Source organism: Diplotaxodon limnothrissa, linkage group LG7 (assembly GCF_057381915.1).
Source record: "Diplotaxodon limnothrissa isolate DT_005_m linkage group LG7, D_limnothrissa_male_GT1.1, whole genome shotgun sequence".
NCBI lineage: Eukaryota > Metazoa > Chordata > Actinopteri > Cichliformes > Cichlidae > Diplotaxodon > Diplotaxodon limnothrissa.
The window spans coordinates 31,467,551-31,602,820 of NC_140602.1; the positions used below are offsets into that span (position 1 = coordinate 31,467,551).

Below are 135,270 nucleotides of genomic sequence, written 5' to 3' on the forward strand. Positions count from 1 at the left end.
GGTACTTGTAGCAAGAAAGACCGTTGAGAGTAGAAAAAACTACCTTATCCTGCTGGAAACAACTGCCAAAAGATAGGTAGAAAGGTTGACTGGTGGACATGGTCAGCAGCAGCTTTTTTGATAGAGGCAGGATGGCTCCGCCCTTTCTTGTTGTTGTTTCCACCAAATTTTGACCCTACTATCCAAATGTCACAGCACAAACTGAGAAGTTCTTCCAGGCTTTAGTTGTCCAGTTTGATAAGCATAATGGGAATTGTAGTCCTAGTTTCCTGTTTTTAGCTAAACGAAATGGTGCATTGGGTGGTCTTCTCCTGCCCATCTGCAGTGCTACTTTGCTTTCAGAGAAGCTCTTCTGCATGCTGTGTGGCCATTCTCAGCTGATCTCTAACATCAACAAGGCTTTCTATTTTTCTTTCTGACCATTTTCTGTAACCCTAGAGATCTCAGCTGTTTCTGAAATACTCAGACCAGCTGACCAACAATATCCAAAAACCTTTAAATCACATTTCTTCCCCATTCTGATGCTCAATTTGAACGTCAGCAGCTCATCTTCACCATTTTTTATATGATGAGTTGCTGCCATGTGATTGACTGATAATACATCTGCATTAACATTCAGCTGAACAGGTGTATCTAATAAAGTGACTCATGAATGAAAATAGACACTAAAACCACTTGGTTTTATTTTATGAAGATGGTGGTTTGGGTTATAATTCACTCCTGGAAAACTTCATATCTGCTCAGTGACCAATGAAGCACAGTGGGTCCTGATGATGTGATTACATGTGAGGAGGTGTCAGTCTGAGCAGTCTCAGTGTTGCAAAGAAACTAAAGAAACAAATAAAAAAAATACTTGTATTTGGCTTCAAATAAACAGAGTCACTTCATCAGTAATAAAACCTTCATTTTAGAAACAACATTAAGATCTGTTATTACAGAGTCTTTATCCTGCAATTTAAACCCATCTGAGATTACCATTTTTATCAGCTGGTGCTTTATAAGGAAAACAGTGCCTCAGCACTCACGTCACAGCGTTACCTTCCTTTTGTAAATTAGCCTGCCATGCCATTGGACGCGTCCATAGCAACATGCATGACGCTGCGCTCCTTGGACCTTTTGAGCTCCTCTCTCTGTTCTTCACTTTGACTGAGAAACAAAAGCTTCCTGTCTGATCACAGCCTCTCCTGATGCTGTTTGATGGTCTGAGTGTTCGGCTTCAGCACGTCTTTAACAATGGTGACAAACTGTAATAACCATTGTTAATAACTGGTAAAAAAAAATAAAATAAATTGCAGTAAATTATATTTAATAATGTTTAATAACTGGCACATAATTGATTAGTAGAACATCATCTGGCAAAGTTGCAACTGATGTTTATAGAACGTTGCAAATCTATTCATCATTCAACCTTACTTGGCTCTTATAATGCTGAAACTGACATATAACTATTTCACAGGGTGTAAAAATGGACAGGTGTCCTGCTTCATTAAGTTTCCTGTTTTTTGGGTTTTTTTGCTTTAACTTTCTGTAAACAAATACATAATAAAGTACAGTGACAGGACAGGCCTGCTGGAGTCCAACGCCCACCCTCAACGAATCAGATTTACTGCTGGCAGTGCAAACCAGGCTCTAACTACAGGGACCAGATGACCCATAACAATGGGCCTGATACCCAGTACACTCAAAGCGCCCCCTACACTAATCTTTTTGTCACTTTTTATGGAATCAAACTCAAAGTAATGTCTGACCTTCCACGCTTTAAACACTGCAAATTCCTAATGTTGTAAACCTCAACATCTGGCAATAAACCTATTCTGATTCTGATTCTGATTCTGGTTGCACTCTCTCCAGCACTCCATTTGTCCGTTGTTGATCTACACACATCTGTTGTTGCCATGGATGTTGCACACTCGTATGTCATTGTCATGAGACACTCTCACAAACAAAATCACGACTTAATAACGTAGTAACGGCGCCTGCTTAGGGGAAACTAACAGTAATGTAATTACTTTTTTGCTTTAGTAATCCCTTACTTTACTCATTACTTGAAAAAAGTAATCGGATTACACATTACTGCCCATGTCTGTTAGTCACCCAGGTATGTTAACAGCTGTATTCTACAAATAAGTTTAGAACGTATCTTTAATCTGTTTAAGAGGATTTTACTTGCGGACAATCTGCCGCTCTTATTTTGAAACCTTATCGAGGCTCATCGAGGCTGCAGAACAGCAGCACGAGACACAGGTCTTGTTCACAGTCCGGGGAAGGATTGAGTGGAAGAGTGACTGATTGATGCAGCATCTGCCGAACCCGTTCTGCTGTGGTGGAGAGCTGAGCGTTGAAGCAAAGCTTTAGATTTACTGGTTGATCTACATTCCACATCTGTGCTGTGGGTACAGACTGAAAGCATGAGGGTGAGGTACGTGTGCTAGACATGAGCCTCCCCTGAAGGCAGGATGGGCTCAGCTTCAGAGATAAGACTAGAGCAGTTCCTCTTCCACATCAAAACGCAAGACTTAAGGTGGTTTGATCAAGGTGCCTTCTAAGTGTCTTGGTATGAGTCCTCAGGCCCGACCCAGGACATGCTGGAGAGACTTTGTCTGTTGGGTAGACTGGGTTTTCTAACATTATAAAAAGTATTTAGCGCATCACGTGGAGAACTGGTTTATGTGTTGAGCTCATTAAAGCTGCAGAGCTGGTAGAGCTGGTCTCTATCTCTTGGGAGATAAATCACGGGCGATCCATTTTTTTTGAGCAACTTCTGGAAGTTAAAGCACAATAATTACTGGCAGCTGGATGTGCCGGCAATAAACTGGTACTTTACATTCGACCTCCTGAAATCTAACCTTTATACCTTTACTTAACTGTAACTGAAACAGTGCTGTATTCAATTAATTAAAAGAACCATTAACTAAGTTTCAGTCTTGATTACAGCAAGACTGGAAGCCTTCAAACATCCATTACAATCAAGTGTAAACTCTAAATAACTGATAAGCCACCACAAACCCCCCAAACTGATGAACTGTATAACCCAGGTAAAGTCTCCCAAGGCAAACTGGTCCGAGGAGATTAATTAGACCTAGAGCGATTTCAAAAACTCCAGTGAAGCCTAAAACTTGGATCTGGATAAACTTGTAGGAAGTGTGAATCTACACCCAAGAGGAAAGCTAGTAGAGAGGGAGTGCATTATTTGATTTACGAGGCAGGTGGCTGGAAGTCTTCTCTTTTGTTTCTTAACCTTTTCCTTGCTTTGGAGCCTCAGGCGGAGATGCAGTGATGGCTTCTGTCTCCTGCTCCACCCCCTGCCTGGAATTTCTCCATTGAAACAGTCCTTCCAACAGCTGCCCTCTATCTGGTAATCAAGTGTAGAGTACAGCAGTTCTCTGCACCATTATATGGTGAGAATTAGGCCTCCTCTGTTACCTGCCGCTTTTGTGGTAACGCAGTGTGCTTTCACGTCTCCAAGCTAGCTGCTCCAAACTTCCACAGAAGGAGAAGGTTCATCTGGAAACTTGCTTATCTGGAAACTTGTCTACCTGTTGCTTGAAGAAATTTATAGCTGTACTTACCAGCTCTGAACCCAATTACCTGTAACATGTCACAGGAAAGACTTACCTGCTCTCTTGCCTTTCTGCCAACTCTCTGATGCTTGCCAGCTGTCGGCACACCACATCCAACTCATGTAAGACTGTTAAACACCCGCTGGCTTTCTCATGTGAATTCAGTAGCACAGCAGCTGATGTGCACACCAGCCTGCCATAAATTATTATTAGATCGTGCTAGGACTTGCTCCGTACATTGGCGGCTGCTGTTTGTGACAAACATGGGTTCCAGTGGAATTCATAGCAGCTTTCCCTTCCAGAGAGTTTCACTTTCACCAATGAAAATAAAAGTGTGTCAAAGCAACGCAAGTGAGCAAAACATCAGCAATATGATAACAATAGAAAGGATAAAACCCAGAATTGCATGCCAATTACAGGCCAAAAAAAATATAAAACAAATGAAAGGAATTAAATATTAAATAAAATAATAACGTTACAGACAGAGATTGGATATGGCAAACATACTGCCCTTTTTATAAACCCAAGTATAGAAAAGATTTTAACCGTCAGATCATTTTTTTTGACCCCAGCTGTTGTTATTTTTATGTACCATAAAACATTTATGGTACATAGAATCTTTTTCAATAAAAAAAATACTAACTAATACACGTTTTGGTGATTTTTGAAGTCCACCCATTCCAGGCTTCCAGGCCCATTGCTGTGGTAAAGATGATAGGTGGAAGGTTGTGTGGGAACCCAGGAAACAAATAAAAAAATGTAACACTAGCATAGGATTTGAGTCAGTTGTAATTTCCCTGGTCTTGTGATGTTTTGCAGAGTAATGCACAGCATGACAATGAAAACAGCTAAACTGATGGAGATGAGTCAGGATATAAAAATGTGTGAAAACCATCATTATCAATAGGGCTGGGCTATATCATGCCGTTCACGGTAATACCGGTGTAATGTTGGGCAATGATAAGAAAATGAAATATCGCGATAGAATATGGGTAAAACGCACATGCGCAGTGCCTTTGTTTACATGCGCACTTGGCTACGACGCAGAATGAGACGAGCGAAAGTGGATCGTTGAATGAAACTGATGAACCAGAATTGGTTTGTAAAAATGCTGCAACTTCAGTGGTGTGAAACTGGTTTAGCTTTCGTCCGTCAGATACACAACAAAGCACTATTTTTGGTACAGCATGCTAGCGGGCCGTCGTTATTGCCGTATTGTTTGGAAAATACGGCACACTTAAAATAAATCCTTTGATTTTTCTGAAAATCGACAGTGCCCCTTATAATCCCGTGTGCCTTATGTATGAATTCTGGTTGTGTTTACTGACCTCGAAACGATTTTATGTACACGGCGCTGGAAAATCTGTCAAATGTTTCAGTACGACTTTGCTAAGCTACGAAGCCGCACCGCTTGATGGATTGTCGGAGCATTACTGCTATCGTAGGCAGGAGCCTCGCGGAGGGATACGTACTGTGCTTCAACATAATATTACCGTATTGCGTGTGTAGAACCTCTTTTTAAGTTTTGTGGATATTATACATGGTTATGCTGAGGATATGTCGGCCAGTTTCCACTGAAAATGCCTTTTGGTTAAACTGTCAGCAAGGAATTTGCATTTGCACTGTTAACTTCTTATATAACTTTAATGCACTTAAAAAGCTGCTTGTGTAAGTGAAAATACATTGATGGGGGTGTTTTTTTGCACCAATAAAGTAGAGGAGTTGTAAAGTATTTTGTCTAGTGTCAATTATATCGTCAGTTATATCGTTATCGCAAATTTTCAAATGTATATCGTGATAAATATTTTTGGTCATATCGCCCTGCTCTAATTATCAACATTAAAATGTTTTGATTATCTTTCATATGAACAGTGTAAGTATGCAGTGTTACTGATCAGGCCAAGATTTTAGTGGATATTTTAAGATTTCTTTGGTGCAACAACAAGAATAAACCCATCATAATAGATGCCTACCTGCCGACTAATACACTCACTGAACTCTGATTTGCATTTTTTTCTACCCTCTTGTCAGTCCAAACTGGTCAGGTGCATTTACCACAGAGTTTGCTTATTAGCACAGAATCATGTCCCACTGCTAAGACAGGTGAGTCAAATACGTGGCCCTAGGGCCTGAACTCGCTCACTGAAAGACCCAATCCACCCCACTGGATGGCTTTAAAAAGTCTAAAACCTGCAGAGAAGCAGGGCACAGCTTAGTTTAGCTTTTCCCTGTTTTCCTGTGTGAATTCTTGTGTTGCAGGGTTTTAAACTCCTAACATCTACCATGACACTGGCAATGATCAAGGATTAGGGTTTTGGTACAGTTAGCGTCTAACCTTTCTTCCAACCCTTCTAATAAATAATTAGTCTATTAAAAAAAGTTTTATTTATTTTTGCAGAAAATCTGTGACGCCAATATGAGAGGAAACATCTTCCAGTTATGAAAGCGTGCCTAGTTAACATGTGGCCAAAATAAAGCACAACCCTGTTAAGTGCCATGGTTTGTGTGCAGGGAGGCATGAAAGGTCCCAAAATTCAGACTCAAATGCAGAGGCCAAGCTGAAACTCAAAATGTTAGCTTTATTGCTGAACACTGGGGAAAAACTAAATTAAACTTGGCAGGCTTGGCAAACAGAACACACAGACATACAGTGGGGCAAAAAAGTATTTAGTCAGCCACCGATTGTGCAAGTTCCCCCACTTAAAATGATGACAGAGGTCAGTAATTTGCACCAGAGGTACACTTCAACTGTGAGAGACAGTCATCCAGGACCATGACATTAAGAACTTAACTTCATTCAAACCAAAGACCGAAACAACAACCTTCACACTGACGCCCATAATCCTGCGTGCACATTATCTTACATTTGTTGATTTATGCAATTTTCAGAATACAATCCCAACCCCAGTAAATCCGGCCATGGATTGATTAGCTGACTAATGTGATGGGGAAGTAACCGCTCACTAATGTCATGATGGAAGCCATTAACGCGGTCAATGCATGGTCAACATTTATGGCACTCAATGGCCACAGAGGCATCTTTGCAGTCAAAAGCAGTCACAGTGTGATGGTGAAACTTCCAAACAAACAGAAGTTGATGCTGTTTTTATGGACAGCAAAGTTGCAACAACTGATTTGGTCACTATACGGCTGTGAGCAGACAGCCAACTCAAAATGAATTGAGGACATTTCATCTTTAAATGAGAATCTGATGATTGTAACAAAAACAAAGCTGACAGTGTCTAATAACTGCACACAGCAGCCCGGGGAGGTGACTACACATCAGCAGCTTGGGTGAAACCCCTCACACAGTTGATCTCTAGCAGTGACTGCACGCATTATGGAAGCAATCAGATTCAAAGCGTTTCACTTGCCTCTGTACAGCAGCTGATGGTCGGCCTGTCCGTGTCTCTCCCAGTGTGTGTCACTCACTGAGTGCATGTGTGTCACATGTCAGCCTGCAGAATGACCGTGTGATGTCATCGGAGCATAGCCCGGCTCACCCAGCGGTCACACCCACACTGGCACTGACTGTCTGAGGCAGACACGACTGCCGGCAGCTGCAGCTCTGATACTGCAGTCAATATGAGGCAAGCAGAGGTGCAGAAATAAAAGGTTTGTTGGCAAAGTGGGAATGCAACTGCAGCGCAAACTCTGCTGACTCACTGCTGGAGGTTTTCCAGCCAACTGGACTCGAGTCTCCATCCATCTGAAAACTCACCCAACACTCCACAGACAAGAAACCCCAACTCCTCTCAGACGATATACAAACATATACAATACCTTCAACGTAGATTTTCACTTGGAGACACCAGAGTTATTGGATTTTAATTTGCTTTTTCTCCATTTTTTTTTCTTTTTTGCAAATTCTTTCGGATCAAATCAAATCAAAATGTATTTCTATAGCACATAATAATACAACAAAGCTGACCAAAGTGCTTCACAGTTGGTCAGAGAAATAGCATAAGACAGCATAAAAGAAACAGGTAAAAGGAGGGCAGGAAACAATATGAACAATATGAGTAAAAAACAACAACAACACATAACTAGCCATGAAATAGCATATTAGTTTGAATCAAAAGGTTATTCCAGAGTCTGGGAGCTACGGCAGCAAGGGCCTGACCACCTCTGAACTTCAGACGAGACCTCGGTTGCATCAGGAGCATTTGATTAGAAGATCTAAGTGCCTTATTAGGGATATACAAATGGAGGAGTTTGCATAGATAGCTGGGAGCCAAATTGTTTAAAATTTTAAAGGTAAGCAAGAGAATTTTGAAATTGATGCGATATTCAACAGGAAGCCAATGTAGGTTGGCTAAAACTGGTGTGATGTGGGCATAATTTCTAGTATCAGTTAGGAGATGCGCAGCTGCGTTTTGAACTAACTGGAGGCGGTGGATAGAGGAAGATGGGAGGCCCAAGTAGAGGGAATTACAGTAGTCTAATTTGGATGCAAGTTAAATATCAGGGTGACAGCTCAGATGAACAATTTGGAGACAAAGTTAGAGAAGGAAGGATGTGATGATTTGGACATGTATGGAGGAGAGAGAGTGGATATATTGGACAAAGGATGATGAAGATGGTGTTGCCAGGTAGGAGGAAAAGAAGTTGACCTTGGAGGAGGTTCAAGGATGCAGTGAAGGTTGAATAAAATGGGTCTTTCGTCATTTTTGTGACAAAGGATTTCATGATAAAAGTATTAACATGAAAGTAAATGGTCTTTTTTCTGTCCCAAATTATAGATTCTGATTTATTTTGATGGTAAGAAAGACAAGTGAAATTTTCAGCCTTTTCTTTAAAAGTCTTTGAGATATTCACGTTCAAACGTTGCCTCAGATTTCAGGGCGCGAAAAAACAAATAAGTCTCGGATGTGGGCTTTTACCTGTTTTGTCTCACTGAGAGTGGGATCTCAGATAATACAAAGACATTAAGAGAACAAATACCAGAAAATAATGGCCTTTACCAAGATAACTGGAGCAGAACGGACTGAATTGTTGGCTTCTACAAGCTGTAAAAAAGTCTCCTAATGTCCACTATTGTAAGATACTACATATCGTGTGTGTGAGATTGTGAAACTTGTGGTGTCATTGTGATGTCGTAGCTCTCACCATGCTCTTTCATATGATGTTATACTCAATTATATTGACTTTGGGTGCTTACAATGAAGGTCATATTACAGATTTACTGATATCTGATATTTGAATACTGACTTGCACATTTCCTGTGACCTTGATCTTAACTATGAACTGATTTTCAACCAAATTAAATCAGCTCGAGTTCGTTATTGATATTTACTATCGCACAACATTTGAAAATTATACATGAAAACTGTAGACTGGAAACAAACAGAACCAGTTCTCCTTCACTTTGAGGGGAAAAACTGCAACTCATTAGTTGAATTTTCACAATGAACGATCGAAACTTTAGGATACTGAGTCAGAGCGGTGAAGGAAAAATGTCATTCCTGTATCAAACCCTGTTCATAAAATGCAGTAGAAGAAAGTGTTAGATGTTTTATTACCGGCCAAATGAAGAAGAGGCATGCTATAGACAAAAGCATTAGACCGCACCTGTAAATCATGCTCAGCAAGACATTTTGGAACTTTCAGCTTTGTGGAAACTGGTTGAAAAAATGATTTCTGCACAAAGAAAGGTCCAAACAGGCATGACTGACAGAGTTAGATGTGGCAGAACTTGACTGGTTTGCACAGAGCCCTGACCTCAACCCCATCAAACACTTTGATCATACCAGAAGGGAGTGTGCAAGTGTGCAATCAGTGTCTGAACTTACAAATGCTCATCTGGATGAATGAACAACATTCCCACAGACACAAAAATCCTGTAGGAAGCCTTCGCAGAAGAGTGGAAGCCTTGAAAGCTCCTGCAGGTATAATCTGCAAGTTTCCCAGTATTTCTGTCTGCCACTCTGATGTCTGTCTAGCAGTTAAAAATCCTCTGAAATAGACTGATTTGACTTTGGATCAACAATTAGTGAGCCGACACCTTTGCAAAAAGCCAAATACCAAACAATTTTGAACAATACTGGTTAATAACAGAGTAGTAAGTGTACCAACCTAATGGTCTGTGGGCTCAGAGTCCTCTCGTGTGTAGCCAGGATTCTTGATCCGCTCAGAGAGGATGTATCCAGTTTAAATGAATCTAATAAGCTGTTACTGAGCCACGGTTCAGTCAGGAGGAAACCCAGCAGCTCTTCATCTTTTTGGTTTTGCCGGTTGTGTTAGCCTTGAGCTTGCACCTCTTCCTCCTGACTCTGTGCAGCTTCCTCCATTCCCCTGCTGCCGGGCTTCACATCTCCAGAGCTCTGCTCACGGCGTCCTTGACAATGCATCCTTGGGAACGCATTCTAGGGAATGTGTCCTTGGGAATGTCCTTTTTCCTCGGAGATCGTAGCCACTCGCCCGCATGACAAACTGCCAGAACAAGCTTGGAGATGTTGGGCTGGGGAATAAAAGAGTGCCATTTATCCAATTCCAATTAAAATAGCTGCGTATTACAGCTTTAACTGAAGAAGAGGGAGTGATTGTGAACAGAGGACAGAGGACAAAATGTTTCATAACCCATTTTATCAACAAAGCATCCATGGATTGGAGAAATGCTGTCCCAGCATGTGGAAAAAATATGAAGTTCAGTGAGCTGAAATGGCTGTGGCGAGCTGATGTTCAACACATTTATTATATCTGATTTTATAAAAGCGTCATAGGCTCAAATTATGTGTGGCTTAAATCACCCAATCTCACTCAGGGAAAGATTTTTTTTCTCTAATTGTTTACAAAAGCCGATCCAAATGTAATCACAAAAAAAGTTCAGTGTTTAAGCAGTTTGACAGATTTTTGAGAATATGGGAAACTTCATTAGTCACACTGTGCGTCATGTATGAGGCATCTGTGAGGCCTGATGAATCTGTCTCACACCAAACAGCCTCATGCATGAACAACCTGACATGCACCTGACTGGATACCTCCCTATCATAATTGTAAAGATGAAGCAAAAAAAAGTAACTTGTGTAAACATTTAAATCTCTGTATAGTTTGTGACCATCTGGAAGGTCATTTCACTTTCCAGTTTAGGGTGCTTAAACCCCCAGGTGTGCAAGCACTGATGGTTTTAGATTTTATGCTATGAGGAATTAATTCAAATCAAAAGGAGGGAAAATTGTGTTTCATCTCATTTCTCCTCTCTGTACTGTTGGTATGTTAGTGTAACTTTCTTGAGATGAAAGAAAAACAAACTATTTGCTGAAGGCATGATGGACTTTCTTCATTATCAGGCAAATGCCTGCATGACTGTGAAAAGAAAACGCCTGACAACTGATCAAACAAAGATTATCCCCATGAGTATAAAGGAGCTGTTGTTCTTTCATGTCTGTATCAGTGCTGGTTGTGCTGTCATCCCTTGCCAAAGTTTTTTTTTTAAACAATAAATCCCTGAATATCTGGTTTCCATACTCAGTTTTGTATGGCTGATTTCAGTTCGTGTGCATTGCTTTATTCTTAAGAAAGGTGTACATGACCTTATCCCCCTTTTTTCTACATCTCTGAACCTGGTAGCAGTTCCTCTGAATCTCATTGTACAGGATGGGCCATTTATATGGATTCACCATAATAAAATGGGAATGGATGGTGATATTAAAGTCCTTTATCATCCCTTTATTTGTTTAACAACTCCAACACTGATAACAGTCCATCCATTCTCTTCCATTTATGCTTATCAGGGTACCCCTGCTACCTTTGGGCGAGAGGCAGGGTACACCCTGGACAGGTCACCAGCCTGACGCAGGGCTAACACAGAGAGAAAGACAACCATTCACACTCACACCCACAGCAATTTAGAAACACCAGTTAGTCAAACTCCACTAACTGCATGTCTGTGAGAGGAAGGCGGAGTACCCAGAGAGAACCCACCCAGGCACGGGGAGAACATGTAAACTCCACACAGAAAGACCCTGACCAGGTAGTGAAGCCAAACTTGCAGTGAGGCAACGGTGCTAACCACTGTGCCACCGTGGTGCCAACTGCTAACAGTGGTGGAACATAATGAAGCCACATTATGATGTCTAGACCAAATAGAAGGTTATATTAATCACTGGAATTGAACGATTTACTGAAGTGAAAAATTCTTTTCTAACAAAAGCCAAGCAATGATACAAGCTCCAAGGAAATCTACCCACAGGAAATGTGCTTGTGTGTGGAGTAAGCTGACACTTAACACATCTGTCAGATCTGATAAAACCACCGGCCACAATTCATTGTTACATGTCATGAGTCATAGACGACAGTTCCCAGCAGTAACCACAACCTGGTTTCAGCCTACAGGCAGATCACCAGTAGTAGCCAGCTTAGCGCTCTACACTGTAAATTATGGGGAGTTAGTCCGAGCTTGCAGCATGTCCTTTCACTGTTACACAGAGGACACTTATTCAGTCAAACATCTTAAAATCAGAAGTCTACTTCTTCTGCTGTCGGCAAACCTCATCAATCCAGCGCCAGCTTTATGGACTGACTCCAGGGTCCGGGCCTGCCCAGAACAGCCACTGTGCTCCCTCAGCTGAATTTTAAGTACCAATTCATACAGTTTGGGCATGAAAAACTTTAACACCCAGCCCAGCAGCCACGCCCTGAACTTCAGTCTCATCAATCAGGCTCATCAGTTTTCATGTTTGCTTTGTGCTGTCGGCTTTGTGTTTATACCTAAATATTAAGAGGATGATCTTATGTGCCCCTGTCCTAATGAGGCATTAGGACAGATATTTGTGTTGCTATGTAGGGCTGTAGCTTCAGGTTTATATTAAATGGTGATTATCAGTTTCAGGTCATTTTACAGAGTAATTTGAAAGTTGTGTAGGAGGAGTATAAAAAATGTCTTTCTCCTAGGTGTAATTAAGTAACGTGGTGCATGACTTTTCAGAAAATTGTTCTGTGTAAGAATTCATTTTTAAAATAACAACCCTGACACCGATCACAGCAAACAGAAATACCCCAACAGCAGGAAACATTTGACCACACAGCATGCAAGTAATGTGCATGAATGTAATGACTGCTTAGCAATGGTGGTGACTCTCAAAGCGCAGCCAATCACAACACAATAAGCCTGTGATGTTAGTTTTAAAGGACGAGCCTTCAGAACTGCCAAACAAATGGAACGTGCTGAGATTACTGTGCACTCACATTCAGATGTCTGAGTGTAATGCACTGATTCTTCTATAGCGCTTTTCTACTCTCCCGGAGTACTCAAAGCGCTGTATACAACATGCCTCATTCACCCACTCACACACACTCATACAAGCGCTTCTAAACTCAAGTGCAAACTAACCAACATTCAAACACATTCACACTCCGATGAATGCATCGGAGGGCAACATGGGGTTAGAATCTTGCCCAAGGATATGTGGCATGCAGACTGGGGAAGCCAAGTATTGAACCACCAACCTTCCAATCAGTAGCTGATCTGCTCTACCACCTGAGCCCTGTGTGGTGAGCTCGTTGATCTTTGTCCCTGCAAGGACAGATATAAGTGCTTACATAACTGTGGTTACTTTTCTCTGTGTGTTTACTCATTCTGACAGTGTTCACATTGATCCAGCAGCAGGATGCTGAGCAGTGGGACAAGGCCATGCAGTCCTGCTTTCATTTCATCTACAGGCACCATTACTGCAACTCTCGTCCTATCTGATATAATCTGAGAGTCCAACTGGTTAAAAATGTTCACATCCTACAATCTTGGTTTCTCTCCCGTGACTCCTTTTACATTTTAGAACTAACTTTAAAACTTTCAACCCTTTGCTGGGTTCAAGCTTTATTGTAAAGAACTGTGCTTCTGTCCTCGACTTTAGGATGACTTTCCAGAGGAGATAAGTTCTCCAAAATCACATCTTAAGAAACATTTTCACGATTGTTGTCATTATTTTTTCCGACCTCATCCTTTCTAATAATGAATAATCATGGCTTAGGGAATTTGTATGACGAAATCTCATCAAGCAGGAGCACCGGAATCCGGGTCATGTTGGCTCCTGGGCCAGTTCAATCTTTCTCACTTACACTCCTTACTTATTATTTGCATAACCATCACAGCTGTATCATGCACAGGGCCTATATTACATGGTTTTTAAAAGCTGGATCTCTAACTGAGGTGACACCCTTCAGGTTGAGATGCTATCTTGAAGGAGAGTACAGGTTGTGACTTTTTTGTTTTCCTGATGGATGTCAAGATGCCAAATCATGTTTTGGTAGGAAGTTTAGTTTAGTTATGTTTGTGGTGTGATGTGCCTGCAGTAACCTGTTATGTTGTAAACTTTTTGGCTGTGTCTTGGAAAAAGAAAGATGTAAACCTGATGTAACTGGAGCCTAAATCCCAGTTTAACCCTGTAAAGCCTGAACCACTTCAGAATAATCCCACATAACTTAATTTGTTGTGAAATGCACTTTTTTTTTTTAAATTGTCAACCAAAACTTATATTTTAGAAATGTTTTGGATAAATGTAGCACAGTGGAAATTCCACACCTGAGCTGTGAATAAGTGGGAGAAAAAAAAGTGTTTCTTTTATACTGTTGTAAATCTGCTCTATTTCCTGTGCATAAGTCCTAAGCATGTCAGCAGGACGCAGGTGAAATGCTGGCATGAATTTAAAACAATTTACTAAATTTACTAATTTTTTAACTTACTGGCCTTTTCCAGTGGTGTCTTGAAAAGTTTGTGAATCATTTTCCTTGTCAGCTTCTGTATAAAAAAGCATAACCAACAAAAAGGGAAAGGAGGGGAAAGCCATGGGCTGAATCATATGTCAGACTGATAAGAGCACAATGAAACTACAAAATCAAACACACAAATTAAAATGTTTGGAATTTTTTTCCCCTGAAAATTGTATTCTCTATGTCACGGCTATATTTATAAAAAATCTGAATCATCGACGTGCATCACAGCTACGAAAGATAACAAAAACAGATAAAGAACTGATGCATTACCTTACTCACCCTTACTGCTTCCAAAGGAAATAAGCAGGAGCCAAGTGCTGATAATCAAATGTGTTGGTTACTCAATTATAAGCAGGTGTGAGCACTTTCATAAGGGTACACCTCTAACATGTCAAAGGTTAAAGTTCATGACAGCGAAATTTGAAAAGTAGGGAACAGGTCTGGCTTGTGTAGAAGGGTTTCCAATGGAAAGCCTAGTCAGCTTTAGGATTGTTTATGCAGCTCGTACACAAATTTGAAAATAGCCTGTAAACATGAAAGGATGGACAAGAGATCTCTTTCCTCTGTCTGGCCTTTTTATTCCCAGACACATATATTGCAGTAGTTTATTAGTTAAGTTGATCACCTTTAAAGAAAGATCCATTAAATTGGATCTCTAATGGTTCAGAAGGTCAATGAGGACTAGCAGACATGTAGATGTATGTTTTTATGTTTTGGCATGCCATGAGCTGAACCATGACCTTCTCTTCTCCAAGGATTGTGTGACACTCTTTTGTAACCACACAGCTGATCTGACTTTACCTAAAGAGCTTCTTTCCCTTCCTCCTTCCAGAACTACAGAGCTGATTTTCTAGGGGTGATCAAAACTGAGGTTTCATTTATTTGTCTGTGTTTTAACTCAGCAGCTACATTTGGCGAAAACCAAACACCTTGGCACCTCACAGTCACTGAGTCGACCATAGATTATTCTAGAGTCAAATGTGAGACCATCTGTCAGGTTTATATGGTTGATTGTCATTTATGCTTAGAAATATTTACTCATATATGCTTAGAGTTTATAATCGAATAGGGGTCTGATCCTTAGTAGTCTGCAAAGACTTTGTGTGCATTCCAGAACGTTCTGGCATACACACTCACACCCTAGGGTCATGACATGAGAGAGGTCGTATCTTCTCTTGCTGATATATGGTAAGGCAAACACATCTATATCTGTTTTAGTCTACGTGCCTTTTGTTTAGATGAACTGCTGGACTTCCAGACCAGCAGGTTTAGGGAAGTTTTTTTTCGGACCCCCCCACACACATGTACGCAGACGGTACTCTTTGTTCACATGTGTAACTATGTTAATGAGCCTATGCATATTCATGTAACCTCAATAAAAGAGCAGTGTTACAAGGGAGCGGACGAGAGCGACCGAGGTCAAGCGAAGGAACGGCGCTAGTCTGGTTCTCTCCCTCATGGATGAGAAACACAAAGAACTTTGGTGACTTGTGTCTTGCTTTTGCTGTGTAGTAGAATTGTGTTGAACGTTCCGGCGAATAGGTTTATGCTACGAACCTTCGCCATTTGTACGGTTTTCTGAAGCCAGAAGTTGCCTCATGTGGATAGTTATATCCATGTATACATATGGTATAGACCAGCGATCCGCAACCCCCGGGCCATGGACCACCGGTACCGGGCCATGAGAGTTGAGGCTCTGGTGTGAAATTCAAGGTTTTCAGGGTTTTTAGCGTTTTTATTTTTATTTTTTTATCGTTTTTATCATTAACTCGGTTTCCCTTGGTCTTTTCCCGTGCGTTATGAATAAATCTTCTTTTTTTGTACCGGTACTGGTTTTATTTTGTTGTATTTCTCCGCAACACCTTAAAGGCCAGTCCGTGAAAATATTGTCGGACATAAACCGGTCCGTGTTGCAAAAGAGGTTGGGGACCGCTAAAGCTGCATTCATAAACCGTCTGAGCGCTGAAACAAATCAGCCAAGAAGGGCTAAACTAATCAAACTAATAATTTCACTCATCAGTACTGAAGCACAAACTTCTTCTGGTCTGTGTCACAAACACCATCATATTATTTGGAAAATCCTTTAAAAACACCACAAAGATTCAAAAACATCACACACAGTGAAAAAACCCAGTTTAATGTCTCGATAGTAGATGAGGTGTTGCAGACATTCCTAATTCTGCCGTCCAGATGAATGAGTCAGAGAATGATTAAAGTTTATTTCAACATTGGAGTCTGTGGAGCCTGACTCACTTCTGATATCAAAGGAACTTCAGATTTTGGACTTTGGCCTTGGATTCAGTTTTCAGTTACTGAGGCCGCCCCCAGGTGTGACAGCTCAACCCGAAGTCTCATAAACTTGCATTCTTTCTGAAAAGTGAAAGATGACCAGATTTCTGGAAAGACCATTAGCGGGTCTGTTAAGATGCAAATTCTTTTAGTACCTCAGTCAAGTGAAATGGCCAGATATTTCAGCATGAGGCTTCAGGACCGCTCTTCACACACAGGTGGGTCAAGGTGGTTAGGCCCATTCTTTCTAAACAGTCTGTTTTGTCAGGATTTCTGCATCGTCAAAAAATCTTTAATCGAAATCAGTTATCTGCAAACACAATCTGACCAAACTATAACATATCCTGAAATTCTGGCAGTCTGGTCTTATATCAAAATGTGTATTTGTTTGTGCTCTGCCACATGTGGATGAGCAAATTCCAAGGGAGGAAATAAAAGGCTATCAAAGGACCAAAATAAGCAACTTTGTATGTGGTGTTAGAAGAGTGGATTTCCTGTGACTCAGGATTTCACGTGTGATGCCTAATACTACAAAAATAACACGAGGACTGCAGAACAAACGAGCGGATACATCTGAATTTCCTCTAAGGCTAAAAATTTCTCAGATTCTAAAAAGAAATTTTTTAAACATCCTTTCATGAGAGAAGTCTTCAGTATTTTTTCATGTTAATGGGAAAAGGACATTAAAACAATGTTCAGTGGAACAGGATGGAGTGAATCACAACACTAACAAACACAGCAAGCTGGTATTTCGATTTAAATACGCTGATATGTAGTCCTTCCTGTTTCCTCTGGTGACTTTTATACTCGTTGGGTTAAAACCATGTTATCTTTTCCAGTAGAGTTAATGTGATTTGGGGAAGAGAGGAGTGCAACACAATAAAAGATAAAAATCAAGTCTTAAGTTTGAAATCAGCTCCAAAGAGTCTTGACTCTGTTTGTAAGATGTTTAAAATGATTATGAAACAGTGCCCACTGTGTTTGGTTTGCGCAATTTACCAAATGTATTGTTGCCCTTTAAATAAAGGTGATGGATCCCTAATGACACGTCAGCACGGGTAAAACTGTACAGCAACACAGGAAGTAAACAAAGAAAAAGATAGTGGGAAGAGCAAAACAAATGAATGGTAGCAAAAGCATGGCGGTTACATATTGTTGAACGAGCAGGTCTTAAACCTGTAAGATGTGGTGCTGATGGATAAGAGCGGCACGTAGGTAGCATCAGCTTGGGAATTTTCACCACGCTGCTTCGACCCAATCCAAACCGCAATGCTGCCTTCAGCAAAAAAAAAAAAAAAAACTTCCTTTGCAGTTGCAAGGAAGTTTTTTGTGCTTTTGACCCTCCAACTACAGTAGTGGGAGAAAGTGTTTAGTCCCTTTCCTGATTTCCTAGTGTTTTGCATATTTGTCACACATACATGTTTCAGGTCATTATCCGAATTTTAATATTATACAAGTAAATAGAACATGCAGTTTTTAAATGATGATTTCATTGATTAACCAAGAAGATGTATCCAAACCTACGTGGTTCTCTGTGAAAAAGTAAGTGCTCCTCTTGTTGAATCATGAATTAACTGTTATTAATCACATTTTTTGGAAAGTCGAGTTCAGTTTTACTGAACACACTCAGGCCTGGTTACTCGCAGACCTGCTGAATCAAGAAATCATGTAAATAGATCCTGTGTGACAAAGTGAAGCAGGCTAGAAGAATCAAATGGGAAACAAGGCAACTGACATCTATCAGTCTGTAAAGGGTTACAAAGACATTCCTGGGAATAGGGGAAGCTTCCCAGAAATGACTAACCGACTGAAATTACTCCAAGAGCACATCAACAACCCATCCAGAAGGTCACTAAAGAACTTAAAACAACATTAAAGAACTGCAGGCTTCACGTGTCTCAGTAAGATCAGAGTTCATGATTCAACAATGCAAAACTGGGTTCAAGAAAATCACTGCTGACCAAAAAGATCACAAAGGCTCATCTCAAGTTTGCCAAAAAGCATCTTGATGATCCCCAAGACTTCTGGGCAAATAATCTTTAGACTGACGAAACAAAAGCTGAACTTTTTGGAAGGCGTGTGTCCCGTTACATCTGATATATCTGACATGTGAAAACATTCAGCATGAGGTTTCAGGGCGGAGCTTAACACACCAGGGGGTCCTGCTGGCTACGTCCATACTTTCTAAGCAGTCTGTGAGATTATCAGGATTTCTGCATAAAATGTGCCTTGATTTCAATCTGAGCCAGAATTGTAAACAAACACAACCTGACAAAACTGATCACACAACAGAAAAAAAAAAAAAACAGCTGTGTTGTTCACATTTTTATTAAACACAATAACTGCTTGTTTAGCAACATCCTCCATCACGTTTCTCATTACGACAGAGCAGCACGGTCTCGTGGCAAATGTAAATTAACCTCAAAGAAATGGACGCGGTGACCTTTTTTCTAACTGAAACCAAGTGGTTTCAAATGATAATTAATGCATTTAAATCATTCAAATATTTAAAATTCATTGTAAAATCTGTGACATGTGGGACTCAAACTTGAGTGTGTGTGAGCAGCTCCACCACCTACTGCTCCAGCCTCCACATGCAGACTTTTCCAACTTTTAAGTGAAAATAATAATTTTGTATGTACAAATACATATACTAGTAGACAGATGAAAAACTGTGTTCAGGAACATGACGACAAACAATGGAAAACTGTGCACAGAAATACAAATGAACAGATTAGAGGGTCGTCTTTTTAAACTTTATTTCAATTTTTGCCCAAGTAAGTGCTCGAAGGTGTTTCGGGGGAGCTGCTGAGGGGTCAGAATTGCTTCTATAAGGACTTTGGCATTTCCTGTAACTTCGTACGAGACTTGCACAATGATGAAGAGGATTTCTGAACAATTCCTCCTATCAAACAGCCCCTTTCAGGTCCTACCACAACATCCCTGGACTTTATTCATTGGCGTCTTTGCGTTATTGCTGGGTTGCATCACCCCACCTCTCAAAAGCTTTTGCTCATGAACTCCTGCTTTGATGTTCACTTGAAAATGTCTTTGTAACGTTTTATAATCATTGATCTCTCACTGAGTGTAAAGGTGTCCAGGACCTCAAGGTGGCTCCACCCTCCAACTTGCTTCACAGTCATGATGCGGTTTTGGTGCCTTTTTCCCTCCAAACATAATTTCTTGTCTCATTTGTCCACGCAGCAATACCTTAAAAATGTCGAGAAACTTCCAAATGGTCTTAAGAGAAGTGCATTCAATGATGCCACTTGGGGCCACCAAAGCTGATTTCTTAAAATGCAGAATTAAGACCGGCAAACTTTCCTCTGAACAAAAATACTTGTAAAAGTGATGATGAGGAGTATTTATTACAAAATAGGGCTGGATTTTAGTTGTAAGGTGCAAGAAGCTGATGTTTTACAACATTAGTCCGCTTTTTTTGGCTTGCGATTCTTCCACATGATGACAACGGTGAAGGCTCCTGCAGAGAGGATAACAGGCATTAGTGTTCATTGAATTAGATAAGCAGATAACTTGGCCTGCAGTTCTCATGGTGGACTGACCTATACAGATGAGCAGTATTACTGCTGCGATTCCAGGCAGAATGACTGAGTACTCCCGAGGAAGAAAATACTTGTGCAGGAAGTGATCGCTGTCCACGAAAGGCTGGAAAAACGACCAAAACAACCATGTTAATGTGTGGTGTCAAAATTACTGTCTGCGAGTCACATGACGCAGTTCCACACCTAGACTACAAAAAGCAACACGAGGAATGGTGCACTAAAAGGCAGATACAAAGCTACTGGTTAGTTTCTGGACAGGATTTTTTTTCCTCCATTCCCTCAAGACGGAGATCTAGTTCAGTATTTTTTTTTTTATGTGAATGGAAAAAGCAAATCAAAAAAGGGGAAGGTGGAATAGGATGGAAGTGAATCACAATGCTATCAAAGGCAACAGACTGGTGTACTTTAGTTTAATGTGCTTGTTATTCGAAGTTCTTTTTCAGTCTCTCCTGTTTCCTCTGGTGACCTTTATACTACATCTGGGCTGGAGCCATGTTAAACAAAGAAAAGGATGGTGAGAGGAACATGGCAAAGTCAGGACATTACATAAACTCTACAATGAGATTGTTCTAACAGACTGTATCTCACAGCTTCCACAATGCACAAACCAACGAACTCACCAATTAAAAGCTTTTGGCTGGAACCTGGACTAAATTAATTCAAAGAATACACGGAAGTCTCTAATAAATAAAAAAAGACTGGGGTGACATAATCAGTTACATGAGCTGGGTGCTTGACTTGTAGCATGTGCCGGTCTAGTTTATGTAGCGCCAGCTCGGTAATTTGCTTTGTTGTGCCACAGGCTAGTTAACATCAATCACAGTTAAAACAACAATTTAACTCCCCCCAAAAACACCAGCTTCCATACAGGGAGTGCAGAATTATTAGGCAAGTTGTATTTTTGAGGAATCATTTTATTATTGAACAACAACCATGTTCTCAATGAACCCAAAAAACTCATTAATATCAAAGCTGAATGTTTTTGGAAGTAGTTTGTAGTTTGTTTTTAGTTTTAGCTATTTTAGGGGGATATCTGTGTGCAGGTGACTATTACTGTGCATAATTATTAGGCAACTTAACAAAAAACAAATATATACCCATTTCAATTTTTATTTTTACCAGTGAAACCAATATAACATCTCCACATCCACAAATATACATTTCTGACATTCAAAAACAAAACAAAAACAAATCAGCGACCAATATAGCCACCTTTCTTTGCAAGGACACTCAAAAGCCTGCCATCCATGGATTCTGTCAGTGTTTTGATCTGTTCACCATCAACATTGCGTGCAGCAGCAACCACAGCCTCCCAGACACTGTTCAGAGAGGTGTACTGTTTTCCCTCCTTGTAAATCTCACATTTGATGATGGGCCACAGGTTCTCAATGGGGTTCAGATCAGGTGAACAAGGAGGCCATGTCATTAGTTTTTCTTCTTTTATACCCTTTCTTGCCAGCCACGCTGTGGAGTACTTGGACGCGTGTGATGGAGCATTGTCCTGCATGTCTCTGAGTATTGCACACCTTGTGCTTTTGGGCACTCCAGTGATGTTGCAGCTCTGAAATATGGCCAAACTGGTGGCAAGTGGCATCTTGGCAGCTGCACGCTTGACTTTTCTCAGTTCATGGGCAGTTATTTTGCGCCTTGGTTTTTCCACACGCTTCTTGCGACCCTGTTGACTATTTTGAATGAAACGCTTGATTGTTCGATGATCACGCTTCAGAAGCTTTGCAATTTTGAGACTGCTGCATCCCTCTGCAAGATATCTCACTATTTCTGAGCCTGTCAAGTCCTTCTTTTGACCCATTTTGCCAAAGGAAAGGACGTTGCCTAATAATTATGCACACCTGATATAGGGTGTTGATGTCATTAGACCACACCCCTTCTCATTACAGAGATGCACATGACCTAATATGCTTAATTGGTAGTAGGCTTTCGAGCCTATACAGCTTGGAGTAAGACGACATGCATGAAGAGGATGATGTGGACAAAATACTCATTTGCCTAATAATTCTGCACTCCCTGTATGTCCATGTGACTGATGTGATTTCAGTGAACTGAAGAGAACTTACCAGGATGATGACCCAGACAGAGTAGTACGTGAACAGCACGAGGCTGAAGACAACAAGACTCATGCCAGCCGCTTGATCCACTCCAGTAGCCTGAAAACATATCCACAGAAAAACTGAGCACGAGGACGTCGGTGTTAAGCATGGCACTGGTGGTCGTTTGAAGCTTTATGCAGACTAATGTGAATGTGGTTAAAAGTTTAAAGCCAGACGTCAGGTTGTCGTCAGAGGTGAGACACTAAATTTCCCATAAAGCAACTGGAAAGGAGATCCTCCTTGTTGTTACTTGGATATTGAGCACACTTCATGGCACCATCCTCCCCTGGCAAACATTAGCTTTGTAATTGTCAGTTTTGGCCAAATTTAAAAATACTCATTAAGACTTTACATCACATCCTGACCAATAAACTGTGATTCTACCTTTTTTAAATAAATGTCAAACAGCAACAAGAGTAAATAACAACAAAAATTGCAGGTAAACTTTTACTAAAAAAAAAATTTGGATCAATATAAATAGTTATCTTTATTTACAGGCACTTTTATAAACCCGCATTTCAAAGGAAGTCATGTAGTCAAAATAACGAGCAACAATCAACAAATAAATGAAAACTCAACAAGACGTTGATTCAATAGATCTCGAATCAAAAGATCTCCAGTACGAGGTCACGAAAACAACGGCTCCATCTACAAGGTCAATTGCAACTAAACATGACAACCTATGCAGCTAAAACAACCACTGACACTACAGCAACTTCAACTTCATCATTCATCTGCAACTAAATCAACCTCTAAACCAACTCATCTAAATTCACCATTGCAACTATACCTGCAACTAACCCCAGTGCTCCAGGTTAACTGGTTAGATTTGTTTACATGTTCTACTCTCCGTGTTCCAGATGTTGGATCCTCTGTCTGTCAGTGTATCTGCAGCTTGACAAGATTAAAGACCTTGGGGGGGGGGGGAAGTCTCCATCTGCAGCTTGTGCAAATGCATACACACATCAAAATTATCTTCAGACAACAAATAAATTGTTTGGATAAAAAAAAAAAAAAAATCACAAAGTCTTCTGCCTGGTCTCCTACCCCTGTCTTTCTTTAACATAAATAACAGCTGACATTTTCTCAGGACACCACCGATCAGCTCAGCTGACCTCCACTTTCCCCTCTGAGTGACTAATCTGGGTTAAAGATGACAAACGTGATTTAAAGGAGGACCGATGGATGCTGAGCACCAGATCAAAAACACACACTTAAACCTACGTCCTGTTTCTAACCTGACTGATAAGCTGCTAAGTGCTTTATAATTCAGCTGTGAGTTCGGTGAGTTTTCTGAAGATACTCGCATCTTGAGAGGATGACTGTGGTGGGGCGTGGTCTGCGGTGCCGTGCAGGGAGGGCGGACGCACCTGCACTGCATTCTTAATCACGCCCGCCGAGTTAAAACACGGGGACTCAGGGGTTGGTGTGCGTTGTGGTGTGATCTAAATAAACGGCTCATAAGTGCGATATGTGGTCCCGCCTTAATTCCACCACAATGATTTTTAATCGTTTCAGCAGATCAGTAGCAACTATATTACTGACGTACACGGGTACTAATCCAAACAGTGTGGGTCATTAATTCTATTTATTCCATATCCAAACAGCCCAAATTCTTATTAAAGCAACAGGTTTGCTTATAAAGTGGTCCATCGCTCCATCCGTTTAAATCCTGTTTGTCATCTGTCATCCAGATCGGTCACTCTGAGGGGGAAGAAGTTCCAGCAGCTCTGCGCTGAAAAAACAAACTACATTTACTTATTTTGTGCACAATATTGTGATGACGTCACGTTGTATTGCCCACGTTAAACTGTGACTTTCACCAGATAACGAGGGCATGTTTCCTGAATCAGCAGGCGCTAAACAGGGTCTACGCAGGTAAACTCGAGGGTATTTAGAAAGAAAGACAGAGCTAGGAGACCAGACGGAAGACTTCATGGTTTATTTATTTGTTTAAATTTAAATAACTTAATTGTTGTCTTAGGATAATATTGACGCGTGTATGCATTTTGCATCATCACACTAACTCCATCAGCACCTGCCAATTAAACTAACAGCTCGAGCTACAACGCTGCCTGCACCGCAGCACGGCGACTCTGACAACTAAACCAACAGAAGCATCTGCAGCCACCAGGTGTTCCCCCATTTCCACAATAAGATGCATTAAAAGGAGACAATCTTGGGAATCCCCTTTAAGCTGCAACGGCACTGCGCAGCCGCACCAAACTTCATTCAAACCTTCACCGTTTTAGTCAATTTGATAATTATCAAAGATATTTGATCTCCTAACTTCATAAACATGCAACATACGAATTAAAAAACACTGCCAGTAAATTCGGCGCTGAAAAATGTTACCAGGTCGGTTAATTTATAATCCCCAACCATGAAGCTGACTGCTAGCATGAAGCTAAAAGAAACAAATGTCACAGCCAAACAGCAAAGATTAGCTCTGAAGCTAATTACGCTTAAACTGATAAAATTTCATTAAAGTATTAATTTGTCTCTGCTCGTTTATCAGCTGTTTAAAAGTAATCACAGCAGCTTTCTTACCATTTCTCACCCACACACAGGTAATGTTGTTATTTGCTGACGTATCCTGGTGCTCTTCTTCCTGTTCAGTAATCCGGTTGATACAATTCATCTAATGGTCTCTGATGCCCTCTCGTGGTTCTTCTTACAGCAGTACCGCACTACCGTCACCAACTGGTATGGAGTGTGGACCGAAATGACCCCCCAAAATAAAAACATTCAAATTCTCCGAAACAAATGAGTCTTCCTTAAAGACCAAAATATGGCTTGATAACTTTCACTTTTACAGTTCTTGCGAAATAAATCAAACAAGTCCAGTTTCACTTTTATATCGTCAAGCTTTTTCATCAGTTGTCTTCTTTCAGCATCAAATTTCTAACAATCCAATAAAACATGTTCTCTACTGCAGTCACACTCCCCTGTGCAGTGTTTCCCTATTAATAAAAGCAAGGTGCTATTCAAACCAGTGTGTCCGAATCTAAGTCGAGATATAACCGATCTGTGTAGATTCTGACAGAACTGCAATGCTGAGTAATATATTCTTGCACTGTATGCAAATAATAAAGAATAAGGATAAAACCCCTATCCTTATTCTTTTTGTTTAATAGTGTGAAACATACTACTGGATCAGGGAGTATCCAAGGTGGTATTGTAGGCAACTGTTTGACTTATGTTGATCTTGTCCAGGTTAAATTCAGCTGCTTCCTGTCAACCCAAGGTTCTTCAATTCTCTTTTGTCTTTTTCCCAGCATGAAAAATATTTTTTGTTGGATGATCTTGGCCATGTCCTTGTAAAGCCCCTTCGTGGTTTACCTGCTACTGCAGCTTCATAGATCACAGCATCACACGCATGTTTGAGGCAAATAAACACAAAAACAAAACAAATGGAAAAAATTGACGTTGACACATTGTATTCAGAATCGTAAAAAATATTTTATAATCACCCCACAAACCATAAAATACTGTTGACAGACATTATAAAAATCATTTTTTGCTTTATTTTAATGTGAATAAAAGCAGAATAATTAGATAATCATTTTATACCTGCACTGAAGTGGAAAATAGTAAGGGGCAAATGAAATTCTCATTGTCCTTCAGAAAATTCAAGCTGTTTGGTTTCAGGTCATTTACATATTTCATTAAGTTGAAGTGCCCCTGATTTTCTTCGAGATGCTTTTTATAAGATGATTTTTCCCCCTTCTTGTTCCATATCTGGAGTTTGACAGTAAATCTAGAAGTCAAGACCAGGCCTTTGATGTCCTGATGGATCATCACAGTAACAGTTGACATGTTTTATTGCAGAGCAAAGACAGCTTTTAAGAGGAAGAACCACTCTGTGAATTCTGTAAACAGTGACACAGGATAATGTGAGGCCATCCATCTGAAAGTTCAAAGTTGAATTAGAACTGGACTTTTCAACAGTACCAATGATCCTTAGTACGACAAATCCACCAAAGGAGGACTCAAAAAAAGAAAGGAATGAGAACCAGATTCCTTTCATTCCTGGAGCATCAGATAACAGCGTTTTGGCATTGCTGCTTGCGTGTTTCAGGTATGCACAAGGTGTCCTTTGGTGCTGTCATGCCTAAACCAAACAATTCTCAGGGCCTAAACCTACCTAGTGAATGGCAAAAAAGGAGGTCAGTAGGTGAGAAAAGAGAGTCCAAGTGCAAATCAAGAAGGTCCAATCAGCTCCAATCAGGTCCACAGCTCCCCGGCTGCAGGGTTGATATGTACGGTGAGTTTGTGGCACCCTGGATAATAAGGCCTTATTCAAAGCACAGATCTAAGTAAAGATAATTTTTCCTTTTTTTTTTTTTGAAAAGTGGATGAAAGATTTTAGCAGGTTAGCATCAGAGACTGGTGGACAATCATGCAAAACGCCAAAAAGTAATTTCTACTAAAGAAGAAGTGACTTCTGATACCAGAGGTGTAGTTATTCTTTTCTATAGAATAATTTCACTTAAAACGATAATAGTTTTGATGATGATCAGAAAGTCAGGTTTCCCTCTTCTTGATCAAATATACCACCGTCTCCTGAAGGCATCATTTCAACTTTTGTTTGTCTCCATATTTTCATTGCATGTACTTACAAACTTTTCCGGCGTGACTGTATATAATAACACTTGTGTTAAGGTGTAGTATCATGTGACATGTGCAAACAAAGAGATGAGGCAGTTAAAGAAAGAAGATAAATCCAGACTTTGACAGTTTATTTGGTTTTCATGTTCATCACAACTCCTCCGTTCACATGTAGTTATTAACATTTATTAACATTGTAGTTATTCTTGGAACATTTCCCAATATTTTAACACAAGGAGTAAAAATATGTGTGCACGGAGTTAGAAAGCATTTGAAAACAAAAAAACAACAACTGATTTTTTATTCTCAAAAACCCAGAAATGCACCAATTTATTCAACAAAATTATTTTCACCCAACATTAATGCTCATATTAGATATTTTATATGCATTTATTATATTTCTACACATTTAGTGATTTTACCTTTAATATAAATACATTTTAAAATATGGTGGAAAATGTTTTGTGAAGTATATATTCCCTTTACCAAACCCCATCTTGTTAAATCAGTACCACAGCTACCACTGCAACATAACCCTGGCCCCAACAATTTCATTTCAAATCATCAGAAATGATAATAATAATAATAAAAAACATTTCACCACACGCAGAAATTGCTTAATAAGATCACAAGGTTACATATGGTCAAGTACAAAGAAAGAGTAAGTATTTCTAGAAGAAATCACAGTAGCAGACAGATCCCTTTACTGCACACTTTCCCCAGTAACTCCAGGCTGCACTGTAAATAATTACTGTTTAGTCACATCTTACCATAAAATATAAGCTTTTACACACAGATCTGTGCTGCAGACCAGCCTGCTGGTCTGGAAATAAAAGGAAAATAGACTATATGGTTACCACATCACACATTTCATACATACATACACACAACAATGACAAACATGGACTGTTAATGGAAAATATGGCGATAAAGATAGGTGCATAATTATTAAATAGTACAGGTTAAAGTTGGGGATCACTTAGAAAAGTGCTTCAAAAAATTAATGTATCATACATACATGTATCTATGACAGACTGTTACCTAATGCAACAGTGTGTACTACTCCCTTCATTAATGAACCCAGTCTGACTGTTATGGTTACCGTCTAATGAAGCTGCAATCTGAACACCTTATGGACTTTGTCAGTTGTGAACCTCTTTCTTTTCTGGTGACAGCCAGTTACTGTGTTCTGTGGAGGGAGTAGTACGCATGGCTGCATGAAAATGTCTGCCTGTAGTTCTGCCTGTCCCATTATTGAAAATAAACACAAAAACAAAAACAGTTTTTGCCAGATTAAGTGAAAATTTCAGGTTATTATCTAAAAAAATCTAAGTTCCTAGCTCAAACATCTGAGAAAAGAACTTATTCTTTCAGTGGCAGAAACAAGCTTCCATATTCTACAAATTATGAAAGCTGTGGATAACATACAGAGCCTAACGACTTTATATAATGATTAGCAGGCTTTTTAATATGATAAACTTCCAATGGTTAACACAATATCGGAGGATTTATAATTAACAGTTTCATTAATCACATTTTATTTAAAATAGTTAACATGAATTTAATGTTATATTAAATAAAAAAAGAAAACTACTTTATTTTCAGCAAAGAAGGACTTTTCTAAGCAATCCTAAACTTTTGAGGAGTAGTGAACCTAACAAAACTCTAGATGTCCCAAGTATCCAGTACTTGCTTACAACTTACTTATACTTTTGCATGACTTGATGCACCAGAAGCTTAAAAAAACTGTCTATTATACAGTACATCCTTTCATATCAGTCAGAGATGCATGGCCGGCATGCACATCTTGCAGCATGAACATAATCACAAATGCACAAATGAGTCCCGTGGGGGGGTGAAGATCTATTGTATACTGTCAGTACTCGCACAACAGAGGCTTTGTGCTGCTGCAGCTGTGGGACTGACCTCACTACAGCCAACACCAGCCCACAGTATCACTGCTAGCTCAACACGCTAAGTCTGCACAAGCCTTGCAAAAGCAATGAGGAAAAAGGAGTTTTATTTTCCTTGTTGCAGCACATGCACAAAACCTAAACTGCCCAAAGCTACAAAATGCAGAGTTCTGACTGAAGTTAATCTTTTTGGTAAAAACACTGCTTTGTTTGTCAGTGTGGAGCCAGAACGATGGCAGGCTATGAGCAAGTAAAACGACATTGATTGTGGTTCCAAAGGTGAATGAGCACCTAAATGGATGGATGCAAAAATAGGCAATGCTAATATTGTGCTTATAGTCATTTTGCCTGCTAACGTCAATTTCTTAGCTTGTTGTGATGTCACTTGTTGTTAAAAAGGGTTTATTTCTTACTTTCTGTTAAATATATAATATTATAACGTTACATATTTTACAAAAATGAGGTAAACACTGATAAGAGTAGTTCCTGTGAGCAAAAAACATTCTGCTCTCATGATGTGCTGATGTCAGTTTTGCATGAAATAGACAATACAGCTCAGAAACCCTGATTTGCTCCTCTGCAGGCTTCCAGAAGCTGACCAGTCATTGGAAAGTTGGCTTATAACAAGAGGGTTCTTATAAAGAGACAGGTGCTTAAACTATTTCTCTTAGAGAGTGGATGAACTGAGGGGCTAGTACCATTAAAAGTGTGGAGCAGTGGAGCAGAGCAGGCCCTCAATATAGATCTCCTGCCTTAAAATGCACACATTCTGGATTCAGCCTATTTGTGTGTACTTAATATCAGAGAAAGGCCAACGTTGGAAATAAAATGTGGCTGAGAAAGGAAGTAAAGCCCCCACAAAACCTCACATTTATGACAGGTTTATGAGATCATTGGAATTTAAAAAGTTAATAAGTACTTAGTAAGTGCAGAGGATGGATGGTTACATATGGCCAGCCATATGAACAAAGGCTCTGCGGGCATTAAGCCAACAGAGATGAAATAAGATATTTAAAAACAGAAGATTTCATGTTGTTTTGGACAACTGTGCCACCTCTGTTTCCTTTTAGTGGTTTCTAATTCGCCTCGGAGAGTTCACATGTGCAAAACAGTGTAAATAAGTAAAAACACAGTGATCAAATAACATTAAAATAACATAAAAGGATAAAAGCTTTAGTTTCAGTTCCAGGCTGATTTTTGCTCAGCCTGAACGAAGAGCGTCTCTCTGGGACTTTTGGGTCCTCATCAAATCCAAAGGCAGAAATATTGACGAGATAGCGTCATAACAGGGGTGAAAGTGATGCTTCAGCTCCTGTTTACTGCCCCTACATGTTGTTCATGACTTCCTTCAAATTTACTCTACCAAATCTATCCAGGGCTAAGTTAGCATTGATTTCTTCTCACACAGAAATGAAATGGGACGTATTGAAAGCACTGAAGGGACAAAAACGTAAGGGGTGTAAAATTCAGAGGAAAAACCTGCAGGACAAGCGCTCGGGGAGCGTTTCCATCAAAACAAACGTGTAGATCGATTTGCTTTTATATTAATATGTGATGCTGTTGGTGAATTTTTCAAACTTAACCTTGAAAAATGAAGCAAAATGTATCCTTGACTAAAGATCACCATTCGTGTTTCTCTTTAAATCTGTCAGAAGTTTGTTAATTTTTTCCCCGTTTATCCTATTACATTTGACAAGATTGCTCTAGTTTTTGCCTGCTTTTTCTCCAAAATTTCCCAGATTAATTCTTGTAAATTGGACAGTTTGTTGTTAATCTATCCTTCTTTTTCTTTCTCAAATTTGCCATTTTTGTCCTGTAAATTTTTCAGTTTGGTCTCATACATTTGTCACTTTTTACCTCTGAATTTTACCCCTGACAAACCTCACGCAGCCTCATACTTTTTCCACATCTCCAATAGCCCTAATACGGCCTTGCAAGTATGACACTTTATCTGAAAGTTGAAAATATATCTATTTAGCATGTGGCTAAAATGCAACCTAACACTAAACCATAAATCTGTCCACTGGTTAAAGGGAAGCTTTCACAGTCTGACATCTTCTGTCCTGTATTTTCTCAGAAACTCTAAAGTCCCAACCAGCTGACAGAAGCACCCTTGTTTCAGTGTCGCACTACAGTTCCCAGAATGCAGTGGTTCCTAAGGTGTTGTTCAAGTAATGTGTGCACAAAGCCCTGGTCAGAGGTTGACTGGGTGTGCTTCTCACTGGTACCAGTGTTCAGTGACTGATTATGTGACAGAGTCAGCAACTTTTATAGACGTCCTCGGGGACTCGTCTGAAACACACCCAGTGTAGCGAAAAGAAGAAAAGCCGAACAACAGAGTGAAAAACTGAAAAAGTCCTGAAGTCACAGAAGGGAAAAATAAAAACTAACCTGAACACACAAATTAGTAATTGATGCTCCCAGCTTAGTGAAGAAAACATAAACAGGTTTTCTCAAATGTCAGCATCACTGATTAATATTTAACAGGTGAATTCTGTCTGAATTGTGGCTCACTTTGAGATTTTCCATGGCCTCGTATATGTTAGGTCTCCCTTGCTGCTGCACTGCACTCATGGACGGATTATGAGAAAACGCGCCTCTGAGCACAAGCCTGACGTAGGAATCAGGATACGTCTTTGTGTCTCTCAGGATGTTTTATGTAACTGTGCAGCTGATTAAAGCAGTTTCAGACCCTTTAGCGTTGTTATAAATTTTTGAATTTTTGCTTAGTATGGTCATTTTATTCCTCTTTATGTTTTATTTCAAATCTCTTTGGGGTTGCTTGGATTTCATTTCATGTTTTACGTTCGACATTTGGAAGCTGTTTTCTGGATCTGCTTTTAGTTATTTTATATCTGCCTCACTGCCAGTTTTGTTACAGTTTGACTGCTGGGTTTACAGGTTAAATTCTAGATTTAGACCCTTAACCTAGTTTCTTTGAGGGCATGAATTACTGATTTCTGTGCATGCTTCCCCCTGGTACTCATCAGGCTCTTCAACATCACATTTAAACCTGATCAACACTTCCTGCAGAAAATGCAAAATAGAGGCTTCCGCCGCTAAAAGACAGGCTACTCCACGAGGAAGAGTTTTACTTTAAAACAGAGGGCACAGTCTAACCAAAAGAGCTGTAACATAACGCGACACACAGAAGCAGGCTGGAGCAGTTTTAAAAGTGCTTAAAACCAGTAAAATTAGAAATGATGACCTTTGTTAGAGGTTAAAAACAGGTTAAAATCAGTCTACTGTCTGAGAAAACACTGTACCCGTGTGTTACACCCGTCCCGCCACCTGATTAAAAACACTAGAAGGCTCAACATCTGCACCACGGTGATCACACATGAAGTTTTGTGCACATGTTTGCACGCACGGAGACAATCGGACGTCAGAGAGACGGCAATGAGGCGAGAGGAGCGTGGGTATCAGTGAGTCTCGATGACCACCGGCTCAAAGATGCCAGGAGTTACTCTGGGAAAAGAACAGAAACAGGTGAGTTTTTATGAAAGATGATCGTCGAGAGAAAGATACGGCGAGTGAGATGATACCTGTTGGCGAGATGCGTCCCGCTGAGGGCTGTGGTCCCGTCTTTGCTGATAAACAGTCTCAAGTTGCTGTCTGAAAAAAATGAGCCCAGAGATGTTACTGCGGTGACGCTCACATGTTGTCCCAAAACCACAGACTGCATATAAAAGATGGACATACAGTAGCCCATTATTTTGCTACAGGGACCATCGTGTCTGTGTGGAGCTCAGACGTGTTATAACTTAAATTTTGAGCTTTTTTAAATTCCTTTTAGTCAAACCTGGTTTCCAGAGTGAGTTTTCTTGTTTCAGTTTAGTTTTACTCAATCTGTTGGGTTTAGTTTGCATGTTTTTATTAAAATGAAGGTGGAAACTTCATTTTAATAAAACAAGGCTTAAAAAGTTCCAAAACGATAATACAGTAAAACTCATCCCCGTATCAGCAAATATTTCCACACCTTTGCCCACAATGACACAATGACTAAAGTTAAAGGGTTTTTTCCAAAACAATACTCTACTTTTTTTCTACTTTTAACGTTTTTTTTTTACAAGTTTTGATTCATGTGAACGGGTATCTAGATGTCGTAGCTGTGTACAGTCACCAGGGGGCGATATCCTAGAGTGTGGAACGTCCAGTAATGAGTACTCAAGAAGACTGAGGTCACAATACACAAAGAATTTATTTGTTGTGAAGTGAAACTGAGCCCACACATACCATCACCGCCATCAGTCCTCGTGCTGCTGGTCCCTCAACACTGATTTCTGAGTTAAATCTGATTGGCCACTCGTTAGTCTTCAAAAAAACATCCGTTTATGTTAAACTGGGTTCAAAACTGGAATTATTTCCACTTTCTTTATAAGAGGATAAAGTCTGTTTTCACACCTGCGCTGTTTAGTCAGTTTAAATCAAACTCTGGGTCTTTTCCACCCTTAGTGTGGCTCACTTGTGCAGGTGAACCAACTCCTCCAAACCCTTTGGAGGAGCAAGCCTTGAGCTAGTTCCAAACTTTGGTGTTTCTCGTACGATGAGAGGTTAACCCAACTTTGCTCTGACTCAACTACAGGTGTACACTGTAACAATGGAAAGTGTAAAAGTCTCAGACACTTCTTAACCAAAATCATCCTGTGAGCTTTGCAGCAGACAGATTAATTATCCTCCTGGACGTTCATGAGGACATCAAATTATAAAATGAGCATCATATTGAAGCCAGTTCAACCTGATTCTCATCAGGACTTCATCGGGAAAGTGATGAGTTCTGTGCTATCTGACATCTTTATGCTGCTGCAGGAGCCGCCCTCTGGTGGCCAACAGGAGGATTTAATGCAAGTTTGACACGTTTCAGAGCCAGAAGCTGATACTGCCTTTGATATTTGTCCTGTGGCTGAAACTAAGTCCAGATAATCGGGACTCTGGCCGACCTTCGTTGTTGCTGCTGTCAAAGTCCTGGCTCTTTACGATCGTGTCCACGATAGCGTCTGCATCGATGCGGGTGTCGTCCACACAGCTGGGCTGCTTCTCCACGGGTTCCTTCTTCCTCCTGTTTGTTGGACCGAACACAAACCAGAGAAAAAGTCACGTCTGAAACACAAACACAGCTTCACAGTGAAGCGCTGACAAATTCATTCTGGAGCTCTGTGGGTTGTAATTCTTCTGTAGTGACACCTGCCCCACCTGTCATTTCACCTTCATGAATCATCTACTGATATCTTACTAATAAAAAAATAAAATCAACATATTAATATTTTTAATCAGTGGGGAGGGGAAAGGGTTTGGCTGCTAGGAGTTGGTTGGTTCCTTGTTAACCTTTTAACTGATATATGCAAATGTGTGCAAGCAAGATGAAGCTGAAAACTGCAGGTCTCCGAGTAGCAGATGTATCGGCGTGTGTGAATTCCAGCCAAATGCTTCACACTCTTCCAGAGAATCTCAGGCATGTAGGTTCACACATGCCTGAGAACCATCTCCGGCCTTTTATCGACGCCATGGAGTCCTGACATGCCTCGCCATGACATCAGCGAGGCTGAGAACATGCAGCGGCAGGTGGGTTTCCTCTGAGGTGCAGCTGTGTGTGAGTCTATCTACCTGGAGGATCTGTTGGACAAGATGGCCACAGCAGAGGGAGGAGGAGGTCTCTCTGGCTTGGTGGGGGTCGCTTGGCGGTGCGGCTCAGTGGGGGTGGAGGGAAGCGGCTGAGAGGGGTGGCCGAGCCCGCAGGAGGTGCCGCTGCTGGAGGAGGTGTTCCTGTGGTGGCTGAGATCGTTCAGGCTGGAGCAGCGAGAGTGACCGGTGCTATAACCTGAGGAAAGGAAAGGAAAGGAAAGGAAGTGGAAAGGAAAGGAAAGGAAAGGAAGATTGATAGGAAGAGAAGAAAGAGGAAACGAATGGGAAGCGGAAAGGAATAAAAATGAGAGGAAGGGGATGAGGAGAGGAACAAAAAAAATAAGTAAAGTGAACAGGGTGGATGAGATAGAAAGGATAGAATGGAAACAGATGTTTATTTGTGTTTATTTCCTTCATGTTTTGCACGTTTGCACGAGGAAGTTAAAGCTCTCTGACCTGATATCTTGCTGTGCTGGCTGGCGTAGCTGGAGCTGCGAAAATGACCGATCTGAAAGACTTCGTCCGGACTGGAGACACTCCCTCCCTCCTCGGGCAGCCCTGCACACACAAACATAGCTCCGGCATTAACACCTCGAACCGTGAAAACATCCTTAGGATCCCTAAAAATACGCTACATTAATCAAGGTACATCTACACCAACGACTTACCTGAGCTGCGCTCTGATGACTGTCGGGGTTTGAAGGACCGAGGTCCCTCCACGATGCCCCCTGGTGGCTGCAAAGTGGCGTCAGTGCTCTCCCCCTTACAGTCCAGCTGCAGGTTGGGGTCCTCATCCCCGATGGAAATGGATTTGGCCGTACTGGGAGGCCTGGAAATATAATTTATGTGTTACAAAGAAAGCTTTAATTGTTACATGTGTTGCTCAGACAAATTGAAGGAGCTCACGTTTTAAAGCAGGGATCCCCCGACAGAAGGGTCATCCCAATTGTTACCTATAAAAAAAAAAAAAAACAGATGTGTTACTAGACCTGAGCACTAATCAGGTCAGTGTGTGTGTGTATGTGTGTGTGTTTTCCTGCCTTGAGAATAGAGTTGTCTTGCCGAGTGTTTTTGGTGTCATAGCCCTCCAGGATGCAGCAGCGGACAGTCGAGCCTGAACCAGCAAACTCGGAAATGTTGAGATCAGCAAAACCCAGCTGGAGACAGACAGACAGACAGACGTCAGAAAGCAACAGAAAATGAAAAAGCCATGTTGTAACGACCACGGTCTCCATCAGGTGTGGCTCATGGGCTTTTAATTTGTTCCCCTCACAGATCTGAAGCAGCAGGACTTCTTCTTCTTCTACCACTTGGTTAAAAATATTTGTTTTTGTCTGCCGCTGACAATCCATGCCCTCATGTAAGGAAGTCAATGAAGGAAAATAGGAGAGAGTGACTTAATGTGCAAGTCAATGACCTCCTTTAACCTCCTCACTCACTGTTTTCTGCCCACTCAGCTCTACTTCCTACTGGATGGGCCACAGCTCGTGGTGGATTGCATGTGTGTGAGTTTACACAAACAGCAAAAGTGCTGCTGCACATTCTAATTTCTGCTTGGACTGAATCTGAAAATATCATCAATATTTGTCCCAGACCAAATAAATAGTTGTTCCTTCACTCAGCCTACAAGCATGCTTTTATCTGATTGGTCTGTCTTTCCCACAGTTTGTCACAGGAAACAAACAAAAAGAGGCACAAAAGCCCAAAACTACAAAGAGGTTTCAATCAGTAAAGGAGGAACTGAATAATTACAAAGAAGAGCAAAACAAAAATATGTAAAACAACTATGAGGTGCAAAAAAACTGGATGCAAACCAACAGTAATCAAATAAAAACCAATGCTTGTCGTTTAAGAGGTGCATGAAGCTACAGAGATGCACAAAACAACCCTAAAGATGCACAACAACATCCAAAAAGTAATTAAAAGACTTAAAAGTACATAACAAAAACGAAAGAGGCATAAAACAACCCAAAGGAAACACTAAACCTTTCAGAGCCACTAAATGAACCCAAAGGTACACAAAGGAACCTTAAGGAGGCACAAAACATAGACACACAAACTACCCCAAATAGACCATTAAACCACCAAAGAGGCAAACAATGACCCCAAAGAGACACCAAACAACCCAAAAGAAGTACAAGAAAACCTCAAATGTGCATAAAACCACCTCAAGGAGACAGAAAACCATCCAAAACAACACCAAATAACCTCAAAGCTGCCAAAACACTTCAAAGTGTAACTGAATCAAAACCAAAACTGCACGAAAGAATCAAATAAAGGCAAGAAATAATGGCGAAGAGCCATAAAACAACCCCAGGGAAACATTAAACCCCAAACAGATAAACACACATATTACTCAGCATAGAGGGAGCCCTGCAGTCAACATGCGGATATAAAATGGCTCTGCAGTGAGGTGACAATATTCCCGTCATTCATCGCAGCTGCTGTAGCTCAAACAGCTGACTGTAACCTACATGAGCAGACAGTAAACAGTGTTTTACTGGCTACTGCTTATAGTCATCACCCTATGACTGTCCCGTCACATGTCTCTGTGAGATGAAGACTTTACTGTGTTTAATGCACTGTAAATCTGTGCACTATAACGTTTATGAGTCCAACAGTTCATCCAACAGTTTTAGGACATAAACAGGTTATAAACTCACCTTTGAGAAGGCCTTTCCTCCTTTGAGCTCCTGTAGAGACACAGAAACACAGAAACACTGGTGATTCACCCTGCTGACCACTCATAACGCGTCACATGGTTCCAGTATGGAGCTGAAAGTGGGACAGGTGCAGGCGTCACCTTTGAATTAAGGAGGATACTGCTCGCCTGAAAAGCTTGATGAAGCAGTTCATTAAAAAATTTAGCGTCAGCTAAATGTTCCCACAGAGCTAATTTTCTGCAATAATCTAAAAACAATTGTTTGGCCTTGTGTTGAGGTAATCAGGCACTCTATGTCCCAGAAGAGCATGGGAGTTGTAGTTTACCTTGCGTACAGACACTCTGCAGATGCAGGGGTCCAACACTCCACTGATCGGATTGGCGCTCATCTTGCACACAAAGGAGAACTTCTTCCTCCATCGGACGGAGTTCTGCTGCACCTCCTCCCTGCAAACACACACACAGATGTACCTGCTGTAGTTAGACTGTCACACAGTTTACAGTGTAAACAGGTGTAAAGAGTAAATCCTGGAATTTATACTATAAATGTTTGCACCTTTACCTCAATTCACCCCCCCACCCCCCACCCCCCTACAAGCCAAACTGCAGAGAATTAAGGCTTTAATCGGACTTCTTAATATACACATAGTTGTGCTTCACTTCACCTTCACTTCACCTGCTTGGACTTTGTCCAAGCAGCTCAAATATTATCATCTTTATGATTTTATCTTTGGAGACCTTCATTTGAATAGATAGATAAAATCAAAGTGTTAGAGACTGTGGGAAACACAGCAAACCTGTGGCAGTGGCATGTATTGCTGTGCCTTCCTGGAGGAGCTGGACTACCTGTGAAACCTCTGTAGAGTCCAGGTATCGCCTCGTGCTACCAGCAGCGACACTGATGCTCACTGAATGCAAAACGAGTGAAAAACAGCCAGAAAAGATGAGGAGGGAAAAAGCATCAGTGGCCCCCACATGTAAAACCATTCCACCCTCCAAATCGATATCCCAGAGGTTTAACTGATGTGATGCTTTACTCTGATTAAAAAGCATTCCAGCATTATTCGGTTTGTCCGACAGAATAATGTAACCCCAGCCTTCATCATGCAGGGGAAAACAAACAAGGCTGCAGCGGATTTATTGGCCCATTAGCACAAAGTGAACTGTGGGTATTGTAACAGCTGGTGAAATATGCTGGAGGCTGAGCATGTGAAAGAGCAAATGTGTTTATATTAGAAGTGTTATTATCTTCAGGATCAATAGGACGACACGGACTGTTTTCTCTGGCTGTTTTTCTAGAGAACGTCCTCGAGACCGAGCAGCTGATGGCCCAGATGATCTCATCCCGGGACGTGGCACGTCAGACTCTGCTGAGGGGGTTTCCACTTGCTCTGATTGGAAACAGATTTGGTGTTTATCTGCATATTGTTTTTATTTCTTGCCCTCACGCTTTCCAGTCGAACAGCACTATAGGTGTCGTAAATAACTTAAAATATAAGCCAAAGCAAAGGGGCGAAAACAGGGTTGGACAAACTGTACAAACTCTGATGCAACACAAAGAAATCCTGTAAGAAAAGACAGTCTTCGATATCTGTGCTGCAGGGTTTGGTGAGTGCATGACATAGGGTTTAGTGATATGATTCTCACATGGATAACCTGGAAGGGCCACCATTGATCTGGTTAATTAACAGTGCAAATATGTACATTTTACAGCTTGGGGACCTTTACATGGTTTCCAAAAATTAGGCCTAAGGGGACACATTATTGTAGAATGAACCTGCTGGGACAGAAATGCACTTTTCCTGCAGCTGCATGTCTGAGAGTCTACAAAAACAAAGCCCACCTCTATTTTTTGTGTTTAACTACAGTAGTTTAGCTTTGCACCTGTGAAGTGAAGCCACAGCTGCCCACACTGCCCCTCCTGTGCAGACACGCTGTCAACCTACAAAGAGGAAGAATCTGCAGCAGTGTAAACTAACACTAAAGCAGTCAATGAATTGAGCTCACTTTTCTGCACGCAGTCCATCCGTCTGCATGCCGGGCTTGTCTCAACCTGAAAGTTAAATTCTGCTGTTATCTCTCCCTGCATCGCTCATGTCAAAGGAAACGCCGCATGATTTGTCCACTTACACAACATACACATATGCAGACTCAGCCGGCTGCACTGCTGAGAACAGATAGTCCTGTAATTTTGCCCTTTGGAACATGCAAACCATGCAGCTCCAGCCGATCCTTCCCTACATTTTATGTACACCAACACACATCTCTAACATATCTGAATTGCAGCTCTCTGAGTTGTTTCCAAGATGGACATAGCCACCACAAATGTAACCTTTTAGCCACAATACAGAAGTGGCCATATTTGGAGGGGGTGGAGTTATCAGCTAGCTAGCCTGGTTAGTATGGAAATGCACAAGGTTTACCAGAAGGTGCAAACCACTGGTTACACTCAAGAACAGGACAATCAGATCAGACTCTGGTGGAAAAAATCTAAACGAGTCATAATGGATCTGGAAAATATATATTTTTATTTTATTATATTGATGAAACCAAGATTAACTTGAAAAGTTTGGAAAAGGAGAAAAACACGATTATGATCTGAAGTACACCACATCATCTGTCAAACATGGTGGAGGGAGCGTTATGCCAGTGGACCCAGGTCACTGGTTTTACTGATGAAGCAGCAGGATGAATTAATACTAAGACTCTGCAAAACTCTCCACATAGAGCTTCACAGTGCAAACAAGAGCATAGGTACACCCGAAAGGCAAGTGCTATAACTGAATTGGAGATTATGTATCGGAATTTCAGGAGCGGGACCACGCCTCCAAACGCGCTCATTGGTGTCATCTATATAGGTTCCCCCAGTTCCGCAAACTGTTCATTCTCGTTTATGTGCCCCGCCCTCCCTCCCTCCTTGTTCTCAATTCTTTAACTTCTTCACTCCTATTTAGTACATGAGGATCTGTCAGGCCCGGGAGCCGTCGCCAGTCCCCTTCGAGGCCTTCCCCAAACCACAGCTCTATTCATGTCCAAGCATTCACCTTTACCTACTAAAACACTGTCAAACCTAAAATGAGGACGTGGGCCCAGCTAGTGAAATTGTTTTTTATGGTCATCTTTGACCTTGGGCGCTAACAATGAAAGTCAGTGTCAAGCCAACCAAAGTACTCATGTTGAGTTTTTACTGATTTATTGACATATTTGATGTGACCATGACCCAGTTTTTGAGCTGTTATTGGTATCTACCATCACACAAAATTGGAAAATCATATCATGAAAACTGTGCAGGCTAGACTGCTAACAAACACACAAACTGCAAAAGCAACTCTAGAGATTCTCAATGCACAGACAAGGAACAAGCCAGTCGCCTGATCTCAGTCTAACAGAGCAGTTTTCAGTTATTATATGCAAAACTACAGAGAGACACAAACAAGCAGCAACGGAAGGTGGCCACAATAAAGGCCTGGCAGAGCATCTGGTGAGGAAACACAGCATTTCATGACATGCATGGGTTCCACACTAATTTTGATCCTCTGTCAGTTAATACTTGTGTTGAACCCTTAGAAATAAAGGTTTGCACTTCAATCACATCTTGATTGTTTGGTTCAAAAAATAATCTAACTGCGCTGACTTGCATCAAAATCCTTGTACCCTTTAGATTTTTAAGTCTTAGAATCAGTTTGTTGGCCTTTAGCGCTAACAGAGGGAGCTGGAAACAGTCTTATCTTTTTAAGTTGTGTTATTGTTCAGATATTGGTAATGATAAGAGTTTTATACATGAAAAAAATGTAGCTAAGAGACGCACAGTAGCATTTTATCTATTATTAAGGCCCGCTGAGGTTTAAAATCCCTATACATCGACTACGTGTGATACAAAAGCTAAACTGTTTAAAACGTCACTCCAACTTTAGACAAACAGGAAATGAAAAACAGATAACACTGCATGCTGGGACATGTCATTACTAATTTCTTTGGTATTTTATGCCGTTTCTGTCCTCTATTTTCTTGCTAATAATTCTGAGTAACAGCCCCAGAGAGAAACACACACTGTGTTACATAACTTTTACTTTTTTGTTTGCTTTAATGCAATCCATGATAAGTACATGACTCAGTATCTGAGGCATTCTTTTCCCACGTTAGCTTTATCGCTGGAACTTTTCCTACTTCACTTATCTGAAGGGTGACCTGAAATGTGCAACTCATGAAACTCTCGGAGGCGGCCGGCTGCCTGACGGAGGCAGGAAACGGTCAGACTGGTTCTGCAGCTTCTATTCTTACAGCCCGTCCGCCCTCACAAATGCACCTTTGTACGACAGGTAGATACAAGCACAGGTCACATGGTCACTTTGTCACAACTATGGAGAGTGGAGCAACAAAATCTAAGTAAGTTCAGAAAATACAAACACTTAGAATGACACATTTCAGTGCATTATATCTGCATCCATGCAGCATCTGAATTCAAAACAAAATTGCGCTGCAGTCCTTTTGATGCTTTAAAGTCATCTTAAATCACACAGAGACTGGAAGCAATCAGTCAACATGTCTAAGTTTTAGCCATGTTTAAAAGGAAAGACGGTCCGTTAAGAGATTCTTCGGGGACCAGGCCACTCTCCACACCCTGCACAAAATTCATGATTACAGAGTCATTGACACATTTAAGGACAAATCTATGGCTGCTCTGACACTTATCATATAAAAACAAATAAAGTATTTATGGCTCAAGTGAAAATACAAAAATACACTAAAATCTCTCTCACATCTTCAGTGCATTTGTCATGTCTGAATGAGAGGCCATGAGTAGGATTAATTGCATATCATTTTGTTTTTCTTGATTTTTGACATCAAATTTGTGACATTGTTTTGAGTTTCTATGTGTGTTCACTAGGTCTACCTCAAAAAAAAAAAGATTTGATGTCAGTGGTGAAATACACATGGATAAGTATATAAATCTAGATTTTACTCTAACTGTTGTGCTGCATGTAAATCGTTTCTTTGTGTGGTTTTTACTATGAGACAGTTTCTGTGTACAATGAGGCAAATGAGGCATTACAGATAGCCTGGAAAGGCCTTGTCTCCACTGCAGCTTGTTTGGTTACAAACTGCAGGAAGTGCTGCTACAACTGTGTTTGGGTTCAAAACCTTTACTTAACCAGCTCTCCCTGATTACTCTCTGTCGTTGTTTTCTGGAGAAAGAATCTGAGGAATGAGGCTGAGTTACAAATGAGCGCAACAAACACACACACACACACACACACACACACACACACACACACACACACACACACACACACACACACAAACCCTGACCTTCTGCCCTGCCATAACTTTTTTTTAATCATTTAAAGACAGCGTGACAGGTTGTGTATGTGTGTGTTTGGGAGTGTGTTTGCATGACCTGGCAGAGTGTGATGTATAAGTTGTTATATAACAGCAGGCTGTGGTTAGCAGATGTATTTCGAGGGTGGTGGCAGCTTTAAGGTGGGATAGACTCAGGCGGTGATATATTGAGCTGCTCCCAAATGTGCAAGTCTGTACCTCAACTTTGTGTTAGGGAATGTAAAGCACAACAAAAAGGGTAGAGTAACAAAGTGAGCCGGTATTAACCTGTGGAGCCCATCCCAGCACTGAGGTAAACAATGGATGGGTCTCCCTTCCCTTTTTTTCTGTCACACATATGCTGTTCCACTGGTGGATGTTCATGTCATCCATCCATCCTATTCAGTAATCCCAGCTGGTATAGTTTAAGAGGCAGGGTAGACTTCAGCAGGTGACTAATCCATCAAAAGACTAACACAGAGAGAGAAACATTCAGAACCACCAGTTAACCTTACAAGCATGTGTTTGGACTGTGGGAGGCCAGAGTACCACTACCACAAACAGGCCGCTAACCAGTCAGTGGATTCAAACTATTGTGACACTGCTTCAGCATACTATCTATTTTCACGTTAATGAAGTTTTTAATTGTGAGTTCAGTGTACGTAAAAGTAATCCCTGTGAGCCAAAACCTCAGTTTTAGTCCGTTGGTCATGTATGATGTCACAGTGAGAGGGTACGTTGAGGTCTTTTTCACAGTAACAGGAGAGTAGAGTGTGAACTTGATGATGGATAGGGGCTGTTGTGGTGAAGAGAGAGCTCAGTATAAAAGCAAAGCTGCAGCTTTATCGGTCAATCAACATTCCTACCCTTACCCATGCATACGAGTTCTGGGTACTGACTTAAGGAATGACACAAGATACAAGAAACTCTTGTATACACAAAGTGTGGTAGGACTCTCACTTGGAGACAGAGTGAAGAGTTTAGTCATTAGAAAGGGCTTCAGAGCAAAGCCACTGCTTCTCCACATTGAAAGAAGCCAGTTGAGGTGATGCGGATGTGTTTTGAGGAGGAGGCCTTGGGGCAGTCCCAGGACTCACTGCAGAGATTATATTTGTCTGGCTTGGAAACAACTTGGTCTTCCTCTAAATTAGCTGGAGGAGGTAGCCAGAGTGAAGTTTGGGCTGCTGTTTGGCTCTGCTTAGGCTGCTATACCTGTGACCCGAATTCAGATAACTGGCAGGAAATGGTCAAGTAGCTGAAAAGATGGATGGATGGATAAAAATTGTCTTAAAGAGGGAGGAGCTAGAGAGCAGATTTTAGACAGCAGATGAACTGAGCGTCAGCCTAAGAACAAACATAGTCTTATTATGAATTGTGAATCATGCATAGCTACTCTGACACATTCCATCACAAGAATATGGAGCTGGAAATTAGCGAGTTATCAACGTATTTTTTCCACGTGCAGGTTTCCATCATCATCATCCTGAAAGGGAAGTGCAAAAACCAAACAAAAAGTCTAGATGTTTCTTGGCTATTAAACTATATCCTTCCAAATACCAGCACGACCTCTCTAGCCTCATAATATGGGTTTGTAAGACAGGACCCTCTTGGAAGCCAATGTCAGCAGATCAAGGGAACAATGCAGGTGTGTCCTAAGGTGGGATGTAGACAGTAGTCTATGTCCCACCTTTTCTAGTAATCAAACTAGAAGCTTTTCTCCATAACAGCTATCATTATCTCCAAACAAACCAACCAACAGACAGTCAACCAGGAATATTCTGAGAACACTTACAGGAATAATAATTTTAAAGAAAAATCCCATGTGATGAACTTGATGCATGGTTTCAGCCATATTTCTGCTCTGAAAGTAATAAACCAACACATGAGTGTATTTACAGTGCTCTATAAAACATTAAACAAAGCCTCATCCAGGCCCGCAGTATTTCATACATTTTCACTGTTTAACAGGCCGTGCACAAGTGCGAGATTGGCACAACCTGATTATACATCTTATGGTATCAGTGCAGTGATGCAGGGAGTACTCTGGGTTTTCTGAGAATCTAAAGAGACTTCCAGATCTTAAAACAGAAAAGAGGAACTGAAGAAACAATCTAAAGGCAGAGGTTTGTTAACCACATCCTTTAAAAACCATGTTAATTATAAAAGGTACCTGTTTTACAGCACACAACGCATATATCATCTACGAACAGCAGTCATGATAAATGACTAAGCTTGGCCCCAGAATGCTAAATTCCTTTTTCCAGTACTTTTTTTTTTTACCGTTGCATGTTTCCGTGTATGTCTCTATTTAAATAAACTTCCCAATTCCAGCCGTATTTGTAGGAACTTTAAAGTTTGTTGTATTCCAGCAGTTTGAAGCACACCTGACGCTGAGCATTCAAACAAAAAAACGACTATTTCTAGTGAAGCCAGACAGCAGACCAGACAGCTCACACTTCCCTTTTTTAAGGAGTACTTCTACTAGAAACCCTGCCTCCTGAGGTTTCCTCACAGCACTGTATGCTGGAGACCACAGGCTAAAAAGTAGCTGTGGGACAATAAATTCAAGATTTATTAATTAATTAAATTCATATCAAACTGAGCCTTAAAGAAGCTGATATGTTTTCATGTGTTTAAGAGAAGCGTTTTCTTGTTTACCTTTCTGCTAGTCCTTCTCTGTTTTGTCAGCATTTTGGTCTTCTTTACTTGGGTTGATCGTACTGTAATCCCATTCCAAGACAACCAACGACACAAGAACTTCCACTTGGTCACTTTTCTAGATAAACCATTTATCCTCATGTTTATATGCAAAAGGAAAGGCTCTAACCAGCAAGCACTCAGCTTAGCTAAAGACTGGAAACAGAAGAAAGTTTGTCTGTTCAACAGTCATGACTTTTTGGTAATTTTTTGGTCATTTTTATTTCAACATGTGAACAATATACAGGTACATTTAGAAATGAAAATAAGAGAGAGAAAAATACTATACAAAATACATTAAAAAAAAAAAACGTTCTGATTAATTTACATGTTGAAAGGGAGTGGGAACTTTTTGCCAAGTGACCTGAAAAGATCTGGAACTAATCCTGTCAATAGATGAATCCAACATGAAACACCTCACTTTACATTTATCTGTTTGTATAGATAAAGCAAACGAGACATGATAAAATAGTTATAACAAAAGGCAGCCAACACAGAAGTGGCAAAATCTGCAGTTCCTCTAATGTCCACTGGAGGCTTACTCCAAAAGTGAGTCAGTCCACATAGACTCCAAAGTTTAAATGTCCAAATTTACAGCAGAAATCAGCATGTTTGCATCCTGATATAAAATAAAATAGTTTAGCCTCTATAGATAATCTTCCCCTTTGATAAATCTGTGCTCGGGTGACAGAAACTTTATGGAAAGTTTACACATGCAGCTTGCTGAACCAAAGTAGCATTACCTGCTAATAGCTAATAACTACAGTAAACATCCTATTTCATCTCTATGGATGTCACAGAAACTTCAAACCTTAAGTCCACAAATCAGCAAATGCTGTTCTTATATACAGTCTGTGGTTATATTTACGAGCTTTCATGGTGCTTCTAGGTATAGCTATCCTTTTTTTAAGCATTTACCATGCTTTTGGCTTTCATGCTAAGGAAGTGCCTACCAGCTTTTAGGCAACAATTCAATTCAGTTCAATTCAATTTAGGTCTATTCACATAGCAGCAAATCTTAAAGATACTTTAGGGCATTTTAAATGAAATACAGTGTATTGGGAGTACCACTCCAGGTCAATGGTGTGGAGATATTTGGAGCCTGCTGCAGTGTAAAAAAAATGAATATGTGGTCAGGTGCATAACAGGCCTCAAAAAGATAAAGAGGTAAATTCACTCTCTTATCAGCAGTAGACAGCATGGCTGTTTTATCTCAGTGAAGCTGAAAGTGCCAAAAGATTTGGTGCCTTTGCAGATTGTAGGAAAAACAAATCTGTGAATATAAAGGTATGTCTCGGTGTTGGAGTATTAACCTTGTAGGCTACAGAGGAATGCCTGAACAACACTGAAGGACCCTGCTGATAAAATCAGCCACTTGCTGTGCTGTGGAGCTGGAGGTCTTCAATAAATCAGTTGTTTGTCGATTGTGCAACACTGGCTGAAGTCTCGGGTGACGCCTGTTTTCCATTGTTTAAAGTACAAGAGAGGAATTTCTTTAAATGTGAGCTTGACTTGGTTCTTGGCAGCTGATAAACAGCACAAACAGATAACCGTTTAATTTCCAGTCAAAGAACAAAGAACAAAGAGTAACTGATAATCACGCACAGTGCATCCCTAATGGCCTTCAAGTACAAGACGTCCCTGTATAATTGGTAAGGAGTTCAAAGAATCAATAACAGTGTAGGATTTTTAGCTTCTGAGCACAGAGGCACACCTCTGTGAGAGAGGATGCATTCAAAAACCAGCAAACACAGAAAGAAAGAAAAGTTATGCGAGCAAAAACATGCCTCACAAAAGGACAAAAGCACGGATCGGACTGGACTGATGCTCTCCCTTCTTCAAGTACACCTCCACAGGTATTTACTTGGTGAGCAATGGACTTGATATAATGCCAAAATACAAATACGCTCCACACATGTACAAATGTGCGATAAAATGGCCCATTCATGGCTACTCTGATTCATGATGAGTGGATTATGTGATTGTTGGACGGTGGTTGATATTACTCAGCCTATTCTTTGGAAATGAATGTGGGAGGCTTCCTTGAGCTCCTCGCACGCACCAGGTTGGCCTTCACCTGCTCAGGGTTAGGCTCAGATCCACGTCTACTACTTTTTATATGCAATTTTTACATATTTGTTACACCTAAAGGTTATCATGAAAAAACTTTAAGGTGAAAATGCATGCAAGAATCCCGTGGCAGGACTCCAAGAGCAGTCATTTTCTTCACCATTTTCTTTTAGTGGGCAGGTGTTAGGTGTACATTTAATGGCTTTACTGTCCTGTCCGGTGTCTACCTCATCTCACCAGGACAGGACCGAGTCACTCTATTACTCTAAATTGGTCAAGCAGTTAATAAGATCTCTCTCCTAGTCTAGTCAAATGCAAAATTATGTACAGGAATGTTGTTGTGCTGTCCTTTTAACAATTGGAATGAAATGAAACAAACAAAACACTCTCCACCACTGAGTGAAGAGTAAGAAACTCTTGACCTCTTTCTCTGGAGACTCTGACCTTTCCTCCTGAGCTTGCCGATAATGACACTGACCCCGGGGGCATCATGGTGTTTATGTCACTGACGAAGGCTGAGAGGTGATGGCTGTGAAAGGCCAGATAAGTAAGTTTCCCATGAAAAACACAATGATTCAAAGCTTACACGCTGGTATAAGTAAGTAGCGTAAAAGTCCGGCAATACAAGCTTGTGGATGCCAGTGAATTTGATTTCAAGAACAAAGACATTTCCATTTGTTTTGGCTGTTGAAAGGATTGATTGACATTCATTTCTTGACCTCTATTCTGCATGGAAACACCGGCAGCAGCCGTGCAGCTTTTGCCATCACATTATGACCAGTTTTGACGTCAGTGATAACATCGCTGATTCTGCCATGTTTGCAGGATACACATCAAGGGCCAGACCAATGCAGTCTATTGACATGCTTAAATTAACCCAAAGATAAGATATCCATGTTAATAATGCTACATACTTAGGCCACGTATGCTCCTTTGTTTACTGTTTGCAGTGTTTTGATTTTACTGACCTACATTAATGTGTTACTGATGCACAGTATATATGCATGACATTTATATGCGGTAGGATAAACAAGCCCTCCTTCTTTGGGCTTTTGGCAGCAGGAACAGAATATGTCAGATTATTATTGTTTATCTGACATGTTTTCCGTCACCTCATAGGCTGGGTCCTGATAGTGGTTTGATAAGGGCTACAGCGGGAAGATGTGCTATGAAAACCTCAAAAAAACTAACACTAGTGCACGCTTCATTGCAGGTTCTGATTATTTCATTCTGTAAGTTCAGAATAAATTGGTTTTTTGCCCATACATACAATCAGGGATTCAAAAGGAAAGTCTGACTTTTGAAACTACAGTCAAACAGTGCTTTAAAATAAAAGCCTCCAATCCAAATATTTGTATGAATATATTTGTACAATAACATTTCTGTCCTGTTGCTCTGTTGTTTGTCTTGCAGTCTTAATGCACCACCCATTTACATTCACAGGGAAGTTAGGTAACTGTCATACATGAATACCTGGAACTCAGAGTAACAGTTATTTGCATGCAGTAAACATGCTGACTCGGCGTTCTCTCAGTTCACTGCAGCACTGGCCTGCAGATTTTACAGATCACTTTAAAGGGTTTTTATCCACCTGGCCCAGATATCTGTCTGAACCTCTTGATGCTCACTCTCTGTTTCCAGGTCAAAGGTTCAAAGTCTCAGTGTTAAAGTCTTTCCTCTGTGTTTCTTTATGTCATTCTGTCCATCTCCCCCTCAACTCGGCGTATTTTTAGCATGTCACTGTCTTCTTCTGTCTTTTCCAGCTCTGCTATAAATCAAGACTGGATTAAACCTGTTCGTTTACTGCCCCTGACCTCTAATCTGTTTTTTCCACTTTCAGTATCCAATCAGAAGAGTTAGAAAATGATTCACCCTCATAGAGTTTTTATGAAGGGGGAAATTATCCACAGAGGCCAAATCAGTTTTTTATATCATGTTTATTTCTGCTGGACACTGTAACACAGGAGTCTACAGAGACTGTCTCACTTTTTCAGCCCCAGAGGCTGCATCTTGGATACAACCCATTGTGTATCCACTACAGTGTTTTATTTCATTTGTTTAACCCACACAGAGAAGCAGAATAATAAAGAAGGGGTGTGGTTTGATGGAGAGTTTTTGGCGGATTTAATTCCTGACCAAACCAGTTTGGATCATTTCAGGTCGCCAGGCTGTTGGACAGACAAGCTTTTCTGCTATCACCTGTTCACTATACAGTCTCACCTTTTATATGTAAACATGAGGTGAAATGTTCTACTCAACTATCTCAAATCTTTCAATAGCAACCTCAGCTGCTCAAAACTGATGTAAACCTGGAAGACCCACAAACTCCAACTCCTCTAATGCCCACCTGAGGCTGGCTCCAGCGGTTAATCAGTCCCCATACACTCCCATGTTAAAAGGTCCAAATTTACAGCAATTCAATTCAGTTTGATTTATATCGTGCCAAATCACAACAACAGCCACCACAAGATGCTTTATACTGTAAGGTAAAGACCCTACCTACAATAATACAGAGAAAACCCCAATAATCAAACAACTCCCTATGACAAAGCACATATTGACAGTGGGAAGGAAAAAATCCTATTTAACAGGAAGAAACCTCCGGCAGAACCAACCATCTGCTGTGACAGATGTTGGGGGCAGAAATTTAAAAAAAGTAAAGATTTCCAACTTAATAACAAATGTGCGGGAGGAGAATTTATTTACAGCCATCGTTTAAATATATAGTCTATGGGGGAGTGACTCATTTTTGGAACCTGAAGTGGCCGTTATAGGAATCCACTACACTGGCATCATTTTCCAGCCTCTGACGTTATCGCTCCTCAGTCCCCTTTGCCCAGGAGCCCTTCAGCAAACTAACAACACACCACTGCACCACCCCAGAGATGAGCCAAAAGGACCAAAGGGTGTGTTACTTCTGGGTAAATCCCAGTGTGAGTGTAGTGAAAGGTGGAGTTGGGAGACTTTCCAAGCACAGCCAAGGGTGAAGTAACACATGGCTGCCAGTTTAAGGTCTGTTAAGGCTCATCTGAGGTGGAAAACCCGGCAGAAACAGAGGCAGAGCGGAGACAGACTCGAAGAGGGATTACATTTACAGCAGTCAGTTCATGCAGTGCAGCTTTCAGTGGTTTACAACGAGGAAGGTGTCCTACATACCTGGACGATAAGATGGCAAAGTCCCCACCATCAACCAGGCGGATCTTACAGAAAAGCACTCCGTTCACAAAAGGCACCGCTGTCAGCTCCTCCAGAGTGAAGTGCACCTGAAACTTGAACTTCTTCTTCTTCATGAGGAAGGCCATGGTGCCCAGCTGCTGGAGGGTGCTCATGGTTGAAGATGAATGAACAACAACAAACACTCGGGCTTTAAAGAGGAGGAGGAACAACCTTCTTTGCTTTTAGGTTAATCATTTCTGAAACAGAAAGAGAAGAAGAAAGTCTCTCGCTTTCATTTACAGGTTTTTAGAACTGGAAATATCAAGTTTAATGATTTTTTTTCCTTCTCCACAACACAAAAATATCCCTTAAATACAATTTAACGCACTCCTAACTGACGACTATGTGATTTTAAACACTTTCAGATGTGTGGACTTTTTATTTTTGTGCCTCTCTAACATTATCAGACTCTCGCGGTGAAAAAAGCTGCCACGCAAACACCCACACCACTCCGCACACACACAAGCTTACCGCTCCGACGATCAGCTGCTCCACGTGCATGGTTAAAAAAATAAAAAGCCCACAACAGCACAGCTGGACACCGCTGCAGAGGACTGGGGTCTGGGTGGTTTCTTCCAACACACCAACTTTCCCCTCCTGCTGCTCACACTTCGACAGGCGGTGAGTCTGAGCGGCTCCCTGAACGCCTCACTGGGAAGTCAGGGACCGTCCGCAAAGTCTGGGCAGAGGCGCATGTGAAGAGGAGGAGGGGCCAAGAACTGCATTAAAAACAAACATGAAGAGGAAGGCCACTGGAAGGGAATGGGGGCTCTTTTGAATTTTAATTTTACTTATTTATTTTGAATGTTTAGAAAAATAGAAAAAATATAGTATAAAAGCACAGTCAGAATTCAGATTTTTTCCTCAAAATTATAGAAAGAAATTTCCAAAAGATCTCTAATCCTAAATAAAAGAATAAATCCTAAATCAAACCGTCTGAAAATTCTGTTAGATCTAATCGCTTTAACTGTGGACAGACCTGACTCTATAAACATGTAAAACACCAAAAAAAAAAAAACCCCACCCTGCAGTTCCTCTAATGTCCTACTTGAGTGAGTGAATTGCTCCTCCGTAGACTCAAAGGTTAATATGTCTCGCATTACAGTAGGAATAAACATTTTTACAGCCTGATACACAAACTATCTCAGTCTGTAGGAACTTATGATCATAACATCTGTAGAGGGGTGAATTTATTGAAAACTCACCTGTTTAAATTACATCAGGGACAAAGCTTGCATTGTTAGGGGTGTCACATGCAACTGGTTCACAGCCCAACTCCCATTTTTTTGTATTTGTCATAAGTGTTATATTTAAAGGAAAATGTGTTTGTATTTTTAATAAACAGCTAGGTTTGATTTAGAAAAGTACATTTAGACATATAAAGATTTAAAGCTTTATCAGACTTAACAAGTCGTTGACCAGATTTAACGCAGAAAACATCGTCCATCTGGCTATGTAATAAGCAAGGTTATTAAAACCAGATGTGAAAAAATATTTTGACTAAAATAAAAATAAAAACTACACTTTTGAAAAATGTAAACTAACTGATCTGAAATAAAATAGAGCTACAGAGGAAATACTGTTAGTTTTAGTACATCAGTAGTTTGATAAAAACTTCCCTGATGAGACATTGATAGACGTGTTTACTGAGATGCAAGACTGTGAGTCACTGCTTTAAAAACTGTTTTTATTGTAATACCTGTACAAACTTTCCTAAATCTTCCCTCTGACATATGCCCTCCATGGAATAATACTAAGACTAACACAGAAACTAATTAAACTAAATACAAAACTGTGGTGATAAGTTTGCCTCGTGCCCTCTTTGCTTCAGGAAATGAAGATGCCTTCTTAAAAAAATTGATTAAAGACTGATAAATATCAGCAACTAACGTCAATGAATCTCATCTTATGGTGACAGCAGCCAACAGGGTCAAGGAGCTATTGCCAATGTTTGCTCTGAACTCAGGAATACTCATAGTGAAAGGTGCTTTACTGAGCTTTTTTAGATACCGTTCTTTGTTAGGGACAGGTCACATGACTGGAAAAGGAAAAAGAGGTTCAGCAAACAACCTGAAGTAGAAATGATGAACTGTGAAGTAATAATACTTATTACAGGAATAACTGATTTGTTAAGGGTTTTTAAATGAAAACATCAAATTAAACTCCAGTACACCCTGCAGTACTGAAGTGTCCTCATTTGTGAAATTTAATCTGATACTGATATTAACAAACTGATTTCCTTCCCCTCACCCTCTCAGGACCTCAAACGTCACTGCTGTGCTCACACACCTGTAATGAAACTCTGACTTACACTGACCTCTGCTGGCTGGTTGCAAGCACTACAGCCAGCAGAAAAAACAACCTGCTCTGTATATTTCCATCTCCATCTTTCCAACTGTTGGCTTTTTAGAGTAGGCTTTCATGCTTTATGTTTCATAGTTAACTTTATTTAGTATATATCGAATCATACACCCAGAATCAAGTTTTCCAGCCTGAAGGCACGCCTTCAAGAGCACGTCATTTTATTGAACATTCAACAAGTTTTGCACCATGAAATCATCCCCAGGGTGAGATCATCATTGCTGAGGTCTGCTGTGAAGTCCTCTGAGGCATCTGATAGTGAACAATCAGAGGAAATGAACGGTGGTGCACGCCATCACAATCGCCTCCCTGAAACATTTGGATACACTGGAAAAGATCCATCACACACTGCAGAGCAGAGTACGGGAGGAACATAACAGCATCACAGCGGATGGAAGCTCCGAAAACAATTTAGAGATGCACAAGAAGACGATACCAAGAGAAGAGTGGAACTTTGGATGTGTTTCAAGTATTTTATAGAAAGCCTGCTCTCTATGACATGATACAGATCCAAGAGTAGAAAAAACTGTGTGAAACTAAGTGTTTAAAACTTTTGACTCATGGGGATCATTCGTTCACTCACTGACGTCTTTTACCATGTTTAACATGAACATCTGCCCCTGAGACAGGAGAGATGTGACAGGAAATAAAGAGTTTGGCCTCTTTTTCACTTTATTCCGGTCTGAACACATGCTGGTTAAAGTGCAGCTCACACACAAACCTGGCTCACCACGGTCTAAAAAAACCAACCCGTTAATTTTCCATCAGGCTGATGAAATATTTGCATAAAAAAAGATCAGAAAACCAGATTCAGGGTATTAAATAACATCAAGTCGTGGCAAAAAATAAAAATAACAGTTCTCCATTGGTTCTGTACATGTTCTTCATAAGGCATAAGTGTAATCATGGTTCACACACGTACACACACACACACACACACACACACAACCACGCACAGAGTCTATTGCACCTCCTCAGCCTGTTGTGTAGGAGGAGGCGGAGGTGTTTTGGGCCTGCTCTGCTCCTCTGTTGCCGCTCCATCAATGGTTGCTCCAGTTGCCGGTGTCGCCACAGAGCTGCTGGCGTTCGCAGCCTCAGACCCGCTCTGCAGAAACTTCCTCAGGTCTTTGAGAGCCGGTCGGAGCATCTGCACCAACGCGAGCAGGGCGGCCTGCGTGCCCTCCAGTGCCTGAGCTTGCCTCTCCTGGGCAAAGGCCTGCGCCTCCTGGGAGCGCCGCATCATCTGCAGCAGCTCGTTCTGGCCCTCCAGGTGCTGGGCGATCTGGCGGATGTGCACGTTGGTGACTCGCTGCTCCTGCAGCAGGCGGGCGGAGTTCAGAGCAATGCGGCTCTTCAGCTCCTGCGGTTTGGCATGACTCTGAGGTGGCGGTGGGGAAACGGAAGACGAGGCCAGCATCTCCATGGGAGCCTCGACCGCGGCCACCACAGTCGGGGCAGAGTCGCCCTCAGTGGTGGTGCAGTACTCCACCACGCCGCCATCCTCCAGAGTGTGGTACGTCGTCTCAGCTGGAAGCAGGAATCAGTTTCATTTCATTTCATTTCATTTATTTATTTAGTTTCAGACGTTTATTAAAAGCCTCACAGAGAACGTGAAGAAACAACTGCTCTGAATTCATGTCTGAAACATCTTTCTATTGTGCTGAAGAAATATAGACTGAAGCTGAATTAGGGCTTGGCTGTACTGTCATGTAATACCAATAAGCAGCAGAAGATGGCGCAGTGAATCAGTGTAACCTTTATTCCTTTAACCAGGCAAAAAGAAAAAATGGTATTTAATGGTAAGAGAGCTAAAAGTTAAAATGTCGACCCCTGGTAGTGATTAAATCTGTAGGATAATTACAAAATGCACCTTTTAAAGCACAGCAGTTCAACACCAGACAGTCCAGTAGAGTTGTGATTAGAAACTCTGATGGCTCTGCAAGTGTCACGGCTAAAGTTTGAACATTTGCAAAGAAATGAAACGTACCATTCAGCTTTGAGTCATCACAGATTGTCCCGGCACCGGCTGGAAGAGCTGAAAGACAAACAGAGGAAGAAGCTAAAACCTCAATGAAACTATCAGCAAATCTTTAATATGTATTTTTTATTTTAAAAATGTAACTCTAAATTTAAATGTTACATTTAGGGTTACATTTTTGTAATTTATTATCATAGTCATATGATCAGATTTCATATTTATAATCCAAATTAGTATTGAATTAAAATATTAAAATGTAATATTAGGATTTAACATTTACTACATTATTTTTAAATTTTTGGTGTCAAATGTTGCCCACTTGGCTTTCAATAGCTAACTACCATAATAATGGATTGGATTTATATAGCGCTTTTCAAGGCACCCAAAGCGCTTTACAGTACCACTATTCATTCACTCTCGCATTGGTGGAGGCAGCTACGGTTGTAGCCACAGCTGCCCTGGGGCAGACTGACAGAAGCGAGGCTGCCATATCACGCCATCGGCCCCTCTGGCCAACACCAGTGGGCAAGTAGGGTAAAGTGTCTTGCCCAAGGACACAACGACCAGGACAGAGAGCCCAGGGATCGAACCAGCGACCTTCCGGTTACAGATGCAATTCCCAGCCCCCTGAGCCACGGTCGCCCCATCCAGTCTGTGTCTTTAATATTTAGATTTAAAATTTTGCATTTATATTTAAATGATTTTATAATCATACATTATACACTATATATTATGTTTAAAAGTATCTTATAATAATAGATAATGATTTAAATTTAATATTTAGAATTTAGTACATTTGTGGTTGAATGCAGTTTGAATGTAATTCCTACTTTTTAGTATGGATCTCACAGATTTAATTAAAATATTTCATTAACCTATTAACTTTTAAATGTAAATTTAATAAGCTATTAGCTTTTTGTTTACATGTAATAATACATTTAAACATACTTACATAAAATATTAAGCCTGTGTCGTTATTACGTAGTTTTAGTTATTTTGCATTTCATGTAGTATTTTGGATTAGAATGCAATATTAAACCATACTTGTAAACATTTAACTTACAGACCAATTTTTAACTTTACATTTATTGTTCAGGTATAAACATAAATGTAACTAAACTATAATGTTTACTGTGACATTTAATAACACTTTCATTCACTTTTTCTGTCTGAGTTTTCAGTTGTTTCAGAAAATACTTCAACTTCACACTTCATTTTTTTTTTTTACAGTGTTACACGCACAGTTATTTTCGGCACGCTTCACTTTCCGTACTTCACCGTGCGGCACTCACCCTCCGTCAGAGTGACGGTTGCGGCGGCGTTGACGGTCACAGGTAAGGTGATCTCCGCATCCGAGTCTCCGGCAGGTAGGCTGATGATGGTGGCCTCTCCCAGCAGGTTACAGATCCTCTGCTGCATGGCGGTGAGGATGACGGGAACTGGAGTGCAGTCCGCGGACGTCCCCTCGATGGCAGCCCGCGCTTGGGCCACCTTCCGCCGGACCTCTGTCTTCATGTCGGACCACTTCTTCTTCACCTCGGGCAGCTCGCGCGGACAGGTGGTGACCTGGTTCACCTTTTTCAGGATGTCCATCCACGCGTTATTCTTAGCCATGTGTGTGACTCCGGCATTGAAGTGGTTAACCAGTGTGTGCTTTTGTTTCTCTATTTCTTCCACTATAATTTCCACCTCCCTCTCCGAGAAATTCATTTTTCTCTTTTTGGCCACCGATGCCATAAGTGCAGAAAAGCGTCTTTACGGCAGGTAATTGTGCGTATTGTACGCAAAAATAGTAGGATTTACTCCGGTAATGTGCGCAACGTAATGGCTTCCAGAATCGGCTTCTTCTTCCTACTAACGACGCTTACGTTAGATGGAGGACGTAGCCCCGCCCACCGACTCTTCCATTGGTTGAGGATCTCGCGGTAATGCGACATTCTCTCTTACTATTGGACCAAACAAAAGCCAATCAACTCAACAAGCCAAACAAAAAGACGAAGTTAAAAAAAAGAAATGTTACCGTTATCTCGCTTTTTTCCAAGTTACACTTGAGTGAAAACAACGTTTAAAGCGTAAAAAAGAAAACGTAAGAAGAACATGTCAGCTGGGATATGACTGCTTCATCAACAGCATGGTTTTAATACTGCTGCTAAAAGGTAACAATTCTAAAGACGTCTTTAAACTGAATACTACTAATAATCAATATTATAATTATTGTAACCTCTCATTATTTACAAATTTCCAAGACACCATGACACCGTGAATAATTTTCAGTGTCTTGAATGAGGGATTTAATAGTGAAAGGCAAGTGTCTTGCTTGTGGTCGGTCAGAGTTACGTTTTCTCGATGATGGTTTTTCTCCCCTCTGGAAGAGGATCCTTCTTTCCTTCTGATTGTTGTAGGTGAAACTCACATTTTTTAATCTCTTCTTTGTTAAAAGAAGGGCAGCTGTGGCTACAACTGTAACTGCCTCCACCAGTGAGTGAATGTGAGAGTGAATGAATAGTGGAATTGCAAAAGTGCTTTGAGGGTCTCCAAAAGCGCTATATAAATGCAATCAGTTATTATTATTATTATTATTATTATTATTATTAAATATTATTATTTAATAATAATTATTATTATTAAACACCTCTGACATGTTAAGTTCACTCAGTCTGTTCAATGGGACTCTGCTTCCTGTTCCTCAGAACAAAATCTGTTCTTAAGACTCTGAAAGAAACCACTGAAAACTGAGCTGGTTCATGAGCTACCCAACAACCTTGTTTTGATCTGCGTTTGAACAAAGAATGTTTTCCATGTGTGATAACCGCAATGACAACTACACAACAGAAACAGTTTGCCCTATAAGAATAAAGGAGGAAAAAGCTAACAGAGTCTGGTGCTCCATGTTTCTCTGTGTTTCATGTTTATGTCACCAATACCCTAACATAGAAAGGTGATTGAAAGCAAAAGGAAAAACCATCTGTCAATGGGGCATAAAAGACTAAATAAAGCAAGAAAACAAAGTGCAAATACAAAAAAAAGGTAGAAGACAAGGTGCATTAAGAAAAAAGGAAGACAAGAAGCAAAAAATAATAATTTCACAATTATCATGAAACTGACACAAATTGACCAAAAATGGTAGATTGGGATGGGATGGTGGATAAAAGATGGTGAAGATAGAGCTCCCCACCAGAAGGAAACAAAAGTTCTGTCAGCTCTGCGCTCTTCAAGGTCACACTCAACATTTTCAGTGTTTAAGGTGGAAAGAAGATCACAAAGATTTAGTGATGTGCTGAAAAATGACAAAAAAAAATCAGATATTTGGGGTTAAGTAACCAGAATTAGCTGGAACTTTAACTGGAACAGTTTGTTTTTTGTTTGTGGGTCTAGTGGTTAACACATCTGAATAACTGTCTTCCCATGCAGAGATTGAACCCTCATCATGTGGATACTTCCAGGCACTTCAACTGTTTCAATCTTTCCCACTGATCATCAATGGTAATTCTCTTCAGTAAGAATTTAATACCCTCTCTGACCACAGTGTAGCACTGTTACACATCAAATTTGACTGTCGTAATAAATAAATCAGTGTCCCACACTGTCCTGGTCAGTGTTGGTCAAGTTACTTGAAAAAAGTAATCAGTAACTAATTACTGATTACTTCCCCAAAAAAGTAATCCCATTACTTTACTGATTACTTATTTTCAAAAGTAATTAATTACTTAGTTACTTAGTTACTTTTTAAAAACACGATTTACAACCTGAAGAGGTGATAAAGCGATAGATCTTTCAGCCCAATTCTACTTTTTCTACATAATCCATCATACAAAATGTAATCAAATGGAAAAGTCAGTTTTAATCTTTTAACTTTATGCATGAAGCAAAAATTTAATTATATGCAACATTCTCTGAGTTGAATAAATTAGTTTAACATTTAAACCTATTTTCTGCACATTCCAGCACATAAAATAAAATATTTTTTGTGTTTACACTCACTCTTTCAAATAGATGCAAGTAAAACACAGCAGAAAATAAATAAAGTCAAAGACTCAGCGGTCCTGTTGCTCTATTTTCACCTGTAAAGCAGGACTGCGGTAGGTTGAAGAATCCGCGAGTTTCTCCGTGAGTTTCCCATTACGTCGTAGCGCACTCGGTGCTTGCTCGGAAGTTTAGGGGTTTTTCGCTGTAAAAAGAAGTTTTCTTCCCACGCACGATGGACGCTAATGTTTTTGTCACTTTTTATGGAATCAAACTCAAAGTAAGGTCAGTACTTCCACGCTTTAAACGCTGCACGCTCATACTCTCTCCCACAATCGATACGTGATCCATTGTTGATCTGCACACAGCTGTTGTCACTAACGGCGCACTCGCTTACGTCACTGTCGTGAGACATTCTCGCAGAAAATCACGGTTTTAGTAACGCAGTAACGCAGCGTTCCTACGGGAAAGTAACGGTAATCTAATTACCGTTTTTGCAATAGTAATCCCTTACTTTACTCGTTACTTGAAAAAAAGTAATCAGATTACAGTAACGCGTTACTGCCCATCTCTGGTCCTGGTATTACAGTTTCCTTTGTAAAATGAGCCTCTGTCCTTGTTTCTGATTGGTCAGATGCTGCCAGCATCATCTCTTTCATGTCAGCACTCTTGCAGCGAGGTTAACAAACCCTGGGTTGACTTATCCCATTTGTGACGAGCTTCACGTGGCTGCTGATGTTAGGATAAGAAAACCTGGACCAAGAAAATAGATGCTGGATATGTGGAGCTAGTTTCAGAGTGCAGGGCCGAGCTCTGAAGCTGCTTTTATGTCTCAGGGTAAAGAAAACTATTTGTTTCTACACTACATGAAAAGTTTGGACTTACCTTCAGGACTTGATTTCTGTTTTGTTTTTGTTTTTTCTTTTACCTTATTTTATATTGTGCCGTTTTGTCGTGGTTGCTTTGGTTTAGAAGCTTCAACCTTTTTGTTTTCCCCCATCACTACTTTTAATGTACCACCTCAGTATTACCCCACATCATGTGTGGAACATGTTTTCTTTCTTCTTTTTTTGCACCTGTTTGGTACCTTTTAATTTTCCCATTGCATTTTTTGCTTTAGGTTTGTTCCCTGTGTTGATTTGTTTTTTAGTGTTTTGTACTTTTGAACCACTTGTTTTTTTAATCAGTTGATTATTTCAGATTCTTTTCTAGTGTGTGTGTTTTTGGAAGCATGTGTGTTTGTGTTGTGCATTTTTGCCAGTAACCCAGCACCCAGATTTGATCCATTGTTACCCAGTTGTTACTCGGGGTCCTTTTCCACTTTTCTGTCTTCAGCGCTGCTGACAAACAGGGTTTAATATTTAATGAGGTTCAGTTTAGAGTGAGTTAAGAAGAGTTTCAGAACTAAGCATTCATATGGCTGTTTTGCACAAATGTTTAATGTGAGTATGTGTTTGAGTGTCCACTGTGGTTCAGATGTAGAGCAGAATTGTCTAATTTCAGGAAGTTAACCACAGGCACAGCATGGTATCTAGTATAGTGGAGTGTTTAAAGACCTTGCAAATAGGAGGCTGAGGTACAACTCCTTGATGGAGATGAAGCTCTGTCCTTTCTTAACTGTTCGCGTTCATACTGTAAGCACATTTTGAACCAGCTCAGCATTTCAGGTTCACCCATCGGATTTCCAAAAAGAGAAGCTTGACTCATCGCTGCAGAGAACATGCAGTCTGCATGCCTTGGTGCTTGAATTTATACACCTGTGGTCATGGAAGTAATTGGAACACCTGAATTCAATCATTTGGATGGGTGAATGAAAATGTTTGCCGATCAGCAGAATGTCATCTTACATTCGTGTATCACAGCATATAGTCCAGTTTCATGTTTACTCTGATCAAATACTGGGATTCAAGGTCAAAATGACCCATAGACTCCAGCTTGCAAAACTCTGTGACTTGGAACCAACGAGGAAGCCGATGCATTTAGTGATGCAAATAAGAGAAAAGTGTTGAAGGCAACATTACCCAGTCTGTGATCAAAAACTTTACATTTTAAAAGATCATTTATTTGCAATCCAGTCACACTTAGAAACTTGAGTTTTGGCCACTGTTACAAAAATATACGCAAAAGCTACCTTCATACCATACAGAGAAAATAATCAGATTCAGGAAAATAAGTCTAGAAAAACTAACACCACACCCAACCCTCTTCCCTAGAAGCAAATCCCTCCCAGTTGTGCAAATAAAAAACACTTCTGTTCACTTGGAAGAAGCTGTGTCCAGGTGTTTGAGAGCTCCTCCCACCAGGTAAAGGCTTCCAGTGATGAGGACGTGGATCTCACTAGCTTCGCGGAGAGGAGCAGCTTTGGCCGTGACACTCGGTTTAACCGGCAGCGTCATCTTGGCCTGATCGGCCAGCACAGAGTCCCTGCCTTGTGTGATCCACTGGAGGGCGCTGAAGATGCACGGGAACACCAAGGTGTCCCCTCTGCGCTCAGGTAAATTAGGAAGCCTGTCCTCAATCAGCAATGGATTATCTCCATTGTCATCCAGGTGGTTATGGAGGCGCCAGATCCTCTCATTGTCCCAGCAGCGAGTCAGCATTTCCTTCACAGACATGTCAAACTTCTTCTCCTGTACTGAAGAAGGTGAAAGAATAAGTTCAAAGTTTTTGGCTCAGAATTATTCACTGGATAAAATCGTCTCTTCTTGCATAATCTGCATCTGGAAACACAGACTCCAACACAAACTCCACACAAGTAAACTATAAAAATGTGCTTCAGATAACATTAGATTACAACTGCACACTTCTGGACACCGATACTGTGTCCAGACTGATTTTATATAGAACGATCTGTACAGGTGCAAACAGGTTCAGCAAACTCACTACTGGAGGTGCTGACTTCGGCAATGCATGGGCAGAACACAGCAAAGTCAAAGTGGCACGGCTGCAAAGAAACAAGACATGCAAAAAAAAAAGTTTTCAACTCTATACGTACTGTCACGTCCTTGCCAACATACCTACAAATGCATTCAGGTTCGAAGAACTACTCACCACCAGGAGTTTAAGGAAAGCAGCTGCGTCTCTCTCTCCTGTAACGTTGAACAGCAAAACTCTGGCCACAGGGCCACTGAAACACAAACACATCAAAGTGTCACATCACATAGCATTTGATGTAAAAATATTTCTGTAGATCCACCTACAATTGGAACACACACTCTGGTCCATTTTGTTAACAACAGAGACCGGACTAAATGTTTAAATTAAAAATTCTAGCACATCTTTTTTTTTTTTTAGCTCACCTCGCGTTCCTCTCGTGCTCAGCTGCAGTCTCTCTAAACCATTCGGAACAGGCCTGGATGCTGTGCAGGGTGTGAGCTCCATCCAGGAAGTAGGTGACCGCTCCATGTTTTAGGGTCTGGCTCCTGCCGGGCCACTCGGTATCTGCCAACCCTGAGAGCAAACGCATTCACTGTTACATCAGCTGGCCCTGGGTGGGTCCTGTTGTTATCTCATTGGCTCTGCGGGACTCACCTTTCACCATCACGGGGCTGGGACTGAACGCAGTCGCCTGAAGCATCCCGCCATTGTTAACAGTGCTACAGGGGAAGCTATTATCTGTTCAGAGAGGACAGGTACATTGAAGGTACACTAACCAAAGCTTGCAGTTATTATTTGCATTATTTTGTACTAATCATTTATTTATTTATTTCTGGATATATGTTTAAACATCAGCCCAACCTGGTAGACCCCTCATCTGAAGCCAGGTGTGACTCAGCTGGAGGGCGAGGGAGGCGTTGGAGCGCTGGTGCTGCCCTGCAAGGCCCAGGTGCAAAGGTCCACATTCTGCCTGGTAGTCCTCCAGCTGTGGACACACCCACAGTGGACACTGCAACAACAGGTTAGAGAGAGTTATAGAAAGCTGAAGCTTCACTTTCCTGTGTGATGTGACTGAAAGTGGACTCCTACTCCGATCTCTTTGGCCCGCTCCTCGAGCACAGGCATGGTATCCTCTGGCTGTCTGATGGTGAAGGCGGGGACTCCAGGCTGCAAACACAAAAATGCAGCATTACTAAAAGAATCACGCATTCAGACTGAAACAGTTACTCACTCCTAATGTGAACAGACCTTGTAGATGCCCGCTTTGTGCCAGGCGATCTGTTTGATGGTGTCTCCCAGAATATCAGTGTGGTCTATGTCCAGGAAGGAGATGCCACACACCCACGGCCTCCTGTTGAAACACGCAGGGGTCATAGTGACGACCGAGGCTGTACACTGAGCATGGCAGCAGACATAAACAGCAAGAAGTACTACAAGATGGCAAGATGGAAAAATCAACTACACCCCCACCCCACCCACACAACAATAAGAAAAATCTGATCCTATATAAATGAGAAATGTAAATAGTGTAAAAAACAATTTTTAACAGACGTAATTTTGAGAACATTAAAAATAATTTTGTATTTCAGCAAAAAGTGTAAGAAGACAGACTCCAGTGACTCTTATGACAAAGGCTTTTTAAATGTGTCCACTTGGTACCATTTTAGTTTATGTTTTGATTTGGAAGCTGGAGGACTATAAATACCTTGGAGTACACATTGACAATAAACTGGACTGGGCTAAAAACACCACAGCACTTTACAGGAAGGGCCAGAGTCGTCTCTATTTTTTGAGGCGACTGAGGTCCTTCAACATCTGCCAGAAAATGCTGAGGATTTTCTATGAGTCTGTGGTGGCCAGTGCGATCCTCTATGCTGTTGCATGCTGGGGGAGCAGGCTGAGGGTCGCAGATGCCAACAGACTTAATAAACTGATCCGTAAGGCCAGCAATGTTGTGGGGATGGAGCTGGACTCCCTCAAGGTGGTGTCGGAGAGGCGGATGCTGTCCAAGATAAAGACAATGTTGGATAACACCTCCCACCCACTCCATGACATGTTGGTCAGTCACAGGAGCTCGTTCAGTGAGAGACTGAGATTACCGAAAAGCACCACTGAACGACACAGGAAATCATTCCTGCCTGTGGCCATCTCCCTGTACAACGCATCCACTTAACACACTGTTTGCTGCTACAACTACACATGTTTCTTTTCCAAATATTTATTTATAAGTGACTTATGTATGTATGTATGTATATATATGTATATATTGTACTATTCTTAGTTAGTGTATTGTCTGTCTTGTCTTAATGTTGGTTTAAAATGGAGCACTGTAACAAAAAATAATTTCCCCCAGGGATCAATAAAGTATTCTGATTCTGATTCTGATTCTGATTTTCCATTGTTTGTGATATTTTGCATGTTATGCCAAAGACTTATGCTCTGCTAAGTTTACATCTCACCGTATTATGTTGGTGTTGTCGTACGCTCCGCCGATACCAACTTCAATCACAGCTAAATCCACCTGAGCAAAGAGGAAGAGCCATTTAGATTCAAGGAGTGTTTATAGTAAATAAGAACCATCTGTTGGTGAAATAAACAGGACTTATCGTTCAAGTAAATCTGAGCTCTGAGAATTACACACAAGCTTTTCTTATACACATCCAGAGGGGCTCATTTCTGAAGAAACTTTTGAAATCTAATGTTAACTGCACCACTGCCTGTAGGGCAGATACATGCATACATAACATGTGTCAGGAATAAATTCCATATAAACATTTTCTGGCTGCTTTTGACAATGTACCTTCTCCTGAAGGAAGATATGGAAGGCCAAGATGGTGAGGATACCAAAATATGTCGGCATCGTCCCTCCGTGAGCGTCCTGAGGAGGTTAAGGGGAAAAAAGTTATGACTCTTCAATCTGCTTGTTTATACACCAAAGATGATATATTTTATCTAATTTTTTCTAAATGATCACATCAGGTCATAAGTCTGAGGGTTTTAATTGAATTAATTTTAAGATGTTACCTTTCAAATATGGTCTCAAATTTATTAAAAGTGATGGCTTCTTCTACTTCTCTTTTCAGCTGATTTTTTTCATGGTTCACCACAATGGGTCATCTGCCTCTATCTCACTCTATTCCAGCATCTTCCTCTTCATGTCCTCCTTCACTTCACCCATGAATCTTCCCTGTGGTCTTCCTCTTCTCCTCCTGCCTGGCAGGTCCATTTAATCATCCTTTGTCCAATATATCCTACGCTGTCCCTCTGATGACATTTTCTATCCTGCTCACTTTTAGGTAAATCTTAACATCATTTAAAGTTTCTTATCTTAAATTCCAGAGTTGAATATAGTTTTAAATCTTCCAGAAGTAACAGAAGTGAAGAAGGGGCTGGTCTAATTTCCATATCTAAAGCATGTCTGTATTATGTTAAAGAAATCAAAACTGTACTTTGAAGCAACACCAAGTTATACCACAAGATGGCAGAAAGAGTCATTGTAACCTTTACTAAAAAAGGCAAATCAAGCCTGGGAAAAGACAAAACCCCGCGAAGAAATTGCCCTAAAGCAGTGATTCTCAAACTGTGGTGCGCGTACCACTAGTGGTACTTGGGCTTTCTCTGGTGGTACCTGGAAAATCTCCAATTTTTTTTTAAAGATTAAATAATATACCATTGTGGAGGTATGCAAAGACGACACGACAGTTCCCGAGGCTCTTCTGGGAGCCGGAGTCAACCAGAAAACGCCTCCCAGAGTGTGAGTCCTCTATGAAGAGCAGCCTTTCGGAGGCCCCCAGGAGAATTGGTGGGGGGGTGTGGGAGATGCCGTCAATGAGTCAGGAACTACTGCCTGGATGCAATCCGCTTCTTCTGCGAGTGAGCGGTAATCCTTCGCGGACCGCAGCAGCACCGGCATCTGTCGGAGGAAGACGTGAGTGAAGAGGAATCCGCTGTCATCCATTCCTAGCAAGGACAGCGTGCTCTCCATGAGCTCGAGAGCGGTACCATCACCAAGGTCCGAGAAAGAGAGGAGTTTCTCGGCCTGCATTGGAGAGGGAGTAGCGCCGTAGCAGCAGCGGCTTGAGAGAGGTGTATTTCCCTTGTGTGGTGGGATCCCGGAGGAGGGTCATCACACGGCGAAAATTAAAACGTACAGTTTTGCTATCACTTCCGACATAAATGAAGACAGAAAACTAAACAGCTGTGACATTTGTAGGGTTACTGAAGTTGGGCTAGCTGGTATATAATGATGTGCTACGTGGTAGCTAGCTACACAGCTATGGTTAGCATAATATGAACACAGTGAAGCTGGAGGCTGAACGCTAACTTTTATCCACTAGATAAAAGTTAACGTGAGGGTTCCTGATGGTTAGGGACAAATGCAATCGCATGTCAGGATGCTGTAAACGGACCAAACTTCAGTCAGGAGAACAACTGCAATGTAAGGTTAGTCATTAATATACTGCTGCATGGGCTGGGCTGTAGTTACATTGTAAGGTTTTAAAAACTGAGCTTTAAAATGAATAGTGATGCTAAAACCCGAGAGAGGCCGACAGTGATCACTGACTTTTTTTAGGGGCTTGTTCAGATTAAAGAACACAATACAAAGCATTAAAACATGTTAAAAACACAACAGCCTTAATAAAAGCAGAGTAGTTTGGACCCAGAAGCAGGGTTCATCAGGTCATCACTTAAAGATTGGATATCCCACCATGTTTTAATGCAGTACAGTTGTGGTTATTATTATCACTCGTCACATCTTATTTATGACAGTTAAAATAAATAGCATTCATATAAGAAATAAAATTGTCTGTGTAAACTGTATGTAGTGTTAAACAGGCCTATACTACTGCACTTTAATGTCGGTCATAAGGGTGGTACTTCAGGAGCTATATATTTTATGAGGTGGTACTCATTGTGAAAAGTTTTAGAACCACTGCCCTAAAGGAGTAAAGACAAATTAAAAAGTGAAAAAAAAAAAACACAAAACAAAACAAAACAGCAGAACATGACTGAAAACTTTTCAACAAACCCAACGATACAAGCCTGCCCCCTGGTGGTCAAAGCTCTGGTAAAAATTTGTGGAGGGTAATTAGAGAAAGTACCTTTAACAGCTTTGAATCCACATTAGAAGGTCAGTTCATCCCCAAAAGTTAATTTACATCATTTCCCTCTTCAATTGAGAAAGGTTTGGTGCAATTTGCCCAGTTTTAGAGATATTATTTCTATGACACGACTTGGGTTCTCGGGTTGGCAGGTTATTACCAGAACCAGATCACCATAGGGTGTGTCACATCTGGTCCAGTGGATGGGGCAGTGTCAAGTGGCATTTTAGTTTTCTGTTTTTCTCTTTTCACACCTACCTTAGTTTCCTCGAGCCGTCTATATATCTGCCAGAAGTATTTGGTGAAGAGCTCTTTTCCGATTGGCTGCCCGTTGATCCGAATCCTCTCTGTGACTTGGACCAAATGTGGAGAGCTGCACCCAAGAAGAATATTTGAAGCCTGTTATTACCTGTCAGTCTCTCCATCTAATTCCTCCTGTGTGTGTGTGTTTATGTTCAAACTGCTCAAAATATCAGAGTAATATCAGAGTAATCTGATTACAAAAACTAAACAACCCATTTTACTGTTCAGACTACTCGAGAAGAGCACAACCCCAACATCTGGACAGCTGTTACGTTCAAATGTAGAAATAACAAAAGACTTTATAGCTGAGTATGGGTGTGTATTTGTGTTTTATAGCTTATTTAAACCTTTCCAAGGACTGCACAGAAATCTGAAACAAAGCACATTTTTATGCAATAACACTGCAGTAACCACCTGATTCAGTAAACACCTGATTCAGTAAACACCATGGTTTACCTGAAAAATCCTGTGCGGAAGCCATAATTTCTTAAAATCTGCTCAGTGAACGCACACGTCGAGCCCTGAAAGACAAACAGTCATCATCTGGATTCATGATGTAAATGTGTGTTATACATAATTTAATTAAAGCCAGGATCTTATATACCACACACTCATCTCACATAGCTTTTATATTCTGATTTTCACACAGCACATTATTTGTTTCAGAGATTTTTATTTATTTGTTTATTTAGAAGATTTCTGAAGAGATTTCTGTGTGTTAACATGAGGCCATTCTTATGTGTGCCCTTTGTCCTGTCTTCCTCCCCTCACCCCCAACCGGTTGAGGCAGATGGCAGCTCCTCCCTGAACCTGGTTCTGCCAGACGTTTCTTCCTGTTGAAAGGGAGTTTTTCCTTCCCACTGTTGCCCAGTGCTTCATCAAAGAGGTTTTGTCTGATTGTTGGGGTTTCTCTGTGTTATTGTAGGGTTTTACCTTGCAGTATAAAGCCCCCTGTGGTGTGATTTGGTGTTATATAAATCAAATTGAACTGAACTTAATTCTAATTAATCCACAGAACGGGCCTTTCTGATATAAAGAACACCTAAATGTCAGCTCACCTTGCCCTTTGTTCCGGTCACATGAATGATATTGAGACGGTCAAGTTCATCCACCTTTCATATGCATACAAGCACAGACATCTAGTTCAGTTAAGACTGAAGGTGATAATTACTGTAACTGTGTGTAATCTCTGATGTCACTGCTGCTTTGATTGGCTCACCGTGAGGCCCGCTCGTTCCAGGAAGCCTCTCATGGTCTTTAGCTGCAGGTGACGTTTGCTCTTTAGCTCCTTCAGGGCGGTAGCATAGGGCTGCAACGTGTTCAGGGTGGAGATGGTGTCCTGTGGTAAACGTACAAAAGGAAGGACAGAAAAGTTCAAAAGTAACAAAAATGTGTCATCTGTACAGAAAAATGTCTGCATGAAATGATGAGAATCAGGATGTCAGGACAGTCTGATTGAAATATAAATCAAATGGTGATAGAAAGTGAAAGAGTCTCTGTTTTCCTACTAGATTTTAGGAGGGGAAAGGGAACCTTTCCAAAAAGAGAACCAAGGAATGATTCATGCTTCATGATCAGCAAGTTGAAAAAGAAAAATTGTGAAAAAAGAAAAAAATAATAATAATGATATATTTTTTTAAAACAAGATTTTTCTTCTCTGGAGGTTCCAGAATATTTGCCAGTGCAGAATTCCCCCACAGATTTCAGACTTTTGGAGAGCCGTGTCCCTCTCCAATAACAAAAACCCCTGGACAGCACCAGCCTTTGCCTTGAAGCAGCAGCTCCACAGTCACAATAATAGAACAGCTGCTATAAAACACTAAAACAGAAGAAAACCTCAGCTTACCGTTTCTGTATCCATGGCGGCTCTGCTTCAGTCTGACACCGTTGTGTCAGTTTCTGTTACAGCAGGTATGCACTTGTCCGTCCGCTTTAAAACCCCGCCTCTGTCTTTGGGGCTTTCAGATATTTATCACCTTAGAAAAGCATCATTTTTGCCCAAGGCATGTAGTAAAAGGATGTAAGAATATTTTCAGGTATCTCTACTTGAGGATTTATTTTTTTGTCAACCTTTTATTTTTACTCTTTATATTTTCAAATCAGGCTCATTACTTTAGCTTTAATTAATTTGAGGGAAGTTTTTATTGTGAGTCTTCAAACTGATGTGAGGTTAAAAGAAGGTAACAATAACAAATAGATACATTTATTAGTTTATCCATCAGCGAGGCATCTCACATTCAAAAAGATGAAAGAGGCAAAAAAACCCACATCACTTATGCATTATCATAGCACCATAAACTCGGGGTTTGAATTAGGTTGGGATGATCCTGAACGGCACTTTTGGTGCATGTTGATAAGCTGTGTTTGCAGTACAGCGTTGAAGAGGAGCAATCATAAAGGGAGTAACGTTTTCTAGCGGCAGGTAATTTTAAACGTTTCTATCAGCTCAACAAAAATCAGCAAGCACACAAACTGTTAGTCACACCGTGTCTGTGAGGTAAAGGTCCAGCTGCTGGATTTCACAAAATGAGAGCTAACTTCACTCAGAGATGGAGAAAGACGTAAGAAAGACAGGACAGGAGAGGAAGAAGATGGGTTAGATTTAAAGGTAAGGGCTGCTCAGTGACATTTGATAATCTGCAAATTTAAAGATTGCATGTTAGTCCTAATTTTTAAATCAGATATCAGGTCTGTATGGTGTGAAGTTTTATACTGTTTCATTTTGTAAAACGTCCTGCAAAACAAGCTGAGATCTACAGCTTTGTTTTATTCAAAGGTTGTGTGAAAATGCTGTGCAGTTTAGTGCTGGATAAACAGTAGTTTGCACTATTGTGATGGATTCACATAAAGCTCTGAGCTCCTGGTCAGAGTTCGGTTACACAGCAGAGATGAATTCAAACTTAAGCTGATGATGAGATTCACTCACTGAATTTAACTGTATGCTGTGAGTGTAGGGGAAGGACATCAGCCCAGATAGCTTGTGAAATATTTTTGAATTTAACTGTGATCACAGGCTGTGCACTAAGACCATCTGCTGGAGCTCACAGTAGAAATGATTGAGCAGCAATTCTTGTCCCCACACTGAGCTACTACAAGTGAACTTGGGGTTCCTCCACCTGCTGAACCCCACTTATACTTCCATGCATTAATATTATTTTATTATTACATTAATACAGCATGAGGTTCAGTTAGCTTTGCATAATAATATCTGATAGCATTGTCCTTTAAACAGCTACTTTTTACTTAATTACTTTGAGTACATTTCAGAGCCGGTACTTTTTCACTTTTAGTTGAGAAAAGAAGTTGACTTCCACCAGGGCAATTTTTTTAAACACATATCTTCACTTTACAGTAAAGAATGTGTGTGTTATAGTGTTTAAGGTGTGGAAGCATATAGTGACTGACAGATCTCTACTCTTTGTGGCATTTTTCTAACCCGACAAACCGGATGAATCCCGGGGGGAAAAAAAACCTCCCCAAGAAGTTTCTTTGTTGTTTTTAGGAATTTATTTCTGTTTAATTTAATTTACCCTCCTGAGTCTGAATAACATCACTCAAAAAAATAATAATTTGGTGTCACTCCCATTTCTTCTTGTTGAATATGGTTTTATGACATTTTTCAAATGCGTCATAATATATACACATACACACATACATATACACACACACACACACACACACACACACACACACACGTGTGTGTGTTTTCATGGTGATTTCTTTCTTTCAGTAAATGGTAAATGACCTGTATTTGTATAGCGCTTTTACTAGTCCCCCCTAAGGACCCCAAAGCGCTTTACACACCCAGTCATCCACCCATTCACACACACACTCACACACTGGTGGAGGCAGCTACAGTTGTAGCCACAGCTGCCCTGGGGCAGACTGACAGAATGGTGTTTGAAAAAAGAAAAAAAACAACAAAACCCTCTAGTACTCCAATTCTAAGAATTGCGCTAATTCTTCAGTGAAGGTAAAGATGTTTCTGCTCAGTGCAGCAAGATGGTCTAGTTCATCCTGTTAAACTGTAGTGGGGGGGGGGGGGGGGGGGGGGGGGGGGGGCTTACTCTCTTAACTTTTCTGTTAAATTCACTGCACATCACTGATGTACAGGTTGTATATTCACAAACCTTGCATACGGTATCAAGTGGTCCTGTTCTTTGGAATGAGCTACCTGCTGATTTCAGATCAGTTAATAGTGTGTCTGTATTAATAATAGGAGACAGCTCACAGGTGTTGTTTTGTAACCATTTTTATTGTGGATCACACTGCGGAGACGTGGACTGTGTCTGTAAAACATTTCCCATCAGCAGGACCAAGAAGGACACCAAAGTTTTAAACCATGGTTGGCACAACGTCTGCATAAACTAACCGGCTCAGTTTTTAAAGATGTGAGCGGATTCCATCGTAGAGCTTCCACAGAAGTGAATTTCAGGTGAAACTTAAAACAGTGATGTTCATTTTGTGCTCATAAAAGTCAGAGTCTGAACGGATATGGCTGAAGGGCTTAACCTTTTAGCTTTAAATACACCGACTGCATGCATCACAGTCTGACCATGAAGTTAAATTAAGGCCCATTTAAATAAGACGTAGAAACGCAACACTGATTTTAAACTCGTGAATCCACCAGATTTATACATTTAAAAAGAGGAGGCCACATGTACGAAGCACACTGTGCAACCAAAGTGACACAATAAAGGAAAATGTGCAAATATTTCTCAATTTTTAAAGATCTCTGAAATGTGATAATTAAACGTTCCCAACAGGGTCAGAAACAATTAATGCAGTTTAAATCATTCCGTTTGACCAGCTCAGCGTCTACAGCTCATGTAAACACATCTGGCTTCAAGTACGTAAGACTGAAGACACTCTGGAGCGTCTGCGCTGTAAGGCTCAGGGTGAAGCTGGAGCTGCCTCAGTCCGCATAATTAGCTCTCAGAGAAACAAATCCCCAAGTCTGAAATGTTAAAAGCATGAAAAACCTTCTTCTGTCCAGGTAAGTTTCCCACAGTAGTGTAAACATGTGCAAATGGTCACTTAGAGGAAGCTGGGTCCAGGTGTTTGAGAGCTCCTCCCACCAGGTGGAGGCTTCCGGTGATGAGGACGTGGATCTCCGCGGCCTCACGGAGGGGAGCGGCTTTGGCCGTGACACTCTGTTTAACCGGCAATCTCGACTTGGCCGGGTCGGCCAGCACAGAGTCCCTGCCTTGCGTGATCCACTGGAGGGCGCTGAGGATGCACGGGAACACCAAGGTGTCCCCTCTGTGCTCAGGTAAACGAGGAAGACTGTCCTGGATCAGCAGCTGGGTGCCTTCGTTATCACCCAGCCGGTTATGAAGGCGCCAGCTCCTCTCGTTGTCCAAGCAGCGAGTCAGCATGTTCTCCACTGACACGTTGAAGTTCTGCTGGTCTGAGAAGGAAACAACAAGTCCAATAAATCCTGTGTATAGAAATCTGCAGGAAGAGGTTAAGACTAAATTCTTGCTCCATGCCCTTACTGAACTCTTCCTGCACCCGAGTTTTGTTTTTGGCCCTCGTTAGCTGTCAGCAGCCTCCGGAGTCCAACAAGCCAACTAAGACTATCCTCAACAGCTTCTTTTATCTCTGGCATCTGGCAGTAGAGTGGACCATGTTCCACACCTATGTCCCAGTCAGTTTCCTGGACTGAGACACTCCTAGTGCATCCTCACTATACCATGTGATTACACCAGGCCTGTCCAGCATCATGTCCCACTACCTGATCTAACAGCACCACCAGCTCAGCTCCCATTTTCACCCGACTGTTCTAGACATGTGAGGTCTGATCGAGAGTCGAACGAGTGTGTCCTGGTGTTCTTTTGGACACCTTGATGCTCGATCATTATGTTTATCATTAACAAACCGCATGCACAGGCTGTCACTCCTGAACGCGCCATGTTAGGTTTCACTCCCACTGTGCAGGTGAACATTAACCCTTTCCCCCTTGAAAGCCAACTGGGAGTAACCTTGAAGCCCTTTCCTGAACAGAGTGGTTTCAAGCTGCTTATGAACAAAATGACTGAACGTATCTCTATCGAGAGAGAGAAGTTTCTTTATTCTCCTTTCAGAAACTGCATCCCATTCAGAGTACTCACCTGCGTTACAGGAAGCAATGGCTTCAGTGATGTTTGGGCAAAAGACAGCAAAGTCAAAGTGACACGTCTGAGAGAGAAAAAAAAAAAAAGGGCAGAAGAATTATTTATAGCGGTCGGTTCCTCTCTACATGAATGTGTGCGTATTAAAGTAGCTGTACTCACCACCAGCAGTTTCAGCATGGCAGCAGAGTCTCTCTCTCCTGTCGCGTTGAACAGCAGCACTCTGGCCACAGCTCCACTAAAACAAACATGTTGAGGCATCAAATCAGCATGTGAAGTACAAACCTTCCTGCAGAAACACTTCTAGGATTTAAAGAGAGCGTGGCTGTCTGAGGTGGTCTTTGACACACAGTTTAACAAGTCTTGCTCACCTGGCGCTCCTCTCGTGCTCAGCTGCAGTCTCTCGGAACCACTGAACGCAGGCCTGCATGCTGCGCATGGTGTGAGCTCCATCCAGGAAGTAAGTCACCTCTTCATGCTTCAGGGTCTGGGTCCTGCCGGGCCACTTAGCATCTGCCAGCCCTGAGAGCAAACACACACAGTTACCTCACTGAATGACAATCTGGTTGTAATGGCAGCTGACTGGCTCAGCAGGACTCACCTTTAACTATGATGGGGCTGGGACTGAACGCAGGCGCCTGAAGTGTACCGTTGTTTTCAACAGTGGTGACGGGAAAGCTGTGATCTGAGAGAGGACAGGTTTCTATTAACACTCTCGTCACCTAACCCCTTCACTCACACCCCTAAAGAAAGTCCCGTTTGCAACAAGCCATGAAGGGAGCCCAGCAAACACATGGAAGCAGGAATCTTTTGACCTACTTCCAAACGCTGTGTGTGGTGGGTACATAACACTGCATGTGAACCTGAACACACCATCTCCTCTGAAGCATGATGGAGGCAGTGTCATAGATAGATGGAGCTAAAATACAGGCAGGGATTTAGGCAGGATCTTTACATCCGAGTCCTGTAAGTTATATACTGTGGATCTCATCATGCAAACCTGTCCTCACCCTGTGAACCTCAAGTTCCCCCTTCACCTTGGTCAGTTTTATTTAGATTTTTCTGACTTCTTTAGCAACTTTTTGAAAGCACAACAGACATCAGCCACTTTCTGCCACAGAAGCACTGCTCTTTGTTTGTGCTCTCTTCAGTGAGTGACAGCAGCACGATCTGTTTACCGTGAGGCAGCGGACATCAATGTAGACCAACTCCTCTCACTGATTTTACATTTAAAAGAATTAATTAAAAAAAGAAAAAGAAAATCACGGTTCAGCTACGTGGTTTCGAGGCTCAGGCAGTATTCAATTTATGTACATTTGGGATATTTAGGATTTATGTATAAACGTTAATCACACCTGGTAGGCACCTCCTCTGAAGCCAGGTGTGACTCAGCTGGAGGGCGAGGGAGGCGTTGGAGCGCTGGTGCTGCCCTGCAAGGCCCAGGTGCAAAGGTCCACAGTCCACTTGGTAGTCCTCCAGCTGTGGACACACCCACAGTGGGCACTGCGACAACAGGTTAGAGCATGTTAGATAAAACTGAAGCTTCACTTTCCTGTGTGATGTGACTGAAAGTGGACTCCTACTCCGATCTCTTTGGCCCGCTCCTTGAGCACGGGCATGGCGCCCCCTGGCTGTCTGACGGTGAAGGCGGGGACTCCAGGCTGCAAACACAATAATGCAGAGTTACAAACAGGAACTAAAAAGAAATAACGGGTTCAAGCTGAACCACAGACACACCTTGAAGATGCCTCCTTTCTGCCAGGCGATCTTCTCGACGGTGTCTCCGAGAATCTGAGTGTGATCTATGCCCAGAGAGGAGATGCCACACACCCACGGCCTCCTGTGGAACCGCACAGGGCGAGAAACGCTGGTTAAAAGCGCCTCAAAGTTTTTCAAGCGACTATAAAGTGTTTTTTATTCTACCTCATGAAAGACGAATTGTAAAAGTAATGCTAATAATAAACACATGAAAAAGAAGTCTAACCATATAAATGAAGACAAGTCTACTTTTTGCCCCCAATTTTCCCTCCAAGTCTTTTTAAGGTCTGTGGCACTCACTGCCTTTAGATTAGGACTCAAATCGCACACGATCACGTGTTAATTTTACCTTCAGGCTCACTGCACTGTTGTTCAGTTCTAATAAACCAAGTGCACAAAATGCTGCACGTTTGCATTTCTTGTCAGAAGCATATTACCTGCATGACTGCACACACTCCTATAGTCAGCAGAGCCCAGTTAAACCAAGAGATGTGTGTGCTGCAGAGGCTTCCTGATGGTTGAATATTTTGGCATTCATTTTCTGATGACATAATTAACTCCATGGTAGCCATGTTCTTTGTTAGATAACTGCATTAAAATCCAAAAGGCATAAACAGCACAACCACGGTGCACATAGATTCCAGCTCAGGGATTCTGGTTAGAGCCACACAGATCTCAAAATGGGACTTTGTAAAGCAGAGATGAGACCATGATAATGCAGCCATGTCCACCTTTCACAAATCCAAAATACAGTGGTCCCTCGCTATAACGCGGTTCACCTTTCGCAGCCTCGCTGTTTTGAGGATTTTTTTTGTGCGTAATTTTGTGGACCATTGTCAATCTCGTGCCGTGGCTCCTGTACAGTACAGAATGTGTTCAGCTTGTCAAATTTACATAAATCTTCGATCGCTAGCAGTGTGACCCTAAAGTGCTGCACTGTATGTTTGTACGTTTTCTCCCCAACAAACACAACAATGTCGATGAAACGTTTTAGTTTTATAATACTGGCCTTATTTTTCTACAAAGGTTTGAACTTTGAGTTTAAAGAAAAGAAACGTGTGAAAATGTTGATGCCTGTCTGAGAACAGTGTATAAAGTATGTAGTGAGGGGTGTTACAGCCTTTAAACATATATAATAATTGTAAAACATAAAGCTGACTACTTGGATTTTACCTGTCACAGGTTATTTTTAGAACGTAACTCCTGCGATAAACAAGGGACCGCTGTATCACACACATATTCCTTTCTATCAAAGGTACACACCAGTGTGCACAATCAGAGCCATAGCACCACATGCTAATGTTTATTCACCATGAGCCTGGCAGTGGGCCCATTTTACAAGTGCTCAGTTTGTGCTAGAAACAAAAACTCCCTGTGGCCTGTATTATACTCTTGTATGAGTTTCATTGAAACTCAAGTTTCAATGAAGAATCTCACCTTATGATGTTGGTGCAGTCGTACGCGCCGCCTATACCAACTTCAATCACAGCTAAATCCACCTGAGCAAAGACAAGAGCTGTTTAGATCCAAAGAAAACACCAGGAGTAAATCTGAGCTTTAAACTTCACTGACAAAGGAAACTGCACAGGTGTCTGTATTTAAGGCACATTAATACCACTTAAGTGAGGAATAATTTTTTTAAGTGTGTTTATTGGCTGTCTCTGGAGTTACCTTCTCTTGGAGGAAGACATGGAAGGCCAAGATGGTGAGGAAGCGGAAATATGCCGGCATCGTCCCTCTGTGGGCATCCTGAGGGGATCGAAGAGAGAAAGACAGACTGCCTGATTACAGCCAAAAGATAATAATGAACTTTCTGATCCATAATTCTAATCTTCAAGTCAAGTCAAGAAAGCCTTTGTCACATGCAAGTTGCCCTGCAGCGAAATGGGACCCCCCTCGACCGACCTTATATACACAGCACAGACATCACATGGGGCACAGGTCGTATTATGGAAAATCTTGGCTATTTAATGCAGTTATTGCACAGAACACAACCTATAATAATCAGAATGAATAATCATCATCATCATCATCATCATCATCATCTATAATAACCTTGGCAGGGACCAGCAGATGGAGAAAAACACTTATCTGAAATAAGAACTAGGAGTTTTTAAAAAAGCAAAAATTAAAAGGACAAAATTAAATGAAATAAATAAAACTGCTTTTCTGATTCTGTGGGAAACCTGCAGCTGCGTGACCAACACGTGCTGCCCGTCACATGAGGCTCACGCTCATCCTGACGCGAGGAGCCTCATTTTAAAACCAACTCAATTACAACCTGTGACACAGATTACACACACACACACACACACACACACACACACTCTATGGTCAGTGACTGTCTGCGCTCCCGTTTTCAGACCCACCTTTGTTTCATCGAGTCGCCCGTAAACCTGCCAGAAATATTTAGTGAAGAGGTCTTTCCCGATTGGCTGTCCGTTGATCCGAATCCTCTCCCTGACCTGCACCAGATGTGGAGAGCTGCACACAAACGCGCAGCTTCAGACACAAACACTTCAACACAACCAGTCGAACCAACATTACACACCTGCACCCCCCCGCATCATCAATATGATCACATTTTGAAGACCTTCAGAAGAGCTCACAAATGGTCACTAACTTCATTTTCCTTTCCATTTTCTCTTTTTGTTTTTTTTGTTTTTGGAGAGGCGTGTATGTCTCGCCAAAAAAAAAAAAACCAAAAAAAAAACAAACCCCGCAACATGTGGATGTTGTTCAGACTTTACGATCTGGACCAGCTCTGCAGTTCGGGAGGCAAAGGGCAGTGATCCTTCATGGCTAATTATGGATTTTATTTCTTATTAAATCTTGTGTGTACATCCCAAAAAGCTGCAACACATCTTTAATCTTACATGGTGGATGCTTTAAGTCAAAAAATAAGAATAAAAGTTAGATTTGAGTTTACCAGTAAAATCCTGTGCGGAAGCCATAATTTCTTAAAATCTGCTCAGTGAACGCGCATGTTGAGCCCTGAAAGACAAAACAGTCATCGCTGGGTTTTTCCATCGGGACAGAACAGCACTTTGTTGTAAATTTCCTCTAAAAATAAATAAATAAATAAATAAATAAAAAGTGAAGTCTGAAAGCACCCTCGACCGAGCTGGTTAATGAATACACATTTGCCAACATGTTTGTTTGACCTTCTGCTCTCAAGTTGCATAACGAGAGCTCGGCGCTGACGGGACAGACAACAGCGAGGTTAAAGAGAGTCCCACACATCACTACAAGCCCGACAAAGATCTGCAGGGCTGGATGGGACTCGCACTGTCAGTAAACCTTTGGCATCACATCCTGTTGGTGTGTGCAGACAGATGAGGCCTGCTTATGCTCATGAATTCAGAGTTTTAGAGTCATGAAATGTACCAAAAACAACAGAAACATCTGAATGACTGAGCAAATTTAACGGAGAAAGCAATCCAGGAAATGTATGAAATTGTGTCCCTCACCTTCTCTGAGTCAGGAAATATTAAACTGTTACAAACTCATCACTTTTACTATGTTTTCCTGCTAAAAATCAAACTTTTTACTTACAGTTTTTTACTAATTAAATTAAACCTGTTTAAACCATTAAAAAAAAAAAAAAGAACAAATTCAAAATTTAAAAAAAATAAAAATTGCATACATAAATTATAACTTGTATACTTTTTGCTACATCCTTTTGTCTGACTGAACCCATTATGTTTTACAGGGGAAAAATAATTCTTAAATAATTTTTGCAACTTAATCATATTAAATTATTTTTTTATTGCATTCTTTTTCCCCCCCCATTTACATGACTTTATATTGTATTTACATATATTTTATTGCATTTATTTTAATGTTTAACATTGTAAGTTGTTCCATTTTTTCCATAACTGATAAATAGCGACATAATTTTTTTGCATAAATTCTATTTTTTTTTTTCCCCACAGCATTTTACATTATTGAGCTCCTGGATCTTACTTCATCCATTTAAATTTGTCTTTTTTCCCCCTTGAGGGTTATTCCCCCCCCACTGTTATACATATTTTATAGAGCTATTTTTAAGATAAGTCCAATTACAGGGTGTGTTTGTACAAGGCTGCCTCTTTATCTCAGACCTAAATCTAATTTCAAGATATGATTGAGTATTGAGTGAGACTGATATACAAGAACAATAAAACAGCGCTAAAGAAATACTCATCTTGATACAGTTATGTAACACACATCAGCTCACCTTGCCCTTTGTTCCAGTCACGTGAATGATATTGAGATGGTCGAGTTCGTCCACCTTTGACACACACAGACACACACGTCAGATAACACTGAAGGCCATATCTACTATGACACTGTTTGTAATTCTAAATATCTTCTCCGCCCTGATTGGCTCACCGTGAGGCCGGCTCGCTCCAGGAAGCCTCTCATGGCGTTCAGCTGCAGCTGAGGGTTGCTGCGCTCTCGTCGTACCTGCTCCAAGGCGCTGGCATTTGTCTGCAGCGTGTTCAGAGTGCAAATGGCATCCTGAGGTGAAAGAAAAATGTTTGAGGATGGAATCAATAATCTGCAGGAAAGAATTTCTGAATGAAAGGATGAGGATCAGTCTGACTTAGAGAGTGACAGATGCTTTGTTTCCTCTGCACATGTCAGAAGGTAAAAATGACACTTTCACACGAGCAGAGCTAAGAAATCTTTCATGCCGAGACGGTCAGTGAGAGTCAGAGGTGTAACCACCAGCCCAACAACACCTGTGAGGCAAACCGGCTGAGACCAACCAACCACTGATGAGCAGCACAACAGCAGCTCTTCTGTCACTCTGTAACAGAGATACCTGCGGCATGTGGGGGTGTGGGCGGGGTCTAATGCTTAGCTCATGCTTCACCGTGGACACTGGCAGTAGCTGGCGCAGTGTAAAGCGACTTCTTCACAAATAAGTCCACATGGTTGATGTCTGATGATGAAATTTGCATCACTCTGGCCCAAGTGGACTCGTGAACATGGAAATTAGAAGAATCAAAACATGGCCACAGTATTATTTATTCTATATTACATCAGCCACCCGTCTTCATCTGGGCAACATGTTAAGCCTCTTCTCATGCCAGATCCATCTTACAGGTTTCAGCAGTCTCAGTGTCATATATTCAAAATGAACTGAAGTTAAAGTCAGAGCTGCTGTTTCTTCTCATTCAGTTTATGTGCAAAGTATTTACGTTTTGTGTTGAAGTGATATCAACTCAAGTTGAACCAGGGTCCGGCTGTACTTTCAGGTACGTTCATGTAACAACTGTTTGCACCAGAAGAAGCTGCAGCAGGTCAATATAAGATTTCTTTTATAAGTGATTATTCAAGCAGCCAGCAGTTATTCCGGTTCTCAAGTTCTTTGAAATCAATTTAATCTTGCTAAACAACTGGCAGGCTCATGAAAATCTGGAAAGCTCAGTCTGATTACTCACTGAGTTTTTGTTTTTAAAAAAAAAAAAAAAAAAAAAAAAAAAAAAAAAAAAAAAAGCCCATGAGACTCACAGGAGCAATGACAAGGATTCTGTTCATAAATAATTTGTTACAAAAGCAAATATTCAACGTGACGATATTTTCTGAGCTGTGATCTGACTGGATTTGGAAAATGAGATGGGAATGAAGAGTCAGCTTCAAACTGTCCACTCCATCAGATTCACATGTCTAACAACTCATTCATTCCTTTAATCAGAGCTGGAGTGTGTTCTGACATTTCAAATCGCTTTGCCGTTAGAGATAAATGTTTGCTTTGATCAGGAATCAATGCAGGAATCTATGAAATAGTCAGACCTGTAAGCAGAATTAATGACAGCTTCAGTATACAAATCTTATCAGTTAAACTTTGGGAGTTAAAATTTCAGGAATGGATTAATGTCAGTGTGAGTCCTCGGTTGATCTGATATCCTCGTGTTGGTGTTGTTCCCAGATCATCATACTAAATGTTGTTCCAGGATCAACATTGCAAGTGACCAATCAGAATGTTGTGACGTCATACTTTTGCGACTTCGGGAAAAACCGGCGTAAAACAAAAAACTGTACCTAAGCTGCGTGAAACCGCCTCTGTCCGCCGATCAACGGACCCTGACCCTAACCGTAACCCTTTAATAAACAGTAAGCAGAATTGATGTTGTCCTTGCAACATTGGAATTTCATAAATGCACGAATGGCTTGGCGTGCAAAAGAATAACGTCACAACAATGTGATTGGTCACTTGCAATGTTGAACCTGGAACAACATTTTCATGATGGTCTGGGAACAACACCAACACGAGGATATCAGATCATCCGTGAGTCCTCACAGGTGAGTCCCTCCCCCTACACACAGAGTGGAGCAAAATAAAGCCATCAGAACTTTCTTTCCAAGCTCCTTAGATTATGAGAGCTCAATGACTTCAATCTCAGCGCCGAGTTTGCCGAGACCCTGAAAACTAAACAGCCAAGTTTAAAGCAGATCGGATGAACTGTTATTGAGATATGCAAATAAAAACAACCACAGATTTCTCAATTTACAACTGAGACGTCATATAAACACGGCGAAACTTCAGCATGTATCCGCAATCCCATTTACCCAATTCCTCTGTATGAGAGTTCAAACACTCAATTAAAAAAAAAAAAAAAAAAAAAAAAGATAAAAGCCAGTACTTTTAAAAGACAGTGATTCACAGCATCTGACATCTCACGCCTTCCACTTTAAAACCAATAAATATAAATCAGACACAGAAATAGCAGAAATGCTGGAAATTAAGCAGAATGAAGTCTTACAGCTCACGATTGCTCTTATGCTGTCCTGTCTACATCCATGGTTAGATCACTGGCTCCAGTTTGATAACGTTTGATCACCTGTTGTAGCAGGTATGCTCAGAGCAGGGCGATATGACCAAAAATATTTATCACGACATTCATTTGAAAATTTGCGATAACGATATAACTGACGATATAATTGACACTAGACAAAATACTTTACAACTCCACAACTTTATTAGTGCAAAAAGAAAAAAAAAAAAAAAAAAAAACATCAATGTATTTTCACTTACACAAGCAGCTTTTTTAAAAGTGCATTAAAGTCATATAAAAAAAAAAAAAATTAACAGTGCAAATGCAAATTCCTTGCTGACAGTTTAACCAAAAGACATTTCCAGTGGAAATCGGCCGACATATCCTCAGCATAACCATGTATAATATCCACAAAACTTAAAAAGAGGTTATACACACACAATACTGTAATATTATGTTGAAGCACAGTACGTATCACTCCGCGAGGCTCCTGCCTACGATAGCCGTAATGCTCCAACAATCCATCAAGCGGTGCGGTTTTGTAGCTTAGCAAAGTCGTACTGAAACATTTGACAGATTTTCGAGCGCCGTGTACATAAAACCGTTTCGAGGTCAGTAAACACAACCAGAATTCATACATAAGGCACACGGGATTATAAGGGGACCTGTTGAGTTTGAGAAAAATCAAAGGATTGATTTTAAGTGTGCCGTATTTTCCAAACCACCACAAACACGTTTAACTCCAACCACTGCTTTCTTCGAAAAGCTTTCACTCCGTGTCATTTCCCTGTCTCACAGACGCCACATTTCTTTTTCACTTCTGCATGCAAATGAACTGTTCTCCTGGCCAGAGTCCAAAGCACAGGCGTTGTGAAAAGTAGGTGTGGAGGAGTTCTGACAGCTTAAAGCAACAAGAGGTAAAGACAGATGAAGAAGAACGTGTGAATGTTTCAAAACTGCCACAGGAGACAGTTAACAGCATTCGAGCCTTTCAAAAAAACAGCTACCAGACACCCTTCCATACCACCACCAGGTGGTGTCTCCTATAACTCAGGTGTGTTGTTGTTTTCTGGAAAAACAAAACAAAACAAAAAAATAGGTGTGAATCCCAGGGAGCCGAGCCCAGCAGTGGATCAGAAATGTAAAGAGAAATCTTTTGTTTAGCTGCAGGCATGGGTGTAATCTCAGTGGTTACAGGCTTCTGGGTCAAAGGTGACAGATGGAAAACAAAACACTTTTAATTACTTAAAATGAACTCCACCCTTGTATGAATCAGAGTGGTTTGGTCCACTCATTTAGGCAGAAAAAAAAGATGAAGTCATAGCAGCCATTTCTTCCTTTTGTAAAAACTTTATAGAGGGTTTTAATTTATAGCGGCACACATCTGGAAACATCTAAACTGTCCAAATTATTTAAACCTCCAGAGGGCAACTACAAAAAGTATATTTAAGTTTATTTGCTTAATAAAAATCGATTTTTAAGCAATTATTTCTGTAGAATTATGACAGATCATGTCTAAAATCAATCTAGAAAGTGAGACCAATACAGAAGTGCCTTAAACCTTGTTTGATCACCACCAGGTGCCGACTCCTCTGGTTGTGTATAAACCAGCATTAATTGATTTGTGACGGCAGTGAACACACTCCTGATCAGTTTACTGGGCCAATCAGGAGTTTAAAGTCTTACAGAAGAAAACGTGTTTATTTTATGAATTATGCTCATTATTACAGTCACAGTGGAGCCTAAAACAGGATATGCGCCTCGTCGATCATAAACCAAAGAGCAGGCAGTCTGATCCACCCTGAGCCTGCAGAGTTTCATAACAACACCAAGAGGTCAATGGACAACTACATCCATCTTTCACATACAGTCTACAGTAGAAACAGACTCAGAAAATCCTTAAAGATGATTTTGTTGCAGTGACAATGAACTCATTCATTGAGTCTCTTTAATATCTGGCCGCAGGAAACCCATGATGGACGCCATGTGTAAAATTGTATGTGCCAAATGCTCGTGAAAGCAGCAGCACGAGGAGATAAAAGGGGTCTTGTCTCCTCAATTTTGCATAAAGTAGACTGCGGACGGCTCTGACAGACCCAGTTCTGAAACTGCGGAAAATTCCCATTAATATTACAGGAAACATCAAAAACACCTGAGTTCATCCAGGAAAAAAGTGAGGTGAGCATGGCACAAGTCAACCTAACAGAAATAACATGGCTACACAGAAATACCACAGCACGTGCCAGCGCAGACTTTTAGCCACTGACACACTACTGCGAGCTGTTAATAGCTGTCCAAGCTAGCGTGTAACAGCCGAGTCCGGGCAGCCTGTCAGCCCGAAAACTACCTCCAAACTTTCGGAAACAGTCTCGCTGCTCAGTTAGCTAGCTCGTTAGCCGGCTGGAGCACGAACGGCGGCGGTCAAGCAGCATACCTGGTACTCCATTCCCGGGATGTGAGGAGCCGTCTCGGTGCTGTAGTGCCGGCACGAAAGACCCGCCAAACTGAGTGCCCGATCCCGCCGTGCAAGCCGCGCGGCGAAGGCCGAGCCCCGCCGTAGCATGCGCGACATGCACAGCATCATGAAGCGTGGAGGTGTCCCAGGAAGGCGACACCAAATATGGAAGGCTCGTTTTTCAAGCGTAATGACGTCAGAACACGCCCCGTCATTTTTACTAATTTATTATTTTTTTAAAAACACGAAAACGCAAAGAAATAAAACACACAAATACTCCGACAAAGATCGAACAATAAAAAAAACAATACATTTTCAGAACCTGAGATTAGATCAGTATCTAAAACAATCCTGCAACAGTGAAAGTTGGTGGATGTTTTTCAGTGTCTCCAATATAAAAAATAATAATAATAGCCATCCCAGCTCCATAATTTGTCGCGACTCACTGAAAACAGCAATAACAGATTTTTGTGCCACTAAATGTCCAGACTTTAGCAGACCTTTACCAGAAACAGAAATGTCCTGCAGGGAAATCTAACCTATAACTGAAAAGCATTATGTGGAAGATTAAGGTTAGGGGTGTAAGAGCACATTTCTTCCCTTCCCTCCTATAAAGTGAAAGAGGAAAACTTCACAATCCTGAATGAGATTTACCTTTGACGCCATGAATTCTCAGGACTGAGCTTTAATTTGAATGCAAACTGTTTATCTCTGGAATAATATGTGCATCTTTAATCCAAGAAAGCAGAATTATTACCTTTTATTACTTCTCTAAGGTTTGTTCAGAATCAGAATCGGAGGCTTTCAAATACTTTCCTGTAAATAATGAAGACGAAAACAAAAGTTAAATTAATTTGAGATATGTTTACATTATAACACATAATCATTATTTATTAATTTACATGAGCATTTCTGCTGCTTTGCAGTCGTCAGAATGTCTTGGTTTGTATTTTCACGTTTATTAATTTATCAAACAGTCCGGTTTGGTGCGGAGAGCGCCCCCATGTGGTAGTAAACTAGTATCATAGTTTTGATCAAACGTTTAGAATCAGAATCAGAAAGGGTTTTATTGCCAAATGTTGAGCGGGTTTACAACATTAGGAAATTGCTGCGGTGCTTCAGTGCAAACATACTGTTATAAATTAAGCTTAAATAGACATGAAAAAAATAAAAGTAAGAATAAAAATTAAAAGTGCTAAGTAGATAGATATATACATGATATATACATGATATATACATGAGTGCAGGTGGTGATCAGTGCCAAACATGGAATGATGCAGTGAACACAGCGTAGGGTCATGTGTTAGTGGTGGGAACAGTCATACGGTTATTGTTCATGTGTCCAACAGCAGAGGGGAAGAAACTGTTCTTATGGCGAGAGGTTCTGGTGCGAATGGACCGGAGCCTCCTGCCTGAGGGGAGCAGGTCAAACAGACTGTGTCCAGGGTGAGAAGGGTCAGCTGAGATCCGAGCTGCACGCCCCAGTGTCCTGGAGGTGTACAGGTCCTGCAGAGATGGGAGTCTGCAGCCAATCACCTTCTCAGCAGAGCGCACAACACGCTGCAGTCTCTGTTTGTCCCTGATAGTGGCTCCAGCGTACCACACGGTGATGGAGGAGGTGAGGATGGACTCGATGATTGCAGTGTAGAATTGCATCATCGTCCGTGTTGGCAGGTTGAATTTCTTCAGCTGCCTCAGGAAGTACATCCTCTGCTGGGCTTTCTTAATGACGGAGGTGATGGTGGGCTCCCACTTCAGGTCCTGAGTGATGGTGGTACCCAGGAAGCGGAATGAGTCCACAGAGGTGGTGGGGGTGTCAGTCAGGATGATGGGGGGGAGTGGAGCTGTGTGCTTCCTGAAGTCCACAATAATCTCCACTGTCTTCTGGGCATTCAGCACCAGGTTGTTGTGGCTGCACCAGGACACCAGACGTTCAACCTCCCTCCTGTAGGCAGACTCATCCCCGTCCGAGATGAGTCCAATAACGGTGGTGTCATCTGCAAACTTGATTAGCTTGACAGACTGGTGGGTGGAGGTGCAGCAGTTGGTGTACAGGGAGAAGAGCAGAGGAGAAAGAACACAGCCCTGAGGGGAGCCGGTGCTGATGGTCCGGGAGTCCGAGACATTCTTTCCCAGCCTCACATGCTGCTTCCTGTCCGTCAGGAAGTCAGTGATCCACCGGCAGATGGGATCAGGCACATTCATCTGGGAAAGCTTGCCTCGGAGATGGTCTGGAAGGATGGTGTTGAAGGCAGAGCTGAAGTCCACAAACAGGATCCTGGCGTAGGTTCCTGGGGAGTCCAGATGCTGCAGGATGAAGTGTAGAGCCATGTTGATGGTGTCATCTACAGACCTGTTGGCTCTGAATGCAAACTGCAGGGGGTCCAGGAGGGGGGCCGTGAGGGTCTTGAGATGGGAGAGAACCACGCGCTCAAATGACTTCATGACCACAGATGTCAGAGCCACGGGTCTGTAGTCATTTAGTCCAGTGATCCTAGGTTTCTTGGGGACAGGGATTATGGTAGAGGACTTGAAGCAGGCAGGCACATGACACCTCAGCTTCACTACTGGAACTTTAACATTATGCACTCCATACTGTACAGTAACGCCACTGTTTTGCACATGTCTCACTCTGTATATTTTATTTTATATATTTTATTTATTGTTTACTCTATTTAATTTGTAAAATATGTGTATACACACACACACACACACACACACACACACACACACACACACACACACACACACACACACGTAGAAAAATATTTAGTATACACATCCAGAAATGCATATACTATTATATATTGTACATATATTTATTAGTTTCAGATGTAGCCATTCTTGTATTTTGCTTGTTTACATTATTGTATTTTGCACAACTCTGTTGCTTGTGAAGCTCGCACACAAGAATTTCACTCACATGTGCTGTACCAATGTACCTGCACATGTGATGTGACAATAAAAGTGATTTGATTTGATTTGACATGCCTGCAGTGAGGAGTTGAAAATGCCAGAAAACACTGGGGCCAGCTCGTTTGCACAGTGTCTGAGGGTGGCAGAGACACACCGTCTGGGCCGGGAGCTTTTCGAGCATTCAGATTCTTAAACTGCTTCCTCACACCTTCTTCATGAATATGAAGAGTTGTGGTGGGAGGAGGTGGTGTGAAATCCTCTTTTGTGTGGGGTGAGGAGCGGGGTGTTGTAGGTGAAGTGTTTGAAGGTGGTGATGGCTCTATGGAGGGGGGAGAGGTGGGGGAATGAGTGTCCAAAGTGTCTCTATTGTTATTATTTACGTCGGTTTTCTAAGAATTTACCCTTAAATTTAGGGCTAAACCCTGGTGAACAGTTATTCACCGCCTTTCTTTAAAAAAGGAATCGAAAGGTCAAAAACACGTTTTCAGTGGGGATCCTTTGAATAATTTGTCTCTGTTAAAATGTGTCTGGTAGACGTAACTTTCAGGTCATAAAAGCTTTAACAACAACTTTAGATCATTTTGGGGTAAAGCATTTGTTTTAGATCTTGTTAGAAGCACAAACACTGATCCATTACTACACACATTTTCTTTTTGCTGGGCAGCACTAAACTCATCAGTGGCTGAGATTGTTAACATTTTAAAAATTAGTACCAGTCATTACATCACTCCTAAGGATCCCCCTTTCTTATTTGGGAGGTGTGATGGGATTACAAAATAATCTTATTTACATACTGCAGAGGCTGGTTGATGGTGGGTGGGGTCGGGAGAACCTAAAATCCTGTTTATTATTATGCAGTTAACACTGGGATTTCCAGGCTTCTACCGTTCTACCTTTAAAAGCCGGAGAGCAGTCAAATGCTGGAAGTGGAAGCTAAATTGGCTAGTCATTCATATGTATATTAGGTCGTTACCTAGGAATTCTGGAGGGAGGGGAGTGGGGGTGAGTGATTGAGGGGGTGGGGGAGTGGAGTGTTTCAGTTTGCCATCTTAGGGAGAAATCAACACATGTCCTTTGTATGTCCTTTGTTGCTGACATTTATTGATGAAAACAGTACAAAAAACCAACCATTTGTACACATATTTACAAATAATGATAAAAAGTGAGTGAGTACATTTCAACATTTTCAGCAATCACTCACAATCCTGGCACTGCCACGGTATCTGTCGTCTGCATTTACCACATGTGTACCTGTAGCAGTGAACACATCGCACAGTGGCCTGATTTTTTTTGCATCTGTGTTTGACCTGACACGTGGCCCTTTTTCCAGGGCTCGGTGTGGAGTGGCATACCTGAGTGGTGAATTCATTGCGATCTGTCTGTCTAGTGGATTGAGGAATTTCCCTGCGAATCTTGTTGACTGTGCCGAGGATGGTGGTTTTCCGTCCAAGAAGTTTTTGCGCAAGTGAAAGCGATGTGAAGAAATTGTCCGTGGTAACATTTCTGCCCTTGTCTAGGAATGGTTCCATCAGCCTCATTACTACATTTTCAGAAAGTCTCTCCCCAGTGGGACGATTGGGGTCCTTGCCAAGATATGGGAAGACATTGCAAATGTACTTGGATTTTAGGTCGCAGGCCACCCAAAACTTGATCCCAAACTTGTCCGGTTTACTTGCAATATACTGCAGGAAACAGCACCGAGTCTTTGATGGGAAAAGCTGTTCATCAACGGTGATATGTAGACCAGGGTTGTAGCACGTGATGCAGTTGGTGACAAATGATCCCCACACACTGGAAATTGCAGCGAACTTATCAGTCTTTGCTCGATCACTGCGGGTGGACTTGTCATCAAAGCGTAGGTGTTGCATGATGTCTTGGAAGCGGTTTCGTGCCATACAGGGAGTGCAGAATTATTAGGCAAATGAGTATTTTGTCCACATCATCCTCTTCATGCATGTTGTCTTACTCCAAGCTGTATAGGCTCGAAAGCCTACTACCAACTAAGCATATTAGGTGATGTGCATCTCTGTAATGAGAAGGGGATGCAGAGGGATGCAGCAGTCTCAAAATTGCAAAGCTTCTGAAGCGTGATCATCGAACAATCAAGCGTTTCATTCAAAATAGTCAACAGGGTCGCAAGAAGCGTGTGGAAAAACCAAGGCGCAAAATAACTGCCCATGAACTGAGAAAAGTCAAGCGTGCAGCTACCAAGATGCCACTTGCCACCAGTTTGGCCATATTTCAGAGCTGGAAGAAGTCTGCATCCTTCAAGAAAAACATGATTTTCATGCAGGACAATGCTCCATCACACGCGTCCAAGTACTCCACAGCGTGGCTGGCAAGAAAGGGTATAAAAGAAGAAAAACTAATGACATGGCCGCCTTGTTCACCTGATCTGAACCCCATTGAGAACCTGTGGTCCATCATCAAATGTGAGATTTACAAGGAGGGAAAACAGTACACCTCTCTGAACAGTGTCTGGGAGGCTGTGGTTGCTGCTGCACGCAATGTTGATGGTGGACAGATGAAAACACTGACAGAATCCATGGATGGCAGGCTTTTGAGTGTCCTTGCAAAGAAAGGTGGCTATATTGGTCGCTGATTTGTTTTTGAATGTCAGAAATGTATATTTGTGAATGTGGAGATGTTATATTGGTGTCACTGGTAAAAATAAATAATTGAAATGGGTATATATTTGTTTTTTGTTAAGTTGCCTAATAATTCTGCACAGTAATAGTCACCTGCACACACAGATATCCCCCTAAAATAGCTAAAACTAAAAACAAACTAAAAACTGCTTCCAAAAACATTCAGCTTTGATATTAATGAGTTTTTTGGGTTCATTGAGAACATGGTTGTTGTTCAATAATAAAATTATTCCTCAGAAATACAACTTGCCTAATAATTCTGCACTCCCTGTAGTTCCAATTATCTGTGGGTTTCCCAGGTTTGCTGACCAGCAGTCATTTACACTACCTTTCACCCCAATAGAAGCGTACGCTGCAGATGGAGAGCCAACGGCTAAGGCCAGGAGAAGTATCTCGAGTCGCCTTCAGAGCTTCCTGTGTTTCATCACTCTTGACATGCTTCATAGCATTCAAGAATGGACTATTCAACATGCACAGCAAACGGAGCATGTTCATTGGTTCATGGACCTCCCTGAACTAATGGCATTTATTGCAATTGTCATCTTGCGGGGGGTTTACAGGGTTCCATCGGTAAATGACTGCTGGTCAGCAAACCTGGGAAACCCACAGATAATTGGAACTATGGCACGAAACCGCTTCCAAGACATCATGCAACACCTACGCTTTGATGACAAGTCCACCCGCAGTGATCGAGCAAAGACTGATAAGTTCGCTGCAATTTCCAGTGTGTGGGGATCATTTGTCACCAACTGCATCACGTGCTACAACCCTGGTCTACATATCACCGTTGATGAACAGCTTTTCCCATCAAAGACTCGGTGCTGTTTCCTGCAGTATATTGCAAGTAAACCGGACAAGTTTGGGATCAAGTTTTGGGTGGCCTGCGACCTAAAATCCAAGTACATTTGCAATGTCTTCCCATATCTTGGCAAGGACCCCAATCGTCCCACTGGGGAGAGACTTTCTGAAAATGTAGTAATGAGGCTGATGGAACCATTCCTAGACAAGGGCAGAAATGTTACCACGGACAATTTCTTCACATCGCTTTCACTTGCGCAAAAACTTCTTGGACGGAAAACCACCATCCTCGGCACAGTCAACAAGATTCGCAGGGAAATTCCTCAATCCACTAGACAGACAGATCGCAATGAATTCACCACTCAGGTATGCCACTCCACACCGAGCCCTGGAAAAAGGGCCACGTGTCAGGTCAAACACAGATGCAAAAAAAATCAGGCCACTGTGCGATGTGTTCACTGCTACAGGTACACATGTGGTAAATGCAGACGACAGATACCGTGGCAGTGCCAGGATTGTGAGTGATTGCTGAAAATGTTGAAATGTACTCACTCACTTTTTATCATTATTTGTAAATATGTGTACAAATGGTTGGTTTTTTGTACTGTTTTCATCAATAAATGTCAGCAACAAAGGACATACAAAGGACATGTGTTGATTTCTCCCTAAGATGGCAAACTGAAACACTCCACTCCCCCACCCCCTCAATCACTCACCCCCACTCCCCTCCCTCCAGAATTCCTAGGTAACGACCTAATATACATATGAATGACTCCAGCATTTGACTGACTGCTCTCCGGCTTTTAAAGGTAGAAACGCAAAATGATGACTCCGCGGGGGTCTAAGGTAGAAAACCAAAATGACTGCTCTCCGGGGGTCTAAGTGCTTTGCTTCAGTACGGTACTTAACAGCCTCATTTGCACAGTCTCTTTGATAAAGTACTTTGTGTATTTCTCTGGCGATTCAGAAACTGGGTAATAAAGCTTTTAGCTCTCAAGAAGACCTGGGACCGTCATTTAAGTTTGAAATGGGACAATAAAAGAGTGGGAAAGGATATTTAGAAACATTCAAATACTTTCCCATGATGCAAGGGATACAATTTCTTCACTTTAAGATTGCGCATTGCTTTTATTGGACACCATACAGATTATATACAATACTGCTGTATAAGTCTTATGTACATATGCCATCGTTTTGTAATAAAATTCAGGAGTTTGGGACTACAATATATGAAAATATATGTGATGCTGTTTTCCCTGCGAGGTGAGACAGAAATATACTAAGATTCTGACCTAAATGACTGATCTGACAGTGAAGACTAAAAAACTAATTATTTAGTTTTTCAAATCTGATGACTGGTGGTGGGAGAAGGGGAAGAAGGTGGCTTCCATTTTTGTTGTAAAACAAATGTTTTAGAACAAACATGTTGAGGTTTCCATTCTCCTCAATGTGCACAGTGGAGTCCAGAAATGGCAAACTGTTGTCTTTTGTGTCTTCCCTGGTGAACTTTGTTTTTATCCACAGAGTTGATGTGAACAGTGAAGGATTCTACTTCGTTGGTTTTGATTTGTGGATAAAAACATAAATTTCAACACACACTCAGACAAAAACTGGTTGATCCCAAAGACAAAACTCCTAAACACAAATTTAATAATGTAGACTGTACAATGTAGTGAGGAGTGCTTAGACCTCTACATTGGAGAGACCAAACAGCCACTTCATAAACGCATTGCACAACAAAGAAGAGCCACCTCCACGGGACAAGACACGGCTGTCCATCTGCATCTAAAGGACAAAGGTCACTTGAGGATGCCAATGTTCACGTTTTGGACAGAGAGGACAGATGGTTTGAAAGAGGAGTGAAAGAAACCATCTATATCCACTGTGAGCGACCATCTTTGAACAGAGGCGGTGGTTTACGACACCAACTCTCTGCCATCTATAATCCAGTTTTGAGATCCCTTCCCAGACGCCTTGACGCCCACTCACATCCAGCCATTTGACCTCAGGAAATTACTTGATAGGATGGGGCTAGGTTTCAAGATGAGCTCATCCGAAACCTTGGCTGATTGTGACCACACCCGTTTTCACACCTTGGCTCCTGTGATTAGGTAGAGGATCAATAGGGGCCCATGACCCTCTTGGGTACACTCCCATAGGGCTTGAAATCTGGGACTCTCCACCAGTTGCTCTTAGGACTTTTTATATATTTTATTTATTGTTTACTCTATTTAATTTGTAAAATATGTGTACACACACACACACACACACACGTAGAAAAATATTTAGTATACACATCCAGAAATGCATATACTATTATATATTGTACATATATTTATTAGTTTCAGATGTAGCCATTCTTGTATTTTGCTTGTTTACATTATTGTATTTTGCACAACTCTGTTGCTTGTGAAGCTCGCACACAAGAATTTCACTCACATGTGCTGTACCAATGTACCTGCACATGTGATGTGGCAATAAAAGTGATTTGATTTGAACTGAAGAAGGTTCTCAGATGAGAGGTGAAACGTCTTCAAGAAAACTTAAAGAAATTTAGATGCTTTTAATTCCAAGCTCCTTAGACTACAATGACCTAGATGACTGAGAACCTTCACAGACAAACTTCAGTGTTTGTTGTTGCTGTTTTAAGTATAAAAAAACACGTGAATCATAAATTAGCTTGTTGTTTCTTTTCTTTCAGATAGATTTGAATAATGATAATATCTCTTTTATTTCCCAGTCAAGTTTAGTTTCGATGCATGCTTTAAAATAACTGCAGAGGCAAGCAAATGGCTGCTGAGGGGGTGGCAGGGAGCTCGCAGGAAATCAAGAAAAGCACTTGAAACCGGCTGAAAACAGAGAGTTCTGATGGTTTTAATGTGCAGAGACCTCCATCAGCATGCTGAGGGTATGTGGCTACCCTGTAATAATAATAATAATGTATTAATACAACCGCCACACAGAAGCATAGCATTTAATGGTGAATTAACAGATCGACAACATGTTTAATTTTAACGAATGGAAACGGCAATCACTACAGCTTCTAAGTAAAAGTTATAACATTATGAATAAATACAAGTTGGCGGAAGTAAATAGGCTAACAGTGAGTTCCTTTGTTTACAGTTATGAAAATAAGAGTTCTAAATAAACCACTGTGCAAGTTTCAAAGCTTACAAATATATTATTTTTGTGACATGGTTTCATGTTTGATGCACTCAGGAGGATCAGGAGAACTGGAATTCCCACCCTGTATGAGGCCATGCATTATGGCATGACAACACAGTTTCGGAGAGGCCACTCCACTCCTCTATGCCCCCCACCCCGACAGACTTGACCTTTCTGAATGAGATGCTACAGACGAACCCGGCCTTACGAGATTGGTTTTTTATTTATTATTTTATTTTCTTAATATTTATTATTCTTTTACTGCTTATTTTTCATTTGTCTTTCTTTATTGTTGCTTCTTTTGGGGTTATTTTTACTTTTTGCCAAGCCCGCCCCCACATTAGCATGCGGGGCGTCGCTGAGCTCTAGAGGTGACGCCGTGCGCAGACTCTCCATACGTAGCTACGTCGCGGACACGGACAGGATGCAGCGGGATAAGACAAGCAATGCCACCGGGGCTGAAAAGTAAGATTAAATCTATTTATTTTTCAATTTATCAAACGGGTTTGCTTTAGTTTGTTTAAGCTGCATTTGAGGCGCGTTCTGTGTAAGCCTTGTTTGATGTTACCACTATAAAGTCTCGTGAATTTTCCTTTTGTCCAGGCCCGACCGGGAGGCCGCCATCATGTCGAAGTACTACGACGGAGTGGAGTTCCCTTTCTGTGACGAGTTCTCCAAGTACGAGAAAATGGCCAAGATAGGACAAGGAACCTTTGGGTGAGTAGTACAAAGCAGGCTGGTTGTCTTACTGAATCTTTAGCTGCTTTGCGAATTCCGTATAAACGCCAGCTGTGTTAAGGCTAGCTGTGCTAACTGCTAGCCGCACGGAGTGAATGAAGAGCAGGTAAACAACGGAAGTTTCCTTCCTGTATTAGTCCAGCTGCTTATTAAGGAAGGCTGTTTCGACATGTTTTTTAAAAGGTATTTGGTTTGTAAAGTTGCAAAGCTTTCATGGGCTATGGTCTTCTGCGATCAACTGAAACATGCTGAAAACCAGGCTCACTCATAGAGCACCAAAGAAGGCTTTGCGTTGTATTCTCAATGAGTGACATCTCTTCTCCCCTGACGTGGAAGAGAGGCAGCTTGACCTCTGTCCCGATGAGCTGATTCTCCGATGCTGTGCCATGCTTTTGTGAAGTGGGTGTTTATTCTAGGGCTGAGTATCGTCACTGATTTCTAGAATCGGTTTCAGTGCACGTTAGCATATGCTACTTCCGGTGGGGAAACTCCTGTAGGGCGCTTCGTTTCCGGTGTGATATTCGCGTCTTGTTTACGGTCGGGTTAGCATCTTCCTCTGCCTTTTGTGTGCTACCGCAGGTACCTTTGACGGTGCAAAACGTTTCGTCGACATTGTTGTGTTTGTCGGGGGAGAAAACTTACAAACATACAGTGCAGCACTTCAGTGATCAATGTAGCGATTCTGCGGTGTCGTCATTGTCGATCTCCTCGGCGGCACGGAGGAGATCGACAATGATCTACAGCCGATCGGGACGCAGAACACAATGGACTTTAAAAAAACAAACAAAGCATGCAAAATTGCACTAAAAGAATCCGCTAAATAGCGAAGGACCACTGTAATTGTGAAGATAAGTCACAACATACCCTTCGTAAATACTAACATATAGAGATCCTTACCCGCAATCATTCATGTATTCTTTTTTTAAATATCCTGTGGCTTTTTTCCCACGGTTTGTTGACATGCTGTGTAGATGTGTACTGACATCGACTTAACAGGGAAACATCTGGCTTTGACTATTGTTCACCTGTAGTTTGAATGCTGAACATTTGCCTGTTTAAATCACAAGTACTGTCACTGTACAGAGATGTCTTCTGCATGCAGTAATGCAGTTCTGCTTGTGCTGAGTGATGTAAACAAACAATCGATCTACGCTCTTCAAACATAAAAATTCATCATTTGATTTTTTTTATGACACAGCAATGGTGAGTGTTCCCACCCTCTGCTCTTTGTAACTTAACGTAATGATTTTTGAGTCCACCTTTGCAGTAGCAATTGACTTCAAAATAAAGCTACCGGAAATGTACAACCCTACGCCAGGTCTTAAAACAGGAAGTTAGCATTTTCTCGTGCACAGGGTCTATTTGATTAGATCCACGATTCGATTCCATTTGAGTCTGGGAAATTTTGTCTCAGACAGTAAGAAATATTATAATTCTGATTATTTATCAGTACATGTACATATTTTTATATCTATAAAAAGAAAGCTGACACCTGTGAGACTTGATCAGAGGTGTAACCATCACAGCAGATGACTTTGTGTCAAAGTAACAGAGCATAAAACACAGAAACACATGAAGGAGATTTTCCTGGCCTGTCTTTTTATAGCAGATAACTACCTTAAAATATTCTGCAATAGAACAAAAACAGAAAACCATGAATCAACATATGAACATTACCTGATGCTGCTGAAGTGAAGCAGAGCAAAGTTACAGAAGTTTAGTTAGAGAAACAGCTAAGCATTTTGCATAATTTTAAAAAGTTTAAATTTCTTCAGTATTAAACAGCAGAAATGAGGCTTTCTTTTTGGAAGTCAGTTGAATAAAAAAAACCAAACAAGCAAAAAACACAGCGGCTGACAACGCTGCACATAACGGTAGACTTGTGCATAATAAGGAAGCAAATAACGCAGAAAACAGATTTTTAGATTGGAAGAGACGAAGAGAGCTGTGCATGAAGTGTCATTTTATCGTGGTGGGAGCAGAACGGCAAAAGTAAGAGGGGATTCATGATGATGTTTATGTGAAGCATAGTTTGGATCTTCTTTTGCTGCTGGTTCAGTATAATGTGGTTGGAGAGAGACAAAGCCTACAGCTGCAGAATCTAGTGCAAAAAAGATGTAAACACAGAGCGTGGACCTGCCGATGCACCAGAACCTGTGAGCTGTTGGACACCCTGTCTGGACTGAAAGCCGTGTATGTGCCGTCAGGTCAGAGAAGCTTACGTTTTTGGTGGCTGTCGAAATTTTGTGAGGTTTAACCTGAGATTCTGGAGTTTCAGGCAAAATACGTTTATATTTAAAAATTGATTCAGGATTGTAATGAATCAATATCATTTTATTCAAGCTAGAATTGATTTTAATCGGAAAATCGATAATCAAAACCCACCCCTAGTGTTTAGTCTGTAAAGGTCTAAGTACTCCTGTTGTTGTTCACCTTTGTCTTTGGGATGAAGCAGTTCTTGTCTGAAGTGGACTGAGATCATGTCTACCACACAAATGCCAGCAGTGTTGTTTCTCTAGCCTACTATACATTAGGCTATATACTGTTTGAGTCGAGTAGTTTAAAAAGCCGACTGTTCTAAAATTTGTCTTTTGTACAGGGAGGTGTTCAAAGCGAAGCACCGGCAGACAGGGAAGAAAGTTGCACTGAAGAAAGTGCTGATGGAAAACGAGAAAGAAGGGGTAAGAAACCAGAGCATTGGCGTCATTTAAAATCCAGTGTCCTGAAAGTTGGTGTGGATGAAATATAACTGGTTTTCCTCCACTTTAGTTCCCAATCACAGCTCTGAGAGAGATCAAAATCCTTCAACTGCTCAAACACGAGAACGTTGTCAATCTGATCGAGATCTGCAGGACCAAAGGTTTGTGTGACACATCTTTGTGTGGATTTATTTCAGTTAGTTGGGGGTTGTTTTTAATTTGCTGTTCTCCTTTTCAGCTACTCAGTTTAACAGGTACAAAGGCAGCATCTACTTGGTGTTTGACTTCTGTGAGCATGACCTGGCTGGGCTGCTGAGCAACGCCAACGTGAAGTTCACGCTGGCAGAGATCAAGAAGGTGATGCAGATGCTGCTCAATGGGCTGTACTACATCCACAGGAACAAGGTTAGACTCTCAGAGACACAGTGGGTACTTTAAACCAAAGGAAATTCCACTGTCAGAATATTAATGGGGATCTGTTGTTCTTTGCTCAGATCCTTCACAGAGACATGAAGGCAGCCAATGTGCTCATAACCAGAGACGGCGTCCTGAAGCTGGCCGACTTTGGTTTGGCTCGAGCCTTCAGCCTGGCCAAGAACAGCCAGGGGAACCGCTACACTAACCGCGTGGTGACGCTGTGGTACCGACCTCCAGAGCTGCTGTTGGGTAAGAAAGAAACAAAAGACTTGTACTCAAACATAGTCACAGGTATAATCAGGAAAAAGTAGTACAAGTAAATTTCAAATGTACTCCTGGTGCAGTTTTTTAATTTCTGTGTATTCTTTGTTTTTGCAGGTGAGCGAGACTACGGGCCTCCAATCGACCTGTGGGGCGCCGGCTGCATCATGGCCGAGATGTGGACACGGAGTCCAATCATGCAGGGGAACACGGAGCAGCACCAGTTGACCCTCATCAGCCAGCTCTGCGGCTCCATCACGGCAGAGGTGAGCCTTCATTCTTCCTCTCAGACTCTGTTTGTTCTGTTTCTCAGCTCTGTGTTAACTTAACTAACACTCGGTTCTCCCATCAGGTGTGGCCCGGTGTAGACAAGAAGTATGAGCTGTACCAGAAGATGGAGCTGCCCAAAGGTCAGAAAAGGAAGGTGAAGGACCGCCTCAAAGCTTACGTCAAAGACCCGTACGCCCTGGACCTCATCGACAAGCTGCTGGTCCTGGACCCGGCACAGCGAATCGACAGTGACGACGCCCTCAACCACGACTTCTTCTGGTCAGACCCGATGCCGTCAGACCTCAAGAACATGCTCTCCACCCACAACACGTCCATGTTTGAGTACCTGGCCCCGCCTCGGCGGAGAGGACACATGCCCCAGCAGCAGCCCAATCAGAACCGGAATCCGGCGACCACGAGCCAGACAGAGTTCGACCGCGTGTTCTAAACCAGGTTCTTGACGCTTGGCAGTCCAATTTTCCTTCCAGACGTCTGTGGATTAACTGGGAGCAAACGTTTCCTCCTTGTCTTCACTGCATGTTTGAGGCAAAACTTCTTTTTTCTTACAGCTACTCATTTCTCTGTGTTACAGAGTTATTTATGAAGACAGTGTTAAAGTTTTATTTAAGACACACTTACAAGGACACTTATTCTTCTGACACAAAGGGACGTGCATACCTAAAATAAAGTTGTTGTTTTTTTTTCTGTTTTTTTCTCGTCTTCCTTAAATGTACCTGGCAGCATGTGGTCCGACACATGTGTGGCCTGACTTGACCATCAGGATGTGAAGTGACTGAAAGACTGCAGTACCTCCAGCAGGGGGCAGCATCATATCGCTGTATATCTTTATACAGCACATGTACATAACGTTTTATACTCCAGCATCGCTGAACAAAAGTGTTTTTGAACTGTGGGCTGGGCCTGTGCCTGTAATGTGAAATTTGGGGTCAATAAAATATTTTAAACCCTATCTGATTTCTGATCTTTATTTAAAAAAAAATATATATAAAAATTTTCTGTTTAACAGCTGTAGCTGTTTGTCTGGATGAAAAACCAGATGTTGTCTTCTGTTGTATACACACTCACAGAATACCACATCTGGTTTTTGGTAATGTTGTCAACCAGGTTTGAAACTGATAGTGTGTTACATGGGTCCAGGATCATTACTATTTCATTATTTTTAAATGACTTAATAAAAAGTTATTTTATTAACTTTTTCAGGGAAACAACACATTTATGTGGAGATCTCCTTTATTACATAATTTTCTCTTAGATTAATAAGCTTTCTGGAAATTTAAAAAGTGCATTGGTGTGCAAAAGTCTTAAGTCATTTCTTTATATTTTTCGTCCAGCCAGACTTTAATGAAACTTTCCTCAAAAGTGCTCTTGCAATAGTTGTCCCAGCTTTCTAAACTTCTTTCATTGGTTGCTCTTTCACCAAGCCGGGCATCTTAACTCGAGGGATGAACCTGTGTTTTGTCCAAACTTATAAGAAACCCTAAAGTTACAAAATCTTTAGGTACTTGGATAATAGCAGCCTGTCACAGGAAAAAAATCATTTGTGTTTCTGAATTATAAATGCAGAAAAGTACCAACAGATATTGCAGAACCATCTGGAAAGCGTCTGATTGACAACAGCTTCATTCTTCATCATGACAGTGATCCGACACACACTGTCAGTGTAAAAACGCACCAGAGACGAGTCTCAGCGTTACTGAAGCAGCGTGAAACGATCCTGACAGAGAACAGAAGAAAAGGCAGAAATGTCCAAGCTTTGAATATCCTTAAAGAAGGCTGGGGAACTATTCCTGATACTACTTAAAGAAATTACAGAAGCTGCCCCAGAGATCAGGCCGTGTCAAAGAATAAAGGTGCTCATTCACTTTCAAGCTAACAAGAATTGTACAAACAGGCTACAATAAATTGTTGCATCTATTCCCCATTTTCCAAGCAAAATATAAAATAAGACACGTCTTCTTCACTTCAGTGACCTACTTCAGTCCAGCGAGTTAGAAGCCTGGTGGCAGAAAGTGGGTTTATATAACATAATTTTATAATATAATAATTTATATAATATATATTTTGTAATTTAATTTGAAAATGAAATGTAATTTAAGAAGTGCTAAATGTATATTCTTATATCTTAACTAAAAAAAATTCATCTGAAAATGTGGTTGACTTGTTTTATGGATGTTCTACATGAGGCCAACAGAGGAAGGGTTTATTAATATGCATGTATCTGCTGTGTGTGTTTGTGTGAACCCACTCTGGGCTGGTAGTTTCCCTCCCCTCAGCCTAACAGCAGTCTGTGTGTGCTGTCAGAGCAGAGCTTTACAGATGATGGATTGCTCTTTTAGTTCCAGAGCTCATTCCCCGTCACTTCTCCTGAAGAGGAGGGTGTGAAGACAACGCTGACAACAACAACTAACATAAATTAGAAAGCGCTCCAGTGGACAGATGGGCCTCCGACTCCTGCAACCGGCTGCATGCAAATGGACTCCCGGCTCTGCTCCTGCCGCTGCTGCTGATGGTGATGATCTGTATGGATGAGAGGTGGATGGTCTGAGCTGTGCCAGGTTTAGGCCTCATCAGAACTGACTGTGAACTGTTTCCAAAGGCTCTTCACACTGATGTGATGATATTCTGGGTTCAGGAGGTGTTTAGGGGCAACTGCCATGTCAGACTGGGATAAATGTCACCTCACATGGAGTCCTCCATGTGGCAATGCTGCTGTTTTTTGGTGTGGCTGTGCTCTGTGGAGTTCATTTAATGTGGAAATACTGATGCATGCTCTGTTTTCTCACAGTCTCCAGGTCAGGAGCTCATCATCATATGCATTAAGAAAACCCTTCTCCTGTTTTATCTTCTGCAAAATCCCAGAAGCAGCTCCATTCTCTAACAGCCAGCAGGGGGCGAGTACTCTGGTTTCAGCCAAAATCTGATTGTCTATTAAGGAAATTATCTGACCTCAGTAAACACTAAGTCTTACTGAATAAAACATGATTCTTATTTTGTAAAATGTGGTCCCATTTAGAGTAAAACAGGTGGCTTAACAGGGTGGTACAGACCACCACATGCCCACGCTGGCTCACTTTACACCCTTGTAAGGTTCACTTCCTGCTTTTATCACATTTCCGGTTCCACATTTCCTTTTTAATTGCCCTCCTCAGTCTCACCTCTGTTCACTTATCTAGTCACACTGCCCTGTATATACGCTCTCAGGTGTTAAAGTTGTTGCCGAAATGATCCCATATGGTCTTCCGGCACCTTCATTTAATGTGTGATTAAATCTGACGGGCAATTTAATACAAAATGATGTCAACCAAGTTCATTCTTAATAGCACTGCAGCCCGGCAGTCCTTCCAGGTGACAAGACAGAGGCAGGTGAGTCATCGTGCAGTCATGCCTACACACTTTTAACCCTTATCATCCTAGTCATGTGCTGATGTGTCCAGACCAACACGGTACTTCAATATGGGGCTAGCTCAGTAACTTTTTATAAGTGGCAGATAATTTCAAATGCAATGTTTGAAAAAGCTAAAAGATATCAGCAAGTACACAAACTGCCCACTCAAAGAGTGACAAAAAAGATTAATGTGTGGTAATATCAGAGAAAGAGAGGAAGAAAACACCTTACTTTCAACATTTGATAAACTGGAAAGATTAAATTTAACAGTTAAGTTTATTTTAATTGTATTTAATGTCATGTTCAGAGGTTCACTGCACAGGTTAGATATAAGTAGCAGCAGAGACATCATGATCAAAGAATTCTGGATTGAATCTCAAAGATGGCTTGTTGAATAATAAGCCAAATACAGACTGAGTAACCAAAATCTACCTGTTATTTGCTCAATCCAAAAGCAAAACAAAGAAAAAAGCCAAGAGGGAAACCATAAACTCAGTACAAAGAATAAGCATGGAAGAAAGCTGGTGAGTACAACTCACTAAGACAAAGTTAGGCAGGAGATGGGACTATTTTTACACACAGAAGGATAATCAGGATGTAGACAATGAAGGCTTACCAGGTAGGAAGCAAAACTAAACAGACCAGAGACACATAATTACCAAAGTAAAGGAGAAAATGAATAACTGAAAGCAGGGAACAGAGAAACATGAATGAACCAAACAGGGGGAAACTCTGGGGGGACTAATCAAACTCTATAAACAAAAGCAGTAACTAGATCTACAATGCAAACAAGATGAAAGGCTCATAATGCTGAAAGTCAAACCATAACTACAAAATAAAAGATGAGCCATCCAAGTTGTCGTGTTTTGTTGTTGTTGTTGTTGTTGTTTTTTATTAAAGTTTTGGATTTGTGTATATTTTGATTTCTATTCATTCTTCAAAGTTTTTGTTTTTTAAGTGTTGTTTATTGTGTAAATCTGGGTTCATGTTTTTTATTCGTATTCTGTGTTTTCGGTTCCTATGATGCTGTTTGTATTCTCTTTTAGTACTTATAGAATTTATCAAGACTTCCCTTGATTACCTCATGTGTATATTTATAGCCTTGTCCTACTTTGTTCATTTTCAGAATGTCTGTTTGCATATCTTTGTGTGCATTCGCTGGGTCCATTCTGTCAGAAAAGCCTGTGATTAATTTGCGAGACTCAAATGCAGGCTGTAGGAAACGAGAGAATTTAAACCAAGCTTTCCAAGATTCTTTATGCATTATCATGCAAGTACAACACACAGTGAAATGTGTCCTGAAAGGCTTGTTGACTGTGGAAAAAGCTGACTTTGGAATATGAAACAAACAATAAATAAATTTGAAAACCTAAAAAAGAGCACAGTCTGTGCGGAGCGGTCTGGATGTGGCGGCACCATCTTTGAACATTTGAAGGAATTACAAAGTCCCCAAAAAACACAGAGAGGAGGCACATGGGTGTGCAGACAACACAACAAGGGACAAAGGAAGACTGAAAAGATAAATGCACCAGAGGTAACGAGGAAAGATGAAATAGTTGGGGAACTAAACACAGCTGAAAAAAATCTAGAAAGTGAACAAGGGGAAGTTAAACTACACAAGATACAGGAGAACAAACCGCCACCAAAATAAAACAGGAAATAAGATTAACCTATAGGGAATTCAGAGGAAAATGGGGAACAGTGACAGACAAAACACAACACACCGAGGTGGAAGGAACAAAATGAAAAAACAGCAAGTTATATCAATAGCAGGCTGAACACTAACCCAAACACACACAACCCCAAATCAAAGACGACCTAAAATGCAAGACTTGAATAAAGTATAATCAGTGTTGGGGAGTAACGTAATACATGTACCGCCGTTACGTATTTAAAATACAAAATATGAGTAACTGTATTCCGTTACAGTTACTGTTTAAAAGGGTGGTATTCAGAATACAGTTACTTTGTTGAAATAAATGGATTACACTGCGGTACTTTCCTGTTTCATTTTGTCAGGACTGTTTGGGTTTGTTTGACAGCTACGTTCTGTTGTTCCAGGCGGCAGCGTTACGGTTGCCATGGTTACAGGGCGACGCTCTCTCTCTCTCTGCGACTGTGTGTTTCCTGGGTGAGAGAGCGCCTTTTCGTTGTTGTGCTAAGCTAACAGGCAGAATGCTACAAGCATAGCTCTAAAGAATGTAGCATCATGGGCAGTGTAGTCCGTGTTGCAGGGAGAATGGACTGCCATACACGTTATGTGTCTGTGAGTGCGAGGAGGGAGAAAAAGGGGAGTGGAAAGGTACGAGTTGTCATCGAGGAAAAACGGGAGCTGGAAGCATGTAAATATAATAATAACCACTTCAGCCAAGAAGAGTGCCTGACGAGCCCAGTTGTAAGTAAGCTATTAAGACTCGACTGTACACCGTGTTCGTGTTTTCCTCCGAAAACAATAAGTTCCGTTGGAGCAGCCTTTCAACGCCTCTCTCTGTCTGTCGCAAGAAAAGTTGACCCACACAACAAAGTAAAGCTATTTTTCGGCTACGAGCCGACAGGGACCCCGCCGTATTAGTCAGAGGTCCCTTTACTACAGTTCGGAGTCGCGGACCTTCAGTAATAGTAATAAATCACACAGCAATAGTACATTCACGTTGTTGTAAAAAGCATGATAATATATTAAGTAATCCAAAGTATTCAGAATACGTTAATGTCATTGAGTAACGTAACGGAATACGTTACAGAATACATTTTGGGGCATGTATTCTGTATTCTGTAATGGAATACATTTTAAAAGTAACCTTCCCAACACTGAGTATAACACATTAAAAAACACAAATATAAACAATACTGGCAACCTAATTTTAAAAAGGAGAAAAGAACACAGACAATGCTCTAAAAGAAAAGGAAGAAAAAACTTTTAAAGTCTTGGGTCCCAGAATAAAAGGTTCAATTTATTTGCTCCATCAAACACAGAAAACAACTAAGGGTGTGGCTCTCAGTCATTCAGATCATTGTCTTTAGGTGATTCTGATTTATCTGAAAGACAAAACATCAAAACAGAAGCTGAACAACATAGTGCAGTGCAGTGAGGAGTGCATTGGCGAAACCACTACACAAGCTGCTACACAAATGGCACAACACAGAACAGCCACCTCAACAGGACAAGACCGGCCTTACACCTGAACCTAACAGGTAAAGGGTCAATCATCCAGCTAAGGAAATCCCAGAAAGTTAATTCTGTTGATCTGGACGTTTTCAGTGGAAGAAACGTTTCCCAACTCATCCAAGAAACTTCTTTAGTGAAGAAGTCAATCATTGTCCTGAAGAACAGAATCAGCTTTCTGGGGCTAAAGGGTAAAAGATGCCAGTGTTCACATTCTGGACTGAGAAGGCAGATGGATTAAGGAGTGAATGACCATCTGTGAACTGAAGTGGTGGCTTACAGCACGAGCCATCAGCCACCTGCAACAAAGTTCTGAGATCCCTTGGGGGGGGGGGGGGGGGGGGGGCAGTGTTGGGATCTGGGTTTGCTTCAGTTGATCAGATCAGTGAGTGACCAGATTTTCCCATCAGTGGATTGTTTTTCTTCCCTGATGGCAGGGACATGAAGACAATTCCAGGATTCATTAGGCTTGGATTGTGAAAGAGTGGTTGAGGGAGCACGAGATATCATTTTCACACTTGCCACCACGGAGTCCAGACGCGAACCCCACTGAGAGTCTGTGCTGGAGAAAATTTTACACAACGGTGTGACTCTCCCATCATCGATGCAGGATCTTAGTGACAACTTAATGCGACTCTAGATGGAAATCACTGTTGATATTGGATGAGGTCATTTAAATGAATCAAAGCTAAAGGTGGTCCAATAAACTCGTACGTTTCATCATTGTTTTGGGAAACATGTTGATGTAATGGTTTCTGGAGCTGCTTTAAGACAGTCATCAGAAAGCTCCTCCTGATTTTTCTTTTTCAGCTTTCTGGCTCATGTGTTTAACTCTAATTGAACTTTCTCTTTCTTGATTTGATTGTTTCCTGTCTGTAAAAGCTTGGAAATATTCCGGTTCTCTAATTTCATTCCAGCCTGCTTCAAGTGTTGGTTTCACAGCATAGAAGCTGTGAGTTTCACTTTCACATTTCAAATTCAGGGAGGCCTCCGTGTACTCTTCCACTGTTTTCATTGCTTCCTTCCTTCTCTTTCCTTTGCCCCCCTTCCTCTAACACCATTTCAGTCCTGCGGCTGTATGTGGCTGATGGCATCCGGCGTGCAGGGCAGCACACATGAAAGGGGTCCTGTCACTCACTCGAGGCGACCATATGTGTGCCGGCATGAGCTCCATGCCAGCGGCGGGCTGCCTCTGCCAGAAGACATTAGGGAAGCAGCAGGGTGTCATTAAGGCGGCACGATGATTGATTAACTTAAATCTCGAGCATGAGACCTACCAGTCGCAGCTCCTACCTCTCTGCTCACACACACTGCACACACTCAGTGACAGAGGAGAGGTGGAGATGGAGGCAGAGGGAGCCCCCTGCAGATGCGAGGGTGTAATTGCATTATCTGCCCAGTAGGGATAGGATGAGCTTGGGTTGCTCTGAAATGAACACAGCAAGGGGGCCACATCAAGCCATTAGTAGCTCTCCAGCCCTCTGCTTCTACTCAGAGACGGATTTCAGATGCGGCTTTTCTTTCGTGGAGCTGTGGGGAGTTAATGGCAGCTCCCAGTTGCTTATCCACACTGAGTGGCTGGATGTTTTTCTGGTAAAAGACAAGAGGCTGCCTCTTCAAAGCTGACCTCAGAGGAGTTTTTAACACAAAACATCGACTGCAAAGAATGATATTTGTGGTATCTAAATTCTATCAAACACATGGTGTTAAATACAAACTGTGCAAAAAATACTGGTGCAGCAAGTCTCTGAGTGCTGTCTGGGATTAAATTGGAGTTTTACTTCCATTTACAGTGATGTAAGTGAAAGTAGCAATGATGCTACTTCCAAAATCCCTATATGTATTTCAATGCCTTCCCAGCCTGATTCCCAAATCTTTTTTTTAATCTCTGGATTCCTTAATCACTTCATTTATTTGAAATGTAAACATCCAAAACTGAAAAAAGCTATTCTTCAAAGACCCAAGTCGGTGGGAGGTTCAGTCCACCCTAATTTCCAATATTACTATTGGGCCGCCAATATCATGTGTATGTTGTATTCGAGACACTACCACCTTGACCGGCATCACCAGTTTGGGCCACCATGGAATCTTATTCGAGCAGGAAAATTTCTCTACCCGCAACTTTAGGCTCATCATTCCCTCTGGCTTTGCCAGTAGTGATAATAGAGTAGTCCAGCAGTCTCTTAGAATCTGGTCTCAGTTTAGGAAGAGTCTTGGTCTCCAGGCTTTCTAACTTCAAAGCCCAATTGCAGAAAACCACCCATTTGTTCCTTCAATGACAGTGTTTTTCACATCTGGCACAGAAAGGGTCTAAAATCTTTTGCAGACTTATATGTAGTAGGACAATTTGCAATTTTTTCTTAGTTATCGAACAAATTTTGCATTGCTGCTACATTTTTACATTACAGATCAGACACTATGTGCAGACTATGTCAGCACAATTCCCCCCAGACAATCTGGTAGTACTTTGTATTATACATTGCACTGAAACCTTTGTCTAATAAAAAGACTTTTGAAAGAAAGAAAAAAATAAAATAAAAATGCAGTTCCTCTATTGGCCACTCATGGATGGATCTAAAAGTGAATCCAGCCTCCCGTCATGGGAGTCTGAGGACAAATCAGCAGAAACAAACATGTGTACAACTATACAAAGTGTGAACTTTAAATAAACTCACCATTTAAATCTTACTGGGGTTTGAAGTTGTCATTAATTCATGTGAAGCAGGGAAAGGAGTAACTGTTCCCTCGTTATCTGGGAAAACACCGGATATGTGTCACTAGGTCTTTACGGGATTTCTTATTTTGAAAATTGGCCAGATTTTTTTACATTATCATGTCTGACTTCCTGCCTTTGTCATCTGCTCTGTGCATCTTGATGCTTTAATAGTTTGGAATTTCTTAGATCACAAAGATCCAGCCTTTATGTTACCTCATACAATACCACAATCTTCTCAGCAAATTCACTTCAAGCTCAGAATGTACAATGCTCTGAGACAGCACAAAAAAACCCAAGAGCTACAGCTCAGACTCTGCAGGCCTCAGCCAGCATGTTAAATGTTGAAGTTCATGAGAATACAGTTAGAAAAAGACTGAAATATGGCTTGTTTAGAAGGCAGCACAGCTCAGGTTTGCAAATTTGAATCTGAATGAATCAGAAGACCTCTGGAACCATGGCCTTTGGATAGAAAAAACAGACAAAATCAAAGTGGAGATATTTGTCCAAACATAACACTTCATACCAACAGTCAGCACGGTGGAGGCCTGATGACTTGGGCTTTCTTCTTGTAGCCAAAGGACTGGGAACCCAAGCAAGAAAAAGAAAAGAATGGAGCTGCTGCAATGGTCCAGTCAGAGTCCAGATCTTGAGTTGCTTGAAATGCTGTAGTGGGAGTGGGATCTTAAGAGAGCTATGCAGAAACAAATATCCATAAACCTCAAGGAGCTGAAGCATCAGTGTAAAGAAGAGGCACCAGTCATATAAGAGATTGATGAGAAAAATGCAGTTATTGCTGCTGAAGGTGGTTCTACAAGCTACTGAATCATTGTTCATCAGGGTTTAGTTAGTTTGTGACTGGACTGCACAGAGTCCAGTGGAGTGCTTCAGTTTCCCACAGCTATAGCAGACAGATCCTCCGTTTCACAGAGGGCAAAACAGAAGAGAAGCAGTGAGAGAAGTGAAAGTCATTGTTTTCTTTGATGTAGGAGAGTTTGACTTTTTTTGCACCTTATTCGCAATAAATGACATTATGTATGTATGTGATGCACTTGGTGCTATAGGGTTAGCAGCGGACATCGTTATTGTTGTAATGCAAAGGTCCTTTGTCTCCTGTTTAATTGCCAGCTTGTCAGTCATCTGAGAGCTCTGTGACCTTCACATCTGTGGCTGCTGGGCATCTTTATGACTTTTGTCTTTAATTTGTAAGGTTATAACTGACCTCCCATTTGCCAAATTTGTAAACCTTTCTGCTCCTCGGTTCTTCTTGGATGGACTCGATTGGTTACCCTTTGACCTAGGTCACGTGTGCAGGCTGACAGCTTCCACAGACAGTTGCAGAAATCTCCAAACAGCATGTGTGCAAAATTACCGACCTCTACTGCTGACTGCCTTTCTTTCTTCCCTTCGTCCCAGCGTGTCCTGAAGTCATGTGGCGCCTCGCAGAGATGAGTGATGAAATCAGCAGAGAGGGAGTTCACACCGGGACTGCCGCTCGGGCTAATGTTTTGTTTGATATTAACATGCACGAGGCACTTAAACTCCCACTGATTTGGATGAAAAAGCATTTGGAATCGGGCTCATCAATCAAAGGGCACACACACAGGAGCTGTCAAAATCCCGGCGTGCGCTGTGTGTGTTACACTGCTCAAAGCAATTGGTGTTATAAAAGGAGAAACTCTGTTTTTCTCTTTTTATTCAATAACTTTAATGATGCATTTCCCCCCCCTGAGGACAGAGGAGCACCTGGACAACCACAAACCTGTTTCTACACCGGTGACCACACATCCACGGTGTCAACATATTTGTGTGCATGGATTTTTAGGGTGCTTTGTTTCCTGCATAAAATCTGGATAAGCGATTTGCTTGTTAAGTCTTGCGTCATTAACCACTTACAGATCCAAATGCTCCTGCAGGTCCCAATCAAACACTCCAGATTTTCCTCTGTTTTTCTGTTTTGTTTTTTCTTTTAAACAGTGAAAACTTGTCCACATTCTTTCATTTCCAATAAAATGATCAGTGTGTTTGCTCGTCTAAGTGTTACAATGAAGTTTAGTTTTCAGGCATTAATGAAAAACAGGAAATAAAAGGTTTAGCAAGAGTTAGACGAAAAACTGTTTCTAGATCACTTTCACAAACGGCGTCTTCTTTGGACAACAGAGCTTTGACCTTCACTGCGGACAGTACAGTGAGCTGTGTTCACAATGATGCCTTGAAGTGTTTCTGAACCTATTCAGTGATTTCAATTTCAGGATCATTTCTGTTTTTAAAAGAGTGCTGCCTGAGGGCATGAAGATCACTGGGATCCAATGCTGATTTTTGGCTTTATGCCTTGTGCACTGAGATTTCTCCAGATTCTCAAAATCTTGTGATATTGTGTACCGCATCAGAGACGAATTGCTGCCCCAAGTGAGGGAGCTAAAGAACTTCGGCGTCTTGTTTATGAGTGAGGGGAGGGTGAGATTGATACAGGGGTTGGTGCATTGTACAGAGTGGTGTGGATGCTGTCCTGGTCTATATTCCCATGCTCACCTGTGCTCATGAGCTCTGGATAAAGAGAAATAAGAATGAGAATGAGGTCTTGGACACAAGCAGTGGAAATGTGCTTCCTCTGAAAGGTGGTTTGGCTCAGCCTGAGAGAGAGGGTGAGAAGTTCAGTCATTTGATGGGGTTTAGAGTAGAGCCGCTACCCCTTCACATTAAATGAGCCAGCTGAGGTGGTTCAGGCATCTGATTAGGACACCTTCTGTGTGAGGTGTTTTGGGCATGGCCTGCTGGGAGGAGGCCCTGGGACAGACCCCAGATGAGTTGGTGGAAGTGGCGGGGGAGACTGAGGTCTAGGCTTCTCTGCTTAGGCTACTGCCTGGATAAGTGGTAGAGGGAGAATGGATGGATGGATATTATCTACTTAGATCAGGATCATTATTTTGAAGTTGTTTCATAACAAGTAGGTGGAGGTTTTTTTGCACACTTTACCAGTTACCCATCTTTACTTATGAGAAACTGTCTAAGATGCTACTTTTTATGCCTGGTCACTCTGTTAGTTGCAAAATGTTTCTTGACTTCTTTGCTTTCTTTTTCCAGTCTACTGTTATCCTTGTTGAGACTCATTGCTATGATCAAGTTCAAAATGAAATTGTAAAATGTGTCGGTTAAACATCTGATATGTTTTCTATATTGTAAATAAGATATGACAGCACAGCCAACCAGCCCACTCCACATATCCACCTTATCATGTTTATGGATTGAAACGTGGAGGAAACACTTAAGTATACTCCTGTTTTGCAGAACAAACATCTTTTCACTCGTAAAAGTCATGCAAAGAGTAAGGTGGCTCTTCTACACAATCCTCAAAGACGCTGCTGCATCTTCACCAATCCCGCCATCTTGTTCTGGCAGATGATGGCTATCCAGCTGCCAAAACACCTGAAGATTTCATACAAATGGTGTGTACTCCCTTCACAGAGCAGTGCATGCCGGCTCTGACCAGAATAGAGAAAGAAGAAGGAATAAGAGGACAAGTACATCCGAGTTTGAGTCTCTAGTTTGAGAGAGAGACGCTTCACAGGTCCTCAACTGCCAGCTTCATTAAATGGTACCTGCAAAACACCAGTCCTGACATGAACAGTGAAGAGGCGACTCTGGGATGTCAGCCTTTTAGGCAGAGCTGCGAAGAAGAACACAGAGCTGACCAATAAAAGGAAAATAATAGGACCGGTGAGAGAACACGGACAGAGGAAGCATGGAGGGGAGAAAAAGAGTGCTATGGACAGAGAGATCCAGAGGTGTTTGGGTCAAAAAGAAGAACATTTGGGAGAAGCAGAGCAAATGAAAAGATGGAGCAGTAGTGCATGACGCAATCTGTCAGCAAGGTGGAGAAAGATGATGATTTATGGGTTTTAAAGTGGGAGATCTGAAAAGGATGAAAGGGAAGTGGAAAATGTGTGTTAATTCACAGAGTGCTCACAGACTTGGACTTAAGGTCTTTCTGTGGTGTAAAAACTGTGCATCATCTCTCACTGGATGGTATGATGATGTAACACTTTCATAATATGATAATATGCTAATAGTCAGGAGGATGCAACGTGATTTTTAAGGGTCCTCTCAGTGTGAACAGACTGGATCTCCTTAGTAATCACCGACCAGCAGAGAGCAGTGTGGAGCAGCTGACCGCAGACAGCACGTCAGTGTGGATGTCATGGGATAGGTTAGAAACAGCAGCTTAAATATCCCTGCCATGCTTTAGATGTGATCAAACATCCAGGTGGATTAGCAAACAGCTGGCACAGCCTCTGGGCTCAAGAGATCAGGCAGCCTCAAAGCCAGAGAGTCTGCAGGAGGTGGCACTTCTTGTCTGAAAGTCAAAGAGCCCAGACAAAAGGCACAGCCTGATGTCTTTTGCTTCAGATCCAAATCCCACACTCATAATGTCGAGTATCTGCTGAGACAGGATCTACATAACCAGCCTGTTATCATCCCCATCCAATAATATTGTTTTGCCAAAGCTGCCAAGGTGTCCTTTAGCAGCATATCAGGTTCTGGTATTTGTCAGACAAGCCTGTCACTACAAACTCTTCACTTCTCTGCTCTGAACAGTCTCATTTCAACCCAAACCACCATCTTTTCTTAAACGGGAACACACAGTTTTTAGGAGAGTGCATTTATCAGAGGTCCACAGCTGTTAAATAAAATCCTCAGAGCCTTAGATAGTCATCAAACTCGAACTCCTACAGGATTATGATGTCGACACTGGACATCCAGGTAGAGGTACTTCATGTCAAGTTGAACCAGCATCGTAGCACAGACGCACGCACATGGATGAGCTAAAGCAGGGATGGGGAACTCCAGGCCTCAAAGGCCGGTGTCCTCCAGGTTTTAGATGTGTCCTTGATCCGATGCAGCTGATTTAAATGGCTAAATTATTTCCTTAAGACGTCTTAAAGTTCTCCAGAGGCTAGATAATGAACCAATCATTTGATTTACGCATGGTGACCCAGGTTGATATCTAAAACCCTTGAAGCCTGGAGTTCCCCCACCCCTGGGTTAAAGGATGATGTTCCTGCTCCTACTGACCAGCCAAACCACTTCATGTCAAAAGTAAAATAACAAGAACACGAGATACACCTGAACAAGATGCTCTGGCAGGGTCCTGGCAGGGTAGGGTTTGGACCATGACCAAAAGCATTCTATTCTCTTTCCAATGGCTGCCCGTCCCAGATCCATTTTGTTTCAAAAAGTTCTTCCTTCCCGTCATGGCTAAGCATCACTCATAGGGAATAAAGAAACATTCACACAGGAAGTGACATATGTCAATAAAGGTTATTCTTCACTCTTCACTAGTTGCTTCAGTTACTCACCTGAAAGTTGAGAGAAGTTTAGTTTAGGATCCATCAGCAGTGATTTCATGGTCGTCTCTGGTCAATGCAAACTGAATTCTGTATCGTTACACCCGAAACACAAGTAAGAACAACTGAATGGCAGCTTCAAAATGCTTTAGTACTAACTACATTGGAAACAACAAAACTGCAGTTCCTCTATTGGCCACTAGAGATTCCAAAAGTGAGTGAGTCCTTCATAATCACATATTAACGTGTCAAACTTTACAGCAGAAATAAAAATGTTTACAACCTGCTGTACACGCTTGTTTAGGTTTTATTACAGCTTAAAGTTTGGACTTTACAGAGGTCACTACAGCCACTGAACTGGATATGTTATCCATCTTTGTGGTGCTGATGTCTATATTTAAACAGATAAATCAAAAACACCTGATATGGTTGTGTGTCAGAGTTCTTCAGAATGTATGGGACAATACGAAAATGTAAGTAGAAAGCAGAAACAAAAGTGTTTGTCTTTCAAAGCCATCACAGGTTTATATTAGTGTTTATTTGGGTTCATAAAGTTCACAGAGGTCTGGTCACTCCTCCCCTGCTTTTGTTGAAAAGTGTCTCCATCTTAGATACTCCTTGTCATCTCTTCTTTTTATATGATTCCCCACGCTGCGGGTCTCGAGGGCGCTGGCCTTGACTGCATATCAAAAAAGAGCAATTTGACTGGGGCCTTTGAAACATTTAGCTGTAATGTCAGTCCTGGCCTCTTTCAGATAGAAAGGAGAGGGAAATGTCAGTGCAGATTTCTATCAGCCAAGTCAGTAAAGAGTGCCCTCTCGGTGGCCAGCTGTGCCTGCCAACAGGACAACTGCCCTTTATTGCTGGTGTTTTTAGACCCTTTTGCCAGGATTTGGAAAAGCTTTTTAACATTCAGTGTGCACATGTTTGCCCCTCAGAGAAAAGACCAGAGGCCACAAAACAAAAAGTCTTGTTTGTACATCAACATTTACTTGTTGCCAAAGTGGAAAAGTAAACTTCTTTTCTTCACTTTCAGCCGATCAGTGCAGGGTGAGGGCAGATACAACAGGAGGTCCGTATCAGTCTTCAGTGGTCTAAATGTTTTCCTCTTTAGTGATTAAGGGGCACATCCACCTGTTAAAGCTGGAAAACACTTTTTTTTAAATCTACATCTGGATGTTCTCTCTGGATACACAACCAGCCAGGGTGTAAATGAGCACTTCTGAGACAAGTCTTATCCATGTGTGAATGCAATCATTACAACCTGACTGCTTTCTTCAGAAAAGCCGCTGTATTTGTGATCAGTGGCTGATATTAATTACATGCACATGCAGGGCCTGACAAAATGACACTGTATGAAACCCCAATATAAAAACCCCTGCAGTCACACCGAAGGTCATCAGATGGTGGCTCAAAAAAAATTTTTTTTAGAAAGTCTGAAATTAATTTTACCAACAGACCATCCAAGAACTTCAAACCTCCAGGCTGGGTGAAGTTCTAGGGTTTTATTTGGATACATTAACTGGCAGGTATCTGTGCCTGTGTGATGCACCTGTGGAGTTTATGTGAGCGCTCCATCCTCTCATCTAAATGTGGTTACTGCGGCTCCAAAAATCAGGACAACCGAAATGCAGAAAACAAATAAATAGCTTGGTGGTAGTTACACCCATCTTTGAAATACAGTCTATGTTTTGACCTTTTCTTTTGTCCTTAGAGCAGAACAAAAGAAGTTTGGCCATATTTTTGACCCCTTTAGGGTTACTGTTAGGTTAACAACCACCTCCTTTATGGGCTTTTCGCCTGCTTGGCTTAAAAGTTTATAAGGGAAGAACTCTTACAAGACTTGACCTCTAGGATAAATTATAGTATCTATAATTTTCACAAAGAAAATATAACTGGAAGGCAAAAATTACCATTTAATTCATTTAAATATTTAAGAATCTTCTCAGTTTAGTTTTTGCTAACCAGCAACTGCACTTCTTCCTTGGCACATTTCAGAGGTGCAGGCATCTGGGTGACAAAAATAAGATTACTGAGAGGTGGAGGAGATCACGTCCATGTCAAAGTCAGTGACTGATTTAGCTCCTGATAGACCAATAGGTTCTCTTCCTTGTCCCTCTATGAGACGAGTCTTCCTGCAGCCGTCTCTGCAAACAGCTTACTGCTGCTTACTGCTAACACAAGTGTTACAAGCGCAGCCAAACCAAACTCCCAGCTGCTCACATATGTGGGCTTAAATGTTCTCAGTGGCCTTCAGGATGAAAGCTGCACAAACCCACAGGCCGAGCCAACACGGGGCCCATTTAATCCTAATAATAAACACGTTAAATTTAATGTCAGCGCTGAAAGGAGGGGGAGGCTTTGGAAGGTCTTGGTATTGAGAGTCAATTAAGCCTGTCTCAGCAGTGGGCTGAGAAAAAATGCAACCAGTGTGGACACAGCAACATTTAGGTATGCTTTTCTCATTTATGTTGCTTTGGTACGTGAGCAAAACTTTATTGGCTCTATTTAGAGCCACAGCACTTACTCCAGGCTGTGACTAAAGAGGAACTGAAAACAAAAACAGCAACTGCAGCACTCAATGAGTTATTCAGCTGTCTTCTGCTGTAATAATGATGAATGATCCTGTACATGATTCATAAGTTTAAAAGAGGAAGCTGCATTTTATATTCATAAAACCCACAAGAGCAAAACCAAAACTTCCCGACTTCCTCTCCAGTTCTCTCCAAGGAATGTCTGCAAACACTCATTAGCCAACATCAGTCAGCCTTGTTAACAAACTGAGCCAGTTAAGTTATTTTTATCTTTTTGTGTTTAGTCTGTGTTTGTTCATTTGTTTTTAGCAAATCCTGCCCAGTCTGAGGAGTGACCCCACAAACCATATATTTAGTAATACCTGCCCAATAACTAGGCCTGCTAATAAATGCTTGTGACCACCATGGTCAGGAGCGAACTGTTTATTGTGGTCAGAAGCAGGTCAGGTATTTGTGCTTGTGCAATGCTTCTGGTGTAATTTTGATAACTTGACTCTATTCTTTTACTGTGTTTAATTTAGTCCTGTGGAAAAGCTAGTCAAGTTTGGTCATTCTAAGATTCAGAATAGAGAATTATCCATGGTACATTCATTGGCTAGTAACCTTTGATTGACAAGTTATAAGCCAATAAGCATGTGGTTTGATAAAATTTCATAGTCAGATCCATCTCTCTCTTATCACATCCAAAACACCACATTTCAAGACACCAATAGAGATTGAAAATGTGACGTCATTCAGGGGTAAAACCTCAAAAAATTCTGGGAACTCGTGGCAAGAGGTACTAGCGCACGCAGGCTTTCAATTGAACTCAGTTACACAGCGATAAAAAGAAACACAAAAATGTCAAGAAGCTGTTGTATTATTAACTGCAATAGCCGGTCGCATGACAGCCACGGGAAGCCGACGGGTAAAGAGATCAGTTGTTATCGGATTACGTCGTTGAAGAGAAATTGTTCGAGCCATGTTTCCGAAGTAACAAAGAGGCGACTGGATTGCAGCCATTCAAAGACCAAATATAACGTCCCAGAACACTCCAGCTCACAGGTTAGTCTGCTCCAAGCATTTACACAAAGGTCAGTCTGCTGTAGTAGTTAATGCGTCATTTTCTTAACATAATTGGTGATATAGGTTACAAGCAAGTCTGGCGCTGAACAGAAATTGTCGCGCTATGCTCCTTTGTTTATTGTGCATAAATAGTGAATTGTCCTGGTACATTGACAAAAACATATACTTTTATTCACAGGATAAAACAGTTGTTTTGTATCACTAATTGCCCAGTACGATTACAGCATACAGTATTATTGTCACTGCTACATTTCTGTGATGCTACCAGAAATTATTTCCACTACTAATTAATTACCATTGAGCTCAAAGGTCCTATTAATAAACGGTTAACGAATGTGTATTTATGAAGACAATTTGTGAGACTGGTAAACTTATGATATGTACGATGGTCTTTCGTTCTACAGGGTGCATTTCAAGGGTCTGCACCCATCCGTCGGTAAACTGTACCTGGGCTTGTTGCAGTGACCGGAAGTTACTAAACTTCACGAGTGTATGCACTCACTCCAAAAACCGTATGATTATAAATATGAGCGTGGTGAAAGTTGGGCAGCACGCTAACGTACTTTGTCCCTCTGTGTGCTCATAAGGGTCTGACCCTTTCACTGGTTTGATTTTTTTCCTCGTATCTTTTCTTTGACTTTTCATCAAGTCTGTCTTTGTACGGACCGGCATTGTTCTCCTTCGTTTTGTACATACCTTTTTAGGGGGCAAAGAAAAAGCAAGAATTTATTGGAACCGAAGAATGAACGTTTTGCGGTGCTGCAAATGCTTGCATTTGATGCGGTACTTGGATTGTTTTGCCACGAGTTACCGGCATGCAATGCGCGAAAGTCACGTGGTCTGTCAATCTCTATATGGCGATGGGTAGCTATGTCCATCCTTTATATACAGTCTGTGGTTTACACATTTATTAACTTGACTTAATTTAGCGAATTTTGTCTAAATTTTTAAGCACTCTGTATCTCTTTGAAGTACTACACAAATGAATTGCTTGTATTAACAAAACATATATAGAATAACATTTCTAGATTGTGGCCGAGAGCGATTGCATGAATTTCTAGTTAGCTCTTCTTTGATGGTAAATTTCTACAGAAAGATCTGATTTGTGAGTAGGCTATCCAGTGTCCCTCTTGTCAGTAAAGGCATTGCATTTCAAACAGACTGACTCCTGAATTGTTGGATAAAGTCAACAGAAGGACGCCTGAATTCCATCTCAGTATTTTCAAGCCGTGATTATTTCACACCATGCTGATGGGTGAAGAACTTGGACAGGAAATGTTACAGAAACTGAACCCTGCTCCTGAGCTGCAGACTCATCTGGTCACCCAGCTGCTTTCTCTCATAATGCCTCGGTGGCTTTTGATGCTCACAAGCAATTTCCTACAGATGACTATCACATTACATCAAATTAAATTGCATTACCTCACACCCAGCACAGAGGTTTATTTACTCAACAGATGGCGGCCTCATCCTGGGGAAATATGAAACGTGCCTCTTTGGATCCTGCAGGTTTGCTCATTTTTAATGGCTTTATTTATGAATTAAGAGTCAGGCCAGCTCACATGGCTACAGGTTGACACATAGAAATCAAAGCAGGATGTTGATCTTCACTAATTTGGTTTTGGTTTAAACAAGAAGAAAATTTATTGCAGTGTTTACTTTCTGGAAACAGCATGAGAGCTTAATCTAATAATTCATAAACATTTAAGATGGGTTTTAAATAAACTGTGAGTAAACTCCACCTGGTATATGAGCTGATCTGTGTGGGAAAACTGAGATTCAGTGAGTGGGAATGTGTTGCAGAAAAACACAGTCTGCGAGGAAGCATGATGCATGGCTGTTTCCTGTTTTCCTCCTGTGAATGGGCTCTTTGTTCCCTCTGCTCGGCTGCAGTCGCACTGAACGCGTCTCTGAGGTATCCCGAGCCGAGACCTGGACTCTGTCTGAGAGGCTGCCGACACTGCCGGAGCAGATAAGGACAGAGGTGGCTGGTGCCAAGGAGGGAAATGGAAATAATGACCTCCTTATTATCGCCTTATTATCTGCTCTTTAGCCCGCTGGCTCCTTCGTTAGGCACAGCAGAGATGTATGGAGCAGCTGTGCAGGGCAGGAAGAGCTACAGTGACATGAGAGGTTTTCATTAAAACTACATTTTACCTTCTGACATTAGCCGAAGTTACAGGGAAATTTTAAATTTGCTGTTTAAACAGTCTCATTAAGGAGACCTGTCCTTGCTTCTGAGGTCAGGAAGTGAGTCCCTATGATGTAAATCATTACATTTAATCATGAAGACCTAGTTTAATGGAGTTTAGCTTTAGAGTAAGGGCTGGGGTAAGTCTCTGGGAAATTAATGTGACATTTTTAAATCAGTTTTCACCAAGTTTCAACTTCCAGAGCTGAAAAATTAATCCTGCAAGTTCATAATTGCAATTCCTCTAGTGTCCAGTTAAGGTTGCTTCCAAAAGTGAGTTCATCCCCACAGACCCCGTTTTTTAAAACGTCCCATTTTCCAGCAGAAATAAACATGTTTAAAGCCTCCTGCAAAGAATAATTTTGGTCTCCGCAGCTAATTTCCCCTTTCGGAACAACTTCACTTTGTTCAAAGCATCGTTTTGACTTTTGTTAGGGGTTATAGTTAGAGGTGTGGCTACTAGTTGTCTGCTAGGCCTCACTTAAAAGATACACCTTATTATGGCACAAAAATTCGGCATTGAAATTGTTCTGATCAAACTAAGGCAACCTCTGGTGCTAAAAACTAGAATTTCCTTTGATGGCCACTTTGTTTTGCCTAAAGAATTTGGAGGGAATTTCAACACCCAAAACTAATTTATTGGTAACAAATATAATGTTTAATGGATGAAAAACATTGTGTAACCCAGTCCTTTTACTTTCCATCCTTTCGTAATTATTTTGTTTCTATTTTGCCTCCCTTTGTAGTCCTTTAAAAATATTTTACATCTCTTTGTAGTAATTTTCTGCCACTGTAACACATAGACTTCATTAATCCCACATTGTTACAGCAGCACAAGAGCCAGCGAGAAAAATGAATTAGAGCTATATTAGAAAATTTAAAAATAATTAAAAACAATAGCTATATACATGCTATATAGCACATACTACATACTACATATGTAGTTCCTCATCCTTTTATGGTTCTAACGTGCCTCTTTGTTTCTGCTTCCCGTCCTGTTATTGTCAGTTTTCATTTGTATGTGCTCATTTTGTGTCCCTTTATTAGTCTATTGTAGACTTCTTGGAGAGCTTTGTGGCCACGTTTGTGATCATTTCGATAGTTTTGCATCTACTGACATTCATTTTGTATACTTTCATTGGCGGTAAATTTATTTTGCATAATTTTGTTGTAATCATGAGTTGTTTTACATCTATATGTAATTATTTTACTGCTGTTTTGTTTACCTTAGTTTGTGTTGTCCATCCTGTTGTTATGTTTTGTTCACTTGTGCTCATTTTGCTTCCCTTTGTAGTCTTTTGTAGATCACTTGATGTTGTTTTGAATCTCTGTGTTTATTTTGCATGTCTCTGTGGCAATTTTTAGTTCTTTTTGTAGTTATTTTGGCTGTTTTATTGTATGCCTTTGTTATTGTTTTCCGTCCTTTTGTAGTTGTTTCGTGCCTGCTACTACTCATTTTGCTTCCTTTTTTGGCTTTCTTGAAGATGTTCTGAATTACATTTTGGTATTTCTACCACTTTGCAGTTGTTTTGCATCCCTTCATAGTACTCTTGCCTTTCTCTGTGCTTTATTTACATCTGTTTGTATTAATTTTTAAATCTTTTTGTTGTCATGTTGCATAAACTCACAATCATTTTAAGTTGTGATTGTTTTGAACCCATGTGTAGTTATTTTGGATTGCTTTTTGATCTTTCAGCAGTTATTTTTTGTTATTTTGTGTTTCATGTCAAGAAGAGAAGTTAAGTTTTGGCCTCTTGGATTTTGTGTTTTTGCTCTTTACATCTGCTCAGTAGAACAGCCATGTTGCTTGCCTGTGATAGCTCTGTGAGTCTATAATGAGGCGCTGCCCTTGGCTAAATATAACATGCTAACATTTACACATGAAACTGTATATGGAAATGAAACGGATGCGTCGGTGTGAGGACGCATCCGTCCATTTACCGAACTTAATTAAAAGTTAACACTGAAACAGTGAGTGGAGTGAATCTTTAAACATTCAGGCTTCTCAGAGGATGAACCTTCATGACTTCACACCCACTAAAAACCAAAAAAAGAGAAAAAGCCCTTTGATGTTTTCATGTGTAAGAAGCAGTGCCACCTACAGGGGGCACCAGCGGGGTTCTAGCCTGGTCTATTTTGTCTTTATCGTCGATGTGTGCGTGTAAGTGTGTGTGAACAAGGTTAGGGAGTGCCAGCCACCGGGTGCAGCTCCTGCGTCAACAAATGACTCTAAAGCTATTCTCAGCACCGTGTCCTCATTAAAACATTCCCCAAAGTGCCCCTCCGTTAAAACGCCCTTGGCTTCGTGTTTAGGTGTCTAATTAGGGTCCTTGCCTCAGCCGTGGTCCTGGCTTGTGTGTCAGTTTAATGAGCCAATTAGGGATATTAGAGATATTGTATCTGGACCAGAGATTTGAGGGGAACTGGGAAGTGTAGTGCAGGCTCTGGGGGCAGTGGGAGGACAGAGGTGTAGAGTTGCAGGCGTGTTGGTGCAGGCTCCAGCAATGACCCACTGGAAAAAGAAGAAAAAGTTAATTAAAGAAAAGTTTAAGAGGGAAACACTGGTTCATGGAGCTTCTGTGGATAATTATGTGCAAAGTACAGTCGCTACTGCAAATCTCAGGCTTTAAATGGTTCACAGGGACTTCTGATTTGACCTTTTTACTTTTAAGTGCTTCATAACAGTATGTAATGAACAGGCTATAACAAAGAGCTTCTGCCATCTTAAACGGGAGCTCTTGTGTTCATTTCTAGATACATATTTTTATTCATGGACTCTATTTCAGTAGCTTTGCATAACTCACTGTTCAAATTAATCTTTCACAGGTCAAAATGCATCCTACCATTTAAGCCAACTTGCTTCTGAATGGCTTCAGAAGTGGGTGGGGCTTATTAGGAACATCCCCCTCTTGCTGACATCATATGGTCCCGGGGATTTAAAAAAAATGACATAAACTGACTGTTTAGAGCAGTATGCTGAACCTCTATCTGACAGGGATCACATGTACATGCACTGGCCTCATTTTTTAAAACTTTAAAATCATTTAATATACTATTTTAATAAGCTAATAATCTTCACCAATGTCTGATATTGATATTTTTTGATATTCATGTTTTTTCATGTATATCTATACTGTGAATAGCTGCATATATTCAAGCTACAGTGGGGCAAAAAAGTATTTAGTCAGCCACCGATTGTGCAAGTTCCCCCACCTAAAATGATGACAGAGGTCAGTAATTTGCACCAGAGGTACACTTCAACTGTGAGAGACAGAATGTGAAAAAAAAATCCATGAATTCACATGGTAGGATTTGTAAAGAATTTATTCGTAAATTAGGGTGGAAAATAAGTATTTGGTCACCTCAAACAAGGAAAATCTCTGGCTCTCACAGACCTGTAACGTCTTCTGTAAGAAGCTTTTCTGTCCCCCACTCGTTACCTGTATGAATGGCACCTGTTTGAACTCATCATCTGTATAAAAGACACCTGTCCACAGCCTCAAACAGTCAGACTCCAAACTCCGCCACGGCCAAGACCAAAGAGCTTTTGAAGGACACCAGGAAAAGTATTGTAGACCTGGGAAGAGTGAATCTACAATAGGCAAGCAGCTTGGTGTGAAAAAATCAACTGTGGGAGCAATCATCAGAAAATGGAAGACATACAAGACCACTGATAATCTCCCTCGATCTGGGGCTCCACGCAAGATCTCATCCCGTGGGGTCAAAATGATCATGAGAACGGTGAGCAAAGATCCCAGAACCACACGGGGGGACCTGGTGAATGACCTGCAGAGAGCTGGGACCAAAGTAACAAAGGTCACCATCAGTAACACACTACAACGGCAGGGAATCAAATCCCGCAGTGCCAGACGTGTTCCGCTGCTGAAGCCAGTGCATGTCCAGGCCCGTCTGAAGTTTGCCAGAGAGCACATGGATGATACAGCAGAGGATTGGGAGAATGTCATGTGGTCAGATGAAACCAAAGTAGAACTTTTTGGTATAAACTCAACTCGTCGTGTTTGGAGGAAGAAGAATACTGAGTTGCATCCCAAGAACACCATACCTACTGTGAAGCATGGGGGTGGAAACATCATGCTATGGGGCTGTTTTTCTGCCAAGGGGACAGGACGACTGATCCGTGTTAAGGACAGAATGAATGGGGCCATGTATCGTGAGATTTTGAGCCAAAACCTCCTTCCATCAGTGAGAACTTTGAAGATGAAACGAGGCTGGGTCTTCCAACATGACAATGATCCAAAACACACCGCCCGGGCAACAAAGGAGTGGCTCCGTAAGAAGCATTTGAAAGTCCTGGAGTGGCCTAGCCAGTCTCCAGACCTCAACCCCATAGAAAATCTGTGGCGGGAGTTGAAAGTCCATGTTGCTCGGCGACAGCCCCAAAACATCACTGCTCTCGAGAAGATCTGCATGGAGGAATGGGCCAAAATACCAGCTACTGTGTGTGCAAACCTGGTAAAGACCTATAGTAGACGTTTGACCTCTGTTATTGCCAACAAAGGTTATGTTACAAAGTATTGAGTTGTATTTTTGTTATTGACCAAATACTTATTTTCCACCCTGATTTACGAATAAATTCTTTACAAATCCTACCATGTGGATTCATGGATTTTTTTTTCACATTCTGTCTCTCACAGTTGAAGTGTACCTCTGGTGCAAATTACTGACCTCTGTCATCATTTTAAGTGGGGGAACTTGCACAATCGGTGGCTGACTAAATACTTTTTTGCCCCACTGTACATTAGCCATTTTTCTGGCTACTAGGTGGTAAGGAAACATTCACGAGGGGCTTAAACATGGATCAGATTAAACTGTATTAGGATCATTCTATCTCAAATCCACCAATCTTTACATTTCCGGTTGTAAAAAAAAGAAATTTTAGCTTCATATATCAAATATACTTCTCAGTATATGTTTTCTTTGATAAATGGTCTGTTAGTCAATTTTCCTTTTTTCGCACATTGACATTTGCGGCAATGTTTGAACATTGAAACTGTTACCAGAGTTTTAAGTCATCATCAAGAAATAAAGAGAACCTGTTCCCATGTTACATGTTTGTAACTGTTACAAATAATGCTTCTGGTCTCTGTGATCCTTTTACCGCTCACTACAAATGGTCACTAGATTTAGTTGAGGGTTGGAGGTAATGGAGCGTGATGCAATGTGGCAATGTAAAATCCTTAGTTGTGCAGCAAGCAGCAATCGTCTCTTGTCCAAATGTGGTCACATCTGGCTGACAATAAACCCCAAAATGAGAATGCTGAGGTTTCAATATGTTTCAACTGAGGCTGCTCCTGTCTTTTATACTTTGTGACCAGTTTATGCTCTCCTTTTTGACCTGTTTTATTTTTCCATTGTTCTTTAATGACATCTGTGTTGATGAGGGTGATGAAATTGAGCCAAGCCATAAATGAGCCAAAAAGTCCAAAACACTGAGCTGAAGACACTAAAGGGCTCAGAAAAACTGTAAAACATGGGTTATTGTAGGTTTAAATAACTGTGTTTTATAAAGAAACAGACTTCAAACAGATGGGACGATGTCCTCCTGCAGGTCATCTGCACACTTTGACCTGTGAGTTTGCTGGAGGTGAAACAGGGCACAGGTCTGTGTAAGTGGAGGAGGTACGTTACCTCTAAGTTTGCCTCCATGTGTGCAGGTTTCTGAGTCACTGTGAGAGCCGAGTGCCGTGCTGCAAATTGCATCTGTTCCTAATTACAGAGTGCTAATGAAAGCCTGTACTCCTGGTGGGCCTACTGAGGACCGGCTTGGCACCTCGCCTCCGCCCCTCCAAGGAGGCAAGCAACTGACGGCACATGCAGTCGTAAACAAAGCGAAGAACATACAGTGGGTGCCGAAGACTGATGAAGACGCAAATGTGACGGGCTGATTGTTGAAGGACAGATGCCGTCCTCCTCTGGTTGTCGCTGTGTAGCTCGTCTTCGTCATCTCCGGCAGATCTCTATAATAAGTCCAGATTAGATTAGTGTTCTGACTGCAGCTGACAGCAGCCATAACTCAAGCTGCTAAACTAGTTTAAAGCTTTTCAAACCTATTCATCAACGTTAGAGCCGACGTTGACAACTTTTGGTTTGATTGAAAACAGAATGATGTGAAACAGGAAACCCTGTTTTGTGGTTGTTTTGTCATCTTTCTTTGGGCTTTTTCTCTTATTATGTGGGTTTTGTCTCTTTTTTTAAAACTTTTATTCTTGTTTTGCATCTTTTATCATTTTCTTTGTGCATATTTTTGTGTTCTGTGCGTTTTTGAAGGTATTTTGTGCTTGTTTGTTCTCATTTTTTCATCATTTTGTGCTTTATTTTTAAATTTCTTTGTTTTGTGGTTTGTTTTGTGGACGTTTTCTTTTGCTTTCCATCACATGTAACACATTTTTGTGTCACTTTATTTTATGAAATGTTATAACTTTTGAAGTTCTTTGGATTTTAAGTATTTTCGTGGTTATTTTGAGACTCTTTGTAGTCATTTTGTGCCCTTTTGTGGTTACTCTGTTTTCACACAGGACCATCCCTATGAACACCATCTACTCCAATCAGAGATGTTATCAGATGATGATGATGGCACTTCCAGCTGATTTCAAACTGAATTTGGAACATTACCTGCTCCCAACCAGGAGATGCCCCAGCATAAGTTACCATGGTGGTTTAGCCAGGTATGAAAAGGCTGACTTTTGTGACTGAAAACTCGGGTTTTAAGCTTGACATACATCAGTAAGTCTGAGTTTAATCTGGGTTTGCAGTACAGCTGTCTGGTGTAATTTTGCTTCCATTTGAATTTGTTGAATCTCTTTGAGGTAATGCTGTGTCCCTTTATTATTGCCTCTTGTCCTGTTGAAGTTGTATTGTGCTTGTTTGTTTTGTTGTTGTTATGTTTTGTTTATTTAAGCTTTTCTTCCAATCGTAGTCTTTTGTAGATTGCTTTGCATTTGTTTTGCATCCCTTCAGAATCATTTTGCATCTCTTTGTAGTCATTTTGAGTCTTTTCGTTGTCAATGTGATCTTTTTGTACATATCCGATATCTCCCTGTGGTTGTTTTGCATCTCTTTGAGGTCAGTTTGGGGACTTTTTGATTTATTTTAATCTTTATTTTGTCCTTTTGCATCCCTTGGCAATAATTTTGAAACCAGTTATGGTTGTTTTGCATCCATATGTAGTTATTTTGAATTACATTGTGGATGTTTATCGCCCCTTTGTATTTTAACAGTTACTTCTGTGAGACACTCTGGCCTCATGACCTCTTGGACCGCGATGTTTTCTCTCCTTATTCCTGTTCAGTAAACCATCCATGCTGTCCATGATGATTCTATGTAATGAAGCACTTCTCTCAGCTAAATCTAACCTGTTCGTATTTGCACATAAGGTGTTAGGACTTTCTTCAGAGGAAGGTAGGGTGATATATTGTCTCCTCCCGAGAAGAGAAGTCGTCACTCATTCCTATCACTTCTAATAATTTCTGGTTTACTTTACATTTCAGTAAGGCTTCTTTCTCTTTTCAAGTGTTTCTTTAAGTTGGAGATCTGCCTGAAGGTCACATTTTAAAGAGTACCTATACGACGTGGCTGCAGCAGATGGTACAGCCGTATATTTTTCTATGTTATCAGGCTCTTGATCGTAATCTGCATATGGTGTTTAGCTATCAATATCTCCTTTACACAAGGTCACCTGAGCCCGCTGCCTCACTCCATCTGCACTCCAAGCTTTATGTGTTTGGGTTTAAGTCAGAAGAAGCCATGCGCACACATTATACTTAAGTATAATGTTTGAACTTGCTTCTCTTTCCTTTTTTTGTCCAGGGGAAGCCTCTATTTATCCTCATTTCCTTCCTTTTTATTATGAGAAGTATCTGGAAGGTTTGCTCTGGGAGGTTGGGTGTAAAACTCAAGCAGGGACCCTCAATGTTACTAATTCATTTACAGATTTAATTAGATGGATGGAGCCCTTGCCGTTATTAAAACAGGGAGGGAGAGGATGTTGCCAGCACTACAGGACTTTTTAATTACAACTCCACATCCCTGCTTGCTGACGTCTGGGGAACCAGTTAATTAAAATCCTCATTATTTTACTTTTAATTAGTTCCCCCCTCTTTTGTTTCCTTGCACCATATGGCAATGTTCTGTGGTCAAATCAACTTAATTGAGCTAATTAAGTTGATCAGTTTAATTATTCAAAGTACTCTGATTGGATGGAATTACGGTCCCATCCCCCCTCCCTCTGTCACCTACCAAAACATGTCTGCTTCAGACTCAAATTCACATCATATCCATTTCATATCATACCAACTGTTAGAGCTGTGGCTGTAAATTTATCATCATGATTCAAGTGCAGGATGTCTTCAAGTCTTTAAAAACTCACAAGTTCATGGACTCACGGTATCCTGAACACCAAATATCCATATCGAGTAATCCAAACCATGTGCAACGCATTAATGACTAACCTCACGATGTGGTTGGATTATCTCTGCCCATAGAGGACCCTCAGCATCAACTTTTCCTGAGAACATTTTAACCCTCATTTTGAGTCCCTATGTAGTTTCCATCCAATTCTACTTCTGTTGTGTCTCCTGATTTTTGCTTTCCTTCCTTTGTGCTTAGTTTGTGTTTTTTGTGGGTGTTTTGCATCCCTTCACAGTCAGTATCTTTTGTTTACAGCACATCTCTTTGATTTTGTGGTTGCATTATGTCTCTCTTTCCTGCTCTAGTTATTTGTGTGTGCTCATTTTGCATCCCTTTGTAGTGTTTTTTATAACTCTGTTGAAGATGTTTTGCACCCCTTAGTGGTCATTTATCGTCTTCTGTAGCCAACATATCTTTTTGTGGTTGTTTTGCATCCTTTCATAATTGTTTTAGCATCACTTTGTTCGCCATTACACATTAAAGTACTTTCAAAAAAACATTGACAAAAGCTGTAAAACCGGAGCACCCACACTATTTTAGATACAACTCCAACATTTTGGCATCAACTGACACTCCTTGTTCTGCTTTGCATCCTCAATGAACTCCAGGTAGCAGGGATTGAACCATTCCTCCTCGGTAGAGAAACACGAGACAGGAAGGTGTGGATTTCATGTTTTAACCATCAGTGGTACCTCAGTGTTTAGTTGCTTTCAGATTTTATGTTAAGTTTTGTTTTTGGTTGTTTCAAATACATTAAAAGTCTACAAAAGAGGGATAGATTTTAATCTGACCACACACCCTAGGTGAGTCGCTGTTGACCTGGTGGATGCTAAGAGCTTAAGCAGCATTGAACTTCACGGTGATCCGTTCAGTTTCCTTGAGACATTTCTGACTGACTAACCAGCGAATCCACAGTGTCACTCTGCTTTAGTGGCAAAGATACAATTAGCTTGAGTGGCTGTGGCATCAGTGGAGACCTACTGCTGAGTCCATGTTTGGTGTACTCATCACATGGCTCTAAACTCTGTGTACAATATGTGTGGAAACCTCCTGAGGGTGGCACTTCTCACTGATGCAGGAAGTTCCGCATATGGCACCAAAACACTGATGCTCTTCACTTCTGTTACAGTCTGTCAGCACTCACCTGATTCAGTTTAGAGCAGGTGTTCATGCTCTAAATTGAATGTTCAAACATCAAATTATCTTCATTTCCTTATTTATTAACCATCATTGCTTGCTTGTTGGTGCTTGAATGGACTCTCAGCGGATGATTCAGACAGCTCAACGGGTTGTGAGTTAACTTCTGGAGCTCACTGTGAGATTATTGTCAACACTGTTTGTTTATTCATCAGCCAGATTTACCAAAAACTGCCAAACTCTGTGAAAAGGTGAGCAAAGAAGGAACCTTTAAATCCATTATCTTTAAATCTTCAAAATGGGACACTGACCTTAGCAAGACGAAGTGCCATTTAAGTTTGGAGCTGCAGTCTTCTGGTTGTAATTATAGGACCTTGTCAAAGACACTTCTGTCTTTGAACCTTTTCTTCCTTGTGCGACTGACTTTAATGGATTCCAGACTTTGACATGAGCCCTCATTTCAACATAATCATTGTTCACATTATCTCCCATTACTGATCAGGTCTTAAAGGGTCAATCTGACAATATTCCAGTTTTATTTTACAGTCCAGTATTAGTTTTATTGCCAATAAAAAAAGATTGAGTATTTCAGTGTGTGAGTAAACATGTATGCTGTGATAACTTCAAAGTCTCTAGGGTGATTTTCTTTAATGTCTCTCTTTGTTGGAGTAAAGTTTGGCAGGTTGTTATTCTACACTGCTAAAAATAATAATAATTATCATCATCATGGGTACAATACAAAGTCAGTTAAATTTCAATGATATCCATCATCCAGAAGATCATTGTCACCTTTGGTGGAAATCAAAGTGACAACAGGTGCTGTGGAAAGGCAACAGCACCATCCACCTGTCAGTCAAAGAGGCCACACCCCTAATAATGAAAACCTTAAGTGTTAACAATATTAAAAGAGAAGAGCTGGCAGAGACCAAGACTGTTTATGATAGAAGAAGATATAAAAATGTTTAGATTACGGTGCCAGATGAGTAGGTCCTAATTTTGACTTCAGTTCTCCTTCAAACAGCTACCATCACTTTATTGAGACCTTGAGTCCTTCAAACAGTTTCTTTTCCACAGAAAAAGTTCCTGCTGTGGAAATTCATCCTACAACTTATGAAATTATTCAACAAGTTTCTCTAATATTTCATCTCGAAGTGGCTCACTGAGCTATACGATAGGTTTGTTACACCACAGGACTGGACACCGATTTCATGTATTTATGTTAATCCAGCCTTTTGATATGTCTCCTTTTCATATTTCTGTGTTTATAGTGAATATGAATAAACTCCGTGTGGGTGAATATAAAGCCTAGGAGGAGAGTCGTGTAACAGCACGGGCAGCTTTCAGTTTGGTGACTTCACACGGTTGTGATGAAGGCAGCCTGACGTGCTCAGCCTGTCCGTGCTGATAGGAAATCAATTATTTACTCCACGTCTGTGATCTTGAAAAGCATAAGACAAATTCATTAATGCATGCAAATGAGTTTAATTGCAATTATCTCCATATCTTGATAAGGAAAGAGGGGGGTCTCCCAACCTCCCTCCATAGTGCGAGTTCCATGCCGGCCTCGAGCCAATCAAGCCTCATCTGCATCTCGCTAATTAGCCAGACGAATTCAAGAACCAATTAACAGCACTGCAAAGATGTGAGACGAGGAGAATGAAAGTTTTCAGAGGGTATGACTTACATTTGTCCTCGTATTACACCACACATGAAGAACGAAGCATGTTCCAGTACTGTGAAGCGATTTTATGTTTCTTTAATCCTCCTCTCCTTATGCTTCTGTTACACTTTAGGGAACAGACACTTCATCATATTATGGGCACAAATCACCAAAGGCTTTGGCAGAAATTGTGTTTTTTTTTGTTTTGTTGATTAAACAAAACACAAACTTTTGGAGATTTCTTTGCACCGAGCAGAATTAGATTTGATCAGGCCGTGTTTTAGTTTACATTTTAACTTTATTTTAAAGTTAAATGTTTCTATTCTCAACATATGGCCACGTTTCATGTATCTCCTGGGCAGATTTCTTGGGGAAAATGGAGAAACAATGGGATCTTTGTCCACAGATACAGGATTACCAGTGAGGCACCGCAGTAATCAGTGCTACGCCTACTCCTGCCCACCACCCAGATTAGCCCCAGTAAGAAAAATGTGCTGCTGAATAACACTAGAAGCATGCTGGAGAGTGGGATTTGGAGGAATTAAAAGGAACCTGCTCTGCATCCACCTCTCCTGTTTTTATTCTTGGACTCTTCTCACAGACTGCATATAAAGGATGAACGAAGCCACCACAACACAGTGAAGTCCTTCTGAGAAGCTTCAATCTGCAGGCTTCTTTGTCGCCATCTTGGTGTTCTGAAACCAGCCCTTGAACATATCCTGGTTCATCACGGATTATTGAAACTAACAACTGAGATCATGGACACATCAGTGTTCACTGAAGTCATAGATCAAGAGAGGAGGAGGGTCATTTTTGCACAGCCTTCAAGGGAGTTGCTCCCTGCTGGCCACTGAAAGATTCAAGATTCAAAAGATTGAAAGTGTTTATTGTCATGTGTCACAAGAGAAAAGGCATTTCTTTGTGCAATGAAATTCTTTCTTTGCTGTCCACCCACAGATGCCGATTAATATATACAATAGAAATGGAACATATAAATATAAATAATACAAATAAATAGCTGAAGACAGAAAAGGAGACAAAATATGGAGATTTGAAACTGATGTGTGCAAAAGAGCTATGAGCTTAATATGCTGGCTTAATATGTAAGATGACCAGATGTGCAAAAAAAAAATTATTATTACTGTTCAAAATGGGTCAGCTGTTCAAGAGTCTGATGGGGAAGAAGGAGTTAGTGAGTCTGGACGTTCTGGATTTCACACTTCTGAGCCTTCGTCTCGAGGGCAGAAGTGTGAACAGTCCGTGTTGGGGGTGCGTGGGGTCTTTGAGGATGGAGGCAGCTCTCCTCTGGACTCTGCGATGGTAGATGCTCTGCAGAGAGGCCAGCGGAGTTCTGATGATCTTCTCCGCAGTTGTTATCACTCTCAGCAGGTGTTTGTGGTCCATAGCAGTAGTGCTGCCGTACCATGCAGTGATGCAGCTGGTCAGTGTGCTCTCTACAATGCAGCTGTAGAAGCTGCCGAGGATCTTGGCCGACATACCAAATTTCCTCAGCCTCCTCAGGAAATACAGCCGCTGCTGGGCCTTCTTGACCAGCTGTGTGGTGTTCAGTGACCAGGTGAGGTCCTCCGTGATGTAGATGCCCAGGTACCTAAAGCTGCTCAGCCTCTCCACTTCAAGGCCCTGGATAGACAGCAGTGGGTGAGGCCTCCTCTTCTTCCTCGTGTCCACTATCATCTCCTTTGTCTTGTCAGTGTTGAGGGTGAGGTTGTTGTCCTCACACCATGACACCAGACCAGCCACCTCTCTCCTATAAGCCACTTCGTTCCCTCCAGTAATGCGACCGATCACTACAGTGTCGTCCGCGAACTTCAAAATGATGTTGTCTTTGTTGGAGGCGACACAGTTGTGGGTGTACAGGGTGTAAAGCATAGGTGTCAAACTCAAAATTACATTTGGCCCGCGAAGCCATACCAAATCACTATTAGAGCTGGCCTACTGGTATTATACAGCTAATATATATATTGTTTAGTATTAAGCTTTGTTTGTTCCATATTCAGTTTTTCAGCAAAACATGTTTGAGTCCATAAGAAAAGATTCATTCTTATATCTGGAGATATAAATATATTTCAATAAATATTAACGTTAGCCCGCGAATTTGTTCCAGTTTTGAATTGGCCCACTGTGTATTTGAGTTTGACACCTCTGGTGTAGAGGATGGGGCTGAGGACGCAACCTTGTGGGACGCTAGTGTTTGTAATAATGATGGCTGAAGTCCTGTTGCTGATCCTGGCGGACTGGGGCCTGCCAGTCAAAAAGTCCTGTAGCCAGTCACATAGGGTGGGGTGCGGGCCGAGTGTTGCCGGCTTGTGAGTGAGTTTGTGTGGGATGACAATATTGAGAACGGAGGTGTAACCAACAAAAAGTACCCTGATGTATGAGTCTTTATTTTCCAGAAAAGAATGCATGTTTAAAGAAACTGACATCTTTGATATACAGCATATCTTTGTATCAAAATAATTCACTTTTCCACCAGTCACTGTCACACAATCAAAGCTGAATCAATAAATGATTTAATACTAACATGAATTTTTATAATAAATACCATCCATTCATCCATCCGCTCTCTCCATGTCTTCTAGGAGGACACTAAGGTGTTTCCAGGCCAGCTGAGAGATGTAATCTCCTTATTGTCTTCTGGGTCTGCCCTGGAGAATTCTCTCAGCTGGAAGTCCCTGAAACACTTCACCTGGTCCTGGTTTCAATGTGGAGCTGTAGGGGCTCTACTCTAAACCCCTCCTGAATGACCGACCTCCCAGGCCTCATTTTGGTAGCTTTTATTGTGATGTCATTCTTCTGGTAATGACACAAAGCTCATGTTCATGTTGGCAGCAGGAATGTAATGAAACAGATTCCCTTTTACACTCTTCACCACTGAAATCATGCCCCCATGTCACACCAATCCTTCTGTCAGTCCCCCGTTCAGTGCTCCCCTCATTCGAGAAAAACACTGTGAGATACTTGAAGTCCTTAACTTTAACCTGGAGTGGGCACTCCACCGTTTTCTGACTCAGACTTGAAAGTGCTGGTTCCCATCTGTGAACTTAATGAACTGCTTTCTTTCCTCTTGTCTCTATATACACAATACTGGGCGCACACGTTACTGTGCTAGAACAACTTTGCATTACTGTTTTAGCTCCCTCCCCCCTCTCCTTTTAAGCCAACTTTCTTCTTATTGGCTACCACTTGTAACATAAAAGTGGGTGGGACTTCTTTCTGCCTGTGAGGACCATATTAAAAAGATCCCCTCCCTGTTACTTGCAAATGTTAATGCTTCGTATTGTTTAAACAGGTGTCTTATAAACATGTTTATCCTCCATATATAGTAGGCTGTAAACATGTTTATTCCTAGTTAAAGCTAAACATTTTAACATCATAGTCTATGGGGACCGAGTCACTTTTGAACCTCAAGTAGCCATTTGAGGAACTGGAGCTTTATCTTCAGCCCGAAAGGTTGGAGTCTGGATAAAATATGAAGATACCACTAAATCTTAAATTCCGCTTTGACATAAGAAAAAGAGGCTTCTCTTGTTAGAAACTTTTATTTCGCCTCTACGACCTCTTTTTTTTTGAGCCTCTGTCCAAAATAAGCTTTTTCACCTCCACATAAAGCCAGCCTCCCTTGTAATTGAAAGTGGGTGGGACTTGTGTGTTCCTCTCACTGACATCATTAAGATCCAAGAGGAGAAAAAAATCTAATAAACTGTGTGTTTATTAAATTAAAGCCTGAGCTTTTGGCTCAAGTGGATTATTTGTTCACACACTGACCTTGTTATTTGAAACATTAGCCATCTTTATTGGGAACATACATAACTGAAAAAGGATATATATGAGCGAAAAAAAACCCACAATCGCACAGACTGTATTTTGTATTTTTTGTGATAAGAAGCTACAGCCTGACTAGCTTAAACAGGACTGAGGTTGAATTGGGAGAAACTGGTGAGACTCCGGGCTTACAGCAGAGTCATGAGTGAAAAACCAGAGGAATGCACTCGCCCTCCATCATTATGAAAGAGCTCTCTGAATCACCACCATTAAAAGCCTCATTGTTGCTGTGAATGTGAAGCTAATTGGACTAACCCTGTGAGAGGGAGCTGCCGACTTCTCCGGGCCCCGTTAATTTGAGGAGTCGCAGCTGGCTACTCATGTGTGCCTCTGCCCGTTCTGTGTGCCTCACTTCCAGCCTTTAATTTAGCTCCACAGAAAGCTGCATAAAACAATACAGGGGGAAAAAAAGGGGGACGAGAGATCCCAAAATTAGCGTGGAAGAGATGATCTTGTAGTTTCTATGCCAAAAAGATTTAAAAAGGCTAATTTAAAGGCACTTTTCATGCCAGAAAGCAATCAGAGCCGAGAGCCTGGAAGGATCAGAGAGCATGTAAAAAAAGTTTTAATTTGAAGGGACACAGAAAAGAGGAATCCGAACGTTTTTATGGCTGAAAACAATGTAAGTCTTCGCTCTTGTATTTTATTTTTTTATTTTGTTTCAGACAACTATGGAGACCACAAACTGCTGGCTGCCTGGAGCCCACAGGAAAAAACAACCCTCCCTTTTAATTAGACCAGCTCACCAGATTAGGCCTCATTAGGCTGCAACACTGGAGTGCAGCTAAAGCCCGCGTAGGCCTCCAGCGCATCCCACTTTAATTGCTTCTGTAATGGCCTCAGCTCAGGCCTTTGAAATCCCATTCCTGTGGGTAATCAGCCATGTTTGTCTGAGAACCACAAGCGTTTCTCCCCTACTTACCCCTCAGTCTCAGGCAGCCAGAGCTAGCTCTTTAGCCCAATCACACACTTGTCACATGTGAGTCGAATGACTGAATTATTATTATTATTATTATTAGTTCTTCTGAAAGAACTCCAAATACTCAAGAATCAACAGAGAAATGATGGTTTGTACTGCAGCAGAGAGAATGTCAGCACAATGAAAACACGTCAGTATAAAGAGTAAAAATGTGAACAGTACTGCAGTAAACATTTAAACTACACAGTATATGTCACTGCAGCTGAGTAATCTTTCCAAACACGGTTACTGCATGAAGCTTAAACATGTTCCAGATGATACTTCTTTCATACAGCATCCTAGGAAAAAGGTACATCATGGGTGCTGCCGTGCCACGCCCAGTAGCAGCTGTGCTCCTAGTTGATCTAAGAGAAATTTTTACCTGTGTAGAAATGACTATGTTTCTAGAATCTTGACTTTCTTGTTTCGCTTATGTACTGAGAAAAAATTTAACTTCAAACTACAACATATAAAAAATATCTACAGAGTGCTTGAGGATGACTGTTTGTGCAGTTTGACATTAAAAACAAAGAACTAACTGAAGCTTGGTTAGGCTGCTTTGTGATCATGCCAACAAACATACTGCCCAACCACTTCTGAAGGACTGCCCTTCAGAAACAGAAGGTCCAGACTGCAGGGCGATGAAGCTTCTGTGGCTGAGGTGGCCATATTAGGGATATTCTCCCTCTGACATCACACGGATCCAAGAGCAGAAAAACCTGTCTGAAAGTGAGTATTGAGCGGTTTTAGCTGCTGTTTTAGCTCCTCCCATCCTTCTGTTGTCCCACGTAAACAGATGTAGGCGGAACTGATTCCATTTTTATGACATTGCAAAGATCCTAGAGCAGTAAAACCTCTCTGAAACTGAGTATTTAGAGCATCCTGAAGCCTAAACTATC

At 41.3% G+C, this 135,270-nt stretch overlaps 6 protein-coding genes across 7 annotated transcripts; 1 reads left to right on the forward strand and 5 right to left on the reverse strand.

Annotated features, from left to right (window-relative positions):
• Positions 1 to 18,881: 18,881 nt before the first annotated feature.
• Positions 18,882 to 24,840, reverse strand: dpm2 (dolichyl-phosphate mannosyltransferase subunit 2, regulatory). The gene is made up of 4 exons (XM_085357909.1): positions 24,781 to 24,840; positions 22,198 to 22,287; positions 20,123 to 20,225; positions 18,882 to 20,040 (listed from the first exon to the last, which is right to left on the reverse strand). The coding sequence occupies exons 1-4, from the start codon at positions 24,781 to 24,783 to the stop codon at positions 19,985 to 19,987; spliced, it is 252 nt and encodes an 83-aa protein (XP_085214035.1). The 5' UTR covers positions 24,784 to 24,840; the 3' UTR covers positions 18,882 to 19,984.
• A 3,687-nt stretch (positions 24,841 to 28,527) lies between these two features.
• Positions 28,528 to 50,955, reverse strand: eeig1b (estrogen-induced osteoclastogenesis regulator 1b). Its single transcript, XM_085359602.1, has 12 exons — positions 50,812 to 50,955; positions 50,281 to 50,537; positions 37,365 to 37,485; positions 37,040 to 37,069; positions 35,417 to 35,533; positions 35,283 to 35,329; positions 35,045 to 35,205; positions 34,833 to 34,934; positions 34,359 to 34,572; positions 33,695 to 33,813; positions 32,300 to 32,369; positions 28,528 to 32,222 (listed from the first exon to the last, which is right to left on the reverse strand). The coding sequence occupies exons 2-12, from the start codon at positions 50,451 to 50,453 to the stop codon at positions 32,177 to 32,179; spliced, it is 1,200 nt and encodes a 399-aa protein (XP_085215728.1). The 5' UTR covers positions 50,454 to 50,537; positions 50,812 to 50,955; the 3' UTR covers positions 28,528 to 32,176.
• Positions 50,956 to 53,662: 2,707 nt separating this feature from the next.
• naif1 (nuclear apoptosis inducing factor 1) lies at positions 53,663 to 56,416 on the reverse strand. The gene is made up of 3 exons (XM_085357910.1): positions 55,972 to 56,416; positions 54,689 to 54,736; positions 53,663 to 54,228 (listed from the first exon to the last, which is right to left on the reverse strand). The coding sequence occupies exons 1-3, from the start codon at positions 56,414 to 56,416 to the stop codon at positions 53,663 to 53,665; spliced, it is 1,059 nt and encodes a 352-aa protein (XP_085214036.1).
• Positions 56,417 to 60,897: 4,481 nt separating this feature from the next.
• LOC146628564 (folylpolyglutamate synthase, mitochondrial-like) lies at positions 60,898 to 68,785 on the reverse strand. The gene is made up of 16 exons (XM_085357053.1): positions 68,771 to 68,785; positions 68,144 to 68,263; positions 67,983 to 68,036; positions 67,381 to 67,445; positions 66,880 to 66,994; positions 64,320 to 64,397; positions 63,979 to 64,040; positions 62,768 to 62,870; positions 62,609 to 62,686; positions 62,381 to 62,528; positions 62,174 to 62,257; positions 61,942 to 62,092; positions 61,694 to 61,769; positions 61,526 to 61,586; positions 61,352 to 61,362; positions 60,898 to 61,269 (listed from the first exon to the last, which is right to left on the reverse strand). Exons 1-16 carry the CDS (start codon positions 68,783 to 68,785, stop codon positions 60,898 to 60,900), a joined length of 1,593 nt encoding a protein of 530 aa, XP_085213179.1.
• A 2,383-nt stretch (positions 68,786 to 71,168) lies between these two features.
• Positions 71,169 to 84,160, reverse strand: LOC146628565 (folylpolyglutamate synthase, mitochondrial-like). 2 transcript variants are annotated; one of them, XM_085359604.1, is made up of 15 exons: positions 83,997 to 84,160; positions 79,170 to 79,298; positions 79,015 to 79,068; positions 77,725 to 77,789; positions 77,165 to 77,279; positions 76,467 to 76,544; positions 76,233 to 76,294; positions 74,775 to 74,877; positions 74,621 to 74,698; positions 74,393 to 74,540; positions 73,639 to 73,722; positions 73,409 to 73,559; positions 73,200 to 73,275; positions 73,038 to 73,104; positions 71,169 to 72,334 (listed from the first exon to the last, which is right to left on the reverse strand). In XM_085359604.1, the coding sequence occupies exons 1-15, from the start codon at positions 84,144 to 84,146 to the stop codon at positions 71,958 to 71,960; spliced, it is 1,737 nt and encodes a 578-aa protein (XP_085215730.1). In that variant the 5' UTR covers positions 84,147 to 84,160; the 3' UTR covers positions 71,169 to 71,957. The 2 variants fall into 2 exon arrangements, with proteins under 2 accessions (XP_085215730.1, XP_085215729.1); XM_085359603.1 differs by having other exon boundaries at positions 73,639 to 73,725.
• A 9,796-nt stretch (positions 84,161 to 93,956) lies between these two features.
• On the forward strand, positions 93,957 to 98,854 carry cdk9 (cyclin-dependent kinase 9 (CDC2-related kinase)). Its single transcript, XM_085357912.1, has 8 exons — positions 93,957 to 94,009; positions 94,148 to 94,261; positions 96,882 to 96,963; positions 97,052 to 97,142; positions 97,220 to 97,386; positions 97,476 to 97,647; positions 97,777 to 97,925; positions 98,012 to 98,854. The coding sequence occupies exons 1-8, from the start codon at positions 93,969 to 93,971 to the stop codon at positions 98,375 to 98,377; spliced, it is 1,182 nt and encodes a 393-aa protein (XP_085214038.1). The 5' UTR covers positions 93,957 to 93,968; the 3' UTR covers positions 98,378 to 98,854.
• Positions 98,855 to 135,270: the final 36,416 nt, after the last annotated feature.

Coding starts and splice junctions, on each gene's coding strand:
- dpm2 (XM_085357909.1), bottom strand. Junction 20,226..22,197: donor CTGTCTGGGTCATCATCCTG/GTAAGTTCTCTT, acceptor TCGTTTTTCCAG/CCTTTCGTGGACAGCGATCA. Junction 20,041..20,122: donor AATACTGCTCATCTGTATAG/GTCAGTCCACCA, acceptor TCCTCTCTGCAG/GAGCCTTCACCGTTGTCATC.
- eeig1b (XM_085359602.1), bottom strand. CDS start 50,453: ATGAGCACCCTCCAGCAGCTGGGCACCATGGCCTTCCTCATGAAGAAG. Junction 35,206..35,282: donor GGGGATCCCTGCTTTAAAAC/GTGAGCTCCTTC, acceptor TTATATTTCCAG/GCCTCCCAGTACGGCCAAAT. Junction 34,573..34,832: donor CCAGCACAGCAAGATATCAG/GTCAGAGAGCTT, acceptor TCCTTTCCTCAG/GTTATAGCACCGGTCACTCT.
- naif1 (XM_085357910.1), bottom strand. CDS start 56,416: ATGGCATCGGTGGCCAAAAAGAGAAAAATGAATTTCTCGGAGAGGGAG. Junction 54,737..55,971: donor AACCGTCACTCTGACGGAGG/GTGAGTGCCGCA, acceptor TTTGTCTTTCAG/CTCTTCCAGCCGGTGCCGGG. Junction 54,229..54,688: donor TGATGACTCAAAGCTGAATG/GTACGTTTCATT, acceptor TCCTGCTTCCAG/CTGAGACGACGTACCACACT.
- LOC146628564 (XM_085357053.1), bottom strand. Junction 67,446..67,982: donor TGACCGGAACAAAGGGCAAG/GTGAGCTGACAT, acceptor TTTGTCTTTCAG/GGCTCGACGTGTGCGTTCAC. Junction 66,995..67,380: donor TTCCGCACAGGATTTTTCAG/GTAAACCATGGT, acceptor TCTTGGGTGCAG/CTCTCCACATTTGGTCCAAG.
- LOC146628565 (XM_085359603.1), bottom strand. CDS start 84,146: ATGATGCTGTGCATGTCGCGCATGCTACGGCGGGGCTCGGCCTTCGCC. Junction 76,295..76,466: donor ATGTCTTCCTCCAAGAGAAG/GTAACTCCAGAG, acceptor GTCTTTGCTCAG/GTGGATTTAGCTGTGATTGA. Junction 73,560..73,638: donor CAGCCCCATCATAGTTAAAG/GTGAGTCCTGCT, acceptor GTTTGCTCTCAG/GGCTGGCAGATGCTAAGTGG.
- cdk9 (XM_085357912.1), top strand. CDS start 93,969: ATGCAGCGGGATAAGACAAGCAATGCCACCGGGGCTGAAAA. Junction 94,262..96,881: donor ATAGGACAAGGAACCTTTGG/GTGAGTAGTACA, acceptor TCTTTTGTACAG/GGAGGTGTTCAAAGCGAAGC. Junction 97,926..98,011: donor GCGGCTCCATCACGGCAGAG/GTGAGCCTTCAT, acceptor TTCTCCCATCAG/GTGTGGCCCGGTGTAGACAA.